The 136,054-nt window shown below is 41.7% G+C and overlaps 3 protein-coding genes and 1 non-coding gene across 5 annotated transcripts in view; 1 reads left to right on the forward strand and 3 right to left on the reverse strand.

The window, feature by feature from the left end:
- Nucleotides 1-18,104, reverse strand: part of slc35f1 (solute carrier family 35 member F1) — a 248,591-nt gene extending 230,487 nt beyond the window's left edge. Inside the window, exon 1 of the mRNA XM_055635758.1 lies at nt 17,780-18,104. Coding sequence (XP_055491733.1) covers nt 17,780-17,886 — 107 coding nt within the window. The 5' untranslated portion in view covers nt 17,887-18,104. The remainder of the gene's footprint in view (nt 1-17,779) is intronic.
- Nucleotides 18,105-53,634: 35,530 nt separating this feature from the next.
- nus1 (NUS1 dehydrodolichyl diphosphate synthase subunit) lies at nt 53,635-78,401 on the reverse strand. Of its 2 annotated transcripts, XM_055635760.1 has the most exons (5): nt 77,852-78,401; nt 69,320-69,445; nt 66,756-66,908; nt 62,395-62,497; nt 53,635-58,315 (listed from the first exon to the last, which is right to left on the reverse strand). In XM_055635760.1, the coding sequence occupies exons 1-5, from the start codon at nt 78,177-78,179 to the stop codon at nt 58,225-58,227; spliced, it is 801 nt and encodes a 266-aa protein (XP_055491735.1). In that variant the 5' UTR covers nt 78,180-78,401; the 3' UTR covers nt 53,635-58,224. The 2 variants fall into 2 exon arrangements, 1 of the variants encoding a protein (XP_055491735.1); XR_008723490.1 differs by lacking the exons at nt 66,756-66,908; nt 69,320-69,445; nt 77,852-78,401 and adding an exon at nt 66,192-66,355.
- A 3,401-nt stretch (nt 78,402-81,802) lies between these two features.
- LOC129697314 (nephrocan-like) lies at nt 81,803-93,337 on the reverse strand. The gene is made up of 3 exons (XM_055635759.1): nt 92,839-93,337; nt 85,719-86,620; nt 81,803-82,376 (listed from the first exon to the last, which is right to left on the reverse strand). The coding sequence occupies exons 1-3, from the start codon at nt 93,022-93,024 to the stop codon at nt 81,914-81,916; spliced, it is 1,551 nt and encodes a 516-aa protein (XP_055491734.1). The 5' UTR covers nt 93,025-93,337; the 3' UTR covers nt 81,803-81,913.
- Nucleotides 93,338-102,343: 9,006 nt separating this feature from the next.
- Nucleotides 102,344-102,415, forward strand: trnac-gca (transfer RNA cysteine (anticodon GCA)). Its single transcript has one exon. It is a non-coding gene; the product is annotated as a tRNA-Cys (tRNA).
- Nucleotides 102,416-136,054: the final 33,639 nt, after the last annotated feature.

Genomic DNA, 136,054 nt, shown 5'->3' on the forward strand with positions numbered 1-136,054 from the left:
GAGGCTCCCTAGAGAACATGGATAGGTGACGTTTCGGGTCGGGATCCTCCTTCAGACCGATCACCTATCCATGTTCTCCAGGCATTCTGCCTGACCCGCTGAGTTACTCCAGTATTTTGAATCCTTCTTTTGTAAAACAGGATCTGCAGTTCCATGTTTCTATTATTACATCATTCAGTTATACAAAGATTGTGTACACCTATCAATCCCAAAAGCAGTGAGAGCAGAAATGTATAACTTGCACAAACACTTTCAGGAACTTATCATGTTTTAGCCAAAACCTTGGGACAACACAATGATATTACAGTATTTCACATTTAATTCATGCGAAGTATCTGTGGATTAATTTTAGTTGTTCTTTAAAAAAGTGGATCAGAAACTCACACTTGAAACTAAATGGGGTACAGGCTGAGTTTGTTGCAGTACTACTGGAAAATGATTTTTTGGCATCACCTTCTGTTCAAGGCTTTTATTTTTGCTCAGAGGAAAACTCATTCACATTTTTACACAATTGTGCAGATTACCCATGCATGACTGTACATTCCACAGTGAAAACCCTGTGCTGTGCAATATCATTGCGGCATCTCAATGTGGTAGGGCTTAACTGACTCTGCTGATGTCAGTCATAACATAAGATCATAAGTGATAGGAGTAAAATTAAGCCATTCGGCCCATCAAGTCTACTCTGCCATTCAATCATGGCTGATCTATCTCGCCCTCCTAACCCCATTCTCCTGCCTTCTCCCCATAACCTCTGACACCTGTACTAATCAAGAATGTTTGAATGGCAGAGTAGACGATGGGCCGAATGGCCTAATTCTACACCTATCACATGATCTTACGATTGCATATGCACAATTCACTGTGGCAGCAAAGGCATATAAAGTACATCACAACGCAATAAACATCAATCAGTACCAGCTTATTTTGTCTAGTGTACCATTGAACCATTCCAATGTGCATCAAACACACACATCTGTGCAATCCAATAATTCAATCTACAAAATATAAGATCCCAATTGCATTTAGCTATTAATTTTACCCTACAATTCAATCATAAATGCATAAATACATGTTTGTATGTCTAGGCCCTGGCCTCCCAGTGGAACTGGTAATCAGTGATTTAGATGATAGTTTTGCTATGAATCCATACTGTGGGCATCATCACCCGCTTGAAGTAATGAATAGCCTAAGCAAGGATATGTTCTTCAGTATACAGAAAAGCTGCTGAAATGCACTAATAATTGACAACAATTGTGCCTACTTGGTTTGTGTGTATTAAACAGACCCTCCAAATCTGTTCAAATAAATACAGATGTTCTTTTCAGTCTTAGAAAATCAAGCAAACTAATCCTCATTTGTTTAATGCCCAAAATTATGGCACGGAATTGGGTCTCTCAAATGAAGTAAACATTGTACCTTTCCAACTACCAAAGGACAATTTTCTTCTTGTCCTTGTAAATATTGCATCCTAAAGCTCCATACGACAGGAATTGTATTGTTCCATATTTTAAAGATGTATTTTTGTGCGAGCTTTGGGGACATACTCACAATTGCCTCATTTATCAGATCATAACAAATAGTTATTTTGTTAACCTCCAATATCCTGCTTATCTTGCAAATATGTGAATCTGTATGCTTAAGGAAAAGTGTCAATAATTTTTTTTTTTTGAGGTTAACTTCTAAGCCTAAACGGACCAAGTGGCTGGAGTTTTCATTGATATCTTCAACCTCTCACTCCTGCAGTCCAAGGTCCCCATGTGCTTCAAAAAGGCTTCTATCGTAACAGTGCCCATGGCGATCCATCTCAATGACTACTGACCAGTAGCACTGAGGGGTCAAGGAAAGAGCGTTCACGTCACGGCCCTGTTTTCACCAATCTTTCCACCACCACGCACAAGAAAAACAAGAAACACAAGTCAGACACCATTGTATGCAGATGCTGAGAAGTGTGTTCAGCTCTGGCTGAACAACTAATATTGTATGTGGACTCGATAAGAAGAAGTAGCACTGAGATCCACCAGATTGAAGTGCTTCTAGAGGTTGGATATTTCAAGAATCAGTTCTGGCCTCAGACAATTATTTGGATGAGCTTCAACTTTGCCTATTACCAGAACAAGTTAATGGCAGATGCTATGTCACAGGCTCTCTTCTGCTATGGACCACCTGAATAGCAGGAACCCATCCGTCAGGCTGCTGTTCATCGACTACACCTTTACACAATCACTCCCCTCCACACTCATCACTAATCTCCAAGAATGGGTGACAGTACCTCCGTCTGATCCTCAGCAGCAGACCTCAGTGCAGATTATTAACAACATCTCTTCCTCACCGACCATCAACACAGGTGCACCTCAAACTATGTGGCTTCAAACTATCCCAACAATATTTCACTGAGGAAGTCTTCCACCCCCTCAATTTGGTTACATTCAACCCCAGATCCCAAATAAAAAGAGAGGGCTTCAAAGCCACCCTATCCACTCAGTTTCAATCTTACCCCATGTACTTGTTGGGGATAGGTAGGGACTGCAGATGCTGGTTTACATCGAAGATAAGCACAAAATGCAGGAGTAACTCTGCGGGTCAGGCAATAACTCTGGAGAAAATAAGTGACGTTTCGGGTCGATGCCCTTCCTCAGACTGGATCTGAAGAAGGGACTCGACCCGAAACGCCACCAATTCCTTTTCTCCAGAGATATTGCCGGACTCGCCGAGTTACTCCAGCATTTTATGTCTATCTACTTATTAGGGATAATGTTTGCAGGGAAATATACATCCCCACACTGTCATTAATAAAGCAATCTCCAATAACCTTGCCTCACTTCAGCTTGTTTCTTGATTCACTAAATGCAAATATTCTTCTCAGGTTTTCTTTTATCATTGGAATATTCAGCATCTGACTAGCAGTGATTCTGCAGCAACATTCTTTTTCACCATTAAGAACATTTAAAAAAAATTCATATTGCTAAATTATTGGAATTTTGTGTTTGGATTTAAGGAAGGAAATTACACCTCACATTTGATTCACGTATCAGAATTAATTCCACAAATAGTTTGTTACCATCTGAGATTGCTTGCAAATCTAGATTTAGTTATGTATTCATATTGATTAATTGTTTCACAGAATATTTATTTTTAAAAAAGTAATTTCCAATATTGAGAAGGGCATTTCTGTCAGATCAAAATTGATCTATCCCTGAACTCTATCTCTGTTACATTGATGACCGTATCAGTGCAACCTTCTGGACTCATGCAGAACTCATGAACTTCATCAACCTCACCACCAATTTTCATCCTGCCCTCAAATTTACTTGGGCCATCTCAGACACCTCCCTCCACTTTCTTGATCTCACAGTCTCCATCACAAGAAATAGACTATTGACTGACGTCTATTACAAACCCACTGACTCCCACAACTATCTCAACTACACTTCTTACCACCCCGCTTCCTGCAATAACTCCATCCGTTACTCCCAATTCCTCCATCTGCACCACATCTGCGCCCAAGATGAGGTGTTCCATACTAGAACATCCGGGATGTCCTCATTCTTTAGGAAACGGGGGTTCCCCTCTCCCATCATAGATGAGGCCCTCACTCATGTCACCTCGGTACCCCGCAGCTCCGCCCTTGCTCCCTCTCCCCCTAGTCGCAACAGAGACAGAGTCCCCCTAGTCCTTACCTTCCACCCCATCAGCCGTTGTATACAACACATAATTTCTGAACTTTCCGCCACCTCCAACGGGATCCCACCACTAGCCACATTTTCCTATCTCCACACCTTTCCACCTTCCGCAGAGACCGTTCCCTCCACAACTCCCTGGTTAACTCATCCATTCCCACCCAAATCATCCCCTCCCCAGGTACCTTCACATGCAACCGCAGACGATGGATGCAACATCTGTCGCTATACCTCCTCCCTCGACTCTGTCCAGGGACCCCAACAGAACTTTCAGGTTAGGCAGAGATTCACTTGCACCTCCTCCAACCTCATCTAATGTATCCGTTGTTCAAGCTGTGGAATCTTATACATCAGCAAGTCCAAACGCAGACTGGGCGATCATTTCGCGGAACACCTTCACTCAGCCCGTGTGAACCGACGATGTTCCTGTTACTGGACACTTTAATTCTCCTTCCCATTCCTATACAGACCTTTCTGTTCTAGGTCTCCTCCATTGTCAGAGTGAGACTAAACGCAAATTGGAGGAACAGCATCTCATATTTTGCTTGGGCAGCTTACAGCGCAGTGGTATGATTATTGATTTATCTCACTTCAGGTAGCCCTAACATTCCCTCTCTCTCTATCCCTCCCCCACCTAGACCACACTAGCTCTCACTTTCACCCTACAAACAGCTTTAAATGGCCTGTTTCCTTTATCGTTGTTACTTTTTTGCATATCTTTCATTCATTGTTCTTTATCTCTCCACATCACTGTTTATATCTCGTTTCCCATATCCCTAACCAGTCTGAAGGAGGGTCTCAACCCGAAACGTCACCCATTCCTTCTCTCCAGAGATGCTGCCTGTCCCGCTGAGTTACTCCAGCTTTATGTGTCTAACTCCAGTTTAAACCAGCATCTGCTGTTCCTTCTTACAGATTAAAATGAATGACTTTTCATCCTCTCCGACGTATTCATCATAAATAAACATTTTAAGGTTGCTTTTCTGAAAAATGTCCTTGTGGTGAATGGAATTTTGTGGTAAGCACCATGAAGTGTATTACTATTGAAGCATGGATCAAAAACATAAGGTCAATCTATCCAAATACTTCTCAATTTGGATCCTTTGTAATAGTGATTACAATTCAATCAATGGTTGTGGTTGGCAGATGGGGCCACTAGAAGCCTGCAGTAAAAACATAGAAAATAGGTGCAGGACTAGGCCATTCAGCCCTTCGAACCAGCACCGCCATTCAATATGATCATGGTTGATCATCCAGAATCAGTACCATTCCTGCTTTTTCCCCCAATATCCCTTGATTCTATTAGCCCTAAGAGCTAAATCTAACTCTCTCTTGAAAACCTCTAGTGAATTGGCCTCCACTGCCTTCTGTGGCAGAGAATTCCACGGCATGGGTGCCACGGAGGAGCAACGGTAGAGTTGCTGCCTTACAGCACCGGAGACCCGGGTTCAATCCTGACTACGGGTGCTGTCTGTGCTGAGTTTGTACGTTCTCCCCGTGACCGCGTGGGTTTTCTCCAAGATCTTGGGTTTCTTCCCACACTCCAAAGACGTACAGGTATGTAGGTTAATTGGCTTGGTGTAAATGTAAATGTCTCTAGTAGGAGGATAGCGTTACTGTGCGGGGATCGCTAGTCGGTGCAAACTCGGTGGGCTGAAGGGCCTGTTCCCGCGCTGTATCTTTAAACTAAACTAAGATTCATAACTCTCAGGGTGAAAAAGTTTTTCCTCATCTCAATCCGAAATGGCCTACCCCTTATTCTTAGACTGTGACCCTTGGTTTTGGACTCCCTCAAAATGGGGAAGATTTTTCCTGAATCCAGCCTGTCTCCTTCAGAAATTAATATATTTCTAAGATACCCTCTCATTCTTCTAAATTCCAGTGAGTACAAGACCAGTCGATCCTTTATTTCATCATATGTCAGTAGCCTGGGACTCGAATGGATCAGACGCTGAGTGGTCGGATCTGACGTGGCCTTCATCAGCACGGACATCATCTGGCCTGGCCGACCCTACAACTCACACCCAGTGCCGCTGCTGGGACAACAGGCCTCTGTTAAGACTCTACCTTTTTAGCAACTTTGGACCTGAAGGATACAAGATGGCACCAGAAACATGGTGACTCTTGTGTACTGTGTCAGTGTGATCTACTATTCCTACACTCTTATACACAAGTATGATTGTGCCTATGTGGAAGATTTTTACTGAACAGTATGCAAAAAAGAAATTCCTCTGTCCCTAGGTACATGTGACAATAAACCATTCAATTGTGTCACACCAAATAGAATGAAATAAAATCATCTCCATTTGTGCATTCAGGAACTGGAGAACCCACTGAATGTCGTTTTTGGGATTGTAGGACTAATAGACTCAGAAATAGTTGCTTTCCGAAAATTATAACTACTCTTAATTCAAATTCACACATGCACTGACTTCACAGCCCAACACCCGGACTTCCATCTGTATATATGTATATATGTATATAGCGCCGCAGAACTGTGCACCTATCCCCCCCCCCCTTCTCCCTTCTGTTTTTGTTTTTCTGTTTCTTGTACTAAATTATATGTATGCACTGAGTACGAGCAGCTTTCAATTTCACTGTACATGTATAGTGACAATAAATGGCATATCAGCATATCAGTAATCAAAGCTACCCAAAAGAGTAAAATCAGAACCTCCCAATACATCTCAGTCAAAAAGTGTTATTACCTGCAAAGAGAGAAAAAAATGTTGGCATATTTAAATATATTTAAAAGTTGAGACATGTGGAAGCATGCGACTCACTTACTGTATATACTTTCCCATTCAAGTAAAGCCAAAGGAAAGAAATAGTTATTTACTCCATCATAATCTGCCTGCACCAAAATACAACCCAACCCCATCTCAAACTTCCCATCAGCTGCAATTTGATTGAATCCGTCTTTTCTTTCTGCCAGATTATTGTAAACATCCATGCTTCCTTATATTTTGAAACCAATGTGTACAACATCTGTACTGACAAATCTGTAGAAAATCTTCTTTAAATAAATGCATTCTCCCCCTTGTTAAAAATGTGAACTAAATAATGTCTTACAAACAATCAGTGTATTGTTAGTTTCAAATGTCCTTTTCGCCAAACTAAAATTTTCTTTGGTCATGACACAAAATGCTGGAGTAACTAAGTGGGACAGGCCGCATCTCTGGAGAGAAGGAATGGGTGACGTTTCGGGTCTAGACCCTTTCTTACACTTTTTCTTTGGTCATAGTCTCTTAGTTCATTTGGAAGTAATGTGGACTAAATTTACCCAAAGCACAGCGTTCTCCAATATTAAATTGTATCTAATCCACTATCATGGCTGTCATAATATGGCTTGGCTAAATATAATTTAACCTGAACTTTGCAAAACAGACCTCAGTACGTTAGAGACTGCAAGTTAAAGAGGTAGAAGTTAAAGACTGCAGATGCTAAAAAACAAACTGCTGGAGGAACTCAGCAGGTCAGGCGACATCTATGGAGGAAAAAAGAGGAACCAGACCTATCCATTTAATTCCACAGATACAGCCTGACCAGTTAAATTCCTCCCAGTGATTTTTGTTTTCACTCTGTACAGGTTAGTTGCATCATCCAAATTTCTTTTTTTTTTTTTTAAATTTAGGTTTTGCTAAATTCACTGGATATTGCTCACACAACCCACTGCTCTTCCTGTGCTCCTTTAATCACATACATAGTACTTTAACTTTATCTCAAACTTCCTCTTAACATAACATACCAACATTCATTTTCCTAATGAAACATGGTCAATTATACAGATTAGAAAACATCAGTGTCCATTCGTCACCTCATTCAGTCTCTTGACCAGTTTATTTTGAATTGAATTGAATTGAATTTTATTTTTGTCATTCAGACCTTTCGGTCTGAACGAAATTTCGTTGCCTTGCAGTCATACATATAATAAAAATGACAAAAACACACAATAAACACAAATTTAACATCCACCACAGTGAGTTCACCAGGCACCTCCTCACTGTGATGGAAGGTAAAAATCTTAAAGTCTTTGTCTCTTCTCTCCTTGTTCTCCCTCTGCGCCGAGGCGATCCAGGCTTCGGATGTTGTGACCCCGCCGGGTGATGCAAGTAATGTCAGTCCCGCGGCTGAAACCAAGCGCCGTGAACGGGCCTGGGGTGGTCGAAGCTGCCGAAGCTGCGGCCCTCCAGTCCAGCAATCCAAAATGTCTCCTTATTTTATAAGTTTATGCTACAGAATTATATCCTGATTTGATGTGGTTTCATCTTTGTTTTATGTGGTTGTTTTACAAAAAGGTTTCCAATATTGCCACCTCCTTTGCTCCTGTGCAATTAATTCAGTGTCAGCTTCTTAAAAAGCCTGAGGACATTGGATGTTTTCAGAAGTTTTTGCTAATTTTCCCTTCACTAACAAAATAGAACCAAGATCAATTGTCCCAGTTGCGAGCAAGAAAACTCCTTCAGCTAAAGACGGAATATGAGATATTCTTGTTTCGGTTTGACATTGGTTGGGTCAGGAGGTTATAGATTTCAACCCCTCGCAAAATTTGGCATCGTTAATTACACTGACAGACCAATGCAGAATTAGGACAATGTTGCAATGCCAAAAGGGTTCATTCTTCAGCTACGACAATTAGCCTACTTGTCGCGTCTTTTGGTTCAGATGGAATTCAAATTTTGTATTGTGTCATTCAGAGAAAAACATGTAATTCAGCTGGGACGTTTCCCAAAATCCTGCCAAGATTTAACCCTTAAATAATCTGAAAACAAGTTGACTGGTTGTTTGTCCAACTGCTGTTTTTAAAACATTCCTGGCACAAAATATCTACTACATTTCGCCGTCCCAGGCTTTAAAAAGTAAGTTGTCCTTTCAAGTATTTTCAGTGAAAGTAAAGTGCCTTGAGATGATGCTACTTTATGAGAAATTACATATAAATCCAAATTGTTGCTGCTATTTCATTGCAGTGAGATGAAATGTAAATTCAATCAAATAGAAACAGGGAACTGCAGACGCTGGTTTACCAAGGAAGGACGTAAAATGCAGAGGTAAGTTGATGGGTCAGGCTGCATCCATCCCTGGCAAAAATGAACGGATAACATTTTGGGTCAGGACTCAAAATGAAACATCACCTATCCATGTTCTGCAAGTATTCTGCCTGACCTGCCAAGTAACTCCAGCATTTTGTATCTTTCCTACATTCAATGGTTGTGTTCCATATTTAAATGTTTGGTCCCTATATGTCAACTGCTCACTGGATAAACCAGTCACTATGTTTCAATCTAATACAGTATAAGAAAGAACATTCCGTGATTTGGTGTCGCAATGATAGAAACCTCTAATGCAAACTCTTTGCTTTCCCATCACCTCCATTCCTATATTTTCTTCACATTGAAAGCTGCTTATCCATTGCACAGCTGAATGACTAACTTGCAGTACATCTCTATACCTATAAAAGTGTGTGTGTGTCTCTAAACTGGTCCTGGCTTATAACACCACAATAGGTCTTAAAACAGCAAACTAAATTGCAGATGCAAGATATCTGAAATCAAAACAGAAAAGGTTGGAAATATTCAACTGGTCAGGCATCATCTGTAGATAAAGAAACAAGTTATCATTTCATATTGAAAAGAACAACCTTCGATTCAAAATGTTAACAGTTTTTATTTCCACAAATGCTGCCTGATCTTTGAAATATTTCCACCTATTTTGTTTTATATTCCACCAGTACTCATTTATTTCAATGTAGATATGCCTTTTTGTGTATCGCCTTTCTTCTCTCCCTACAGCAACCTGGACCTAATCGTCCAGTTTCCTTTCTTTAAAACACATCCCTTTTTGACCAAGCTTCTGGTCACTCCTCCTCAAATCTCTCGTCATTGGCTTCCTTCTGGTTGTCCCTCTTTCCAGTTAAAGACGTCACGCGATAGTTGTGCTTTCCGCGGGGATATCGAATGCCAATTTGTTATCCAATAAAAATACAACAATTACATTTCCTTACATAAATCTTCACTTTTTACAACCCATTCCAGGAAGCGAAATGCTATTCTCAACAACAGAAAACATATCTCCTAAGCTTGATACAATATCCTCCAGAGTATCTTTTAAACTCTACCATGCAAAATCGATAATTATGTGAAGTAGACTACCATTTATCATCGCCATTTCGACTATAATAATAGAAGCAATATATTGAGCATTCTGATCACTGTGATAGTAACTTTAATTAAATGAAGATAAGCATCACCCATAATAGCAGAAATAATGGAAATCATAATATTCTGATACCAAGTTATCATGACACCTATTAAATGACCTCACACTTAAAATTAAATGTAATAATCATCCATCAGTGTGACATCGCTTAGTATTTATTTCAGGATCCCCATTGGATTCAAGTGCCTCGTTCATTTATAGCCGTGGGAAGCACAATAGACGCGTGCAACCTCTGAAGGGGAAAAATACACCAAGTGACTCTTGATGGACAGCACACAATCCTGCAATACCACAAAAAACAATTTAAAATTGTCTCGAAAATCTCTGCTGAGATGCACGCCACTGCTGCAAGTGACCTTGGATAGATCGGGGTAGTGCCACCACAGGGCTTGCTTTTTAATGAAAGAGAACATCCCGTGCATTGTTTCCCCATTGCTCGGCAAAGGCAAAGGCGTGCCGAGCAGTTATCAACAACATATAAAGGACAGTAGATGGCTGACTTGAACTGCACATTGAATGAGAGGCCAGGTTGCATTGCAATTAAAATTAATCTCTTTGCCCTCTTCTAAGTTCTCAAAATGTTGCTGCAATTTAAACGGCGGGTTTCCTCGGTGCAACGACAAACAGGAGATCTCACCAATCAATAGCAAGGGGAGAGAGAGCAGCGTTTGTAACTTCACCAGGAGAAACCTCTCCCTCTCCTCCTAACTTTCACAACAAAGGTGGAACGATTTGTCCCCATTGGGTGCAGGACATTAGGATGCAGATCACATCCCCGGAGCCATTGTTCAGGGAGTGGGGGCCCATTCATTAAAACTGCAGCAGATGGCTCTGCAACGGACAGAAAGCAGCATGAAACGGGGCCGCCAGCTGGCAATCGCTGCACCAGTAACATCCAACCGCAGCTGCACGGTCACTGCTCCTTTCACCCGCCCGCATTCCTCGCCGTCACATTACAGGGATCCCCGAATACATTTAAAACGTAGAGGAGGGGGGTGTTAACCCTCCCGTTCCTCAGGATGCTTTGCTAACTAGGAGCTGGCTCATTCCCAGCCATTGTCTGTCCTCTGCTCTCTGCTCAAATAACAACATAAAAGGACAAACTAAACGGCACTCCCATCACCTCAAAGAATTGAAGCCAGGCATTAATTTCACTGCAGTAAATTTGACAGATAATTTATTCCCGTCACCGAACCATTGCTTGGTATTTCGCCGGCATTACAACGTTGTTATATATGAAAAGGCATGATCATTGATCTTATCGATGGAATGATACTATCCCTTGTCAGAAAGTCCTTTGTATGCTGACCCTCCAATGAATTTATAATCTTTTTGTCATTAGCGTTTACAAAAATAATGAAGCACCCATATGAAGCTGCTTCACTATGGAAATCATGTGTAGTATAACAGTATGATGCAAGTTTTAACACTGAAAGGACATTTACTGTGGAATCAGAATTTAATAGGAACGAGCCGGCCTTTGATATGATTGTGTTCTTTGCTTCTGGCTGTGTTGATTTTGCACTGGTGTGAAGCTGGATATTAGTAACCTTATACTTTTATACTGAGCTAGCCTCCGCCCTTTACGTCCTAGCTACAAAGCCAGGAGCAAAAAATAAAAAAGCAGCAGTCACCACCAAAAGCAGGAAAACCACTCATTACCGATACAGATTCCCAGTGCGAGCAATCATATATCATAAAACGAGCTGCCCCGTGGCTGGGCACAAGCAAGCAACATTTTTCACAGATTTCATTCCTTATCTTCACCCTCATTCAAAAAAAGAGTAAGGATTTGATAGATTTTAATTTACTAAAAAGTAAATTACAGTAATGTTCTTTCCAAACACAATGTAAATCAGGTTCTGCATTTTTCCATTCTACCACTTGTAAAATTCTACCACTTATTTCATGCTCCGTTAATATTTCTACTAAACATAATTAACAGCAATTTTAATTCAATGTATCATCATTTAATAATTCCACTTTAATTCCATTGGAAACCTCATTGCTATTAGTTACAGAGTAACGTGACATCAAAACTTAACCAGACTTTTCAATATTGTACTCAGATTCCACCAGAAATATGCATACAACCTCCAATGTGCTATTGCTTGTGGTAGGAGAAAGAGACAAGATCATTAGGGGATAGACATGGTGTAATGAAATATTGAGAAAACTATTGAGAGATCGTTATGAAATGTTAATGATTGCACAACAAAAACTGGTCACCTTACAATCTCAACAAACACTCACTGCCATACATATTACAAGTTTTGATCAAGATGTCTAACTTCATTTAAATTTGACAATAATAAATGGAAGGACACCAAAAATTGGATTTTATATCATACAAAAATGGTGGCAAAACTTAATGTTACAGGAATCTCCAGGCACCTCAAACCCCAATGTGCACATTAAACAAAACAATACTGTACTCCATTCTAACTGGAACTAGAAATACATATTTTTTTTAACTGCCTAAAAACACTACTTCAAATCCTTTCAAATGAACTTGAAATTTGAATGGTTAGTCATTTAGTCATATCAACACTGACAGGATTGCCATCATAACTAGCCCAGAGTAAGTAATTAATGTATATAAAGTTGTTCTGTTAAGGGTTCTAAGAATAAACCTAGCAATTATGGACCTGTTAGTTTGACTTCAGTGGTGGGCAAATTAATGAAAAAAATACTTAGAGATAATATATATAAGCATCTGGCTAAACAGGGTCTGATTAGGAACAGTCAACATGGATTTGGGCCTGGAAGGTCATGTTTGACTAATCTTCTTGAATTTTTTGAAGAGGTTACTAGGGAAATTGACGAGGGTAAAGCAGTGGATGTTGTCTATATGGGCTTTAGTAAGGCCTTTGACAAGGTTCCTTATAGAAGGTTGGTTAAGACGGTTCAACTGTTGGGTATAAATGCAGGAATAGCAAGATGGATTCATCAGTGGCTGAATGGGAGAAGCCAGAGGGTAATGGTGGATGGCTGTTTATCGGGTTGGAGGCAGGTGACTAGTGGGGTGCCTCAGGGATCTGTGTTGGGTCCTTTGTTGTTTGTCATGTACATCAATGATCTGGATGAAGGTGTGGTAAATTGGATTAGTAAGTATGCAGATGATACCAAGATAGGGGGTGTTGTGGATAATGAAGAGGATTTCCAAAGTCTACAGAGTGATTTAGGCCATTTGGAAAAATGGGCTGAAAAATGGCAGATAGAGTTTAATGCTGATAAATGTGAGGTACTACACCCTGGCAGGACAAATCAAAATAGGACGTACATGGTAAATGGTAGGGAATTGAAGAATACAGTTGAACAGAGGGATCTGGGAATAACCGTGCATAGTTCCTTGAAGGTGGAATCTCATATAGATAGGGTGGTAAAGAAAGCTTTTGGTATGCTAGCCTTTATAAATCAGAGCATTGAGTATAGAAGCTCGGATGTAATGTTAAAATTGTACAAGGCATTGGTGAGACCAAATCTGGAGTATGGTGTTCAATTTTGGTCGCCCAATTATAGGAATGATGTCAACAAAATAGAGAGAGTACAGAGGAGATTTACTAGAATGTTGCCTGGGTTTCAACAACTAAGTTACAGAGATAGGTTGAATAAGTTAGGTCTTTATTCTCTGGAGCGCAGAAGGTTAAGGGGGGACTTGATAGAGGTCTTTAAAATGATGAGAGGGATAGACAGAGTTGATGTGGACAAGCTTTTCCCTTTGAGAATAGGGAAGATTCAAACAAGAGGACATGACTTCAGAATTAAGGGACAGAAGTTTAGGGGTAACATGAGGGGGAACTTCTTTACTCAGAGTGGTGGCGGTGTGGAATGAGCTTCCAGTGGAGGTGGTGGAGGCAGGTTCGTTGGTATCATTTAAAAATAAATTGGATAGGCATATGGATGAGAAGGGAATAGAGGGTTATGGTATGAGTGCAGGCAGGTGGGACTAAGGGAAAAAAAAGTTGTTCGGCACGGACTTGTAGGGCCTGTTTCCATGCTGTAATTGTTATATGGTTATATGGTAATCTAGGGTGTCTACGGTGGCTTTAAAAATGGCCAATCGTGGCATTTTTAATCAAATGCACGGTAATCGAATAGAAGGTGGTTTACCCAAACATATATTAAGAATATGGGGGAAGGTACATCATCCAGAGACAAGATGCAGATAACTTAGTAATGGGAGTCATTCTCTGTAATATGCTTCTTTACTCTTTACAAAGGCATTGCATTGACATTTAAAAAAAATGCAGTCACTGATCAGTGATATTTTCAGAGAAAATAGTTAATATTTATCAAAAAAATAGATTTACTTAGGAACTCAAAGTGATAACTGGTCTCAGAAAGATGAAAAGAAAGAAATGCAATTTTATATAACTTTCCAATTAAGACATTTGAAATAATAGCAGTAAAGATTTTTTTTAAAGCCTCCTCTTAGATGAGCAATCAAGCTAGAGAAGGCTACAGATCAACTAATTGGTACACAGTTGAAACAAGGATCTGCAGAGATGCTTGTTTATATCAAAGACAGACACAAAGTGCGGAGTAACTCAGTGGGTCCGACAGCATCTCCGGAGATAAAGGATGGGTGATATTTCAGGTCGGAATCCTTCATCAGACTGAAGGATCCCGACCTGAAACGTCACCCATCCTTTTTCTTCAGCGATGCTGGCTGACCTGCTGTGCACTATGTGTCCATAAATGGTACACAAGATTGGCACAGATGGTTAGCATGGACATGGTGGGCTAAAGGAGTTTCTTCGCTGTATGACGATACAAAAAATACTTGTGCTTCTTAGGATGAATGAACTGTTTTTATATTTGTATCAAGCCTGAATATTTTACATTGAATTTACAAACTAATAAAATTCCAAATTGACATTAGCTACTGCAGGAAAACACAGTGAACCACAATATTTAAGTTTCTTTTTTTTTTTTTTTAATTCCCAATCACATATCTGGGATGACAGAATAAAGAATACTCACTTTAAAAATTTATTTTCCCTATTAAAGAACCACAAGCTTCAAGGCAAGGCAAAATTCATGCAGTTTACTTCTGCATTACCAAATTACCTCAGTTTTCACACACTCTGCCTCAATGACCTAATGCTAAAAAACTAGACTTTATTTAGTAACTTAATAAACACATTTATGCAGTTGCCCTTTTCACATACGTCAGTGATTCTACAAATGTGACTGTTCTCAGCTTTTTAAAGAATCATACACGATTTGTCTGATAGATGCAAAATGCTGGTGTAACTCTACAGGTTAGGCCACATCTCTGGAGAAAAGGAATAGGTTCTCCTTTTCGCCAGAGATGCTGTCTCACCCACTGAGTTACTCATGGATTTTGTGTCTATCTTCGGTGTAAACCAGCATCTGCAGTTCCTTCCTACACATACCATTTGTCTGGTTATACTTGGATTTTTTTCCCCTCCATGAAAACTGTATCAAAACTAGAGATTATCCTAGTATACAAGGATATCAAAAGTGTTTAACAATATTCAATTCCAAAAGAATAAAAAGTTTAATTACATTTCTTGGCCCCCACTGAGAACTAAAACAAATTGCTCCATGCAAGTTGTGGGCCTGTCTATTTATATGTTTCAAAACAACGCCAAGAAACAAAAAAACATCTATTGTTCTGTCTTGCTTCCTTCCGAGTATTAACAACTATCTACGGAAAGTTCATTCAATTAAGAACAATTCTTGACCACAAAGTTTGGTCACACCCATTGCTCCCTTCTCTGATCAAAACCCACAGGTAGCAGTAATAATAATGCTCACAATCTAGTAGTAATAGTAGTAATAGTGCCATGTTTAAGTCCAAGCCATGATGGCTTTATTTTACACCCAATGCTTTCCCAGAGGGTACAGAGATGATAATTGGACAGATCACCTCATGCTACTCAAGACTGCCTCATAGTGGTTGGACTAATTTGCAGCAAAACAGAAGAGCCCATGCACTTGGAGGAAGGAAGAATCTTTCCAGCCACAGAAATGGATGAAAGTAGCAACCACTTTCCAAAACACTAAAACTATTCATTGCAAAATAAATTACAAGTCTGCGCTTTTAAATGGAAAAAGAAATGGTCACTTATTCCCTCATGAAAGCACACAAAGTAATTCTTGCACATCAGATGTCAACTTCAAAGATCACCACATCATTTACTAAACATCTAAGCGAGCACGGGTTGCAAAAATTAACTGAGCTTACTATATGAAAACAATCATGTGATGAACTGGTGCTCAGAAATCTTAAACATCCAGCGAACAACAATTCATTCCAAAGATAACGGTGCTGTCACATTCTTGAAGTGGTCCAACATCATGAAATAAACAATATTTCTGATTTTGAATCGTTTGTCAAGTCAGAGTAAAACTTTATGTCCAAAAATGAAAAATAAACACCCTCTGCCCATTGACTGGACAAGTGTATGCAGGATGGATTCTCAGCTTTTAGAAACTCATTTAACGATGAACTTTAGCTCCTACTAGTTCATTGCCAATTACTCAAATCACTCTTTATTTAGAATAGAAACGTTAAAGAGACACGTGATTTTACCAAGGTGCATGGATACAGATTAGTGTCGACAAATTCTTCACTACCACAGAATCGGTGTATTTCAATTTCTTCCCTCTACTATTTGCAATCGTGTGAAATTACCCATTAAAATAATAGATCAATTCACATACTATTGTAAAAGGATAAATGGAAATGTGGGAAACCGCGGGGAAATAATCAATATGACAGTATCAAGGCTTTAGGAAAGATTATTCAATTCGCAGTTATTAATGTATTGTGGCTGCAATCAATGCATTTACAAAACCTCAATGACTACACCGAACAATGGAGGTCCATCATAGACGACACGTTCCCCACATAGTCTTTTTGTATGACGAAAATGGATCATTTTATATCTGGTTTAGGCAAATGCCTTGAAAACATATGACACAAATACCCATGCAAATGGCAATCCAGCTTTGAGAGTCTCCAAGTCATTGCCCGATATTGGACCAGAATTAAATACTGTTCGAGTGTAATGAAGACATTATTGGGAATTTCGCTTTCTAGCGCTGCGTCTGAGATTCGCCTTTGGGAATAATTTGCCTTTTGTTACAAGAGCGTTGAATTTACAGGGGCGACTGTACGTCCAGATTTACCATGCGGGGGTTTTATTCACCCCAGACAGGGAGTACCTCCACCCTCGCCTCTCTGACGGTACACCCTTCCTCAGCCAGTGATGAAAGGGAAAGACAGCTCACAAAGAACACCAGTGCTTCTCTCGCTCACGCACACTTTTAATGTGGCACATTTGAAAAATAAATATACATCGACAATTCTAACCTCAAATAAAATCCACTGTTCTACAGTTCAACCCAGGACCTACATGCACCTCAAGTGTAATTATTTTTTATTACATGTGGGACTTGCCAATAAACCTCAGATTAATAGAGAGACCGCAAGCAAACGCTAATCACTGGTGCTATTGAAGGGATGCTGAAACACAGTTAACTAGTCCGTGGTCGTCAATTTCAGATTCAGATTCAGATTCAATTTAAACTCCATGCAACAGGATAGTCAATGAATATAACTCCACGGAAAGGCGCCCCGTCACATCACAATTACTCCAAATGTAGCGAAATGCAAAACTAAGAACTGAGGGAGAGACACAATTAGAAGGCGGCGACAACTTTTTTCGCTGTGTGTGTGTGTGTGTGTGTGTGTGGCGAGGGGAGCCCGATACAGCAGCTGTTGATACATGAGCAGTTAGCTACACGATTCACTGCCGTCTCTTTGAGGGGGATTGAGGGGGATTGAGGGGGGAGTGGGGGTCTCCCCCGACTGGACGGGACTCTCTCTGTGTGAGAGGAGCTCTTACCTTGTGAATACTTTTCTTATCCTCTGCAGCAGGGTGGGCGACGCGTTGATGGTTTCAGCCGGGATGTTCTCGATGGTGGCAACATGATTGCGCTGCTCGGGGATCATTGCTGGATTAAAATGCAGGGGACATCCTGCAGCGCTGGGGACCGGTGGTGGGGAGCCGCTTCGCTTGCACTGGGTCCGCCGAGCCGCTTGAAGCCACTCGGAGCAGCGGACTGAGAGGGAGAGAGGGACCCGAGGGTTTGAGAGGCTGCTGGCACGGTGTCTGAGGCGGACGAGCCAACACCTGCTCTGCTCTGCTATGGATGAGCCGATCTTCTCATTCCCTCCGGCAGGGGGAGAACCCTCCTCTCCATCCGCCTCAGACGCGGGCACCTGGGACTTGTAGTCAATTTCTGCTCTGCTCTGCTCTGCTCGGCTGTCAACTTCACCCCCAAACCACCCCCCGCTACAAACAAGGGCAGAAACTTCTTGCTCCCAGCATCTATTTCATTCCTTGCCTCGACAATTTTTGGCAAACGTGCAAAGTCAGATTCCACAACCTAACCATGGGTGTGTGTGTGTGTTTTGTAAACTTACAACTCTGCTTTGTAGAACACAATTGGCAAAGCTTCAGGAATTTCTCAGTTAAAGATTGGTTGGGCTGAAACCTGACTTGAAACTTGAATTCCGTTTCTCAACCCACAGTTGCTGCCCGGCCTGCTGACTACAGGGTATTCTGCTTTTATGGTGTTTCTTCCACATATTCAATTTGTATTCATTCGACACTGGACCTTCTTCTAGCTTTCTTTTTTCCAACCCCTGCAATCAGTCCAAAGGGTCCGAAATGTTAGCTATCCATGTTCTCCGGGGATGCTGCTTTACCGGCTGAGTTACTCCAGCATTTCATATCTTTCCTAAGTAAACCAGCACCTGCAATTACTTGTTTCTACTTTATTCTATTTTTTTAAACACTTGTGTGTATCTATGAATCTGTAATAAAGGCAGAAAATACAAGAGAAAAAAATGTTAGGCAGATTTGTGTAGAGAAAAACATTATTAATATTTAAAACCCTCAGAACAATTTTAAAAAACGTCGCCCATTCCTTCTCTGCCTATCCATGTACCTGTCCAAGTATTTTTTAAATGGTGTTATCGTACCTGCCTCAATTACCTCCTCTCGTATCTCGTTCCATATACCCATCAACTCTGAGTGAAAATGTTGCCTCTCAGGTTCCTATTAAATTTTTCCTCTCTCACCATGAACCTATGTCTTCTGGTTTTGATTCTCCTACTCTGGGTAAAATATTTTGTGTATTTTCCCCATCTCCTCATGATTTTACACAGCTCTACGAAATCACTGCTTGCCTCCTGCACTCCAAGGAATAAAGTCCTAACCTGCCCAATCATTCGCTGTAGCTCAGTCCCACAAATCCTGGCAAAATTCCCGTAAATCTTCTCTGCATTCTTTCCAGTTTGTTGCAGAGAAACGGGGTGGATAAGAAAGATGGTGATCAGGATAATGGGCCGAATGGCCTAATTCTGTTCCTATCAATTATGAACTTATAAAATGGACAGGTAGATTGGTATCAGATGAGAGAGGATGAGGAAAACATGTTAATGGCACTTGTCTGTCACATGTGATGTAAATGGAATGAAATAAAACAAAAATCATGCAGGCTCTGTCAAGCAGAGAATATGGAAGTGTTCTCTATTTCCCTAACATATGTTGCCTGACCTGCTGAGTAAATCCAGCAATTTGTGTTTTGCTCAAGATTCATTGTGTGTCCACTTTTCTAAAATAGAGGTGTATCTATGGCAAAGCTGCAACATAAGGCTACATGAAACTCTGGAGAAAATGGATAGGTGATGTTTTGGGTCAGGACCCTTCTTCAGACTGATTGTAGGTGAGGAGGTGGGGAACAAGAAAACACCAGGATAAATCAGGGCCGGCAACAGATAGGCCAATTCCCAAGAGGGATATACCGTTGTGTATTGTGGAAATGGTTAACTGACATTTAGTGAAGCAAAATACTTTAATGCTGTTTCTCTCTCTCGAAATGCTGATTCCACTGAAACTGTCTGACTATTCCCAGCATTGTCTGTTTTCTATTAGAACATAAACTGTGTTTTCTTGTACGAGTGATTCACCACATTAATACCTATCCACATGGGGAATTATACCATATGGAATGTAATACAATACATTTGACCTGCTTCAAGGGAGCTTTGATAGTACCTCTCAAATCTGTATTTTTTCCATCCAGAAGGACCAAGGCAGCATTGCATTGAAACAATAGGTTCTCAGGTGTTACCTGATCCACGCTTTGAAATTTATCACCAGCCCTTCCTTGCTGTGTTTAAATCTCTGAAGTTTGTACCCAAATGCATTGTGATTGTGTGAGTTAAGTGTGTGCAGAACTACAGATCCTACCACCACTGGGTGGCATGGTGGCACAGCAGTAGAGTTGCTGCCTTATAGGCCAGAGACCTGGGTTTGATCCTGACCACAAGTCAGTCTGTATGAAGTTGGTACGTTCTCTCCCACCACCTGCGTGGGTTTTCTCCAGGATCTCTGGTTTCCTCCCACACTAAAAAGACGTATAGGTTAATTGACTTGGTATAATTGTAAATTGTCCCTAGTGCGTGTAGGATAGTGTGGAGTGTGCGGGTATCGGTGGTCGTGAGGACTCGGTGAGCCGAAGGGCCTGTTTCAATGCTGCATCTCCACACTATACAAAACTAAACACTGCAGGACTGCAGTGACTTAGGAAAGCGCTTCACTACCAACGTCTCTTGAGCAGTTAAGGATGAGAAATAAATGCTGGCTTCAAGCGATAAAAGGTATTTTAAACATACTGATGTAGAATTTATAGTGCCTTCGGCAGCCAGGTTTGGTTCTGATCTCTGTGGGAAATTTGCATTTCTCACATTGGCCAGCTGGGTTTCCCCAGGGTTTTTGTTTCATCCCACATTCAAAAAAACATTTGTTAAATAACCTCCAGTGTAGGTGACTGGTGAGAGAGTTAAGGGGGGCATGTGCGAGAGAATAGGTTCCAGGAAATGCTCTGAGATTCTGCATTGACTCGATGGACCAAATGTCCTCCTTTACACCTTATTCGAATACAATAACATTTAATTTTGATTTCCACTAATCTGATAATTTCACAATGTGAAGAATTAATTATCAGTCACCAAGGTTTTCAATCAGTGTCACTTTTTAAGTCATCATGTGGTAACTGGCCCATCAATCCTAATTACCACCAGTTTACGTAACATAATTTGCCTGCATCTGCCCCATATCTTTCCATACCTTTCCTATATGTAATGTTGTAAATGTACCTTCCTCTAGAACTTCCTCCGGCAACTTGTTCCACACATGCACCACTCTCTGGGTGTGAAAAGGTGTACTTTTCGTTCCCTTTTAAATCAATGAACCTGCTCAATGTACAAAGAACTACAACTCCCACAATCCTCAACAGCCAGACAGCATGTCAAAAGCAGATGCGCCCATCATCCCTTGAGACCTGCTACTTTACATATCTGACTCTTCACTTAGGCGTAATCTGCAAGGCAACCAATCTACAGCAACTTTCATGGGTTACCTGAGAGTGTGGGACAGATGCTAGGTGTGTTCCTTGCTCCTTCATGTATAGTCCAGAACAGATGCTGAGGTTATTTATTGGACTTTCAGGTGCCTTTCTCAGGTTAGGACTGGAGGGGAAATGATTTCCTAAATTTTGCGATGTTACCAAGAACAGCAGATCATTCAAGAGAGAAAGGTTACAGATGGCACAACCTCCTGGAGCCTCCAGTCCCCTCTCACAGAATCCTTAGAAGACAGTGAATCAGAGAGTCTGCACCAATCATTGACTCTGGAGAAGTTGACAGGCTCCATCTCCTCTGCTTGCACAAAATCCAAATTCCTTAATTCCCTGCCCGTCCATGTGTTTATTTAAAAGCTTCTTAAATGCCACCATCATATCTGCTTCCACCACCAACCCTGGCACTGCGTTCTAGGCATCCACAACTCAACTATGTCACAATTGTGCGCTGCACATCTCCTTTAAACTATCCCCCTTTGATCTTAAAGCCGTGCCCTCATTTTTGACAGCCACCTTTGGCTGCACCTGATTTTGCATGGAACTGAAATACTTTTGCACAAATGGTTTTGCACACATTTTTGACAATAAATGTCTAGTCCCCAACGCAACACATTCCCCAATGCACTATTCCACCGCTCACCCATAGCCCATAATTGCGCAGACACGGCTCATTTCCCCTCATCCCCAAGCACTCCCTCCCCTTCCTCTTCATGTGGGAGTGGAGGAAGGTAGGGGGGAGGGAAGGGGGGGGGGGGGGGGGGGGGGGGTCGTGGTGAGTGTGGCGGGGGTGTGTGTGGTGGGGGTGTGGGGTGGGAAAGGAGGAGGGAAGGGGGGGGTGTGGGCGGGGGATTGCAGGAGGGGGAGGCAGTGGTGTGAGGCGGCGGAGGTGTGGGTGTGGGAGAGGGGGGTGTGGGCTGGGAGGGGAGCGGTGTGTGTGGGTGGGAGGGATGTGGGAGCCAGCGGGGGTGACAAAAGATTTTGAACATTTCAAAATCCAACGGCGACAAAAAAAATGTTGCGCCACTTGAGGGAACAATGTGCGTCAATACGTCATCACGCTGTGTTACGCCGCATCATTCCGCGATTTTTACGGTGATCTGATATGTCAGTCAATGATGTCAACAGTTGCCAAAAAAATCACCAAGTGGGACAGGCCCTTTAGAGATACAGAGAGGGGGGAAGGGGCTGGAGCTGGTGGAGCGATGGGGACTCACAGCGGGCGCTGGTCGCTGGTCGTTCTCCTTTCAATTCGCTTTCCATTTGGCGATATCGCCGACATCTCCAGCGCCGCCCACGCAGCTTCCAGACCCTCTGAAAATTGTGTCCGGTTGGAGACCTCCGCCGGCCATCCTCAGCTCCAGTAAAGATGCAATGGCGCAGGAAAGGACAAAACGTCCTTTCAGGGGGAGGGGGGGGGGATAGTTAGTGTGTGTGACGCTGCATGCCGCCTCCCCCCCCCCACAACCGCACGTTGGGGGAATAGACCCAACGGGTCTGCACTTGGTCTAGTAGAAACATAGAAGCATAGCAAATAGGTGCAGGAGTAGGCCATTCAGCCCTTCGAGCCTGCACCACCATTCGATATGATCATGGCTGATCATCCAACTGAGTATCCCATCCCTGCCTTCTCTCCATACCCCCTGATCCCTTTAGCCACAAGGGCCACATCTAACTCCCACTTAAATATAGCCAATGAACTGGCCTTAACTACCTTCTGTGGCAGAGAATTCCACAGATTTACCACTCTCTGTGTAAAAAATGATTTTCTCATTTCGGTCCTAAAAGACTTCCCGCTTATCCTTAAACTGTGACCCCTAGTTCTGGACTTCCCCAACATCGAGAATAATCTTCCTGCATCTAGCCTGTCCAACCCCTTAAGAATTTTGTAAATTTCTATAAGATCTCCCCTCAATCTTCTAAATTCTAGCATGAACAAGCCAAGTCTATCCAGTCTTTCTTCATTTGAAAGTCCTGCCATCCCAGGAATCAGTCTGGTGAACCTTCTCTGTACTCCTTCTATGGCAAGAATGTATTTCCTCAGATTATGAGACCAAAACTGTACGCAATACTCCAGGTGTGGTCGCACCAAGACCCTGTACAACTGCAGTAGAACCTCCCTGCTCTTATACTCAAATCCTTTTGCTATGAATGCTAACATACCATTTGCTTTCTTCACTGCCTGCTGCACCTGCATGCCTACTTTCAATGACTGGTGCACCATGACACCCAGGTCTCGTTGCATCTCCCCTTTTCCTAATCGGCTACCATTCAGATAATAGTCTACTTTCCTGTTTTTGCCACCAAAGTGGATAACCTCACATTTATCCACATTATACTGCATCTGCCATGCATTTGCCCACTTACCCAACCTATCCAAGTCACCTTGCAGCCTCCTAGCATCCTCCTCACAGCTAACACTGCCCCCCAGCTTCGTGTCATCCACAAACTTGGAAATGTAACATTCAATTCCCTCATCCAGATCATTAATATATATTGTAAATAGCTGGGGTCCCAGCACTGAGCCTTGCGGTACCCCACTAGTCACTGCCTGCCATTCTGAAAAGGACCCGTTTACCCCTACTCTTTGCTTCCTGTCTGCCAGCCAGTTCTCTATCCACATCAATACTGAACCCCCAATACCGTGTGCTTTAAGTTTGTATACTAATCTCTTACGTGGGACCTTGTCGAAAGCCTTCAGAAAGTCCAGATATAACACATCCACTGGTTCTCCCTTATCCACTCCACTAGTTACATCCTCGAAAAATTCTATAAGATTCATCAGACATGATTTACCTTTCATAAATCCATGCTGACTTTATCCAATGAATTCACCACTTTCCAAATAAGCTGCTATCCCATCTTTAATAACTGATTCTAGCAGTTTCCCCACTACCGATGTTGGACTAACTGGTCTGTAATTCCCCATTTTCTCTCTCCCTCCCTTTATAAAAAGTGGGGTTACGTTTGCTATCCACCAATCCTCAGGAACTACTCCAGAATCTAAAGAGTTTTAAAAAATTATCACTAATGCATCCACTATTTCTGCGGCTACTTCCTTAAGTACTCTGGGATGCAACTTATCTGGCCCTGGGGATTTATCGGCCTTTAATCCATTCAATTTACATAACACCACTTCCCGGCTAACCTGGATTTCACTCAGTTCCTTCATCTCATTTAACCCCCGGTCCCTTGCTATTTATGTCTTCCTTAGTGAAGACAGAACCAAAGTAGCTATTCAATTGGTCTGCCATGTCCTTGTTCCCCATGATCAATTTGCCTGTTTCTGACTGCAAGGGACCTACATTTGTTTTAACTAATCTTTTCCTTTTCACATATCTATAAAAACCTTTGCAGCCAGTTTTTATGTTCCCTGCCAGTTTTCTTTCATAATCTATTTTCCCTTTCCTAATTAAGCCTTTTGTCCTCCTCTGCTGGACTGAATTTCTCACAGTCCTCTGGTAGGCTGCTTTTTCTGGCTAATTTGTACGTTTCATCTTTTGTTTTGATACTATCCCTGATTTCCCTTGTTATCCACGGATGCACTTCCTTCCCCGATTTTTTATTTTGCCAAACTGGGATGAACAATTGTAGCAGTTCATCCATGCAGCCTTTAAATGCCTTCCATTGCATATCCACCGTCAACCCTTTAAGAATCATTCGCCAGTCTATCTTGGCCAATTCACGTCTCATACCCTCAAAGTCACCTTTCTTTAAGTTCAGGACCCTTGTTTCTGAATTAACATTGTCACTCTCCATCCTAATGAAGAACTCAACCATATTATGGTCACTCTTGCCCAAGGGGCCACGCACAACAAGACTGCTAACTAACTCTTCCTCATTACTCAATGCCCAGTCTAGAAAAGCCTGCTCTCTCGTTGTTTTTACAACACTCTTACCCCTTATACAATTATGTTGAAAAATGGCCCTTTTTGATTTTTGCCTGACACTTTAACTTTTCACCTTGCTACCTATTGCTTCTACCTTAATTTTACAACCCTCTGCTTCTCTGCTCTTGCACCCATCCCCCTGCCACATTAGTTTAAATCCTCCCCGACAGCACTAGCAAACACTCCCCCAAGGACATTGGTTGCATTCCAGCCCAGGTGCAGACCATCCTGTTTGTACTGGTCCCACCTCCCCCAGAACTGGTTCCAATGCCCTAGAAATTAGAATCCCTCCCCCTTGCACCATTTATCAAGCCACGTATTCATCTGCAATATCCTCCTATTTCTACTCTGACTAGCCCGCGGTACTGATAGTAATCCAGAGATTATTACCTTTGAGGTCCTACTTTTAAGTTTATTTCCTAGCTCCCTAAATTCACCTTATAGGACCTCATCCCTTTTTTTACCTATATCTTTGGTGCCAATATGCACCACGACAACTGGCTGTTCACCCTCCCCCTCCAGAATGTTCTGCAGCCGTTCAGTGACATCCCTGACCCTTGCACCAGGGAGGCAACATACCATCCTGGAGTCTCGTTTGCGGCCACAGAAATGCCTATCTATTCCCCTGACAATTGAATCCCCTATTACTATTGCCCTTCCACTCTTTTTTCTCCCCTCCTGTGCCGCAGAGCCACCCCCGGTGCCATGAACTTGGCTGCTGCTGCATTCACCTGATGAGCCATCTCCCCCAACAGTATCCAAAATGGTATACCTGTTTAGGAGGGAGACGACCGCAGGGGACTCCTGCACTACCTGCCTACTGTTTTGCTGGCTATTGGCCACCCGTTCCCTTTCTGTCCTCTTTCCTTTTACCTGCGGTGTGACCAACTCGCTGTACGTGCTATTCACGACTTTCTCAGCATCGTGGATGCTCCAGTATGAATCCAACCACAGCTTCAATTGTTCAATGCGGTCTGCTAGGAGCTGCAGCTGGACACACTTCCTGCAAACGTAGTCACCAGGGACACCGACCATATCCCTGATCTCCCACATGTTGCAGGCTGAGCAAACCACGGGGCCAATCTCCACTGACATAGCTTACTCCCAAATTAACTCAACTCCCTCACACTATAAAAATCTTTATCCTTTAAACTGTATCTTTACTAACAAATACTGTACCCTTAACTCACAGATCCCTTAACTCACAGAACCCTTAACCTGAAAGCAGAAATGCAAACCTGGGGTTGCACCCAATCAGCTGCTTCCTCTGGTCCTCTTCCACCAATCAGAGGCTTCCACCAGCCCCTTCTCTGGAAGTGAGATGGAACGTTGCAGATTTGTGTAACTCCTCCTCTCATTCCAACGGCTCCCCGGGCCTCTGTGAAAGCAAGCCCCCCGCTCGATTTTTAACTCACCGCCCAGGTTACTCCTTCTCTCACCAACGGCTCCCCGGACCCCGGGGTATGTCAGTCAATGATGCCGACAGTCGCCAAAAAAATCGGCAAGTGGGACAGGCCCTTTAGATATACAGCATGTAAACTGCCCCTTTGAACCACCAAGTCTGCACCATCCAGCGATTACACATACACCAGTTCTATCCTACACACTAGGGTCGATTTACAGAAATCAATTATCCTACAAACCTGCACGTCTTTGGAATGTGGGAGGAAACTGGAGCACCCAGAGAAAACCCATGCGGTCACAAGAATAATGTGCAAAATCGTACAGTCAGCACCCATAGTCAGGATCAAACCCAGTCCTCTGGCACACTGAGGCAGCAATTCTACTGCAGCGATGCTGTGCCGCCCCAAATATTGGCAGAAATATCATCACGTACGTTACATGCAGAAAACCTGGTGGCCATCAGAGGCCAAGCACATGTTCCCTGATATTTCAATGGCTTTGCTGCTACTCGTCCAATGTCAACTTTGTAGACGGGAGAGGGAGAGAGCAAGAAAACATTTGTCACTCGAAAGCTGTGGCGTTTCAGGGTCAATGACATCTAGGTAATTTGAACAGTAACCCTCCTCTGGAAATTGCTGCCCAAGACACATTAGCCCAGAAACATTTCTGGGTCTTAAACATGGTCTTGCTAATACAACAAAAGATCGGAAGAGAGGGTGACATTTGATAGTGCATTTAAAACACCGTTGTCAAACTCTCCCTGTTTCCGGTATCATTGAGAAGTCTTGAACTTTGATGGGCAGCTGAGTGATCATTAGCTGACCTTTAGAAGCTCACAACCATACACAACACAACTAGCACTCCTCCGGATTTTTGTGTCTATCTTCAGTTCAATCCAGCATCTGCAGTTCCTTCCGACATACTCCTCCGGCTAATGTTTACCTTCACATTGCACATGGCAACCCCTGTTATTCTTTACAGAAGAGAGAATATTTGTAGGTTTCCTAAGAGGAACCATGAAAGAGGATTATATTTCCTACAAGTGAGATGTCCTTTTAGAGACCGTGGTGAAGAGTCATAGACTTATACAGTGTAGAAGGCTTCACGGCTTGCCTTGTCCATGCCAAAAAAATTTGCAATCTGGGCTAGTACCATTTGCCACATTTGGCCCATATCCCTCCAAACCCTTGCTATCCATATATCAGTCCGAATGTTTGAAAAAACTTATTTGTATCCACTTCTTTAGCTTCCTCGGGCAGCTCATTCCAGATATAGACTACCCTCTGAGTGAAAACGGTTGCCCCTCAGGTTCCTCTTAAATCTCTCCTGTCCACCTTATATCAGGTGATCCAAACATATTGATACAACAGCCAAGAAAGTACACCAATGCTTCCATTCTTCAGAAGTCTAAGGAAATTCAGCATGTCTCCAATGACTCTTAGCAATTTCTGTTGCTGCACCATAGAAAGTATCCTAACCCAGTGTACCAATGTTTGCTGTGACAACTGCCCTGTCCAAGACCACAAGAAATTGCAGTGTCATGAATGCAGTCCAGCCCATCGCAAAACAAATCCCCACCCTCCATGTGGACTCCATCTGAACTTCATACTGCCTCAGGAAAGCAGCTAAGAATCAAGGATCACTCACACCCTGATCATTTCATCTTCCCCCTCATCCCCTCCCCCCACCCCCCCCACCCCCCCCACCCCCCCCCCACCCCCCACCCCCCCCACCCCCACCCCCACCATTGGATGTAAATACAAACACATGAAAGTACAGATTTAAGAACTTTATACCTGCTAATATTAGACTCTTTAACGAATCACTCATGTGCTACGATATAAGGATCACATATGAATTGTGGATCTTCTAATCTATCTCTCTGCACTTTCTTTTTATCTGCACTTTCTCTGCAGCTATAATTCTATATTCTGTTTATTTTCCCTCTTGCACTACCTGATACACTGATGTATGGTATGGTTTGCTTGGATGGAGTGCAAACCAAAGTTTTTCACTGTCTCGATACACGATAATAATTAGCCAGGATTTTGCCATAAATGCCATGTGCCTTTTCATGCTTTTTTTGATAATTTCACCAGGATAATTACTTTTTATACAATAGATAATAGACAGTAGGTGCAGGAGTAGGCCATTTGGCCCTTCGACCCAGCACCGCCATTCAATGTGATCATGGCTGATCATCCCCAATCAGTACCCCGTTCCTGCCTTCTCCCCATATCCCCTGACTCCGCCATTTTTAAGAGCCCTATCTAGCTCTCTCTTGAAAGCATCCAGAGAACCTGCCTCCACCGCCCTCTGGCAGAGAATTCCACAGACTCACCACTCTCTGTGAGAAAAAGTGTTTCCTCGTCACCGTTCTAAATGGCTTACTCCTTATTCTTAAACTGTGGCCCCTGGTTCTGGACTCCCCCAACATCGGGAACATGTTTCCTGCCTCTAGCGTGTCCAAGCCCTTAACAATCTTATATGTTTCAATGAGATCCCCTCTCATCCTTCTAAACTCCAGAGTGTACAAGCCCAGCTGCTCCATTTTCTCAGCATATGACTGTCCCACCATCCCGGGAATTAACCATGTAAACCTACGCTGCACTCCCTCAATAGCAAGAATGTCCTTCCTGAATAATTTTTCACGATCGAGTGCCTAAATCAGCCTTTTTTTGCCATTTTGCTAAAAGGGTGTGCTATTTTCTCTAGTTGTACCGTGATTACAATGATGTTTTCTATGTTAATGCATTAATATTAATGTTATTATTAAAGTGTTAACTTTCACTACCGGGGCGAAACCCAGGGCGCCACCGTCGGCCATTCATTCGTTCGTGCCACTGCCCGCTGGTTCAGTTTTCTCCAACATCTATTTAGGGAAGAACTGCTGATGCTGGAAAAATCGAAGGTAGACAAAAAATGCTGAAGAAACTCAGCGGGTGAGGCAGCATCTATGGAGAGAAGCAATAGGCGACATTTCGGGTTGAGACCCTTCTTCAGACTGATGTGGGGGGGGGGCAGGAAAAAGAAAGGAAGAGGCGGAGACAGTCAGACTGGAAGGAGAGCTGGGAAGGGGGAGGGAGAGTAGGGAGAAGACAAGGGCTATCTAAAATTAGAGAAGTCAATGTTGATACCGCTGGGGTGTAGACTACCCAAGCAAAACACCCAAGCATGTCTCCTCACTACATTTACTGGCGGCTCCAGTTGCAAAACTGAGTTTTCGAGTGATCTGTGGAAGGCATTCATGGATGCTGGAATTCCATTATGGAAATTTGAAAACAAATCTTTGAGATTTTTTAGAAAAATACACAGAGCAATCTATACCGAGCGAGTCATCATTATGGAAAAATTATGTTGACAGCAACTTCAACATTGTTGTGTAGAAAATTAGAGATGAAGTTACATGCAACAAAATATGGATCCCAATAGGCAAGACAACTGATGCTGTGGGGAGATATGTTGCCAGTGTGGTCATCGGTACACTGGAGGCAGGTCAACCGTCAAAGGAGTATTGACATCGGAAGTATTGGGGAAGTCAAACAGCCCAACTATTGCTCAGTTGTTTACATCTTCACTTGCTGTACTTTGGCCAGAAGGTATAAAACACAAGAATATACTTACGTTTGTGGCGTAAAGTTTTATTCCCCATAATGTTGCATTTGATATGCTTAGCTCAAAGACTTCTTAGAATTGCCAAGCACAGACGTAGCTTGTTTCCAAATGTCGATCACCTAGTTTCCAATGTCAAGAAAATCTTCCTCAAAGTGCCGTCAGTGTGCAGTTCTTCATGGAAATAACACCTGAGTCTGCTACCTCCTCAGCCCGTTTTGACTAGGTGGGGTACATGACTCTCTGCTGTACTCTACTATGCTGCAAAATTTGAAAAGATAAAATAAATCGTCAACTGTTTTGAAGAAGAAGAATCATCAGTGAAATCATGCATAAAATGTCCCTCCACCGCGATCTTGTGTTTATTGCTTCCAATTTGCAAACTTCCCACAAGCTATCACTTCTCATGAGAAACGTGGTGAAACATTAGTGAATAACTTGCAGGTTATCAACAAAGTAACTGACGATATTGGTAAAGTTCTTGGCGATGTTGGTAAAGACATACAAGGAAAATGTGAGAGTGATTTTAGCTAACAAAGATCTTGAAGAAATACAACACATAGCTAAAGTTCTCAAAGGTAGTTATAATGTACAAGATATTGATATGAATATAGAGTCAGTAGCTTGTTTCGTGTATGCACCATGACCTCAGCGGAGGTACCAAGAAGTTTTCACAATTGACCTATTCTGTCTGACAGACAGCATATTTTAACACCAGATTATTTGAAATAAATGCTAGTAATTATGTGCAACCAGGCAAATTTGATCATTTAATGTGGTACATCTTAAAATATTATTATTTTTAACCATATTTTGGTGGTGGAAATGAGTGCCTTTTTATGCTTTTTTTGGTCAAAAATGCATTTTTTGTGCCTTTTTGTAATTTTATTATCTTTTTGCCTATTTCAGAGTTTTTTAGTGCCTAAATATCCTGGCTCTACTAATAATAAACCAAACCAAATCCTCTGTTCCTAATTGTGGGAGTCTATAATGGCAGCAAATGCCCATGGCTGGTCTACCTGTTCCTGAATGCTGATGGATAAGGAGATGATACCCGATTGTGAGGAGTAGAACGCGTTGATAATCTTTCCCATGCAAAAATGATCAGCAAACAGGGAAACATGACACAACGCAGCAGAGACAGGCTGAAAGGATTTTGAAGCCTGGAAACAGAGATAAGGATAATATTGACTGTGGGGATGCAAGATGCTGCAAGTGCTGGAATCTGGACCAACAAACAATCTGCTGGAGGAAGTCAGTGGGTCGTGCAGCATCTGTGTGTGACGTCAACCTTGACTTTGACAGCATGAATGTTGCAAGTACGTGTCTGAGCTTCTATATGAGGTTTTATGAGATCACAGAACGTAATTGAAAATATTGTCTCTCTGAAGTACATCCAGGTACAGCTTCTGAAAGACCATGTTGGGGAACTGGAGAAGCAAGTGGATGACCTGGACGAGTCCTACAGTAAGATTGTTACACCTAAGTTACTGGAAGAGAGAAGGTGGGTGACGGTGAGAAAGGGATGGAAACATGGAATGCAAAGGTCCCCAGGTGTTGTACCTCTTGTGAACAGGTTCCCCCACTTAGAAGGGACAAAAGACATTAACACGCTGAGCAGCGGACTGGCTTGCAAAGCAAAAAGTGCTGTTGAGCCAAAACCAAAGAGGCCGACGTCAGGCAACGCCGTGGTATTTGGAGACTCCATTGTGAGAGGTACGGACAGGGGTTTCTGCGGCAACAGATGGGATTCGAGGATGGTGTGCTGCCTTCCAGGATCCAGGATGTCACGGATAGAGTGCAGAAAATCCTCAAGGGCGAAGGTGAACAGCTGGAAGTTGTAGTGCATGTTGGCATAAACAAAGTCGGAAAGAAAGGGATGAATATTCTGAAGCGTGACATTAGAGAGCGCGGAAAAGTGCTGAAAAGCTGGACCTCCAGGGTGGTTATCTCCGGTTTGCTTCCAGTTCCTCGTGCTGGCGTGAGCAGGAACAGGGAGATATGGGACCTGAATGTGTGGCTGAGGAACTGGTGCAGGAGGCAGGGATTTAGATTCTTAGATCACTGGGATCTGTTTTGGAGTAAAGGGGAACTGTACAAAAGGGACAGATTGCACCTTAACAGGTGGGTGACCGGCATTCTGGCAGGCAGGTTTGCCGCTGCGACACAGGGGGTTTTAAACTAAATAAGGGGGGGGGGTATGGCCAAGTGTAATAGGGATCGATGTGAAAGGTGAGATGCGTAAGGAATTAAAAGTATTGTATATGAATGCGCAAAGTGTAAGAAATAAAGTAGATGAGCTTGAGGCTCAGTTAGAAGTTAGTAGATATGACATTGTGGGGATTACCGAGACGTGGCTGCAGGAGGATCGGGCCTGGGAACTTAATATTCATGGTGATGCATCCTATAGAAAGGACAGGCAGGTGGGCAGAGGAGGGGGGGGTAGCTCTGCTGGTGAGGGATGGAATTCAGTCCCTTGTGAGGGAAGACATAGGGACTGATGAGGTAGAGTCACTGTGGATTGAGTCGAGGAATTGCAAAGGCAAGGAGACACTAATTTGTGTTATCTACAGACCCCCAAATAATAGCCCGGATGTTGGGTGTAAGTTGCAGCAGGTGTTAAAACTGGCATGTAACAAAGATAATGCCACTGTGGTGATGGGGGATTTCAATATGCAGGTAGACTGGGAAAACCAGGTTGGTTCAGGACCGCAAGAAAGAGAGTTTGTAAAGTGCCTCCGAGATTCTTAGAGCAGCTTGTAATGGAGCTGACCAGAGAAAAGGCAATTCTGGATTTAGTATTGTCCAATGAACCAGATTTGATAAGAGAACCCGAGATAAAGGAACCGTTTGGAGGTAGTGATCATAACATGATTAGTTTTAATCTGCAATTTGAGAAGGAGAAGGTTAAATCGAAAGTGTTAGTGAAGCAGTTGAACAAAGGAGACTATGAAGGCATGAGAGAGGAGCTGGCCAAGTTAGACTGGAAAGGGATACTAGCAGGAATGACGGTGGAACAGCAATGGCAGGAATTTCTGGGCAAAACGCAGGATCATTTCATTCCAAAAAGGAAGAAAGATTCTAAGGGAAGTAGGAGGCAACCGTGGCTGACAGGAGAAGTTAGGGATTGAGTAAAACTCAAAGAAAAAATGTATAACACAGCAAAGAGTAGCCAGAAGCCAGAGGATTGGGAAACTTTCATAGGACAACAGAAGGGAACAAAACGGGCAATACGGGCTGAAAAGATGGAGTACGAGGGGAAGCTGGCCAGGAATATAAAGAAGGACAGTAAAAGCTTCTTTAGATATGTTAAGGGAAAAAGAATAGCAAAGTCAAATGTGGGTCCCTTGAAGGCAGACACGGGTGGAATTATTATGGGCAACAAGGAAATGACAGAAGGGTTGAACAGGTACTTCGGATCTATCTTCACCAAGGAAGACACAAACAATCTCCCAGAAGTAGTGGAGGAGAGAGGATCTAAGGGGGTCGAGGAATTGAAAGAAATTTTCATTAGGCGAGAAATAGTATTGGGCAGGCTAATGGGACTGAAGGATGATAAATCCCCTGGGCCTGATGGTCTGCATCCCAGGGTCCTCAGGGAGATGGCTCTAGAAATAGTGGACAAATTGGTGATCATTTTCCAATGTTCAATACATTCAGGATCAGTTCCGGTAGATTGAAGGATAGTTAATGTTATCCCACTTTTCAAGAAAGGAGCGAAAGAGAAAACGGGGAATTACAGACCAGATAGCCTGACTTCGGCGGTGGGAAAGATGCTGGAGTCAATTATTAAAGAGGTAATAATGGGGCATTTGGATAGCCGTAAAAGGATTAGTTCAAGTCAGCATGGATTTATGAAAGGGAAATCATGCTTGACTAATCTTCTGGAATTTTTTGAGGATGTGACAAGTAAAATGGATGAAGAGGTGCCAGTGGATGTAGTGTATCTAGACTTTCATAAAGCCTTTGATAAGGTCCCGCACGGGAGACTAGTGCCTAAAATTACAGCACATGGTATTGGGTGTAGGGTGTTGACGTGGATAGAAAATTGGTTGGCAGACAGGAAGCAAAGAGTAGGAGTGAACAGATCCTTTTCAGAATGGCAGGCAGTGGCGAGTGGAATGCAGCAAGGCTCGGTGTTGGGGCCGCAACTGTTTACCATATATATTAATGATTTGCGAGAGGGAATTAGGAGCAACACTGGCAAGTTTGCGGATGACACAAAGCTGGGTGGCAGTGTGAACTGTGAAGTGGATGTTAGTAGGTTGCAGGGTGACCTGGACAGGTTGAGTGAGTGGGCAGATGCGTGGCAGATGCAGTATAATACAGATAAATGTGAGGTTATCCACTTTGGTGGCAAAAACAAGGGGGCAGATTATTATCTCAATGGGGTTAGGTTAGGTATGGGGGGGGTACAGCGAGATCTGGGTGTCCTTGTACACCGGTCACTGAAAGTTGGCGTGCAGCTACAGCAGGCAGTGAAGAAAGCTAATGGAAAGTTGGTCTTCATAACAAGAGGATTTCAGTATAGGGGTAAAGAGGTTCTTCTGCAGTTGTATAGGGCTCTGGTGAGACCACATCTGGAGCATTGTGTACAGTTTTGGTCTCCTAATTTGAGGAAGGACATCCTTGTGATTGAGGCAGTGCAGCGTAGGTTCACGAGATTGATCCCTGGGATGGCGGGACTGTCATATGAGGAAAGATTGAAAAGACTAGGCTTGTATTCATTGGAGTTTAGATGGATGTGGGGATCTTACAGAAACATATAAAATTACTAGACTAAGTGGGACCCAACGGGAGGGCTGGGCACCCAACGCAATATTCCACCTCTCCACCAATTCCAATATTGCTGGCCAGTGGGGGTGGGTTCTGTTGCGCTAGTTCATACTATTTGTTATTTGTTCATCACAAACACACCTTTCACCTCACACAGACACTCACACACAGACTCACACACATCTGTCACAACACACACACACACACACACACACACTCACACACACACACACACACACACACACACACTCATTCACACACCCACACACACACCCACACACACACACACACACACACACACACACACACACACACACACACACACACACACACACACACACACACACACACTCATTCACACACACACTCATTCACACACCCACACACATACACCCACACACACACACACGCACACACACACACACACACGCACGCACGCGCGCACACAAACACACACACACACACTCATTCACTCACACACTCTCACTCAATACTAAAATACCAAGTAACTTCTGAATGTGTTGAATATGCAGTGTGTAAAACAAATGTTTAAAGCCTCCTGTAGAGGCTACTGCTGCTGAAGCAAAAATGTACTTTAAATAACATCCAACAAACACTCACCATAGTCAGGGCAGTCAGCTCTCTTGAATTATTCAACGGCGCTTGCACTCGGCGCCATCTTGATGTCACCCTCTCGCCTCTTGCCACGAACCGGAAATGACGCACTCAGCGCCAGCATGCTGTAAACCAGAAATGAAGTAATCGGCGCCATCTTGCAGCTAAGCGAAAATCACAGAATGAGCGCCAATTTTGAAATTAAACACAGTCCTGATCTAATAAAATGTTTATTCACGCTTTATCCATCCGAAAACTGTAGCAAGCAAACCCTTTAAAAGCTAAGCCAATTGGACAAAAACAGTTTGCAAGCCAACAAAACACATTTGCTGAAAGCCCTTTAAAAAGCCAACCTAATTGGGCAAACACTTCGCTGAAAACCACATCCCGGGGACTCACCGTGGTGTAGACGTGCGTTCAGTGTTATTCGCAGGTCACAGAGCCATGACCCTCTCGCTTCCTCCATCTGGCAGAGACTGAGTGAGCCACGAAACATCCGGGTTTTAAAGTCCCTCCCCTCTGCCGCCAGCGGGGACAGCAGAGAGAATGGCAATTTAAAAAATAAACATTAATATCTCTCTGATTTTTCATCGATGGGAAAAATCCTCTGGTCCAGTCCAGCGGAGGGGGGGCTCTGAGTGGGGTGGCTAAAAATGACAGCCGTAAGTGGCGGCATTCTCCCGGAAATCACATCGAAGTGAGTCAAAAGCGGTCAAGATCTTACTTTTAGTACTATAGATAAAAGGACTGGACAAGCTAGATGCAGGAAAAATGTTCCCAATGTTGGGCGAGTCCAGAACCAGGGGCCACAGTCTTACAATAAAGGGGAGGCCATTTAAGACTGAGGTGAGAAAAAACTTTTTCACCAAGAGAGTTGTGAATTTGTGGAATTCCCAGCCACAGAGGGCAGTGGAGGCCAAATCACTGGATGGATTTAAGAGAGAGTTGGATAGAGATCTAGGGGCTAGTGGAATCAAGGGATATGGGGAGAAGGCAGGCACGGGTTATTGATTGGAGGATGAACAGCCATGATCACAATGAATGGCGGTGCTGGCTTGAAGGGCCGAATGGCCTCCTCCTGCACCTATTTTCTATGTTTCTATGAAATTCATATAAAAGCATGGTTCCTATGAAGCCTAGTTAGATGAAATATTGAGAGATGGGTTCTCGTTTGACACCCTTGCACTCCTGTGTAGCCTAGGAGGTGAAAATGTGTTGCAACTTTGAGTCTCACCATCTTTAACCTCCACCATCACATCTGATGAAAAATAACAGACATGGAAACAGGCCATAGGAGCCAGCAGAACAGTTTCCAATGCCTTCAAGGATTATGAAGCAGCCTCTCAGAGAATCATGGACACATACTCCACAGAAACAGGCTCTTATAGCCCACCTCCTCCCCACTGACCGTGACGTCTGTCTACACTAATCTCATTTGCATGCACTATGCCTATAACACTCTACTCCTTTCCTATCCAAGTACTTGGTCGCATGCTATATTTATATTGAAGGAGTGCAGCGTAGGTTCACCAGGTTAATTCCCGGGATGGCGGTAATGACATATGATGAAAGAATGAGTCGACTGCGCTTATATTCACTGGAATTTAGAAGGATGAGAGGGTATCTTATAAAAACATATAAAATTGTTAAGGGATTGGACAGGCTAAATGCAGGAAAAATGTTCCCGATGTTGGGGGAGTCCAGACCCACAGTTTAAGAATAAGGGGTCATCCATTTAGGACTAAGATGAAGAAACCTTTTCACCCAGAGAGTTGTGAATCTGTGGAATTCTCTGCCACAGAAGGCAGTGGAGGCCAATTCACTGGATGTTTTAAAGAGTTAGATATAGTTCTTAGGACTAATGAAAACAAGGAATATGGGGAAAAGCAGGAACAGTGGTACTGATTGTGGATGATCAGCCATGTTCATATTGAATGACAGTGCTGGCTCGAAGGGCTGAATGGCCTATTCCTGCACCCATTTTCTATGTTTCTATTTTTCTTTAAGGTCATTCCTCAGCCTCATACTTTCCAGAGAGAATAAGTGTTTGCTGGGCACCATTGCAGGGTTTCCTGATCGATTGTCTTATCAGCAATTGGCAAGTCAGACGTTATATCAAGTAAACAGTCTTATACCTTTGCTTAGGTATGCATATGGTTGTAAAAATATCTGTATTGACCAAGAACATTGATTATATAAAAAAAAACATAACCATAAACTAATACAGCATTCTGATTTAGACTTTAAACATTAGAGATACAGCAAGAAAACATGCCCTTTGGGCCACTGAGTCCGCACCAACTAACGATCACTCTGTACACTAGCACTATCCTTTTTACCAGGGACAATTTACAATTTTACCGAAGCCAGTTAACCTACAAACCTGTACATCTTTGGAATGTGAGAGGAAACCGGAGCACCCGGAGAAATCCCATGTTGGCTATCTCTGATTGGTCCCTGCCTTCCCAAAGATTATTAATCCTTCACCTTAGAACCCTTTCCAGTATCTTCCTACCACTAATGTTAGGCTCACAGGTTTACAGTTATCATGTTTTTCCCTGCTTGCTTAAAAGTTTGGTGAAGGCTTCAAATTATTATCTCTATCTCACCACATCAGCATTCTGCAGTGCTGTGTATAATTTTGTGTTTCTCTGATTTCACGTTTCATATTACAGAGTAGCTGGACTGTGAGATCTGAGATCAGATTGGGTTACTGTTATCATTTCATCATTAATGTAAGAGAAGGGTATACTTATATTGTGCAAAAGCTGATTATCTACTGAATTTCTAGTTTCATTTAGCCACTGAACTTGCTTGCCATAAAATATGAATTGAATTGATCTTTGCAAAAATTGATTTTCCCATTGTATGCATTATGAATAATGTAGATCCCCACACTAGCCTGATCTATTTTTGCAAACATTTCTAAGCATCTTTGTGAATAATATATACATGAATATAACATTAAGGTGCCGTGAAAAAACGACACCAAAAGAACAAAGAGATGAAAGGTATTTTTAAGGGACAGGCAGCATCTCTGGAGAGGAATGGATGACGTTTTGGGTTGAGATCTTCAGACATCTTGACCCGAAACAGAGATCCATTTCCCTCTGTTGGGGGGAGTCCAGAACCAGGGGCCACAGGTTAAGAATAAGGGGTAAGCCATTTGGAACGGAGATGAGGAAACACTTTTTCACACAGTGAATCTGTGGAATTCTCTGCCTCAGAGGGCAGTGGAGGCCGGTTCTCCGGATACTTTCAAGAGAGATCTAGATAGGGCTCTTAAAGACAGCAGAGTCAGGGGATATGGGGAGAAAGCAGTAACGGGGCACTGATTTTGGATGATCAGCCATGATCACATTGAACGGCGGTGCTGGCTCGAAGGGCCAAATGGCCTACTCCTGTACCTATTGTCTATTGTCTCTTGTCTATTGAAATGAATGGGGGTAATTGAATAGTGCTGTTAGCACCTAGTAATTTGAGCTGGTGGTTGTTTGTGACTTGCTCTGTGATGAGTATACATGTAATTTACTATACAACCTTATTATCACATGTGAAGTGGCCCGCCAATACTATCACATTGCTGGTGGTCTTATGTGTTGACAAACACACCTCCGGTTTTAAGAGTTGCTACCTAATGATGATCAAACCCAACTTCTTGGGATTGCCAGTTAAAGTCTTTCTACAAACCAGGCCAGCATTGCAGAATTATGGCCATTACAGGGAAATGCCATTCTATGCCACCGTGTGCGGACGGGGTGTCAAAGGACAGAAGCCGAAGTGAAGAAGTGGAAGCCAAGATACTGAACGGACACGACGCCAAAAAGCCAAATAACCGAATGGGCGCCAACGCTGAAATGCCAAATAACGTTTAATTTTCCTTCGCCGCTTTTGGACTGCCAAAGATCATAGAGCGGATTATTTTTGTAAGCGTTGATTTACCATGGTGCTTGGGGTTAAGAGGCTGTAATCTCTCTATGTCTCTTTCTCGTTCTTTCTCTCTCTCTCTCGCTCCCTCTCCCCTCCCTCTCTCTCTCTCTCTCCCTCCTCCTCCCCCCTCTCTCTCATCTATCTATCTATCTATCTATCTATCTATCTATCTATCTATCTATCTATCTATCTATCTATCTATCTATCTATCTATCTATCTATCTATCTATCTATCTATCTCTCTCTCGCATATATATATATTCTCTTGGGAAGGAGAGGGAGATGGAGAGAGAGAGAGAGATAGAGAGAGAGATAGAGAGAGAGACCAACTTAACCATCCAAGATGTCCCATCTGCCTGCATTTGGCCCATATCCCTCCAAACCTACCCTATTCATATCCAAGTCTTAATGTCTTAAATGTTGATACAGTACCTGCCTCATGTACCTCCTCTTGCAGCTCCATCCATTTACCTACCCTCTTCTGTGTGAAAAAGTTGTTCCTCAGGTTCCTATTAAATCTTTCCCCTCTGACCTTAAACCTATGACTAGTTCTTGATCTCCTTCTCTGTGTAAAATGCACTCCCCCAATCTATTCTCTTCATTATCTTATACACCTCTATAAGATTATCCCTCAGCCTCCTACACTCCATGGAATAAAGTCCTTGCCCGTCCAACTTCTCTCTCAATAGCCCAGGCCCTCAAGTCCTGACAACATACTTGTAAATATTCCCTGCACTCTTTCCATCTTAACAACATCTGTCCTACAGAAAATGTGCGACAATGCTGAGAACTATAATCTGTACTCTGTATCTTCCCCTTTGGTTTAACTATTTTACTTGAGTTTGACTTGATTGTATTTATGTATTGTATTATCTGATCTATTTGCATAGCATGCATGCAAAATAACACTTTTGAATCTACCTCAGTATACATGACAATATTAAACCTACACTTAAAATCACAGGGAAGAGGCCACAGTGGAAATTAAAGCAAGAGTCAAGCAAAAAAGGATCCAGTTCCAGAGAGATATTTAGTGGGCTCACATCAGTAATCATTGTAAATGATTCCTTTGTTACCTTCCCCGCTACCCTTCACAATTGTACCATCAGCCATGCACACAGTTCAATGCCTATCATTTCACTATCAACAATCTTTGTCATGCATATTTCTTACTTCAGCCACCATACCCTTACAAACTTCTCACTAGTCCAAACCTCACATCCACCTCCAAGAACTTCCCCAAATAGCGAGCCCTTCAACCAAAGTAACTGCATCCACCAAATGCACTGCTCTGCACTCTCTTAGACACTCTGAATCTTAGAGAAAACATGGTCACCTACAATTACTGGATTTACTTCCCACTACCATCAACATCACATTGATGCACCTCGAATTTTTCAGTATCCTTGAAGATAGAATGTGGATGATGGTTGATGCAGAGTCAAGGTGATGTGGAGGCAGGTACTACAATGATGGTATCTCATTCTCAGTTCATCTTTGCCCATACCACTCTCGTTTCTTTCTGCAGTCTCTTCAAGCTCCAAGTGGTGGAAGCATGAATTTCTTCCCACTACTACCAACAACATTACCCACCTGCCATTCAATTCCATGCTTCTCATGCATGCTTAACACATTGCATCGGCTTCAATGCAGCAGCTCAGTTTGGAAGAAATGCGCAATATTTGAAATCACCAAATCACCTAATCTGTGTTTAGTGATTTGTGCAGCAAAGACGTTTTTCAGCTCCCAGAACACCAGAATTTGATATTCTGATTCATAATTGACAATGCTCCAATCGCATTCCCATTCCCCTGCACTTTCTCCTTCACCTATCAAATTATCGCCTCTTAATAGCCTTTCAAAAGTACTTTGGAAAACATTGGTTGATTTGTTTTTCATCAGTATTACATGCAACAAGTTCTAGATCCAGCCACCTTCCCTTCATCTTTGGCCAGACGTATAAATCTGTGTTCTCTGGTCAACAAAAAATATAGTTTGATATTCAGCACATTTAAAGATGAAAAGAATTTCATAGTTGGAAAATGCCAACATTTTAAGTGGTATCGATGGAGATTTGTGCTCAGTGGAAACTTAGTTCTAGGAACAAAAGGCTTTTCTTACCAATTGACTGAGGCAACACAAGGAGATAAAACAAGATCAATTAGAGTTCATTTTTTGCTCTGAAGTAGACAACAAAGAGTACAAGCATTATATATATATGGATTGCAAATAAAAATCTAACTGGACATATCATGCTTCATTTAATTCAGGCAATATGAATCAAGAAAGAAATATGAAGTATGAAAAGGATCATGACTACTGTATGCATGCTATAAGAAATAAGATAATTTTGAGGATCCTAAATGATTGGGAGCTGTCGATAATGGCAAGGGTCTCAGAAAGACGGCAAATTGGAACCTGGATGTTTTGAGGTGATGAGCTTAAATAAATAGTTTAAAAATAAAAGACCAACTGTCTCTTTCCAACTTCAATAAATGAACGGGAATTGACTGGGAATTACAAAACTGTTACATATAATTTCTGCAAACTGATTTATCTCCAGCAATTAAAATTACAGCAACATTCAGGATCAAAACTGTATCCAAAAATCATCTGAAAGAAAGCATAACACAGGGCAGGCACCAAAATTAGTCACCAAATTTAAATAGGCTCCAAAATCATTCTGCTTGTGTAGCTTACAACCCACCAGTATGAACGTTGAATTTTCAAACTTTAGGTAACTCCCCTCCCCTCTATCAGGGAATCACCCTGCCTTAGGTCATCTGTTGCTGGCCCTGAATGTCCTGGTCTTGCTTCTAGTTCACCCAGGTTCCAATCTTTCTGGGCAACAAAAAAGTAAATAAATTTAATTTCACATATTTTGGCAAACAGCCTTCAGCAGTCCCCGATGTTTGTTACTGGAGCATCTCCAATTCCATATCTCTGTACTGCACCGGGGCTAACGAATGGTGTAAATAATACTGCACTGTTTACAAATTCTTCTGAGATCCAAAAGTTGCCAAAGGCATCCTAGGTTGCTTGATGGAAATATTGAAGAACTTGAAGAAGCTGACAATGGTTCTTGTAGTTGTGTAAAAGTCCCTACTGATCTGCAGTGGTTGGAGGACACTAACTTTTATAAACAATTCCACCATCAGTATCTGGTGGCTGCAATGTGTACCATCTATACAATGTATAGCAACAGTTAAGCAAGATGTTTTATTTTAGAGATACAGCGTGGAAACGGGCCCTTCAGCCCACCGAGTCCCTTCCGATCAGCGATCACCCATACATTAGTTATATCCTACACACTAGGGACAATTTACAGAAGCCAATTAAACTACAAACCTGTACATCTTTGGAATGTGGGAGGAAACCGTAGCACCTGGAGAAAACCCACGCAGGTCACAGGGAGAACGTACAAACTCCGCATAGACAGCGCCCAAGTTCAGGATCGAACCCGGGACCCCGGCGCTGTGAGACAGTAGCTCTACCGCTGTGCCACTATCTAATTACAATTGCCACATTAACAATTATATCAGGCACATGGAAGCATCATCACTTGTATGTTGCAGTCTAGGTTACACGACATCCTGATCCTAGTAAATCACCATCCTTCCTTGTTGTTGCATCAGAATAATTTAACTTCTTCCTCAAGGCACAGTGGCGAAGCGGTAGTTGCTGCCTTACAGCGCTAACAGCACCAGAGACCCGGGTTCGATCCCAACTACAGGTGCTGTCTATATGGAGTTTGTACATTTTCCCCGTGACCACGTGGGTTTTCTCAAACATCTTCAGTTTCCTCCCACACTCCAAAGACATACAAGTTTGTAGGTTAATTAGCTTGGTATACATGTAAAATTGTCCCTAGTGTGTGTGCAGGATCACTGGTCGGTGCGGACTCGGTGGGCCAAAGGGCCTATGTCTGTGCTGTATCTCTAAACTAAACTAACAGCACACAGAGTGCAGCATTTCAAGAAGCACACTCACCACTACCTTCTCAAGGACACTTGGAGCAGGCATTGCTTCAAATCAATGAATTTAAGAAAGGAATTGGCCTTCCTGTGCTAAGGTGCAACACGCTGTTATTTACCTGCAGGCACCTGAATCTTCACAACAGGAAAATACAAGGACAGTTCTTGGCGTGTGTGTGAGGTGATGCAGAGGCAGGAAAACAGCTTAACCCCGCAACTTATATTCAAACCATTCACATGAATTGCAAGTTTTTGCAAATTCCTGTACTTTGCAGAGCAGCTTCAGTGACGAAAATCACAAATTCCCAATATGTTTCTGACAACAGGAATAGCACAGGGGCTTGGCTTCAGGCGGCAGCAATGAGAACCTTTACAGCTGGGCTCTCGGGGATAATACCACATTTTAGATTCATTGAGTTGGCAGAAGGATGAGCTGTAATTTTCTTTATCAATTCCTCTACTTTCAATTTCATTTCTTATTCATGATGCCTGCACATGATATTGTCCAAAAGAATCATGAATTGGATTTTGGAGCTGATGGAGACATTGAACATTTAGTTACAAAGGTGATTGTCATCAAACCTTCAATTTCTGATAGTTTCATCTGATCTTAAAATCAATGGGTACAGAGTCGGTAGAAGGATGAACTTTAATTATCTTATCACCTACTCCACCTTTAACCATGATTTATTTTAATGACATGATGAAAAACAATTTAATTCATCTAAAGAAATTTGGAAAAGCAGTATTATGCAAGACATTAGTTGTTGAGGTTAAGGTTTTACTTGTCCAGTTTCTAATATGGAATGGCAGGTAAATACATGTTTAAGATAATGTACAATATCTCTTACAGACAGCTGAATAGCTGTGCCGGCGCCCTTCAGCTCACCATGTCCACGATGACCAGCGATCCCCATACACTATCCTACACACTAGGGACAATTTTACAATTCTACCAAAGCCAACTGATCTACAAACCCACGCGTCTTTCAAGTGTGGGAGGAAATCGGAGCACCCGCAGAAAACACACGTGGTCACAGGAAGAACGTACAAACTCCATACAGACAGCACCCGTATTCAGGATCTTACTGCAAGTAAGAATTTCATTGTTTTATGTCTTTGACATATGATTATAAAACACTCTTGCTTCTCTTGACTCTTGAACCCGGGTCTCTGGCGCTGTAAAATATAACTGTCATATTTCCTTCTTTAATGGCCCATCTACTCACCTCTCCTGAAATTCCAGCCAGCAAATGCACTGTCAGCAGAAAGGTGAAGACTCCATCAAGAGGCCTTGTGATTTCTGAAGTTCATCTCGCAAAACGCATAAAGTCAGGACTTAGTACTAGGTAGTTTGACCAGCACTCTCTGTCAGTTAACCACACAAAAGTCAATCTCCTCTCCTCTATCTCAAAGTTATATGCACCAAGAGTGATGGTGGCTTGGTGATTTCTTCCAGAAATGTCACCACCCTATTACTCTCTCTGAATGATATTCTGTATGATGCTATTAAAACTGAGTGTGTATCTCGATGGCAATGCCTTAGTAGAACAACATGGATGTATGTTGGTGGATGCCTTTAATTTCAATAATTACTGTAAGTACCTCTACGCCAAACTGTATAATTTCTATAGATCTCATTTATTAAGTTCAAGTGTTTATGAGAGTCCTGGAAATGACATTTAAACACAGTGACATCAGAAACTAAGTGAAAATACAAAATTGTTGCGGAGTGGCCAGATGGTGCAAATAATCTAAACTAACGAGGAGTAAACAAGTGAAGTATTCCACCAAAGGATATGGGAAAAGTGATAGAGCTGTCAATTTACAGAGCTGTGTTAGAACTGTGTGAGCACTGATGTAAATATCTACATATCACTTTCTATGTTCAATACATTTATTAGTATTTTTCCTCTTGTTAGAAAGCACTTTGGTGCAAGTGAGTGCATAAGATCAAAGAAGCTGTCAGCAAATTCTAACTACATTTAAAAACTCCAATAACCAATCCACAGCTTAGTTAAAAATCAGTATTTGATTGCTAATTTAGTATAATGCCGAAATCCTATAATGACCAATTAATTAAAAAAATAAACCACAAGCAAGTAAATATGAATAATTAATATGGACACAGGAGAGTAGAATATGTTTTTAAGCGTGGTTTCCAAGCGTAAATATAAAATATTTAACATGTACTTCATATTTCATTATGACATGAATAGAAGCCATTCATCCCACCATATTTTTGCTGACTTTTACAGTATACCATTCCCATAGCTATTTCCCTGTAAACCTTTCTTGCTAACAAGCTCCTGACTCTCATATCAGCTTTCTATTCTAAGGGCAATTTTCCAGTTTTCTCCGTGTGCTCCGGTTTCCTCCCACACTCTAAAGCCGTACAGATTTGTAGGTCGATTGGCTTGTGTAAATTGTCGTTAGTGTACAGTGAGATCGCTGGTCGGCATGGGCTCGGTCGGATGAAGGGCCACATTGTATCTCTAAAATCTAGATTAAGATTCTCGTTCTGCATTCACCCCCTCATAATTGCCTTGATTTTAGTTTAAAATACCAGTCCTGTACCCATTCTTCCGTTGCCCAAACTGAATGTAAAATAATTGGTATCTCAGATCATAGTCACAGAATGCTGGAATAACTCAGTGGGTTAGGCAGCATCTCTGGAGAAAAGGAATAGGTGACGTTTCAGGTTGAGACCCTTCTACAGACTGTATCTCAGATCGCCTTTGCTGTCAATAATTAATAATGCCTTGTGGCCAGGTCTAATATCACATGTACTTTGCTTGGCTGTTTCAAGAAATTATCCATTCTATGAACTCATCATGTAGACTATCTTTGTCCAACTGATCTTCCCAATCTATCAGTAGATTAAAATCCCCCTTGATTATCCATACACCTTTCAGAAAGGTTCCTATTATTTCTTCTTTTACGCTCTGTCCTATCATTTTATTATTCTGTTACATTCTCAACTAATTTCTTGTCTTTATCATTTTGTATCTCTAACAAAACCACTTCCGCAGCTTGACTCCCTGAATTTAATTTATTCTCTCTTTACTGCACTAAGGGCATCCTTACACAATGATTGGAAATCATATGATTGGAACAGTCAACAGAGATTTAAGGAAGGGAATTATGTTTGGTGAAGCTGTTCAGACTATTTTTGAGGATGTAACTTTCCATATGAGCTTTCAAGCGGAACCTTGTTTTGTTAACCGCCTAACAAGTTAGGTTAACAACCAACAGCCAACCAAAGAAAATGTAATACTAGACCTGGCCACAAGATATGATTAATTATTGACGCGGTAGTAAAGGTTACCCAAGTGAACAACCAACAAGTATGTATTTACAAATCTAAAAATTATTTTATTGGGTGTCGTGTAAGAAATGATAATAAATACATTTCATGGAATTAGCACAGATTAATCAAGGATGAGTCACCCCCGTCATTCCCTCTTTGCTCCTCTCCCATCAGGCAAGAGGTACAGAAGTGTGAAAATGCACATCACCAGATTCAGGGACAGTTTCTTCCCAGCAGTTATCAAGTAACTGAACCATCCTATCAACAAATAGAGAGCGGTCCTGAGCTACTACCTACCTCATTGGAGATCCTTGGACTATCTTTAATTGGACTTTTCTGGACTTTATCTTGCACCAAATGTTATTTCTTTCATCATGTATCTGTATACTATGGATGGTTCGATCATAATCATGTATAGTCTTTCCACAGACTGGTTAATGTGCAACAAAAAAAGATTTTCACTGTACCTCGGTACACGTGATAATAACCAAAACTAAACTGGTTGGAGGCTGATTAACAGAGAGAACTGAATCCACATGATCTCTTGTTACATCTGAAATATTTTTTACCTTTGATGCTTATGCTGCAGAATAGTATTGTTTCATTACCTGCTGCACAAACAATTTATCTCATTTCTTCTACACATTGTTAAATTATTCATCAAAATAGCTTTGAACACAGCTCCACTACTTCCCTTGTGCCATATAATCAGCAGCTTGGCTACACTTGACCACTATTCTTCTCTAATAATTAATATGTTAATGCAATTTCTCTTTGGTATGTTCACTGGTGGAGCCATTTTAAAGTCCCAAATGATCAGTAAAATCAGACGTTAAACAATTTATTTTGTAGAGCTCAACATTTTAAATTAACACAGATAACCAATAATTTATGCACTAACAACAATTTCTAGGTTAATATGTGTAATCCATGAGAGAAATTTGGTTATACAAATTAAGTGGATTTCCTGTCTTCCGTTATTTTGTTGATGATGAAATTATTTAATAAACTGTGGACAATTTACTTAAGCTACAGAAGATCTTGACAGTTGGTCACCTAAAATATTTAATACGTCACCTTTCCTTTTCTTTAGAAGTGCTGCCTGACCCGTTGAGTTATTTTGTGTCTGTCTTCTAATTAAAAATATAGATACCCAGTAAAATAAACAAAATATATTATATTTTACAAGAAGGTCGGTAAACAGTGTGTGCCATATATGAATGGCATTAACATGAGGGCCAAATATTTAATCTGCTGCACCCGCTGAGTTTCTCCAGCACTTTTGTCTACATTAAATCTATTTACTTTTTTTTCAATGTTTAATTTCAGTTTAATAACTTACCCCTGAGGGGGGCAGTGGTGAATGTTGAGGGAAGAGACATTTGATTGTGTTTGGGTGACCACCTTGCAAGACACATCCTTTCAATCTGCAACCACAACCCTGAACGTCCTGTCCCATGGGTCTAATTCTGTCTCACTCCCACTCTGACCTCTCTGATCTAGTGTGGCTTCAGACAGATCTTCTCCATCTGAATTTATTGTATGCAAATCAGTCAGACAAGTGTGTCAATGGAATCAAGAGATCCCCCCCCATGTACGTTTTGTAATTTCATTCTTGGGCGTTCAAGTTTCTGAACTAGGTCTAGAGAGTATTGATCTCCTAATCTTCCAAGGAAATAGAAGCATTGCAGGGCTTTCTCTATGATTGCATCAATGTGCTGGTTTCAGTACAGATCCTCAGAGATATACATGCCAAGGAACATTATGCTGTTGACTCTCTCCACTACTGATCTGTCGATGCAAACAAGTGCGGCGGCTTCGACCACCCCGGGCCGCAGTGTTTGAACCGGCCCGTTCTCGGCGTTCGGTGAGCTGCGGGACTGTTTGTACCATCGCCCGGTGGGGAATCGCCTCAGCGCAGAGGGAGCAGAGGGAGCAGAGGGAGAGACTGCAACCCTAAGATTTTTGCCTCCACCACAGTGAGGAGGTGTTTGGAGGACTCACTGTGGTGGAAGTTAATTTGTGTTTATTGTTGTTATTATTGTATCATTGTATGTATGACTGCAGGCACAAAATTTCGTTCAGACCGTAAGGTCTGAATGACAATAAAGGAAATTCAATTCAATTCAAGTTTGTGGATCCTCAGCCGTATTCGTCCAACAATGGTGATTTAAAGATGGAATTGGAACGATGTCGTTACACAATCATGGGTATAGAGTAGGGAATAGGGGACTGAGAAGCTATCCAGGAAAAGGTTTTGCTGCAAATTCATATCGATTGTGTTCTGCTGATGAAGAAATGGAGGATCCAGTTGCAGAGGGATTCACGGCGACCCAGTTCCCTGAGCTTGGTACGGTTGGGATAACTGATGGGGTTGAATGCTGCAGTTGATGAACAACAACCTGACGTATGGTGTTAATTGTCCAAGTACTCCAGTGCAGATTACATCCCAGCAAGTGACAGTAGGCAAAATGTAATGGGTCCAGGTTCTTGCTAAGGCAGGAATTGATATGCGCCATAAGCAATCTCTCAAAGCACTTCATTATGATGATGTTAGTGCTTATGGTTGGTAGGCATTGAGGCATGTCACCTTACTCTTCTTGTGCATTACTTCAACTAACAAAAGCTTATGCATGTGAACTGGCTATTTGAAGTCTTTGTTGATTTAAGAATGGCTGATAGTAATATTGCTATTTTTATCCCCACTAGATATTTTAAATATGAAGAGCAATTGTTTCATTTAAATCTTTTGGGGATGGATCATAAATAAAGCAATCAACATTTGTTAAGTTCAAATGCTATTATCATTGCAACATGTCTGTCAAAGAAAGATGAAATGCAATCACTTGAAATACTCCAGATATGTGACGGCTCATTGAAACTGAAATAAATCCTCAGCAGTTTGATCAGTCGTTTGGTGTTGAATTGTATTAGCAGCAAATATGCATGGCATCTTTCTGGTGCATGACCATGTCCAATGCCATCATATCAAACAAATATTTCTAATGCATTTTCAAAATGATAAATCAGAGACTAATGGCAGAAATCTGCAGAGTCCAGGATTTCCTTTAAGCAGTCAGATTTTATCATTGTTACACTACTTTGAACTAACATATATCCTGTTAAAATACTGCATCACCTTGGCTAATCTGAGTTTGAGTATGTTATGCCATAGATGCTGGTCCACTGACAAATCACTGGGGTGTGTATTACCTGGGGCAGGTATCTGGTCATAAAGACGTAGAGGCAAGGATTGGGTTTGAGAGATCCTCTGTGATAAGGCTTCAGAGAACAGCTAGTATTCATGGACCAAGGTTTACAAGGGCAGCTGGAACAACCACTATGAAGAATGTGTGGGAAGGAACAGCAGATGCCGGTTTAAGATAGACACAAAATGCTGGAGTAACTCAACGGGACAGGCAGCATCTCTGGAGAGAAGGAATGGGTGATGTTTCGGGTCGGAAAAATGGTTTGGTCCCAACCCGAAACGTCACCTATCTTTGTTCTCCAGGGATACTGCCTGATCCACTGATTTATTCCAGCACATTGTTTTCTTTTTGTAACCAGCATCTGCAGTTCCTTGATTCTATATTCTTGTTTGAAGACCAACTCGTTACCAGGTGAATGCAGCACAAAGTGGTGCAGTAACTCAGCGGGTCTAGCAGCATCTCTAGAGAACATCGATTGGCAATGTTTTAGGTGGGACCCTTCTTCACTGATTGTAATAGTGGGGGAAAAGCTGGCAGAGAGATGAGGGTGAGACAATGCCTGGCAAGTGATAGGGGGATGGATACAGGCAAAGATGTGTTGATCAACAGTTGGTTGGACAAATCCCAGAGATGAAAAGACAAAAGGTAGTTGGTTTCTTCTTCTTGGCCTCCATGCATTGCTCACCTCCCAGTATAGCACATCTTTGAGGATGCATCCATTTTCCATCCTTTGTACATGTCCAAGAGGAAGACCAAAGCTCTGTTACTTGATTAAGAGATATGAAAAATCCATAATTTCTCACAGATGGATGGATGCTAACTAACTAGCTTCAACCCAATGGTATGAACATAGAATTCTCCAATTTTAGGAAACTGTCCTGCCAATACCCATTCCTTTGCCCTCCCTCCTCTTCCCCCATTCCCCTTCCCATTGCCTTCCACCTATATTCCTACCTCTGGCTTCATATTTCACACCTCTTCTCTCATATCACACTTTTGTCTTTTCCATTCTCGATGTAGGTAAGTCACCCAAGCTTCACTGCTGTATAATGTTGATTGTTAGTCAGTAATCGTTGCAAGCATGAGACAGTCTGTCCATCAGCCCCTGAAGTCCTTGTTCTGATATCGCAAAGAGTGCAGCAGAATCAATATACAGGAGTTCCCTCGTAAGCACGGTTCTAACCTTTGTCTTGGCTTTCAACCTTGCTAGATTTAAGAGCTTTCCATGGCTTCAGGTGTGAAGATACACTCCTTCATGTCTGTCAGGAAGGCAAAGGACAGAAGGGCAGATGCCGAACAGAGTGGGAGCTGGGAGGCAGCTGTGCTTCACTCCATTTCTCATGGAGAAACTGTCCAATGTAGCAGCATCAAATTGCACTGTACCATGCATTTCTCATGGAAGGACTGAATGAGGTTTAAAAGACATGGTGAACATTCAATCTTCTCCAGTAGCTGGTAGAAGCGGTGTCTGACAGAATTGGAATCTTTTGCAAAATCCACAAAGCCGATATGTAATGGGGTTTTTCTTGAATTTGACACAGGGAGTGTCATGTCGATTGCGAATCTACCTCTACAGGAACCATAGAGCCTCAGAGTATATCCCGTCAGCAAGTCTGTGAAGTCTTTGCTGGATCACTTGGCAAGGGGCTTTCCTGTAGCACTCAAGAGGTGAAATGCCCCTGCAGTTGTTGTATTCACTGCAATCACCCTTGTACTGTGTGATGATATTGGGTCACGCCTGTCTTGAGGGACACTACCCTTTCTTCAGCAGACCAGAAGGGTTTGCAGGTATGGCAAGAGTTGGCAGTTTCCATAGTGAAGGCCTTCAGCTGATATGGTATCCTATCCAGGAGTCTTCCTGGCTGCCATGTGATTGATGACTTTATCCAGTTAATGCAGGAGTGGTTCATCATCACACCCACTCATTAATGGCACCCAAGGGAGAGCAACAGGAGCTGTGATGGGCGAGAGGACCCACCAAGCTAACGAAGAGGAAAACGAGGTGCTGGTCCTCCAGTTTGCCTGTGTGCTTATTTTAACAAGGGAGGCAACTCTAGGCAGAAAGGTGGCCCAGGTCAGAAAGGTCAGTTTGAGAATGGGAAGGAGGGGTGGTATGCAACTAGGAGAAACAGCTGGCCTTTGCATAATGCAAGCATTTGGTAAAATAGTCATTTAGTACATGTTCAGTGAAACATATGCAAACTCCACACGGGAGTTCAGTACGTTCTTTCATGGCATTATGGTGACCATAGTTTACTGGCACTACATTAGATGAATATTGAAGGGGTACTGATTTTGGATGATCAGCCATAATCATACTGAATGGCAGTGCTGGCTCAAAGTGCCGAATAGCCTACTCCTGCACCTATTTTCTATGATGCAAGTCCATCAGATTTCACTGTGTGCCAATTAGATATGCAAAATGTTATAACATTGTCAATTGAGGTTTTAAAACAGAACAGCATGGGAACAGGCCCTTTGGCCCACAGTGAACCTCTGATTCTTGATCTCCAACCCTTGGAAAAATACTGCATTCACCCTATCTATTTCTCTTATGATTTTATTCTCTGCTTTCAGATAACCCACCTGCCTCCTGCACTTTAAAGAAGGTTATCGTCTGACTAACTTCTCACTCGGGCTTTGAATGCAACCTAATTAACTCTTTGAAAAAAAAATGAAAACTTTGCAAATTCAATGCGATTCACTGTTGGGCTTTCAAAACAGCAGTTGTTTAGGGAGATGACCACATCTTGTATAAAAAAGGGTCAGGTATTGCAGATACTGCCAGATTAATTGATCGAGCAATATAAACAGAATGAGATGCACAGGCAACTGAGATTATAGGATGGTACCAAAAGTAAAGTGACCAACGGGTAATTTGATGTTAATTTAAAAAAATAGACAAATAGGTAGAAAATAATGGCCCTGATCCCAACCAACGCCAAATTCAAAATATTTATATTTGAACCATTTACTTCAACTGCAGCAAGATAACAGCATTTTTTGAAACAATGTGAACAGTTTCTTTGTAACATCCACAATAAACCATGAGACCGTGCAGAGACACAAGCTGGTCCTTGGAACAGGACAGTGCAGTCAAACCTTGATGTGGGAAGTGTAAGATTCCATGGATTTAAAGATCAATTAAATACTTTTCTAGGGATTAAGATACCAAGAACTGCAGAAGCGAAAAACAATTTGGGAATCCAAAAAAACATTTAAAGCTGCCAGGCAGGTATACAAAAATAATCAATAAAGGTTAATGGAATATTGGCCTTTATTTCAAGGAGTTCGATTACAAAGATGGAGTTGTGCTTCAGTTGCATTGAGAACCTTCAGGAAAACTACATTCATTATTCATAAAGGATACAATGGCCTTTGTCTAGGTGCAGCACAGATCAATTAGCACCAACAAATCTTCAATCAAAATATGTGAATGCAAGATAAAGTTGAATGGAAGATAAGACCAAATACTAAGTTGATATATAGGGTCTTAGTGGAAAAATTACATTTTACCCATAGTAAGCAAGGTACAAAACACAAGACTCCATAGTAAATTGGCACCACCACCCGTTTATTTTCCATTAAACATCTTTGGGAGGAAAAGGTGAAGCTTGAATAAATTACCTAACATGATAGAAATGTTCAGGTTTTGTTAGATTGTACTGGGGGTGAATTCAGTACAGAATTTATCATGGGCCTGATTATATTCACTGACGCTGGTCCATTAAGATTCTTGAAAAGTAAATCCAAAATTTTCACATTTATATATGTCCTCATTATTGTGTTGATGTCCATTCTCTGGATTGATCCATCTGTTAAAGAGAACCCAACCTCAAACTACTGGTGAGCCATTAAACTGATCAATTATCACAATAAACAAAGAGTAATTAGGTTTCCATATACAGTGCCCTCCATAATGTTTGGGACTAAGACCCATCATTTATTTATTTGCCTCTGTACTCCACAATTTAAGATTTGTAATAGAAAAACATTACATGTGGTTAAAGTGCACATTGTCAGATTTTATTAAAGGGTATTTTTTATACATTTTGGTTTCACCATGTAGAAATTACAGCGGTGTTATAAATAGTTATCTCCCCCCCCCCCCCCCCCCCACCTCCCACATACATAATGCAGGTACAAGAGAGCTCTCAGCACCTAGTCTTTCCTCCAGTCTTTCCATCACCTTTGGAAACTTTTATTGCTGTTTATCAACATGAGGACCAAAGTTGTGCCAATGAAGTCAAAGAAGCCATTATGAGACAGAAACACGAATACAACTGTTAGAGACATCAGCCAAACCTTAGGCTTACCAAAATCAACTGTTGGGGACATCGTTAAGAAGAGAGCACTGGTGAGCTTACTAATCGCAAAGGGGCTGGCAGGCTAAGGAAGACCTCCACACCTGGTGACAGAAGAATTCTCTCTAATAAAGAAAAATCCCCAAACACCTGTCCGACAGATCAGAAACACCCTTCAGGAGTCAGGTGTAGATTTGCCAATGACCACTTCATGAACAGAAATAGAGGCTACACTGCAAGATGCAACAAATATAGGATGGCCGGGTTACAGTTTGCCAAGAAGTACTTAAAAGAGCAACCACAGTTCTGGAAAAAGGTCTTGTGGACAGTTGAGATGAAGATTAACTTATGTCAGAGTGATGGCAAGAGCAAAGTATGGGGAGAGAAGGAACTGCCCGAGATCCAAGGCGTACCACCTCATCTGTGAAACATGGTGGTGGGAGTGTTATGGCCTGGGCATGTATGGCTGCTGAAGGTAATGCCTCACTTACAGTATCTTCATTGGTGATACAACTGCTAATGGTAGTAGCATGATGAATTCTGAAGTGTATAGACACATCCTATCTGCTCTAGTTCAAACAAATGCCTCAAAACTCATTGGCTAGCGGTTCATTCTACAGCAAGACAATGATCCCAAACATACTGCTAAAGCAACAAAGCAGTTTTGCAAAGCTAAAAAATGGTAAATTCTTGAGTGGCCAAGTCAATCACTCGATCCGAACCCAATTGAGCATGCCTTTTATATGCTGAAGAGAAAACTGAAGGGGACTAACCCCCAAAACAAGCATAAGCTAAAGATGGCTGCAATACAGGCCTGGCAGAGCATCACCAGTGAAGACATCTAGCAACTGGTGATGTCCATGAATCGCAGACTGCAATCAACCAATGCAAGCAAATGATTTGTAACAAAATACTAAACATGACTACTTTAATTTATATGACTTTGCTGTGTCCCAAACATTATGGTGCCCTGAAATGGGGGTACTATGTATAAACTGCTGTAATTTCTACATTGTAAAACCAAAATGTATAAAAATGGCCTTTATTAACATCTGACAATGTGCACTTTAACCACATGTGATTTTTTTCTATTACAAATCTCAGATTGTGGAGTACAGCGGCAAATAAATAAATAGGTCTTCTGTACACACACACACGGAACAGGAGAAACATGACATTCTCAAATTAGAAATATTGAGCCCTGGTCACAACATCTTTAAATGGTGCTGCTGACCCATTTTACGATTCTTGGCCTGACCAGCATACAACGTTTTCTACCTAACACACCTTGCTTCAATGGGCTGTGGGGGCAGAAATTATATACAAATTTAGACATTAAAAGCCTGGACTACGGATCACTAGACAAGTTTAAAACCTACCATAACAACCAATAAATTCAAATTTAGATTAAACAAAAATCTGAAATGTCCAATTTGTAACAATGACCATAACTTTTGGATTATTATTCAAACAGTTGTTTTGCTAAATATGCTGTTCTCATTTTTCACCTTCTTTTAATTTATTGAAATATGTTTTCATTTCACTCGTCCCATAGCAATGACTTACAATGTCTTCTGAAACAATCTAACAAGCAGAAAATCAAGGAACAATAAGATAATTACAATATATACTGGGTTGTGGCAACATCCATTGACAATGAATTAAAAAAGGCACCTTAAATAGATTGATGTGATGTATTCATAAATTTAGAAAAATATTTAGGTGGTTAAGATGCAGTTTATACACTTTTCAACTTTTTTTCCCCATTATTTTCAGTGTATTGCACATAATAAATTCCTGCTTTTGTAAAATGTTTTATACTGTATATGTAGCCAGAAATTAATATTGAATAAAACCAACATATGTGCCATCAGTGCTCGATTTTGAGAAGAATGTTCAGTCACTCGTACATTCAGTGCAGATTATCATCTGGATTTCGGTGCAGTTGGCACTGTACTTGATTTAGTGAAAACTTCTCTACAATTTTAATGAAGAACTCAATCATTATGACACTAAAAGAACCAAGTTAATTTGCAAGATTAACGGGAACATTTGTGGAAGTTAGTGAGTTGTGGGTAGAAATATTAAAAAGTTAAATCAAAACCATCCATTCATCGGTTTGCATGGAACCTGGACTGGATTTCCAAGGAAGGATAAAAGTACAGCTGTGCTAATATAGTGTTCTGAGTTAGCAGCCTTTAACTCATTAACCAATGTGAATCACTGTCTTCTGGTGGCTGCTTCTGCCATCAGACTTATCCCGATGGACATCTCTTTAGGAGATTTGACAATGCTATTTCATAAATATGACAATTCACATTTCTATTGAATAATTTTAATTACAATGGCCAAAACAAAAATATCATATGCATTTGCTCATAGTTCTATTTAATCTTTGTTTCAATTTGTGATTCCATCAGGAAGAGAATCTCCCAAGATTGTTACACATCTCATTAAAGACAATTAACCCTCAATTATGGCATAATGCTTCATAATATTATGGACGGTTGTGCCACAGCCAAAAGGACATTTGTACATCTCTGGAGTCCTGTGCTCTTCTTCCCTGTGCTGATAACATTCTCAACAGCGTTAGATCCGAATACCTGTTCTTACGATGAGGCACAAAGATGTGATTTCCCTTTTCTACTCTGGTCAATGCCATATTTCTACTTGTAGAGCAGTAATGCGGACATAGCATTTACACAACAGAGGAAAGACACTCCAAATCTAGGACCCTGCATGTTCAGTCAAATGTATCCTGTATTATTTAAGACAAATTACAGGTTTCTATATCAGTGCATCCACCATTTGGAAATTTAGAGTTCAGATTTGAATTATTTAGGATTTTAAAACATTACCAAAAATCTGGATATTTCATATGCCAATATAAAAATAAAACTGAGTCCGTTACAATCAGCATCCCTTCATTGGATAACATACCCATCAAACTTCATTTTTGCAGTTTGCTCTTTTACAGTTCTTAGGTATCCATTTTTTTTATACATAAAGTATTTGGCATTCAAACAGATCCCCTCATCCAACACCTAATTGGAGATACATCTGTCCCACAAGATTGAGAAAAGCAGAGTAAAATGAAGACTAAAGGCATGCTTCAATAGCAACAACATTCAGAGGGCAATTGTTTGCCTTAGTTTGGTTTTATCCTGCATTTAATACCGAATCACACATTGGTCTACAAAACATCTGTAAGAATGGTAACTAGCCCATGATTTTGCCATTGCACCACAGAGAACAAGTACAAACCAAGTTCCATATCATAATGATACAATGGAATAGTGCAATCTCTGACATTACAATACTCTGTTTTATACACGCACTTAAAGCATGTGGGAAAAGGGGGTGCTGCTTTTAAACAAATTAAAGAGTGCACCAGAGGTCACATTTTGTTGAAGGCTAACTAAAATTAATCAAATATTGACATGTTGCATTAAAATGTTACTTTAAAATAGGAATATGATTTATACATTTATTGTACACTCAATTAGTGCAAGGCATTGTAGATAAATTACTCATCCATATCATCCAAGGAAGAAGAGTCCAATGATAATCCTTTGAACACAACTTCATTTTTATATAAAAGGTCCCATTTGAGAAAAGCCTGAATTATTGTCAAAGATAACCTTGTTCGTTTATTTTAAATAACAGATTGACCTTCACAGACATTTACACAACTAAGATTTGGACAAAGACATGTTCTTATCCTCAGTTGCTACGGAAAGACACTGAACTGGGCTTCCATAGTTCACAGGTGCTTGTAAACATTGGATATTTTAGGTCCCTTTGACTAAAGCCTGGAACTGATTCCATGTTGACTCGGTCATATTCCCATTCGTTGCTCGCAAGCTGCAAACTGCTGGAGGGCAGAAATAAACCTTTCATAATTTAAGTTGATGTGAGAAGGCAATGATCTGTAGGGGATAAAAGCAAAAACAAATTTGATTTTTTTTCCCCTTCATGCAGTAAAGCACATGAATAGAACTCAATATACTATATTCTTTAAATTGCACAATAGCACAAAATACAGAACAGGAACTGGCCCTCAGTCCACAATTTTCTGTGCTGCACATGCTTACTTCAACTAATTACTTCTGCCTGCATGCTATCATTATCCCAGCACATTCATGCTTTTATCTAAAAACCTCTTAAACACCACCATTGTATCTGCCTCCATCACCACCCCTGGCAGCTTGTTCCAGCACACCCGTGACAAATAAAACCTGCCCCACACATCTCTTTTATTCCGTCTCAGACCTTATAGCCATGCCATCTAGTTATACAGTTTAGCAATTTCTAACCCTGAGAAAAAGCTCTTATCTGTCCTATCTATGCCTGTCATCATTTTATGAACTTCTATCAGGTTCCCCCTCAACCTTTGACATCTAACCTCGTTCCCAAAACCATCCAATCCAGAGAGCAGCCTGGTAAACTTTTTCTGTGGTTTCTGCAAATCCTCCATTCTTCCTGTAATGGGGCAACTAGAACTGCATACAATAAATACTTCAAATGTAGCATAACCAAAGTTTTAGATGTCCTCATTATTAGGCACAATGCAGGCAATTTTGACTTGTGTGACCCACCAGCCTCCAGTTGATCATTCACACCCACACAGATGAGGTAGCAGTACCTTAGAACAGTCAAACTGGGCCAACAGGCTACAATGTCCCAAATAGGTACTCATCTGAAGAAAGGTTTTGGCCCGAAACGTTGCCCATTTCCTTCGCTCCATAGATGCTGCTGCGCCCGCGGAGTTTATCCAGCACTTTTGTGTACCCTCATTAGATCAAGGGTTGCCAATACCCTACTTAAGGTAATGTATGGCGTAGGCAGAAAGTAGCCACCTGAAGGAGTTCTAAATTTTAAGGGACCCCAAAAATCAATTTACACTTCCGTTGGACCCCAAAAATCAATTTACACTTCCGTTGGTTGACTATCACCCAGACAAGTAGACAAGACTCGGCAGCACGTGACCAACTTCAACCTAAAGAATTAAATGGGGATCCTAGGTTTAGTTTTAAATTGGTGGCCCACTGCCTAAAGTAAACAATCAGTTACAGTGAGCTCCAAAATAGCACCCACAGCCCTGTCAATACAGTTTTTTATAGTGACGTTAGATTTGTAACTATTCAGTCCAGATCTCCTTCAGCTTACTGAAATTAATTCTCCCCCACGGCAATTTAAGAAATATATTATCTCGTCCCCTAAAAAGGTCTTGATACAATGATCAAGGTTTTGTAAGGTAATTTTGACCCATACAAACTACTTAAATTGAAGCACCCCTTCACTGACCTTCTCCGAATGCCTTTGATAAAAGCAAGGGGGAAGGTGGTCAGTGACACAGCAGCTGATATTGACTGGCCCCACGACAAATCTTGAAGAATTCCAGCACTGATACTCTAAGCCTGGAATAAATGACTCGGACAACTACACACATTTTTCTTTGTTTGAGCAATGGCTCCAACCTTTGGAGTGCTTTCAACATCACGCACATCAATTTCAATTTCAACCGGAACTTCTTTATGCTACTACTGGTCAGATGTTGCCATGAATAGTCACTTTCACCTCTCCTCTGGAATTAAACTCTTTGGTCTGTGTTTGGTCGAAGGCTCTCATCTTGTGTGGAGCTGAATGGCCCTGGTAAATCCAAACCAGGCAATGAGCAAATTAGTGGTGACTGAGTGCCGGTGATAGGACCATCAATGACATCTGATGATTGGGAGCAGGATCACTTTGTAGTAATTCACTGTAATAGATTTGTCTTGTATTGTATGTTCAGGACATACATGATCAATTATCCACAATATATGTTAGCATCAGCAGCATGGCCATTGTAATGCATTGACCTCATGGCCAATGCATTTCGTTGTCTCTGTACTGTACACTGACAATGACAATTAAAATTGAATCTGAATCTAAATCTGAAATCTATTTCTGGAATACAACATCACAGATGGGTTGTCTGGTCCCTCATCCAGTAAACTGTCCATTATTATGATATCACATTAAGATCATTTTTTTGTGATGAGGAAATTTTTGGAGCGTTTCTGGCTGAGCATTGTTTCCAAAGCTTCTGCCTTGCCTCAAGCACTGATTCCCACAATATCCAATAATCCATTGATCACACTTTTGAACAATGTCCAAACATTAACTGCACTCTGGGGTTAAAAAACGTCAAAGTTTCACCCTGTGGGAAGTTCTTTTCATCACAATCCTTGACAATCTACTCCTTATTGTGAAATTGTAACCTCTAGGTCCAGATTGCCAGGCAGAGGAAAGAAACATCCTCTGTGCATTTACCCGGTTGAGCCCAATAATTATGGCATGTTTCAGCGAGCTCACCTCAGGTTGTTCTAAACTCTTGAGAATAGAGACCAGGCAAACCCGTTTGTGCTTCACAGTACAGACCTCTAATCGCAGACCCCAGTTCTGAGGAACAGCCACTAACTCACTGCATCCCTTCTAAAGCTACTATAACCTTCCTTAAAGAGACCAAAATGATACATAATGCTCCAAATATGGCCTCACCCACGCCTTATATAGCTGTAATAAGACATCTTTACTCCTGAAATCTCACAGGCCTTCAAGTATTTTCTGCACCTGCAAGCTCATTTCAGTAAGTTACTTACAGGAACACCGAGATCTTTTAACAAAAAAAAATTAACCCTAGCACATTAAACCTTTCTCCACCTGCAACCTCCTCATATTTTCTCACAATGCAGGAGGCTATTATTCAGCCCAACATGTCTATGCTGGCTCAGAGAACATTCACATTTCTTAATTTTTATCCCTGTAACCTATTTACTTCCCAATCAATCCTTCCCAGATTCTGCCACTGATCAAGAGAAGGCAATTTATAGTAAAAGCCGCCACAGCCAGACATAAAAACAGCTTTTTTCCCCCCACAAATAGTAGCTCTACTCAATAACCAAAAATCTGCAGCCTCCTTTTGCTCTGGTATTTTATTTAATTCACATGTTTAATCGACAATGTTTTATTGTTAATGTTTAAGGTATAGACAAAAATGCTGGAGAAACTCAGCGGGTGAGGCAGCATCAATGGAGCGAAGGAATAGGTGACGTTTCGGGTCGAGACCCTTCTTCAGACTGATGTGGGGGTGGGGGGGGAGCTGGAAGAAGAAAGGAAGAGGCGGAGTCAGTAGGCTGTGGGAGAGCTGGGAAGGGGAGGGAAGGAGGGAGAAACCAAGGACTACCTGAAATTGGAGAAGTCAATGCTCATACCCAGCTCTCCCACAGCCTACTGTCTCCACCTCTTCCTTTCTTCTTCCCGCGCCCCCACCCTCACATCAGTCCGAAGGATCTTGACCCGAAACGTCACCTATTCCACCTATCCATTGGATATAAAGTACTTGTTTAGTTTCCCTTCCCCCCCCACCACGTCATACTTCTCATTATATTTTCAATCCCTCACTATTCTTGGATTAGCTTCCTTCCATTAGCTGTTTAATTGTCCATCATTCAAGACTGGCTTCACAGAACCAGCACTGACCCGATTCTTAAAGTTGCAAGATAACTCAATTTTATCTACGTATGTTTTTGTAGTTTAGTATGCACTCAGTCTTGTGTTATAAAATGCCATCCACAGAACATGGTTCACTTGATTGCTCTCTGCCACTATTCAATATCCATCCTTTCATCACCAAGGCACTACCCCCAAAGAATGTGGTAACTCACTAAGTTTACTTCAACAGCATACCACTGTCCCACAAAACCAGCAGAATGATAAAAGTATCTGCAGTTTCCCCTTCTACCACCCAATTGTTTTGGTATAATAAAAGCAATAGCTTAATAACTGACAATACTAATATATTGAACATTGTTAAAATGCAGTACATCACAACCAATAGAATCCTCAGCAGTACACAGCTACAATGCTTTAATCAAAATATGTAACTTTAAACTCACAAAATACATCCATGTCATTATAAACTCTAAATAGACTTAAGATAAGTTAAATTCCAAAAGGCACTTACATAATCTCAGTAAGCCTGATGTGCCAAGGCAGGAAACCAAGTGTGCTGCTCACAGGTCCAAATTTCAAAACTAGATCTGGGTCAGGTAAACCTGAAGAACCTTCTAAATAGGAAAAAAAAGTGAAATAAGTTGAATACAAGCATCAAGTTACACAGCAGATGACACCCCAGATAATTCTACAAGGGAAGAAAAATCAGTGTGCTGGTTAATGAACATTTAAAAAACGAATGCATCGACCAATTGCATAAAACTGCCTCCCGGTTCACAAGGAAGTCCAAACATGTTATAATTTTATTCCATTTTAACATGACAATGCAATGCATCCAATATACACTACTGATAAAACACTCTAATTTGAACTGTTTACAAAAGTGCCACTTATCATTGTATTTAAAGAATGACTATTACACTTTAGTGGTGAATTATTGTCACAGTGCTTTGGTACCAAGAGTTAGTTTGATGGAGTATAATAGCAAGGAACTGCAGATTCTGGTTTATACCAAAGACACAAAATGCTGGTCTAACTCAGCTGGTCAGGCAGCATCTCTGGAGAAAATGGATCGGTGAAGGTTCAGATTAGAACCCTTCTTCAGACTGACTGTAGTAGGGGGAGTGAAAGGAGGTGGGACAAATCACAGCTGGCTACTGATGACCTCAGGGGAGTGGCTTCCCCTATAGGCAGATTATTGGTCAAAGGTTCAATATAGGGGCAGATGGGAGTCCAAGAGAGCTACATAGTTGTGAAGTGTGAAGCTAGTTAATAGACATTTAGTGGTGGAGTGTTGAAACTTGTGCAAGGCCAGCCAGGGCTTAGCGAGGTATTTGTAGAAGTTACTTAAAATTGGAAAATTCAATGTTCATACTGTTGTGTTGAAAGCTACCCAAATGGAATCTGAGGTGCTGTTCCTCCTGTTGATCCTTGGTGGACCTTGCACAAGCAGTCAGCAAAGCAAATCTGGTCCAGGTTTGGTCTCACCAATGTACAGAAGCATCCATTGGGAACACTGGATGCTATTGATGAGTTTAGAGGAGGTGCATGTAAATCTCTCACCTGGAATGATTGCTGGGGTCCCTGGATGGAGCAGAGGGAGCAGGCACAAGGACTGGTGTTACATCTCCTGTGGTTACAGGGAAAAGTACTTGAGTAAGGCGTAGTTTGGGTGGGAAGGGATGAGTGAACCTAGGAGTTGCGGAGGAAGCAGTCTCTGCAGCAGGCAGAGAGGAAGATAGATGTGATTAGGGGTGGGATCACGCTGGAGGTGACGATGTGTTGGATGCAGAGGCGTGTGGGATGAAAGGAGAGGACCATGTTGCATCTGCAGGGAGAGCCGTGGGTGAGGGATCTATTTGTGACAGCCAGGGGAACCACATTCACTAAATGAGGATGACAACTCAGATATCCTTGTACAGAAAGCCTCATCCTGGGACCAGATGCAGCAGAGACAGAGGAATTGAGAGGAGGGTACAGCAGCTTTGCAAGAGAGAGTAGGAAAAGTGTAATCCAGATAATTGTGGGTGTGTGAAAACTGTAGATTAAGGGGAAGCAGCATTCTTTTTTTTTTTCCCCCAATGACAAGCTGGCCTCTAATATCATCTAAAAAAGGTGTCAGGTTTGATTTATTCATTGGTAACATCCGGCCTAATTTCACTACTTTCCAAGAGCATTGCACTATCTAATTTCTGTAACATCTTGTAGCGTAAAAAATATCAAACACAAGAAATTTCTTCCAACTAACGATAAAACCAAAAACACTACTGTAGCAAATAAAACGGAAGGAACTTAGCAGATCATGCCAAACTGATGTCTAACCAAACTCTCCCCAGCCCCTGATCAAAACCAAATAATTCTTGGTGTCATAAGAGCTCACAAAATAATCGCCCAATTAAATCTCCACTATATCTGCAGGACTGCCGATTCCATCTTCATACTGTCAGCATCCCTTCAAATCTCCCACTGCTAAAATCACCATACTCATCCAATCTAATACACTTCGGACCAACTAACTTCCACTCTGCATACAAAAACCCTATTGCGGCTAAGCTAACACATCAAGTCTTACTCACTTACAACCACATAACAGTTAGTCTGCATTGATGCCCTGGTTTGATAATGTCTCAATTGTAAAACCATCAAGCTCTACTTCAAATATCTCCATAGATTCACTATGCCCTCACTTATAACCTTCAGCCATTAAATCCATTGAAAGGCCAGTGATCTTATAATTCAGATATCTGACTTTTGCGGTGGAAATTTGTTTAATAAATCTGCTATGTAGCACGAGGACATTTGTAATAGTAAATGGATATGATGAATGAAGGCAGATCAATGGTTACTTGCTCATTTTCCCCCAACTAGAATGTGTCATGCATAACAAATACTAGGATAACTGACCATGTTTATACTTTTTGTTAGGACCATGCACGATTACCCTCAGTACATTTAATTTAGAAGTGCTTATAATGTCAGAGCGAAAGCGTGGAAACAGGCCCTTCAGCCCAACTTGCCGACACTGGCCAACGCGTCTCATCTACACTAGTCCCACCCATCTTTGGCCCATATCCCTCTAAACCTGTCCTATCCATGTACCTGTATAAATGTTTCTTAAACATTGCTATAGTGCCGGCCTCAACTACCTCCTCTGGTAGTTCATTCCATCCACCCACACACTTTGCGTGAAAAATGTACCCCTCGGATTCTTATTAAATCTTTCCCTCCTCATATTAAACCTATGTCCTCTGGTTCTCGATTCCCCTAATCTGAGCAAGAAACTATGTGGGTTTACCCGATCTATTCCTCTCATGATTTTGTACACCTCTATAAGATCACCACTCATCCTCTTGCGCACCAGGGAATAAAGTCCTAGCTTGCTCAACCTCTCCTCATAACTCATGCCCTCACGTCCTGGCAACATCCTCGTAAATCTTCTCTGCCCCCTTTCCAGCTTAACAACATCGTTCCTATAACATGGTGCCCAAAACTGAATACAATACTCTAAATGCGTCCTTGCTAACACCTGTACAACTGTAACATGACCTCCCAACTTCTGACTGGTGGCCAATGTGCCAAAGGCGTTTTTGACCACCCTATATACCCATGACTTCACTTTCAATGACTATGTGCCTGTACTCCTAGATCCCTCTGCTCTAGAACACTAACCAGAGCACTACCGTTTACTGGGCAATGTTCTGCCCATGTTAGTCCTCCCAAAATGCAACATCTCACATTTCTCTGTGTTAAATTTTGTCAACCATTCCTTCAGCCCACCTGCCCAACCGATCAAGATCCTGCTGCAATTTCTGACAACCACCATCACTATCTACAATACCACCCACTTGTGTTATCTGCAAACTTGCTTGTCGAAGTAGTAAGATGGATGACTATGAATGTGTATTATATGGTTAACTATTTGGATTTAAATTGAATTCAATTCAATTCAAATCTAGGAATCAAAAAGTAGGCAGAACGTGTGGCCATGAAACAATGAAAAACAGGCTTGTCACGAGAAATTGTAATGCTACAAATTATGTCAGAACCAAATTGACTAAAATGATGGAAACTATTCTAATTAATAATACATTTGATAAATATTTGAGTAACACATTTTAAATACAAATTTAATACATTTAAATTATTAGGAATGAATTTTAAATAATGCAATTAAAAATAAACTTTCAATGGATTGCATATACTGTCACAAATGTTTTTTTTTTAAAGATGCAATCTGAAGATATTTTCAAAGGATGCAAGCAAATTACAGAGTTACGTTCCTTCCACTGACCAACAGGTGGCACTCACCTCTAAGTAAACTGTCCATGATATTAACATTTAGATCAGTAGACCTTCTTTGCTGTTGAGCAACTAATTGACAGTACGTCTTAGCAGCTTTCACTATATTGGCTTTCCCATCATCAGGTGAAAGCACTTTCACTGTGGTCGGACAACATAAAACTGAAATAATGTAAAAGAATACAATATGTCAATTGCAATGTTTAAATTAACTTAAAACAAAATGGTGTGGCCAAAATAAGAAACAATGAAAAACAGGCTTGTCACGAAAATTGTAATGCTACAATTATGTCAGAACCAATTGACTAAAATGACGGAGCATATATTCTAATTAAAAACTTCTGGTTTGATAAAGGATTTGAGTAACTCACATTTTAAATACAAATTTAAAGCACATTTAAATCATTAGGCAATGAATTTTAAAATAATGCAATTAAAAAGGAACTTTCAGTATGGATTGCATATACTGTCACAAATGTTTTTTTTTTAAAGATGCAATCTGAAGATATTTTCAAAGGATGCAAGCAAATTACAGAGTTACGTTCCTTCCACTGACCAACAGGTGGCACTCACCTCTAAGTAAACTGTCCATGATATTAACATTTAGATCAGTAGACCTTCTTTGCTGTTGAGCAACTAATTGACAGTACGTCTTAGCAGCTTTCACTATATTGGCTTTCCCATCATCAGGTGAAAGCACTTTCACTGTGGTCGGACAACATAAAACTGAAATAATGTAAAAGAATACAATATGTCAATTGCAATGTTTAAATTAACTTAAAACATGCACAGGTAATGGTGCTCAAATGGATAAAATATAAGAATTTGTCAGCTACATGTCTTTGATTTTATGACGTAGCATATCATTATCCAAAAAACTTCTGGTTGGACAACAGGAAGCTATGAGATACCTCACGTGTCCAGCTACACCAGCTATTGAAAGCAAGCAGTCAGATGCAGCTTAAAGTTATGGCAAATGACCTACACTGAAAGAGGATTTGAGTAATGGAGTAGTTAGCTCCCATCTGAAGTTTTTGTGCAGTTTTTGAGCCCCTTATCTGAGCAAAGGTGTTCTTGTCATGGAGGTGGTGCAAGAAAGGTTTACTAGACTGATTTCTGGAAGGTAAATGAAGAGATTGGGCATGCTGGGCTTAATTTCACTGGAGTAGAATAACGAGATGGAACCTCCTGTAAATCTGTAAAGTCCTAACGGGAATTGATAAACGAGACACTTGCAATTCACAATGGCTGGAAGGCTGAGAACCAGGATCACACACTCAGCATACAGGCATGCTATTTAAAAGAGAGATCAGGGGAAAAATATTCACCCAGGTGATTTACATGTCAAATTCAATACCACAGAAGACAATAGGGGTCATTAAATATTGTAGATTGGTTTATGCATGCAACCAATCATATATAGGTTAGCATCACTAACCCCGCCTTACTGTATCATTTATATTAACACTCACTTCCTATGCTACGCAGTTCGGGTAGCAGACAGGAAGCAGTGACAACTAACATGCTACTGTGCTGTTAAGTCTGTATGTGGATTAAAGATGATCTTAATTTACATGCCGTGTGTATGCCTTATTTACAAATATATTCAAAGGTAGTAGACATATTCCTTAATGCTAAGCGGAATAACAATGGTGAAATGGATTATGAACCCCGCTTCCTTCAGGTAGAAGGTACAGGAGCCTGAAGACTGCAACGACCAGGTTCAGGAATAGCTACTTGCCCACAGCCATCAGGTTATTAAACTTGGCTTCCACAAAACGATGAACATTAATAGCCCATTATCTGTTATTTGCACTTTAATTATTCATGTGTGTATATATTTATATAATGGTATATGGACACACTGATCTGTTCTGTAGACATGCCTACTATGTTCTGTTGTGCTGAAGCAAGAATTTCATTGTCCTATCAGGGACACATGACAATAAACTCTCTTGAATCTTGAACCATTGTTTCATTGAATGATGAAGCCTGCTCCTATTTTCTATCCATGGATAGAATGTCTGTTTTTTAAAGTAGTTTTAATACATTCAAGATGAAAATCAATGGGCTTTTATCACATTGCTCCGTGTAAGGATTTGTGATAATAATAGACTTCAGTAGGAGAATGGACCATATGATTTTCCGTCATATATCACAACCTTCAGAAAATGCAACTGAAAATTTTTCATCTGTACACAACTAAAACTCTGATCTTGTTATCTTCCGGTTTGCACGTTCTTTCTATTTGCGCAAAAACGGTACGCGATAGCACTATGATCTTTCGCCAGCGTACTCATCGTTCTCCTCTACTGCGAGTGCACCAAGTTTTGTTCCGATCAGGGGTCTAATGTAAAAGTTCGCAAGGTTTAAAAATCGCACGTGCACAGATCGATCTTGTCTCCTGCCAGTCAGCGCGGCGTGGATTGGTTTCTTCTCCTGTCACTCTGAGGGATGGTCCGCCCCTTCCTGTGCCACCGCATCTTTACTGGATCTGTGGGAATCTCTGGATGGACGACTCTGGACCCTGGTCACCAACCAGACACAATTTTCGGAGGGACCAGAAGCGGCCCTTCCCAACCCAGCCCAGCACGGAGATGTCACCGATATCACCAAACGGTGTCGGAGACTCTACTGGAGCTGAGGGAGGCTCTGGATGGCCTGGTCACCAACCAGACACAATTTTCAGAGGGACTGGAAGCGGCCCGGCCCAATCCAGTGCAGAGTCGGAGATGTTGCCAGACGGGAAACAGAGACTCTGATCCCGTCTTTTCACCAAGGTCTTCCCCCCCTCCCCCATACCCCCCCTCGCCCACACACACGACCTCCCCCCACCTCACCCCTTTTCCCCACCCTCTCCCACACCCCCCCCCCCCCACCTCATGCCCCTCCCATGCCCCCCCCACCCCCCGCCCTCCCACCCCACTTGCCACACACCCCCCCTTCCCTCCCTCCCACACATGAAGAGGAGAGGGAGGATGAGGGGAAATGTGCCACACGGTTGGGGGCTTTCGGTGAGTGGTGGAATATTGCGTTGGGGAATGGGTTGCGTTGGGGGACCAGGCCTCCTGTGTGAATGGGACCCAACGGATCCAACTTAGTCTAGTGTTCAATAAACTTCGTCAAATGTTACTCACCTTGTTCAACTTTCCTGGTACTATTTAAAAAATCAGTAGAATACTTTGAAGAATCCAGACCCAATAATTCTTGTTGCTGTTTTAAGATTTCCTCCATAAGCCTGGAATTGTTTCTCTTGAAAATACCTGAAAAACACACCAGTCACATCAGGTAAAATGATTAAAAACAGTGATTACAATAGGCAAAACAACAGCAAGGGAGACAATACTACTACTAAAGCAGCTGATACCAGTCAGTGACTTTTCCCAAGGACATCAGTGAGCAATAGAGCCCTCATTTGACAATTGAGTCTACAGGAACAAATGGCAAGACACAAAAGCCAATTGCAGAACATATTATTAAAGACCGAAACCATTAGCATTTTCATTTCGGGTATCCATGACAAAAAACTTTCACACACTTCTCAGAGCAACAACAGAAGAGTTTATTAAACAGCATCTTCTACGAGAAATGTAAAGATATAGTGTACATGAAAAAAAGTGAAATACAACCCTGTTTGCTGTACTTATGTTGAAAAAAAAAGTAGTCTCAGTGTCTTCAAGCTAAAGAATAGCTGATTAGATAAAAATAAATTGCTTGCAGGACCTAGCTGTATTTACAATAATCCCAGCTCTGTTAGCACAAACATCATGACACCAAAGGCAGGTAGGGTCTTAGGGTGCAGGAAAAGAGAACGGTGGCGGAAGGTTGGAGATGTAAAACATAAATGCTCCTATCTAGATAAGCAAGTCATAGAAACATAGAAAATAATTGCAGGAGTAGGCCAATCAGCTCTTCAAGTCAGCACCACAATTCAATATGATCATAGCTGATCATCCAAAATAAATACCCCATTCCAGCTTTCTCCACATTTCCCTTGATTCCGTTAGCCGGGCACGCCATATCTCTATCACAGTCACCTCTACCACAGTAATAAATTTGAAGGCTTTCCGAAATATCAGAGGTCATTTGAATTTCTCCGTATCCCCTAGGAAAATGATAGTTTTATTTGACATGAATACTCATCTCAATAATCAAATGATGTATTTGCTATGAAAGGTCACACGGTGAAAGTATTTAATATAATCACCCTCTTAATTACAGAAATAAAATCTCTGCAGTCTGTACAAGACCCAGATATTATATTTGGAGCTTGGAGTAAATTGTACGATTAATTTTCAGGATCACACACAACAGGGTCACAAAAGAATGTGTTGGCTTATCCACTACCTGACTTGGGAGACCAACTCCTTCACACAACTCCTTTTCAGCATTCATCCAATAAATGATTCCTAGTTTTTTGTTAAATTCTAGTAGAAATTTTAAATACAGACTCTAATTTGAAAGCTTTTAAATAAGGTCTGAATTAACAGCTTTCAAATGCAAGTGCATTTACTTCCCATGCTAAGCAAAGTGTTCACAACTGTTTTCCACTGAAAACATGGGCCAAGCAAAAAAAAAGTCATGATCTTGATATTTTCAGAAACCAGTGGTTAAATTGCAGTGAATAATTTGACATCATAATAATGTGATTAATAGAATAGTTGGGCACAAGTAGCACAACTTAAGCAGCTTAGATTTTCTGTTCCTGAACTTAGGATTCCTTCCTTAAAAAAACTATGCAATTAGAATAAAATCGCAATACTCATCCTAATGCTCAGGTACATAGTGGCATCCCTCTATTTTTGTGTAATTCTCAATTTCCATTACTTCAATAACAGACATGTTATTCAGCCCCTTTCTCTGCGATTTATATTTCTTTCCTCACTCCTTAACTATCTTCTAGTTTCCATTTTTACATGGTGCATTCTCAAGTTCTATAGGTTAAATTAACACAATTTTATTAAAAGATTTTAAAAGAGCTCAGTTTCATTGTGGAGAATGGAATGATCTCTTTGTTTACTTTAAGTTTACATTAGAGATACAGCACAGAAACAGGCACTAACTGTGCACTAACAGCATCTTACTAACAGCATCTTACACACACTTGGGACAATTTACAATTTTACGGATGCCGATTAGCCTATAAATCTTTAAGTCTTTGGAGTATGGGAGGAAACCGGAGGACTTGAAGAAAACCCACGCAGGTCACAGGGAGAACGTACAAACTCCATACAGACAGCACACGCAGTCAGAATTGAACCCAGGTCTCTGGCGCTATAAGACAGCAGCACTATCGCTGCGCCACTGTGGCCTGCAATACAAAATTTGGAACTTAACATATCTAGCTGTTGAAAATTTAAACTGTTAAAGGGGAACCGATTGATTAGCTACAGAGAAGTGAAATTTGCTGATCAAAAAATTTAAGATCAAGAATAGGTTTAGTTTATTGTCACGTGTACCGAGGTACCGTAAAAGCTTTTGTTGCGTGCTAACCAGGCAGCAGAAAGACAATACATGATAACAATCGAGCAATTTACAGGGTACAGAACCTACAATAAATGGTCCCAGACCTCGCAAATGCGAGCTAGGAAGTGAGGACAGGTAAAATTGGTGTTGGGCCAATTGTTAACTTTGAATTAGAAATTGATAATTTTTAATAAAAAAGGGGGATAAAGGCAGAGAAGCAGGTTACTTCACAGCCATGATCTCATTAACAGCAAGACAGACTCAGTGGGCTATTTCTATTCTCAAGGGAAAGCCCAGATGACCAGAGACCTCAACCTACAGCCAGGCAAGCACAAAACCATGACGAAAGAAATATGCTAAGGGTCGCAGGTTGCCGCCGATATTTATAAATGCTCCTGCAAACAAAAAGGACGTTTTGAGCAATTAGCCACACTATAACATAGCACAATTAATAAAATTTCAATTTGATAATTTCAGGTCATTCAAATAAATAACTTGGATCCATCTAAAGCAATAATTTCCTGTAACACAGCCAGTTGCCTAATTGAGGTATTTAAAAAAAACTGCATATTAATCAAAATTGTAATTGCACAATTAAACAAATGCCAACATGTTTTAACTTGTTCAATGAAAAAAGCTTTCCCAGAATAGCCCAAGACTTTTTTGACCACCTAATTACTATATATCTAAATTGTCAAATGACAGTTCTTGCCCCTTGCTCTAAATAACCAAGATCAAATTTAGATAATTCTAAAGGAGCAAAAACATAAGAGCTCTTGTTAAGGAATACAGATTTCCCTTTCTTAAAGGACACTGATTTGATTCGGTTGGGAATTTTAAATATAAACTAGACTAAGTGGGACGTGTTGGGTCCCATGTTCACACGGGATGGCTGAATGGATTCTTGGGCTGGCAGCTCAGTCACTCGGGCCTGGTGGGCTGGCAGCTCAGTCACTCGGGCCTGGTGGGCTGGCCACTCAGCCACTCGGGCCTGGCAGCTCAGCCACTCGGGCCGGGTGGGCTGGCAGCGCAGCCACTCAGGGCTGGTGGGCTGGCAGCGCAGCCACTCAGGGCTGGTGGGCTGGCAGCGCAGCCACTCAGTGCTGGTAGTTCACTGATGGCTATTCCTTGAAATTCCATTTCAAGCAGGGTGCATGCCACCAAAGTCAATTTCATAGTATTTCAAGCAGAGTGCAGGCCACCAAAGTCAATTTCATATCCTTTCAGTCAGAGTGCAGGCCACCAAAGTCAATTTCATATCCTTTCAGGCAGAGTGCAGGCCACCAAAGTCAATTTCATAGCCTTTCAGACAGTGCAGGCCACCAAATGTGCAGGTCACCAAACTCAATTTTATAGCATTTCAGGCAGAGTGCAGGCCACCTAATTCAATTTCATAGCATTTCCAGCAGAGTGCAGGCCACCAAATTGCCAAACAACTCGTTGCATTGTCATCAAGGGCTAACAAATCATTTATTGCAAGTACATTGCAGACTCACAGTTCAGTTGATTCACAGCTTAGAATCACAATTGTGGACTCTCCCTCACGATCTTCCAGTGACTGACTCGCGTCCAGGCATCCGGGGTTTTATAGTCCTGCCCCCTCTCCCCCCCCCCTCCCCCGGAATGGGCATTACCTTCATCGTGGTGATTAACAGGTGAGAGGGTCAATCAGCTGATCAAGATTCTTTTTTTTTTTTTCAAAACACTCAGAACTTTTTAATTTTTCATCGATCGGAAAAATCCTCGGGGCTGCCTCAGCGGAGGAGTACTGCGAGTAAGATGGCCAACAATCATAGCGATATATGGTAGCGTTATTTCCTAAAATCAATATACAGCACAGACAGGAAGTGATCAAGATGAGACTTTTAGTTATATAGATAGATGGCGTGGGGTTCATGTCATGTAAAACAGAACCTTCCCGGAGAGGATGGCCGCCTAAGGTACATTAACGGCATGAGATAGACAGGTAGCAAGAAACATATGGAGCGCTGCTGAAAAAGGTCCAGCAGAGATTGCACTTCCTGAGGGCGCTCAGGAAGAACAACATCACTCAGAGACTGCTGCTGTCCTTTTATCGGTGCTCCATTGAGAGCATACTAACATACTGTGTATGCGTGTGGTACACCAGCTGCACAGCGGCTCAGAGGAAAGCGCTCCAGAGGGCCATTGACAACGCCCAGAGGATTGTCGGCTGCCCTCTCCTTACCTTGGAGGACTTACACGGTTCCCGCTGCACCAAAAAAACCCAGAATATCATAAAGCACATTTCCCACCCCGGACACTCCCTGTTTGAACTGTTGCCGTCAGGCAGACGGTACAGATCTACAAGGACAAGGACAAACAGACTCAAAAACAGTTTTTACCCCACTGCTATAAAGGCACTAAATGTAGCCGCCAAGGAACGCAGGGGCGATACAGACTAAGGGACTGTGGTAACTGTGAAATCGACAGAAGGATGGAGGGTTGGGTGTGCATGCGTGCTGTGTTCGTGATATTTATTTAGTTGTTTAACCTTATTATTTTACCGTGTATGTATCGTTAGCTTTTAGAAATGTTTGAATGCTGCACTGACTGGCTGACATTTTAAATTTCGTTGTACATGGTCCATGTTACAATGACAATAAAGAAACTATTCTATTCTATAAACACAAATGGACCATTTGGGTCAAATTGCTCACTTCAAATTTGGTTTAATTCAACCCTGGTATTTAATGATTCAGGCATTTATCATTAGTTTTATTTAGTTAGATATTGCACGGAAACAGGCCCTTCGACCCACCAAATCCACACCAACCAGCGATACCCGGATATCAACACTATCCTACACACTAGGGACAATTTACATTGATACAAAGCCAATTAACCTACAAACCTGTACGTCTTTGGAGTGTGGAAGGAAGCCGAATATCTCGGAGAAAACCCATGCAGCCATGGGGAGAATGTACAAATTCCATACAGACAGCACCCATAGTTGGGATCGAACCCGGGTCTCCGATGCTGAAAGTGTTATAAGACAACTCTACCGCTGTGCCACCGTGCCGCCCTGATTAATGATGCCAGTTGAGAACTTAGAGGTGATCCACATGTTTGGATCACTTTTGTCTATTTCCTGAAGATATTTCCACAGTAATGTTGGTAGAACCAGAATTTTAATGCAGCAATAAGAAGGATGACGTGTTCCCATCAAAATTGAAGATCATTGAAGGTGCACATGAACAGCTTAATACAGCCAAGTCCTGGAGCACAGGTTTTCAGCACTAAGAGCAAGATGGCTGGGTGCGATGGTGCAGGCTGCGATGGATAATCTACTTGGCACTTCTGGCTAAAAGGCATTGCAAATTCTTCAAGCGTTGTTTGCACTCATGCTAGTTTCCACCACCCACAGAGGATGAAAATATTCATAGATCTCTTATTCAATCATGTTTAAACACCCATCACTATTCATGGCAGTACAGTAGAGCTTTGATTGGATCCATTGAATGCAAGATCACGCAGCACTGTTACAAAATGCTACCTAGCACTTACTTGTCCCATTGGGTAAAAGGTATAGAAGTGTGAAAACGCATACCTCCAGATTTAGGGAGTTTCTTCCCAGCTGTTATCAGGCAACTGGACCATCCTACCAACAACAATCAGCAGTCCCGAGCTACTATCTACTTCATTGGATACTCTTGGACTATCTTTGATCAGACTTTGCTGGGCTTTATCTTACACTAAACATTATTCCCGTTATCATGTATCTGCACACTGTGGGTTGCTCAATTATAATCATGTATTGGCTTTCCACTGACTGGTTAGCACACAACAAAAGCTTCTCACTGAACCTCGGTACACGTGACAAATTAAACACAATAAAGTTCTCTTAAACAGGTCGGCGCCTCAGTTATGGCAGTTCAGCTGCTGCAACACTCTTAAATACATTATTTTTCCCAAAGTGGCTTGTAGACTTCACTATAATTGGTAGGTATTTCTAGGAATAATATAGAAGATGCAGGATCAGTTCATTCCTAGGAGGAAGAAAGATTCCAAGGGGAGAAAGGGATGACCATGGCTGACAGGGGACGTCAGGGACAGTATAAAAATTAAAGCGAAGAAGTACAACGTAGCAAATGTTTTCGCTTAATTAAATTAAAAGTAAAATAAAAACCGAATTGAACTTGCTAATTACTTAGATGTAACCCACAATTCTTCTGTGATCAATAAAAAGAAAACATACCAAGGTGAATGGTGAATACAATTACAAATGCAAAGAGCAGTGATGACAACACCCAAGCACAACTAGGCTTTCAATGCATTTTCCATAACTGTATTAAAACAAAGTTCGGAAGAAAGAAGTCATCCTGTTAATAAACAAAAAAATATACCACATTGAAATTAGTGCATTTTTTAAGTAAAATTTGACAAATCTCATTTATAACAGGATCAAAACCATGATAAATGGTAAGATTTAGTAACATGGTTTACTCTTTTTGGCCTTCAACAAAACTGCAATTTGATCACTTTGGCCCATTGGGCAGCCAGGTGCGAACACAGTTCACCGCCACCTCCTAAACACTAAACCTTTGTTAATGCAATATTTGTTAACCCCTGCAATTTAATCTCAATCCCTGGTAGGCTGTTTATCTCTTCGCATAAACATAAATGTTACCAGCAAATCCAAATAACTTGCTCACAGGGTTGACACAAAATGCTGGAATAACTCAGCGGGACAAGCCGCATCTCTGGAGAGAAGGAATGGGTGACCTTTCAGGTCGAGACCCTTCTTCAGACATTGTGGCCTTCATTTTGAAAGGATTTGAGTTTAGGAGCAAAGAGGTCCTATTGCAGTTTTACAGGGCCCTGGTGAGACCTCACGTGGAGTATTGTGCGTAATTTTGGTCTCCAAATTTGAGGAAGGACATTCTTGCTATTGGGGGAGTGCAGCGTAGATTCACCAGGTTAATTCCCGGGATGGCGAGACTGACATATGATGAAAGAATGGGTCGGCTGGGCTTGTATTCACTGGAATTTAGAAGGATCAGAGGGGATCTTATAGAAACATGTAAAATTCTTAAAGGATTGGACAGGCTAGATGCTTGAAAAATGGTACCAATGTTGGGGGAGTCCAGAACTAGGGGTCACAGTTTAAGAAAAAGGTGTAGGCCATTCAGGACTGAGATGGGGAAAAACGTTTTCGCCCAAAGTGTTGCGAATCTGCGAAATTCTCTGCCACAGAAGGCAGTGGAGGCCAATCCACTGGACGTTTTCAAGAGAGAGTTTGAATTAGCTCTTAGGGCTAAAGGAATCAAGGGATATTGAGAAAAAGCTGGAACGGGTAACTGATTTTAGATGATTAGCCAAGATCATATTAAATAGCAGTGCGGGCTCGAAGGACCAAATGGCCTACTGCACTTATTTTTCTATGTATCTATGCCCCTCCCAATCTTTTCATATTTCTTCTCCTTCTAATCATGACATAAAAACGTTCAATTGATGAATTGTTTGGGTACATTAAAGGTACGGCAGAAATGGAAACTTAACTAAGGTTTAAAGTAAAAAAACACGATAAAATACGAAACGTTGAAATTTAATTATTATACATTTGTCCCTCGAGAACAGTATCAAAATATTTAAGTATTTAATCATTTGTCAGGATGGCACTTACAACTAAAATGTCATGCATGGGTCAGCTGACGTCAATTAAAAGTATCATTTTCTGTTGAGGGGTCATTGACCGGAAACATAAATTATTTTTTTTCCTCTCCATAAGTGGTGTTTGTATTATCGGGGAGTTTCAGATTTACAACATCACCAGTGTTTAGCCTTGATTTCTACAATTAATCTTTATTAAAGATAACGTGTCATCGGTAAACCACCCACCACCAAAGAAAATCTATCCTGTCCATTACACGTTTCACTCGCGCAAGTCATTCCGACGTGAAGTAATGTGAATGGCATTTTATTACAAAATAAAATGGATCATCCGCTTTTCAAGTGTGTTTAATTGTCATAATGGAACATAATTGAGAAAATGGAAGAATGAAATTCTTACTTGCAGCAGTATACAGGTCAGTAAACACAGTACTCATTGATAACATCATAAACCGGAAATGTTAAATTATTAAAAAATAATAATATTGGTACAAACAAGCTTTTAAGCGCAGAAATAAGTTCACACTCAAACCCCTGGTTAGTGCGTGCTATGCCCTTGCAACGACGCTTACCTTGGTTGTCATAGACGCTAACATAGGAGATGCCCACGGCCATGCACCAGACCACCAGGCTGGCGATGTCGGTGTAGCTGCTCTCTTCCTCGGTGACCACCAGCCCCAGGTGCAGCGGCAGCTTCTTCAGCCCGCGCCCGTCTGCCCGCCAGCGCGCGCGGCGGCTCTGTCCTTTGTTGCGGGTGTCCTGGGAGCCGCGCGCCAGCAGCGCCGCGTTCCACCGCGCCCAGGCGCACATTCCACGGCGGAGCCAGGCGCCCAGGGTCCGCTGCAGCCACAGCAAGGCGTGCAGCAGCCGCCACACCAGCTCAAACACCGCCATGGCCATCGCCTCCCCCCCCCCCCTGTGCAAGCGCAGGGCCAAGCCACACCACACCACACAGCTGCTTAACTAGATGAAAACCGGTCTGATCGAAATGTCACATTTAAGGAAAGAGGGGGAAGCCAGGTTGCCCGCTCAGCAGTTACTTTCCCAGAACGATTGCAAATCATTGCCAACTCCCCAAAAACAGCGGCGCCATCTTTACTCGGTTTTAAAACAAGCGTTAACTTTCACCTTTGACTTTAGCAACACATGGAGCGCGGGTATTGGTCCACGGGCTTCCCACCGCCGTGCACGTCAAGCCTTGGGTGACAGCGGCAAGAACAGCATCGCACTCTCTCTCACAGCCAAACCTCCAGCGCCCCCTAAGCAGGCAGAACACAACTCAGAAACGCAACCGTGGTCTTCAAATCAATGCAACGCTAATCAAAGATACTGACGCTGATGGACTGAATCGCAGCACTAAGTAATGGGCCCGTCCATGTAACTGCCTAAGCTACTGTATTTCTACTGTGTTTTATATTGGGTAACCGAGCACGCTGGCACCTTCCAACCATTTTTTTTAACTGCATTGCACTGCGACATAGACAGGCCAGTGGGAAAATAACTTGGTAAAAACAGAAGATAGACACAAAATGCTGGAGTAACTCAGCGGGTCAGTCAGCATCTCTGGAGAAAAGGAATAGGTGACGTTTCGGGTCGAACCCCTGCTTCAGACCTGTAATTACAGATATATTTATTTGACGTTTTCGTCCATGACATTGAAATCCTTCTGTACACGGATACCCAATTTGACTGCAGCATGTTCTGACTGCAATCCTCAAAAAATACCCCGCCCCTCTAATTCAGGTCTGATGCACATTCCAAAATATTGCTGAGAGGTACGAGATTGCACATGCTGGAATCTTAAGCAAAAACACAATGTGCTGGAGGAACTCAGCAGGCCAGGCAACATCTGTGGAGGGTAATGGACAGACAACACTTCGGGTCAGAACCCTCATCAGATGGGAAGTGATTGGGCCAGAGGGCCTGTGCTGTACTGTTCTATGTTTTAAGGGCCTGACTCAAAATGTCACCTGTACATTTCCCTCCACAGCTGCTGCCTGGCTTGCTGAGTTCCTCCAGCATTTTGTATTTTTTTCTCAAATATTGCTGCATCATTGATTACATAATGTGGTTTTGTCAAAATTCAGTTGTTGGAATATCTGTGGGATGGGTGTCTTACTAAATCAATTTAATTGGTATTGTAGTGTAACAACTTATGATGATCATGCTTATTCAATGCCAATGGGACATCACAGATGTCACTCATTCAGTGCAGAAGGTAAATATCAAAATTGGTTCTCTCAATTTTTTTAACAAAATGTTTGATCTAAGAGTTCAAGAGGTAAAGACTGATTGCTTTTGCTGATTGATTAAAGCTGATTCTATGCATTTTGTTTGATTATCTGAAAATGCTCCTGTTAATTAGTTTGGGATCTAAAGCACAACTGTATCAATGAGTTGGAATTTGCAATTATTCCAATGGCAATACTATTGCTGGTCACTAATATTGGTGAAACTCCATTATCAGTTTCTGGATTTATGAACATGCACAGCTACAGAAATGTAGTAATTGTCAAAAGAAATACACTGTTCATCTGCAGGATGTGCTTTATGTCCCAACACATAATGTAATGCCGCTTAGAATCTCAGGGGCATGATTTGGGCAGACACAGAGGCATAGCATAAGTGGTGAAAGAAGTGCACCTCCCCACAAACAACCTGGCCATCAATCTCATCAGGCATCCCTGGACCCATTTGTGGAAAAATCCGTAGTTCCAATATTTTCTTTATGTCAACTAACAGCCCACAGAACCAGAGGATAAGCAAATCATCATTGATCCTAAGGGACTCTCAAAAAAAGGCCAAAGGCCTGTGACTGTTTGGTTCACTGGTAAAACGCAAGGCAGTGAAGACCCATTCTTTTTCTCAAACTTGTTTTTAACTGGGGACCAGCTCACACGTTTCCTGTCCCAATTTGCCTACCACCACTGATACTAATGCCAAATTTTCCTCCTGCTATTCAAGTGCAAAACTGCCCCGATGTCAAAAAAACATTTATTTTAGGAACCCCTACCACAAGACTTGCTGAAGACAAGATTGTGCTTTTTATTTGCAACATTGAGTGTATTGCTTAAAGCCGCACGGCGTGGCTTTAAGTGGCCGTGGGACTTGCTAGCGCCCGCCGGGGGCTTTGACTTTGACTTCGGGAGAGGAATGGAGAGCAGGGGAGACAAGACTTTGCCTTCCATCACAGTGAGGAGAGATTCACTGTGATGGATGTTTGTGTAAATTGTGTTGGTGTGTGTCTTGGTTCTTTTCTTGTATGACTGCAGAAACCAAATTTCGTTTGAACTTCATGTGAGGTTCAAATGACAAATAAACGGTATTGTATTGTATTGTACACATCATGCTGATTTGAATGCAGACCTCAAAATTGTCACCTAATATGGACCATGCATTACCTCGTGCGGGAAGCAGAATATTGCTCCCCAGACTTCCAATCACACTTGCATGCTCATTTTAATATCTGAACAATATCTTAGTCAGTGCTGCTAGTGAAGCCACCTCAATCTGCTTGTCCGCTGTTATATCCTCAGCTCAGAATTGCAATGGATCCTGCAAAGGGCACCATGAAATGCACTGGCTTTATGTCTGAAGAAGGGTCTCGACCCGAAACGTCACCTATTTCTTCGGTCCATAGATGCTGCCTCACCCGCTGAGTTTCTCCAGCATTTTGGACTACCTTTGGCTTTATGACAATCTCTGCTGGTTTACTCGTAAAATGCGTGTGTCAGCTGCCAACAAGGTGAAGGATGAGTTGTCTTCCTTTGCCACTGGGAACAAACTCTGGCCCATATGAATATCAGTGTGTGGATTTGTTCTTTAACAAATGTTTTAAAATCGCCATGCATTAATTATTGAATATTTGTCAATATTTTTTTGAGAGTCCCTTGGTTTCTGATAGTAATCTGAATTTTTAATGATTTGCTTTTTGAAATAAATTGCTTCATTAAAAAAAATCTTCATTCCAAATTCATCATTCAAGTGATTACACCATTGCTGATAGGATACCTGAACTTATTTTTATTCTTTGTAATTATATTTGATATTAATAATATAATTACTGATAATCAATATTTGTAATCCATTCAATATTGGCAATCTAAAGGTAGAAGACCAATAATGCTAGTTCAATGTTAAATTAAACTATACTTGTTATCCATATTTTTGATTTTGAGGCAGCGCTGATTTAAAGCATGGTTTAGCTTCCAGACATGTGATCGTCTTATTTGGAAATGTGCATTTTTAAAAGATTAATATTTGAATCAAAATGAATTGCCTGGGACATCTATTTAAAAAAAGACCAGAGGCAAAACAGCTGATCATACCAAATTTACATTTTAAATGACTGTTCAGTTTTATGCTCATGTATATAGTTGGGTCATTGCTCATACAAATCTTACCTATGCATGCAGTGACAATGCAGAAATCTAAACTATAGGTCAACAGAGAAAACAATCAAAGAAGACTCATGATTATCTATTTTAAATATTTACATACTATTTAGCAGGCAACGTGAAGACAAAATTAAAATGTAAGCATAAAATCCAAGTTACACTGGAACATTGGTTACCATTGCACGTCAGATATACAATAGAAAATTAAAAAATATTTTGTGTCTGAGACATTGATTTTCAATATGTATCATAGTCATAATAATCTTCATAGTCAGTTGGGCCATTGATGTTTGTGTTCTCACGCTTCTGTTCTACTCTTGCATAACTTTCAAGAACTACTTTTGTCTTCACTCCGTGCCAAATATTATATCCACAGCTGTTCAGAATTTTTGTGGAAGATAGCCAGGTCTCACCTTGATAATAAGCTGGGCTTGCACAGTCACCACTTTTAATCTCTAAATGTTTCACAGTTAATAAATCTCTTATTTTTATGAGGTCACATGTACAGTTCCAGGGGTTCCCATCTAAATAAAGTCGCCTGAGCCGTGGAAAGTATGCGAACACTTCAGGGGCTAGAGATGACAACCTGTTATTTCGCAGGTTTAGAACTTGCAGCCGTTTCAGATTTTTAACTGACTCTTTGCAAATGTCCTTTATGTTATTTCCTTTCAAGTCTAGCCTTACAAGAGTATCAGGGAGCCTGAAGAAAAGACAAAAGGTAAAAACAAATTATTGGAATTATATTAAAATATTCAGTTATTAATAAATACATTTTTTAATGCTTTGACACCAGAAAAAGTTACAGGGGCATCTTCCACTATAAGCAGACTTCGTCGGAAGCCAAAATGGAAGGCACCAAAGACTCAGATTAAAGATAACGTGTAAAGCAATTGGATGGCAGTAGAAGAAGACAAGGATTGTGAAAAAAATTACTGTGATACAGAAGATCAGAATACTTTTACAATGATGAATAGACACATGGGGTCTTGTCTTGGCATAAAGCTGAAAGATGGAACCCATGAGTAGGAAGTTTGATAAATCCAATCTGGAATTGACAATATGTAGATCAATCAATACAATCTGTTGTGTAACCACAAATCAAAGATGTTCATGCCAGAATTTCCCCAGGCAATCCCTCATTTGTTGTATCCAATGTTTGCGTTAAACTTCTGAGAAATACGTGGGAATTTTCCCCATTTCATATTAGGTAGATTGATAGTGATCTTTAATTGCAGCATTTTTAAGTACTTTCCTCTGGAATACTGAAAGAATATTTCATCTGTTTCACATTTTCTGAAACATAACTGGGTTTTAAAAGATACAATGCGAGAATGTTTCTTTATTTAGAACAATTGCAGATTTGTTGCTTTTTTTGAAGGTGTAGAATCCCATTTTCTGTTTTGGGAAGAAACTTAGTTGATATAATAATTCAATTTCTACAAAAATGAAAACAAATAATGTAAAAGCTCATGACATCTTTCAGATTCCCCATTCAACAGAAATTCTTAAATCACTTTGGCCAAACTCTGTTGTTTGGCAAGGTGACTCAACTACATCCACTAATTTCATCTCCTCGGAAGTCTGGAATTTGAGATTTTGGCTTGACTATCTCATGTTGAATCTGTAACTAGTTAGAATATGTAACTAGTTACAAATTGCTAGATATAATCTCTTTCTTATTTACTTTGTAGCAATAACTAATATTTAATACCAAGAAGACCTTGAGATGCATTTTAATAAAAATCATGAATCTAATCAATAAAGAATTGTATGCCAATTTATTTGCAACAGTAGACAGTAATTGTGCAGATTGGTTTTGGTTCCATTGGTTGAGATTCCCCAAGGAAGTTCATTCAATTATCATTATTTGTGTTAACATTGAAAATAATTGTCAGCTATCCACTGAACTAAGGAAAATAAATTTGTCTGTAGCAAATTTTATTTAACTTCTTTAAACAAAAGCTCAAGTCAAAATATTCACAGAATTACTGTGTCTTCGATAACTTTGTTCCATTCACACATCAAAACTGTGTTTGCTGACCATATTGGCAATGGGTTAGCTAACATTCAATTAAAACATTTTCATTCTATTTCAAATTTAGTCCTTGTCTTTCCCAACGATTACGCTCTCTTTCTGCCCATAAAATATCCAGACCGCTACCCCTTCTCCACATCTCTGAATGTAATTGCTCCACCAATGGTGATCATGCCTCTGGCTGCCAAGAATACTGACATTTGCTCTGCAAACCTCATTACAACTCTTCTTTTAATAAACTCCTTAAATTTGCATTTTTCAGAAAATCATCACCTCCATGTTACTGCATCTCCAGCAAACCTTCACATTTACTGGGAGATTCATGTCCTATTTTTTCTTCCCCAAGCACCTACCAATAATACAACTTCCCTAACTGGTGCAATAGTGTTGTCTTACAGTCTAAGTTGCTGAGAAGGAACTGCAGATGTTAACTTAAACCGAAGATAGACACAAAATGCTTGAATAATTCAGTGGAGCGGGACGGGCAGCATCTCAGTCTAAGTTGCTGAGGCAGGTAATGGTTAATTGTGTACATCCAGTATTCGCATATTCACGGCATACTCTGGCCAACTTTGCAGTGAAAGATTTACACAAATTATTACCCCCACTGAGATAACCTGAGATGCATTTGCAACAATACTCCTTCATGGTTGTGTTGATTTTCCAATCCTCAAATAATTGTGAAATTAATTTACCTCCCTACTGCTGCACACAACAATAGGTTTCTGACAGTATATTTTCTCTTCAACGTGAGGTAACAGCAACCTCCCATCCTCTGTCCCTCACCCAGCCCAACTCCCCACAATTATCCATTTGTTTCACAATATCTTGTTTCTTTTAGGTGACGTCTTCTAAGATGAAAAGTTGCTATTTTTCTTTCTGGCCTCAATATTATCAATGTCTTCTGGAACGTGAAAGAAGATGTGAATTTATTTAGTTTACTTGCATTGTTATTTATTTGCGGCAGAGTTCAACCCAATCAATTACAAACTTCCTTTGCTTCCATTATGTCACTGCAAAAAATCCCAAAATACTGAAAATCAAAATTAAAATGTTATAAACATAGCAGATCTGTTAGTATCTGTTTGCTCAGTATCTGGAGCCTGAAGACTGCAACGACCAGGTTCAGGAATAGCTACTTCCCCACAGCCATCAGGCTCTTAAACCTGGCTCTGCCAAAACTCTGAACATTAATAACCCATTATTTGTTATTTGCACTTTATCAGTTTATTTACTCATGTGTTTTGTAGTCAATGCCTATTATGTTCTGTGTGCTGAAGCAAAGCAAGAATTTCATTGTCCTATCAGGGACACATGACAATAAACTTGAACTTGTAGTTGAACAGAGAAAATCTAAGATAACGGTGTGCACATTGGTTAATTTAGTTTAGAGATACAGCATGAAAACATGTCCTTCAGCCCATCAAGTCCATATTGACCATCAATTATCTGTTCACACAAGTTCTATGTTATCTCACTTTCTCATCCACTCCCTGCACACGGGGGGCAATTTACAGAGGCCAATTAATCTACAACCCTGCACATCTTTGGGACGTGGGAGGAAACCAGAGCACCCGGAACCCATACTGTCACATGGAGAACATACAAGGTCCACACAGACAGCATCAGGACATCAGGATCGAACCTGGGTCTTTTGCACAGTGAGGCAGTGGCTCTACAAGCTGTGCCATTATGCCTGTTTGTCAGAATCTCAGCAATAGATGTTTTATGAAATGCCCATCTTTGCTGTTTTGACACATTGATAAGACAACGTTGTTTGCACTTGTTAGATCTCCCTTATAATTGATATAATTAATGTTTCTTTGTCTACTAGAATTTGCTTCGTACTGTTATAAATATTAGCTTGAAATCATGGGTGATATTAAAGCAGGTGCCAAGTCTATACTTCTGGTTGACAGAAAATTGGGAACAAAATGAATTGACACCTAGATTCAATCAATGGAACTTAAGTACTATATTTCTCCCAACCTCATTGTACTAACCTACCCTTTTGGGAAAGATGACAGGTGGTTTTGCTCCAGTGCTAGGTCGGAGAGTTGTAAACAGTGCTGCAGTGCATCTAGATCAATACTGGTAATGTTGTTGTACTCCAAGAACAAGTGTTTCAGCCCACGCACTCCGGAGAATTCCTGCAGTGTAATTTTTTGTATGAGGTTGTGACTGCAATCCAACAGTCGCAGATGTGATGGGAGACCAGTAGGAATTGCTCTCAGTTGATTTTTAGACAGATCCACCGTGGATAAGTTTGACAAACTCAGTGCATTATTAGTTGTAAAGATCTGATTTTCAGAAAGGGAGAGTTCAAAGAGGTGTTTGAGATAGTTTAAATCTTGCATTTGCAACTCTCGAATGACATTTTTGTCCATTTTTAAGGACGATAATAATGGTGGCATTCCTTGTGGAATCTTGAAAAACAAGTTTCCTGATAAACTAAGAAAACGTAGTGCTGGTAGGAAGCTGAAGAAGTTCAATGGTAGAGAAGCAATTCTGTTATTTTGCATGCTTAAACGTTTCAGGTAAGCAAGCTTCAATGGTCCTGATAACAGATCAAGTCTATTGCTATCCAAAATTAGACTTTCTAATCTGAGAGCAGATGACAAAACACTAGAATGGATTCTGGAAATCCTATTGTTTTGCAGATCAAGGACCTTCAACTTCACCAAACCTTCAAAGTCTGCTTCACACAAGACCTGGATTCTATTATTACCCAGTTTTAACACCTCCACGTTGGAGGGAAGTTTACTGGGAATGCGTCTCAGCTTGTTTTTCCATAACTCTAATGTTCTCAGATTTGTTAATGTTGAAAATGTGTAAGCTTCTGTTGCTTCCATTCCACACGAGGACATGGCTAGCTCTTCAATTCCATTAAGTCCACCAAAATCAGATGCCTGCAAAAGAACAACACAGATAGATACTGAAATGTAAATTCAATTCACAGTAGATACCTGTGGTCTAAATTCAATTATACCTTCAAGTATAGTTATAATTTTAGATAAGCAAAGGAGAAAGGCTGAAAATAAAATTTGCCATGAAGTAAACAATTAATTGCTCAACAATGTACGGCAGGTCATACTGTAATGTTAAGCATTTCTCTCTCTTTAGGAGTTTGATCATCAAAAATGTAATTTCTAAAATGCATGCACAGATGTATTTTAATAACTTTGTTTATATTCAGGACTTTATGTATGTGTTTACATTTAAATTCATTTTCCAAACTAACCTGTTGAGAACCAAACTGGGCAAGCGGCTATAGACAGAAAATGCTGGTGTAACTCAGCGGGACAGGCAGCATCTCTATGGAGAAGGAATGGGTGACGTTTCGGATCAAGACCCTTCTTCAGACTGATGTCAGGGGAGTGGGCAGGTCAGAGATAGAATGTAGTCAGAGACGGTAAGACTGGTGGGAGAACTGGGAAGGAGTAGGGGATGGAGGGATAGGGAAAGCAAGGGCTATTTGAAGTTAGAGAGTCAATGTTCATTCCGCTGGGGTGTAAGCTACCCAAGCGAAATATGAGGTGATGTTCCTCCAACTTGCGCTGTACCTCACTCTGACAATGGAGGAGGCGTGGGCCAGAAACGTCAGATTGGGAATGGGTGGGGGAGTTAAAGTGCTGAGCAACCGGATAATCAAGTTGGTTAAGGCGGACTGAGCGGAGGTGTTCAGCGAAACGATCGCCGAGCCTGCTCTTGGTCTCGCGAATGTACAGAAATTGACACCTGAAACAGTGGATACAGTAGATGAGGTTGGAGGAGGTGCAAGTGAACCACTGCCTTACCTGAAAAGACTGTCGGGATCCTTGGATGGAGTCGAAGGGGGGAGGTAAAGGGACAGGTGTTGCATCTCCTGCAGTTGCAGGGGAAAGTACCTGGGGAGGGGATGGTTTGGGTGGGAAGGGACGAGTTGACCATGGAGTTGCAGGGTCCACAGTCTCTGCGGAGAGCAGAAAGGGGTGGAGATCAAAAGATGCAGGCAGTAGTGGTATCCCTTTGCAGGCGGCTAAAGTGTTGGAGGAATATATGCTGTATGTGACGGCTGATAGGGTGGAAGGTGAGGACAAGGGGGACTCTGTCCTTGTTGCAAATGGGGGGAGGGGGAAGCAAGAGCGGAGTTGATGGATATCGAGGAGACCCCAGTGAGAGCCTCATTTATAACGGAAGAGGGGAACCCCCATTTCGTAAAGAATGAGGACATCTCCGATGATCTAGTATGGAAAACTGTATCCTGGGCGCAGATGCAGTGTGGACGGAGGAATTGGGAGTAGGGGGATAGAGTCTTTACAGGAACCACGGTGGGAAGAAGTGTAGTCTAGATGGCTATGGGAGTCTGTAGGTTTGTAGTAGATATCGGTCAATAGTTTGTCTCCTATGATGGAGATGGTGAGATCCAGAAACAGTAGGGAGATGTCAGAGATGATCCAAGTGGGCAAGTGGGTATTTTGTATTTAACATTTAACCTTTCCTACTCCCTCCTTTCAATGCTCATTCCTCTGTTCTACTCCATCCCTTTCCCCCTATCCCTTGCACTGCCCCTCTCCTTCTCACTCTCCTCATCACTCGCCTTCCTCCACTTCCCATTCCTCTTCCCTATCTGCTAATCGTGTCCTCCTTCCATATCCTCTTCCTTGTCCAGCATCCCTTTCCACATCCCCACTGATTGAATTTGGTAGAAATTTCATAGGGTAATGAATTTTGGAAATCAATACACAAGAGTACTTTCAGGATAGACATTTATGGAACTTTCGATATTAGGTGGATCAAGGGACATGTGGTTAACCTAGGAAAATGGTGCTGTGATGAAAATCAGAAATGATCTTATTGAATGGCAGAGCAGACTTCAGAGTCTAGTTGGCAGAACATTGCTTATATTAGTTTATGTTCATATATCCTTGAGTAATCAAGGCTGCCTTTGTTGATCTGATTTGGTAAATCTCTGAAGATAAAAGTAATCAGCAATTATTGCAACAGGTTTCTTACACGTTTCTTGCAAGAGTGGTGAATTTGTGGAATTCATTGCCACATAAAGCCGTAGAGGCCAAGTCAATGGATATTTTTAAGGCAGAGATAGATAGATTCTTGATTGATATGGGTGTCAGAGGTTATGGGCAGGATAATGGGGTCGAGAGGGGGAAGATAGTTCAGCCATGATTGAATGGTGGAGTAGACCTGATGGGCTAAATGGCCTAATTCTGCTCCTATCATTTATGAACTTATGAATAGATTTCTTCCCTTTAGAATATAGAATTAAAAAAAAAAACAAGATTTGGAAATGGATGTTTTAACTTTTCTGAAGAGGTAAATTACTTCATAGATGAAAGGAATGCAATTCATGATTTCTGTTTTTTTTAATAATATCCAATAAAGCATGTATCATTTTGTAATTCATGTATAACGTGATATAATAAAAGTCCTAGTGAATAGATCGTTAATCAGTTTGAAAATGGTGGGAAAGATGCTCCATGTGGCCAGAATGATTGCATTTTTCTTCTTGAATTTAGACATTTACATAAAATCACATTTGTGTATCGAACAAGAAGGTATAAGAACAAGAACAAGGTCAAGATTAACCTTTGAGAAGCATGCCTTTGGCCACAGCAGAAACATGTGTCCAGTTCAGTGTCACACCCTAGATAGAATATAAATGCTTCACAGAGAGAGTACTGATCTATTATGATTCCAGGGATGGAGGACTTTAGTTATTGGGATACACCAAGGTTATTCTCCGTGGAAGAAAGGAGATGACAAGGGATTCTAATAGAGGTTTTTTAAGAGCATGAATGGGAGACAGAATAGCCATGGAGAATGAAATTAGGCCTTTCAGCCCAACATGTCCATGCCGACCAAGATGTTCATCAATGCTAGTTCCATTTTCTTGCATTTAACCCATATCCCTCTGAACCTTTCCTTTCTATGTACCTGCCAAAATGTCTATTTAAATGTTGTTATTGTAGCTGCCTCAACCATTTCTTCTGGCAACCTGTTCCATATACCCACACGCAGTGTGAAATGTTTGCTCCTCAGGCTTCTTTCCCCTCAGTTTAAACCTATGCCCTCTAGTACTTGATTCCCCATCATGTAAAAATGACACTGCATTCACCTCATTTATTTCCTTCATTATTTTATACACCACTATCAAATCAGTAATACTTATAGGCCAATAACTATTAATGAAAATGAAGTTAGTTATTGTCCTATAGCATTAATGTGTATAGGTCATTTAGATACTACTTTGGCATAAGGCTTAGAAACATAGAAAATAGGTGCAGGTGTAGGCCATTCGGCCCTTCGAGCCTGCACCGCCATTCCATATGATCATGGCTGATCATCCAACTCAGTATCCTGTACCTGCCTTCTCTCCATACCCCCTGATCCCTTTAGCCACAAGGGCCACATCTAACTCCCTCTTAAAAATAGCTTGATTTTTGTGGTTGAGCACTCATCCTGATGTTATAGCATATACTTTGTGTTTTAACAGTAATTCACCCCATAGTCTCGTACACTCCAAGGAATGAAGTCCTAGCCTGTCCAATTCCTCCCTGGAACTCTCAAGCCCTAACATCCTCATAAATCTTTTCTGCACTCTTTCAGCTTAATGGAATTGTTCTCATAGCATGGTGACCAAAACCAAACACAATACTCCAAGGCTTAACCAATATTGCAGCCAGAACTCCTGCATTTATTTCTTCAAATTTCCAGTGCTCTTGGATATTCCTGATCAACACCAGAGATTTATTTACCTTTATACATTGCCACGTCGACTGTGATGCAGACTATCCCCAAGACATTCCCATTGATTTTCTTGAGTTCCCTAATCTTAATTTCTTTCTCCATGGTAAAAATAATGAAGAAATGTTGATTAAAGATATGTCACAGATCCCGTAGCTTCATTCATACTGGGAAATTGTATTCATTGGTGAAAAGATCAAAAACAAGGGATCATTAAATGAAAGTAATTGGCAAAAGAACCAAATGTGACACCAGAAGGAATTTTTTTTTGCAGAGAACAGTCAGGATCTGGAAGGCAGTTTCAGAGGGTTGCAGGGAAGGTAGATTTGGCAGCAGCATTCAACATGGAGATAACCATATAACCATATAACAATTACAGCACGGAAACAGGCCACCTCGGCCCTACAAGTCCGTGCCGAACAACATTTTTTCCCTTAGTCCCACCTGCCTGCACTCATACCATAACCCTCCATTCCCTTCTCATCCATATGCCTACCCAATTTATTTTTAAATGATACCAATGAACCTGCCTCCACCACTTCCACTGGAAGCTCATTCCACACCACTACCACTCTCTGAGTAAAGAAGTTCCCCCTCATGCTACCCCTAAACTTCTGTCCCTTAATTCTGAAGTCATGTCCTCTTGTTTGAATCTTCCCTATTCTCAAAGGGAAAAGCTTATCAACATCAACTCTGTCTATCCCTCTCATCATTTTAAAGACCTCTATCAAGTCCCCCCTTAACCTTCTGCGCTCCAGAGAATGGAGATCGATAAGTGTAATCTTACATTTTGGCTTTGAATGCTCCAGTCTTCTGGGCTGTGGGTAATAATTGGGCTATAGTTCTTGGGCTCTTGCCTTTAATCATTGGCTGTCACAGGAACAGGTAACTCAACATGCAGGCTCCACGTGTCCACCAGGCCACTTTCTGCACTACATAAAATACTGTAAGTCCCTAATATAACAGTTGTCAGTAGAACCCAAAATTAACATGGGGCGAGACTGACTAATCAAAATCCCACACAATAATAATAACAATACAATGAATAGTCACATAATAATAACTATAGCATTAATATATTGTATAGTATTATAAATTTTACAAAACTAAATACAATGCAATACACTAACATTACATAAATATACACATGGGAGGGTAGGGGGAGGAATACAGGACTGGTTGAGAGCGAAAATCCGTGACTGCTCTTACATTGAGCTGCTGCAAACCCAATGGCCTCATTTTGGGTTAAAACGGTGGCACGCCAAACAGGCTATCTCTAGCTGTGATGCATTCCCTCTGCACTGCCACTGCATTAAGGAGTCGACGTGAATCTTTGTTTTGAAATCTCCAGAACAAGAAGCAGAGGGTGGAATGGGATCCACAGGGAAGCCAGGGAATTCGAAGTTCTCACTGACTCAATTCCGCTCTCACCCCACAAGATACACGCTGTTGACTAGCATAATTAGATAACCCTTTTCCGATTCAAAAACATTCAAGTCAATGCTGACTCAAAAGCATATTATTTTAATTTTGCTTTCCAGGTATAAACATAATATCATTAGCAGTTTAATTCAAATGAATGAAATTTGAAGAGCCAATATCCAGACAGATTGTTGTCAAATCAAGCTCTCCCTGGACCATTTCACGAATAGGTTTTTACTTCAATTTAATAAATAGAAACATAGAAAATAGGTGCAGGAGTAGGCCATTCGGCTCTTCGATATGATCATGGCTGATCATCCAACTCAGTATCCCATCCCTGCCTTCTCTCCATACCCCGTGACCCCTTTAGCCACAAGGGCCACATCTAACTCCCCCTTAAATATAAACCAATGAACTGGCCTCAACTACCTTCTGTGGCAGAGAATTCCACAGATTCACCACTCTCTGTGTAAAAAATGATTTTCTCATCTCGGTCTTAAAAGACTTCCCTCTTATCCTTAAACTGTGGCCCCTAGTTCTGGACTTCCCCAACATCGGGAACAATCTTCCTGCATCTAGCCTGCCCAACCCCTTAATGGCAGTTTCTATAAGGATCGTTGATTTGTGATTTTTGGGGGGTATATCTTACCTGCGCTTTCGTTTACATTGTCTCATCTAATTATTCGTTACATTCAGAATTTCCCTTTCAGATTCCAAATGAATCATGTCGGAAATCACAAAAGTAAACTAGCTCGTTTATGAAAATAACTAATATAATGCAACTGGTAGCTAAAAATATATCAATAATAATTGAAGTGATTATTTTAAAAAGCGAACATATCGAAGAAGATATAGTTGTACACAAGAATAACCGTGGACCCAAATCAATGAAACAACTCGCAGCGAGATCTGCATTAGAGGCCACGATAAAAGCTCCCTGTGCAAATTTTTTCTCTCTCACCCGCAGTTGTTTGATGTTGTTGTGGCCGAGGTAGAGTTTTCTGGTATCCGTTGGAATGGCTTTAGGCACAGAAGTAACTCTGTAGCATTGCACTGATTTGAAGGAATCACAAACACATCTTGTGGGGCAATCGCCATGGCATGTAATCAGAAAAGATAACATAGAAAAATAAAACAATAATAACATTTTTTGGGGCTTCAAGATCTACCAGTATTGATTACTAATGGTCCAGAATACACGGATGTCAATACAGAAACCGTTCTGCTTTCGCTGGAAAAATCCCAATCTCCGAAAATGTCTTTTCTATCTCTCCCTTTTAAACTTGGCGACTCGCGTGCGACTGTGGCTCTGATTGGAAACATCGATCAAAGAAAAGAACCGTATTATCTTGCCAAAAAAGTAAATTCTTTGTAGCAAAAAGAAAAGCCAGACGCAGACAATAGTATATTACCCTGATATTTGCAAAGACGCACAGTACTCATATAAACGCTGTCGCAAAATTACTCAATTGTCTATTGTGTAGGATGTCCATCAGCAAACAGGAGGTTTATTTTTGGTTTTCTTTTTCGGCTCGGGCCTGTTTTTGCTGCCGCGTTGAGATAACACCACTTTGTATAGTTACAATGATATTACATTCCAGGTCCTCGCTGTCGTTTCTAACCCGCTGATGTAAACAAAAGCTCAATAACATTTGTTGCCACAGGTGGCTAGGGACTCCAAGGTGAGTTCACGATCTTTAAGATAAGAGGAAACGAATGCGTATTTAACATTTTAAAGAGAAAATACCTATTTTTAAACCCTAGGTAGATTTAAAATTGTTTAGGGTATAGCAAAATACTGGGCATGTTACCTGTCTTTGCTAAGATGCTTTGTCATATATTGGATTCCGACCTAAACTAGGAAGCAGAATAAGAAAGCAAGCTTCATTCTTCCCAACACACCCGCTGTGTGCTCAAGAGAGCAACTTTGCAATGTTTAGTTAATTCCTAATGTTGATTAGTCAAATGTTCCAACTAATTGCCTGTTGACTATTAAATTTGTCCTTTTAAAAATTAGGCCAATGTGTACAATAATCCAAGTATTAAAATCTAATCGTACCCCATAGCCATATTGTGGTGACTTTATAATTAAACCTTGTGGCATATGATTGTATCATTGTGCTTGCTTTACAACAGTTTCACATATGAAAGGTTGCAGTGCAAAAAAAAACAATCAAAATAGTGACATGTTTCTGCATTTTTTAATATTATTTTCTGTTCAAAACATCTTTGCCACAGAACTATGGTCTATAAAACCTTTTCTCTTCAGTAAGGATCCCATCTGTATTAACAATATTGATAATAGTGCTTAAGGATGAATTCCAGATCTTAGAAACTGGGCACACGAAGGCAAATGTATATGAAAATGGAATTGTGCAAATTCAGTAGCATTAGAATGCTGTAGGATTGGGGAAGAGGAAGGGCTTGGTTGGTATTTATGCAAAAGCAAATCAGTTCTAGTCTCTTTAATTGTACTGATCCCAAAGCCTTTTCCTTTTTGCAACCTGTACAGTCTTCAAATCTATGTATGGTTTCTGCCTCCATCTAAATTCTCAAATTGTATTTGTGAAAGTTGTTCCTGTGCTCTTTAATGCAAATATTCCATAGTCGTAAATCAATGGGATCTTCATTTTTAATCTCCCCCAAATTAGTTGTAGTCCAGCTCTCCAAGTCACAATTTCCCTTTCCTCCATGAATCCGATTTTCCTGAACCTACATCTTTTTCAAAATTTGATTCCACTCCCTCGTGCACTTTTGAACATCATGAAGCACATCCTTTGCTCTTATGGTCATTAAATTACTATCTCTCCCTTGCCTGGTGTCATTGTCAATTCTCTCTTCAGATGTAATTTCTCATCTTCAGTCATCACCTCCAATTTTAATTAATTGTTCTCGACCTCTCTACCCTTGATCAGTATGACCCATCTCCAAGTTTATTTTGCTTTCAAACCTCCACTGTTAGGTGCCTTTACACCTTCTAAATCAACGACCATCTCGACAACAGCAAATTTGTTCTTGAGGGCACTTTAGGTATAAACATGAAATGCAATAAAACATTAAATGCAATAAAATTAAATTAAACACAAACCGACCTTCCTTCTATTGACCCCATTTGTACCTCATGCTGCCTCGGCAAGGCCAGCAGCATAGAAACATGGAAACATAGAAAATAGGTGCAGGAGTAGGCCATTCGGCCTTTCGAGCCGGCACCGCCATTCAATTTGATTATGGCTGATTATCCAAAATCAGTACCCTGTTCTGGTTGTTTCCCCATATCCCTTCATTCCCTTAACCCTAAGAGCTAAATCTTACTGTCTCTTGAAAAATCATAATCATAATAACGAGTCGTCACACCTTGACCACCCCCTCTTCTCCCCTCTCCCATCAGGCAAAAGGTATAGAAGTGTGAAAACACACACCTCCAGGGGCAGTTCCCAGCTGTTATCAAGCAACTGAATCATCCTACCACAACCAGAGAGCAGTGCTGGACTATTATCTGCCTCTTTGGTGACCTTTGGACTTTATCCTTGATTGAACTTTGCTGGCTTTACCTTGTACTAAACGTTATTCCCTTATCATGTATCTATACACTGTAAATGGCTCGATTGTAATCATGTGTATTTTTCTGCTGGCTGGATAGCACACAACAAAAGCTTTTCACTGTACCTCGGTACCACACGTGACAAAACTAAACTGAACTGAACTGGTCCTCAACTGTTATCCAAAGTATCCAAAGATAACGATATTTCTCAACACTCCCTCATAACTAATTTTGAATTTCACTGAAGATATTTATCTTGGTCCTACGCTTCTAACAATGACACCCAAGCAAAGCTCTTCACAAACATTGTTGATCTTATTACTTTTAGAAGATTGTTTATTCAATACCCTCTCTTAAATAAGGCACAATTTTGTCCAACTAAACATGTGGAAGAACAAAAAAAGCAATTGGCTTTAACCCTGCTAGAAATTCCTAAGCCTTGTTAATTTTTAATGTTTAATTTTATCACCTATCCCTCTCTAAAGTTTAACCAGACTTTTTGCAGACATCATCCTATTTGACTCTGAACTGTATTAAAAACGCTTTATCCATAACATAAAAATTGCCAAATTGTACCTCTGTGGCATTGCCACCTTTCTCTCTACTTCAGCTTGTCTGTCAACGAAGCTGTCAATCATGCCTTTACTACCTGCCTTTTTCAACTATTACAAGTGGGGCTGGGGATAGAAGAAGGGCTATGTTAGCATTTCTAGTTCACAACCATCATTGTTTCAAAACTCACCCAAAACATTGCCTGTTGATGTAAATTATATTTCATTTCCCCCAATAACTTAAGTTTGTACCCCCACCCCAAAGCCTTGTTCTTATGATCTTACTCCTATTTGGATGGCTTTCTCTAGCCCCACAATGCTCTAATAACACTGCATTCCTCCAAACCTGACCTCTTGAAAATTCCAAAGTCCTTTTGGTGAACATGCATCAGCCATTGAGGCATTAAGCCCTGGAATTCCCTAATCTTCAGCCTCTTCATCTTTCTTCCTTTACAACTTTCCTTGGTATACCCTTTAAACCAAGCTTTAAATCATCCTTTCAATTATTTCTGTCTGACTCGCGGTTAACTTTTGTCCAATTATTTTCCCATTAAATGCCTTTGCACATTTGATCTATTTTATGATTGAATTGCATTTATACACATGGGCACAGTTTATTGAACACATTTTTTTGAAACAAGCATTAATCTATGGGTGATGAGGCAGTGACTAATAATTATAACCAAATCATGAACTGAGCAGTTTAAAGCAGGAATGTTGCTGAAAATTTCAGGATATACTGTTCTCTAACCTCTTTGATCCACTTTCTGTTGTATTTTTAACTAATAGCATGTAGGCCGCTGAGTTTGTTGAAATGGGTGATCATATTAAACAGTGCCTATCTGCCTCATGTATAATTGCCAAATCTTAGAAATCTGTGGGCATGAAAAGAGGTAATTTGTCCCATTGTCTGTGATCACATCTTTAATGGGATTTGGTACTTGAATCACACCCATTCTTTGCTACGACATAGCCAATTTGGCCTAACATGCAGCACATAAAAGTCTGTTTCAAATCCACATGAACCACATGAAATACACCACTCTTTATATGCTTTAACCTATTATTAATTATATAATGGTAACAGTTCTCTGTTCCTTGCAGTTTTAATATCTGCATTGCTGAGTTAGGAAAAGAGTTACCTTAAACAATCTCTAATTTAATGCTGGCTGAAACTGGATGCACATTGACTAACCTAGCAGGCTGTGCATGTACAGCCATTCAGATTCAGCTGCAGATTCAGGTTAGTTTATTGTTACATGTACCAGACTGCAATCAAATTCCTTGTTTGAATGAAGCTCGTAGAGTACACAGTGTACATGGTAATGATAAATACAGCAATAAATGGAATGACAAATATAAAACAGCAGAACGGTGCAAATATTGCAGTGAAGTAGTTTACAAAATGCTATAGTGCAATAACAAACATTCCCACCTACTTCAAAAGGGTAACTATTGTACGTTTAGTTTTGAGATACAGCATGGAAACAGACCCTTCGGCCCACCGAGTTCACACTGACCAACCTACACACAGGCACAATTTACATTTATACCAAGCCAATTAATCTACAAACCTGTAGGTCTTTGGTGTGTGGGAGGAAACGGAAGATCTTGGAGAAAACCCATGCAGGTCACGGGGAGATCGTAAAAACTGTACAGACAGCACCCTTAGTCAGGTTCGAACCCCGGTCACCAGCGCTGTAAATGCTTTAACCAGCAACTCTATCGCTGCGCCACAGTGCCACCAAGAAAAGCATGGTGATCTGCCTCAATGATTACCATCCAGTCGCACTTATGTCCACCATCATTAAGTGCTTTGACAGGTTGGTGAATCCACAAATCAACTCCTACCTCAGAAATGATCTGCTTCCACTTCAATTTGACTATCATCACAACAGGTCAACAGCAAATGCTGCTCAATGCTCTCCACTCGGATCTGGAACAACTGGATAACAGGAACACAAACATTAAGCTGTTGTTCATTGTCAACAGCTTGGTGTTTGACACAATTATCCCTTCCATATGCACTACCAAACTCCAAGAATTTGGCCTCAGTTCCTCCCCCTGCTAATGGATCTTTGATTTCCTCAACAGCAAACATTATTCAATGCAGATAAGTACCAACACTGACCATCAACACAGGTACATCTCAAAGCTACATGCATAGCCCTCAACTATGGTCTCTTTACACACATGACATTATGGCTAAGCACACCTTCAATGCGGTAGTCAAATTTGCCAATGACACTGTTGTTGAATCACAAGTGGTGATGAGTCAGCGTGCAGGACAGTAATAGAGCACATGATTGAGTGGTGCCGCAACAATAACCACTCTCCCAACGTCAACAAAACCAAAGAAGTAGAACTTGACATCAAAAAGAGGAAGTCAGGAGACCACATGCTAGTTTTCATTGGTGTCAGCAGTTGAGAGAGTTAGCAGCTTCATATTCCTGGGCCTAGCACAAAGATGTAATCACGAAGAAGCCACGGCAGCACCTCTACTTTCTGAGAAGCTTAAAGAGATTTGACGTGACACCAAATAGTCTAACAAATTTCTAAAGAAGCAGTGTAGAAAGTATCCTGATTGGTTATAGCAATTCTATTGCACTGGACACAAGGCTGCAGAGTGTGGTTAACAGCTCAGTCCATCACGGGCACAGCCATTCCCACCATCAAAAGCATTTACATGAGGAACAGCTTCAAGAAGGCAGCATGCAACATCAAGGAACCCCGTCATCCAAGCCATGGCTTCTTACTGCAACGTTCGGGCAGAACATGTAGAACCTCACAGTTCCACAACTAGGGCAGCACAGTGGTGCAGAGGTAGAGTTGCTGCTTTATGGCAGCTGACTCTCAGTGTGTATAAGGGTCTCAACCCGAAAAGTCACCTGTTCCTTTTCTCCAGAGATGTTGTCTGACCCGCTGAATTACTCCAGCTTTTTGTGTCTATCTTCAGCTTAAACCAGCATCTGCAGTTCCTTTCTGCACAACATTAATCCTACCTCGACTACATAACACTACGGAACACTTCTTTCAAAACTATGGACTTGATTTCAAGTTGTGTCTTGCATAATGTATTGTTTATTTGTACAGTCTCTTTTCTTTTCAATGTTTTGTGGAACGTGTATTTTATGAAAATTTTATGTTTTCATGTTTCATCGGAGTCTAATTGCCTATGATTCTGCTGTTAGCAAGATTTTCGTTCTACCTGTACCTCATTGTACTTATGCATATGACTTCACGACTTGATTATTTCTGGTTTCTAATATCAGTTGATGAAAAAAAGATTAAATCCTAAAAAGGGACTATGGATTCCAAACTGCTTTAAGAAGAATATTGGATGAAATATATTCAATATAATGTATGACCCCAACATAATTAAAAAATGTGTTTACATTTTAGTCTTCATCATGTCAGGTAAAACATCACTCTTTGATCATTGTAAGCTGAAGATGGCAGCTAAACACTTTGATGATGTTAGGTATTGTTCAGGGAATACAGAATATATATTCCAAAAGGACATTGAGCAAGAACTTTTAAAATGTTCAAAAGTAACCCCAGTTCCTATAATGTGTAAGAAAGAACTGCAGATGCTGGTTAAAATCGAAGGTAGACACAAAATGCTGGAGTAATTCAGCGGGTGAGGCAGCATCGCTGGTGAGAAGGAATGGGTGGCGTTTCGGGTCAAGACCCTTCTTCAGACTGATGTCAGGGGAGGGGGCGGGATTAAGATAGAATGTAGGTGGAGACAGTAAGACTGGTGGGAGAACTGGGAAGGAGAAGGGGATGGAGAGAGAAAGTAAGGGCTATCTGAAGTTAGAGAAGTCAATGTTCATACTGCTGGCGTGTAAACTACCCAAGCGAAATATGAGGTGCTGTCCCTCCAATTTGCGCTGGGCCTCACTCTGACAATGGAGGAGGCCCAGGGCAGAAAGGTCAGATTGGAAATGGGAGGGGAAGTTGAAGTGCTGAGCCACCGGGAGATCAGGTAGGTTAAGATGGGCTGAGCGGAAGTTTTCAGCGAAACGATTGCCGAGCCTGCACTTGGTCTTGCCGATGTAGAGAAGTTGGCACCTGGAACAGCGGATACATTAGATGTGATTGGAGGAGGTGCAACTGAACCTCTGCCTCACCTGGAAAGACTATTTGGGTCCTTGGATGGAGTCGAGGGGGGAGGTAAAGGGACAGGTGTTGCATCTCCTGCGGTTGCAGTGGAAAATACCCGAGGAGGGGGTGGTTTGGGTGGGAAGGGACGAGTTGACCAGAGATTTACAGAGGGAACGGTCTCTGCGGAAAGCAGAAAGGGGTGTAGATGGGAAGATGTGGCCAGTAGTGGGATCCCATTGGAGGTCGTGAAAATGTTGGAGGATTATATGCTGCATGGGGTGGAAGGTGAGGACAAGGGGGAGTCAGTCCTTGTTACAAATAGGAGGAGGGGGAGTAAGAGCGGAGCTGTGGGATATGGAGGAGACCCTAGTGAGAGCCTCATCTATAATGGAAGATGGGAACCCCCATTCCCTAAAGAATGGGGACATCTCCGATGCCCTGGTATGAAACCTCATCCTGGGTGCAGATGCAGCGTAGACGGAGGAATAGGGAGTAGGGGATAGATGGAAATTGGCTGGTTCTGCAGTTATGGAAGAAACGAGGGCTTTAAGACCGTCCTGGTGGGAGATGGAGGTGCAGAGTGACTGGACATCCATAGTAAAGATGAGGGAGTGGGGACCTGGAAAATGGAAGTCATTGAGGAGACAAAGAGCGTGTGAAGTGTCTTGGACATAGGTGGGGAGGGATTGGACTAGGGGGGGATAGGATGGAGTCGAGGTATGTGGAAATTAATTTGGTGGGACATGAACAAGCAGAAACAATGGGTCTGCCAGGACAGTTCTGTTTGTGGATTTTGGGGAGAAGATAAAATCGGGCCGTGCGGGGCTGGGGAACGATAAGGTTGGAGGCTTTACAGGGCAGAGAGCTGGAAGTGATAAAATCAGTAATAGTGCTTGAGATTAAGGCCTGGTGCTCGTTTGTGGGGTCACGGTCCGAGCACAAGTAGGAGGAGGTGTCTGAGAGTTGTTGCCTGGCCTTAGTTCTCAGTCTCAGCGCACCCAGTCTGGCGTGTTGACCTCTACCGAACTCTCAGACACCCCCTCCCACTTGTGCTTCGACTATGACCCCACAGATGAGCACCAGGATGCTTGTTAAGTCTGAGAGCAGCATGATCTGCAAGAGATCTGAGAAAAGCATTGTTAAAATAAGTTACTGAGTGTTGATTCAAGTAGGCTATGCTACAGATCTAATTTTGTGGGCTAATGGATGTTTTCAATGAGAATTAGACAAATATTCACATTGAACGAAAGCTTAAGATTGGTGGAGGGAGGCAGGGAATGAAAATTGCTGAGGAGAAAAGACGCTAAGCATGTTGGATGGCCATATCCTACTCCGGTTAGAAGAGGCAGACTCGGGAGCACCATGCTGCGGAATGTTCCAATCCATCCCGACGCCAAAGTTTCCATCAACCGGACGAGAGGGCTTGAACAGCAGGCTGTCGGCAGCAGCAAATGCGGAGTGTTCAGCCACAACCACGTGTGAACAATGGAGGAAGATGACTGAACTTTATTGCCTTCCATCACAGTGAGGAATGTTGATTCCACTGTGGTGGATGTTTATGTTAAACTTTATTTTATGTGCTGTGTGTATTTTTGTTTTTCACTTAGTATATGGCTGTATGGTAACTCTAATATCACCATACCACAATTGGTTCATGTGACAATAAATGTGAACTTGAACTTGAACTCGAACCCAGTGGTCCACATGTGTGGCAATGTTGCTACACCAGCAACACAAAATGTATAGACTGGCATTAAAAATATATTATGACTATTTATGCCATATATAATATATAAATCATCTTCTTTGTGATAAATACAATTATCTTTGTCTGTGAAATGCTTTGGCATACAAGACGTAAAACGCGCATATGTTTCAGCAGCAATGAAACGTATTGTGGAGAGTGGGGCAGAAAGCTGCAGGAACTGGGCAGACGCCAACGGATCGTTCAGTCGAGTGAAAAGCGTCAACCCCAATGTAACCTGGAGAATCATATCTTGAAAAGAGCAACTGTCTAACTGCAAAACTATGATGACAATAAATCATTCACTGCTGCAAACTTTCAGGAAGTGCGGACGGTTGACTGGCGCACGGAACTGTTGCACCACAGGAGTAATCGGGATAAACTTCTATCAAAGGTTTGCGGGTCCGCCGGTTAATCCGTTGCAGACGGACGATCCGTTTGCAGCAAAGAACACAACCCGCGGATCACATTGGGAAACACCCATTACTTGTCATAAGGAATAGAGGACGACTTCGCAGCGGTCGGGGGTATAGCTCAGTGGCAGAGCATTTGACTGCAGATCAAGAGGTCCCCGGTTCAAATCCGGGTGCCCCCTTTATTGGTGTTTTCACAACTTTGCATTTCAGTTTTGTGTCCAACTACGTTTAAATTACAACCCCCTCGTGTAAAATGAACCAAAGCTCAAATACTATAATACAATATCCACTCATTTAAATTTTAGTTTGGTCTTAAAATGGGATTTTGCGCGTGTTATGTCCTGGAAATAACGTTAGCTGTATTCCTTGGTAGATAAAAATGCTGGAGAAAGTCAGCGGGTGAGCGAAGGAAATAGGCGACGTTTCGGGTCGAGACTCGTAGCCGTATTCCTAGTATTTTGCCAAGCCTAGAATTGCATTATTCCCCCCCTGTTGGATTGGCCTGTACAAGGGTCCCGATCCGAAACGACACCAATCCATGTTAACCAGAGCCTGACCTGACCTGACCAGACCAGACCCGCTGAGTTACTCCAGCTCCACCACCCTCTGTGCTCGCTGTTTTTGTGTAAACCGGCATCCGCAGTTCCTTGTTTCCACTATTACTGCACATTTATTTCTGGACACTGGCGTCGTATCGAAGAAAATAAGCGAAAATAAAGAAACTTAGAAACGGCTGTGCCCTTATTACAAGTACCCGTTTACGTGTGAATATGATTTTAAATAAAAATAAAAATGTGCAATAGTAGACAATACAAATGATAGCTGTAAATCTACAGAATACAGGGAATTCTAAGGTACACAAAAATGCTGGAGAAACTCAGCGGGTGCAGCAGCATCTATGGAGCGAAGGAAATAGGTAACGTTTCGGGCTGAACCCCTTCTTCAGACTGTTTAAGAAGGAACTGCAGATGCTGGAAAATCGAAGGTACACAAAAAAAGCTGGAGAAACTCAGCAAGTGCAGCAGCATCAGACTGAAGAAGGGTTTCGGCCCCAAAACGTTGCCTATTTCCTTCGCTCCATAGATGCTGCTGCACCCTTCTTCAGACTGATGGGAGGTGGGGGGGGGGGGGGGGGGAAGGAGGAAAAGGAGGAGGAGCCCGAGGGCGGGGAGGATGGGAGGAGACAGCTCGAGGGTTAAGGAAGGGGAGGAGACAGCAAGGGCTAACAAAATTGGGATAATTCAATGTTCATGCCAACCGGACGCAAGCAACCCAGGCGGAATATGCGGTGCTGTTCCTCCAATTTCCGATGTTGCTCACTCTGGCAATGGAGGAGACCCAGGACAGAGAGGTCGGATTGGGAATGGGAGGGGAAGTTGAAGTGCTGAGCCACCAGTAGTTCAGGTAGGTTATTGCGGACTGCGCGGAGGTGTTCGGCGAAACGATCGCCCAACCTCCGCATAGTCTCACCGATGTAAATCAGCTGACATCTAGAGCAGCGGATGCAGTAGATGAGGTTGGAGGAGATACAGGTGAACCTTTGTCGCACCTGGAACGACTGCTTGGGTCCTTGAATGGAGTCGAGGGGGGAGGTGAAGAGACAGGTGTTGCATTTCTTGCGGTTGCAACGGAAAGTGCCCGGGGAGGGGGTGGTACGGGAGGGAAGGGAAGAATTGACAAGGGAATTCTAAACTAGGATATCAGCAGGGGCCGCGGAACGTTTTTGAAAGTGGGGGGGCTGAGCGATCATTGATCATCGGCCTCAGCGGTACCGGGGGGAGGATGGCACAATTATTATTTATTGTTGTTGCTCGATCTCCAAACACTGGGGGATAATAGAGGCCATCTCCCAACTCAAAAAGTGGGGGATCTATCCCCCATCCCCTCCCCCCGGGATCGACGCCAGTGCCTTCCACGGTATAGAAAATTTGACAATCTTTTTATAATGTTATAATTTCAACCCGTTGGCGTGGGCCACCACTGTGTGGTGGTGGGGGGAGGTGTGTGGGGTGGGAGGGTTGTGGCGGGGGGGGGGGGGGAGGGTCGGGGGGGGTGGGGACGTGGACGGGTGAGAATGGTGTGGGGGGGAGGGGGTGTAGAGGGGAGGGGTGTGTGTGGGGGGAGGGGTGTGGGGGGGGGGGGGTGTGTGTGGGGAGGAAGGGGGGGGGATGGGGGGTGTGGGGAGGCGTGGTAGGGTGGTGGGGTGGGTGGGGGGGGGGGTGGAGGAGGGGGTCTGTGGGTGTGTGAGGAGGGGGTCTGTAAGTGTGCGGAGTGTGGGAGGGGTGTGTGGTGTGTGGGAGGGGTGTGTGTGGGAGGGATGGGAGGTGTGTGGGAGGGGGTGTGGGGGTTGGGGTTATGGGGCAGGGTGTGTGTGTGGGGAAGGGTGTGTGGAGAAGGGGGGGGGGGGGGGGGGGGGGAGGGAGGGGGCTCCCATCCCCGGCTGCACACTGCGGGATCCCAGCTCATCATGGTGGTCGCCACAGCTGCCCGCGGATACAGCCCCGCCCGCTCGCGGCCACAGCACCCACACGCCCGCGGGCACAGCCCCCGCCCGCCCGCGGACACAGTCCCCGCCCACACTCTGCTCACTCCGCTCCTTCAGCTTTATTCTTCCCGCCGGTGATTGACAGCAGGTGCCGGAAGGGGTGTCGCCGTCCCGGCAAATGACAGGAGAGAAGACCAATAACGTTTGTAATATTTCACCGATCAGAAGAAAACTTGATGCACTTGCAGCACAGGAGAATGGCGAGTAAGGTGGCAAAAAATCGTAGAGTTATTGGGTACCGTTTCCGCGCAAATTAAAAAACAACGCAAACCGGAAGAGGACAAGATGAGAGTTATATAAGTATACTAGACTGTGGGACCGGTTGGGTCCCAGCATCACACGGGAGGGCTGGTCCCTCAATGCAATATATCGACATCCGACAGCGGGCCACCAAGGGAGGAATATGCCAATTCTCGCTGTCGAGCACGACGTGAGGAGGGTACTGACACGGGTGAACACTGAGAAAAGCTGCAGGCCCCGATGGCATCTCGGGGCGAGTACTCAAGTCCTGTGCTACGCAGCTAGCTCCAGTGCTCACTACATTATTCAACCTCTCCCTGGACAAGTCCGGTCCCTGCCTGCTTCAAAAAATCCATCATTGTACCGGTACCAAAAAAGCCTGCCTGAGACTACCGTCCGGTGGCCCTTCCGGTAGTCATGAATGCTTTGAAGGCTGGTGATTCACAGGGAGGGGGGGGAGGGACCTGATGGTTGATGGGGACTCTGCCAAGGCAGTTTGGGAAAAATTCAACCTCCCCGTCCACGGGGGGGGGCTGGTGAAGAATCACATCTGTGCCTTCCTCCCTCGGAACATGGACCCGTTGCAGTTTGCATACCGTCCGAACAGGTCCACGGACGATGCGGTCTCCCAGGTCTTGCACACCGATCTCTCCCATCTGGACAGCCAGAAGGGGGGCTACGTGAGGATGCTGTTCATAGACTACAGTTCAGCCTTCAACACGATAGTCCCCACCAGGGCCGGGAAGCTACTGGAATTGGGGCTCAACACCTCCCTGTGTGCCTGGATCCTGGACTTTCTCACCGCCAGGCCCAAGGTAGTCAAGATGGGAGGGAATACATCGAAGTCCCTCACCCTGAGCACAGGATCGCCCCAGGGTTGGGTCCTCAGCCCCCTATTGTACTCCCTGTACACACATGACTGGTGGGCTAGGTTCAGCTCCAATTCAATAATTAAGTTTGCTGATGACACTGTTTCATACCATTTGAGAAGGCAGGGGAGGTGCAAGGCCACTAAAGACAAAAAAATGAAGGAGCTGAGTCGTGACCTCTCCCTCCCTCATCTTGCAGAGACTGAGCCACACCCACACTTACAGGTTTTATAGTCCCTCCCCCCAGAAGGGGCGTGATTAACAGGAGAGAGAATCTCAACATTTTTTAAACACTAATAACTCTTTAATTTTTCATCGATGGGAAAAAGCCTTGGCACCTGATGAGTGGAGGGGGACTCTGAGTAAGATGGCCAAAAATCACAGCCGTACGTGGTAGTGTTTTTTTTAAACTAAAATCAATATAAAGCGCAACCAGGAAGTGGTCAAGATATGACTTAATTATATAGAAGGCAAGGCAGTTCTAATTAGGCAAGGCAGCTCTAATTAGGCAAGGCAGCTCGCTTTAGCACTTTCAAAACCAAAGGCAAGGCAGCTCGTTTTAGCACTTTCAAAACCAAAGGCAAGTTTTAGCAGCTGCAGCTTTAGCACTTTCAAAAGCAAAGGCCACCCAGCTCGTTTTAGCACTTTCAAAAGCAAAGGCCAGCCAGCTCGTTTTAGCACATTCAAAACCAAAGGCCAGGCAGCTCACTTTAGCACTTTCAAAACCAAAGGCAACACAGCTTTAACACTTTCAAACCACTACACACGTTTGCATTTTCAAACTACATTTTCAAACCACATTAAGGGCACTGACAGGTCAGTAAAACCACTCACAGTTTAGTAGACATGTGTTTCAGTGTTATTCACAGCTCACACTGAGAATTGCGACCTCTCGCTCCCCCATCTTGCAGAGAACTGAGGCACTTCCACACTTCTGGGTTTTATAGTCCCTCTGGAAGGGGCGTGGGCTTCAGAAGAGAGAATCTCAACATTTTTCAAACACTAATAACTCTTTTATTTTTTCTTGATGGGAAAAACCGTCGGCACCTGATGAGCGGTGGGGGACTTCCCTCTTACTCAAAGATGGCCAAAAGTCATCTCCGGTGGTCGGCTCCCCCGCATGACCTGCCCGGAGCCGACCACCGGAGCGGAGAGGCCTTATCAGCTGCCGTTGCTCCACCAGCTGCTGCAGGAACTGCGAGCTTAGCAGCCTCCTGCCCCACAGCAACACCGATGCACGCCCGACGGCCCAGGGAGCAAAGAGAGAGAGTACCTGCCACTCTCCCGCTCCCGACAACAGGCTCCAGGCCCTGCCCCGACCTCACCTCACACACACCGCACTGGGCCTCACCGCGGACACGGCTGTAGATCCGTCACCGCAACAGGCCTTGTCGCAGCCACGACTCCACGCCTTGCACCTCACCGGCAGACCCGGCACCGCAACAGGCCGGCCGCTGCCCATGGCCTAGCCACCCGATAGCTCGGGCTTACCTGGGGCGCCTGCCGAAGACGCCCTTTCTTCACCTCACCGGCATGGACTATGAAGATCCCTGGGCTCTGTCTACCTGTCTGGACCAGGGATTCAATTCTGCTTCAGCCGTCCAGCAAAATGGCCACCGCGGCTGCCTGAAACAGGCTGTGTCTCTTCCGACCGGCGGCTTCTGCATCGGTCCTCTCGCACCCCTCGGGATCGCCCACGCAGAGCGTCGACTGCGCCCGTGGAGCCTCCGTCCCGACACTCGCCCGGGGTGTCCCCGACACACATGCAGGAGCCGCCCTCAACCATTCTATACCTTCCTCCGGTTCTGGGGGGGGTCCTGTGGCGGCAGCCTAAACAGGGCCACTCATGCTCGAACCCTCGTCAGGAGATACGAGGGCAGGCACGTGACGTCATGGGCTATAGGGAGTGTCCTGATACAAAAGCTCTCTCACCACGAGACCTAAGAGATGACTGGCAGCTGAGCACGAGGGAACAACCTCGCTCAGCTGCAACAACATTGTATTATAGTTAGCGCACCAACTACCACCAAATAAATGATTCTTTAAACTGGCCTGACAACTCATCTTTATTCGCCACGTATGGTGCCGCTACAAAGGATCCATTGAACCCAACAAACTGATCACCGATTTCTCATCATGGAGGAATCTGAAGACTGCGGTAGCTTGGCTTCTTAAAGTAAGGACAACACTCAATGCAGTTGACTTAAAAAAGAAAGGAGGTTGAGACTGCTATGAGTAGCTTTGAAGAAGATCCTGGCAAACTAAAGGAAAAGGTTGATAAGTAGATGCAAGTCTTTAAAGCAACATTCGGCGGACAGTGTTTATGTCCTGAAGATCCTCTCCAAGCAGAAAATGCAGTCATCTCTTTCAGTCAAAGTCAAAGATTTAAAGAAGAGCTATCAGTATTAGAAGCTGGTAAACATGTAGCAATGTTACAAAACTTACCTTCAGCGGTGCTACAGTTCTGCCACTGGCTGTGTGCGCGGCTTTGGCGTCTTTGATGGGGGGGGCGGGATTAAAATGCCATTTTCTACTGCCTGTCGGAGGCGGATTTCCTCGGGCTGCTAGCTGCTGAAGAATAATCAATCGGACGTCCGTTCCCGATTTTTAAAGATATAAATCGCGATGCAATTTAATAATTAGATTAAAATAAAAAGCAACTTCTAATGCCCTCAACGCCTACATGAAGGATCGCAAGAATGGGACAAAACAAAGGGTAAGTCGTCTATTTTACATATAATCTTGCTTCTTGGGAAGGCTTTAATCTAATTTTACGTTGCGAAAATGTGATTTGGGCCCCATACGAACCGGCAATGTTTTTCCTGCCGATTTGGGCTTCAAATTCACCGCAAATGCAACGTACCAATCGATCGCGTTCCAGAAAAACCCACTCGCAAGATGATTTAAATGCTCTTTTTTTTGGACAATAATGTCATAAGATCATCTAAATCATCTAAATTAGTAATAGTTTTTTTTAGTAATAGTCAATATTTTTATACTAAATATCAGTTTTAGTCCCATGTACTGTGCAAAAAAATAATAATTTTAATTATATTGAGTGGATGTTTCTAGATGAATTTATGGGAAATAAACTTTAAGTTCCTTCCATCTGGCATATAAATTCATGACAGTGAGATTTAAAAATCATGTTATATTGTGAATTCTTGTGTGAATGGGATTAGTTTGTTATTTATATACTTAGGCTATTTAAAAAATATATCGTTTTCTTAAGAAATGGAATCTACAGGACATTCTTAATGGGAATGTAGTGGGCAGAAAGGCATGTCATGCGTGGTTTGAAGAGCAAAAACTTGTAGTTTACAATGCCAAAATTGAAAAGTTGAGGAAAAACAAGGTGTACAAAGTTGCTTATTGGTTGCAATCTGAGGAGTATGATGATGCTACTGATTATGATATGCCAATGTATCAGCTAGCAACTGATCTTCTCCATAAAGATGGTCAATTGCTAGAACTTGTAATTTATTTACCTATCTGTTACAGACTTACAGCATATAATACAATAATATTAAAGTTCTGTTCTTGAGAATATCACATTTTTGAATTTTCAAGGCAGTCTGGATGTTTATTACTATTTCCATCACAAAGGTCAATTTTGTACTTAACTGCTAGGTGATTAACTAATCATATGCTTTAATTTCAGGTCATCCAAGTAAGATGTTTTATATTTGTTTCAGAACGCTTCAATCTATAATAACTGAAAATGTCATTCAGTTCTCTTAATTTTTAAGAACGTTATGGGCTTTTGACTATCCTCGATCACAGCTTTTGTGTTAAGTCAATGGAAAAGCAACAGTAGCAATGTTACAAAATTTTGAGATTTAAAAAATCAAGTCTGCAATTTATCCCATCAGATAAAGCATAAAAATAAGTTTAATTTGACACCTAATTCACTTTCATATCTCAAGTATTTAAAAATGTTATGGCTATTTTCATACTCGGAAATTAGCATCTTGTTCCCTATTGATTTTCTATGGACATAACAAAAAAGCTGTGATCGTGGACAGTCAAAAGCCCATAACTTTCTTAAAAATTAAGAACAAAACAAGCACACTTCGAATTTGAGGATAAGCCACAAAAACTACTTGCGAGGCAACTGAAGCAACGAGAAAAGGAAAAAACTATTACTAAAATTAAATCGGATAAGGGTGAGTTTCTAACATTGCCTAAGGATATTAATAAGAGGTTTGCCCAATTTTATCATAATTTATATACATCTAAAATAAATACAGATGTAAGTAAAATTACAAATTTTTTAGATAATTGCAAGCTCCCAAAATTGGATAGTTTAGAACAAGAGCAATTAGGAGCACGGATTACTAGTGAAGCAACAAAACAAATAATAAACTCACTGAAAAATGGGAAGACCCCAGGACCAGACGGTTTTAGTAATGAATTTTATAAAAGATTTCAGGAGTCAATTGTACCAAGATTATTCAATTTATACACGCAGGCTTATACTGAAAATAAACTACCAGAAACCCTAGCAGAAGCAACAATAACGCATACCAAAAAAAGATAAAGATTTAGATGAACCGGGTTCTTATAGAGCTATTTCACTTCTAAATACGGATCAGAAAATTTTAGCAAAGATTCTAGCTAGAAGGCTAAATAATTATATTAACAATTTAATAAATACGGATCAAACGGGATTTATACCCAAAAGACAATCATTTAATAATTTGAGAAGGCTTTTCAATATAATGTACTCTCATAATGAGGACAATGAAGATATTTCAGTTGTCACGCTAGATGCAGAGAAGGCATTTGATCAAGTAGAATGGCAGTATTTATACAAGGTACTCCAAAAATTTAATACGGGAGAGAATTTTATTAGATGGGTTAAACTGCTTTACGATAGACCTACGGCAAGAATATTAACTAACAATACGCTATCTCCAAAATTTTACTTATCAAGGGGTAATAGGCAAGGGTGTGCCTTATCACCATTGCTATTTGCCCTTATGATAGAACCGCTGGCCGAAAGGATTAGAAATCACCCGAATATTCACGGATATAACACTAAGGACTCAAAGAATAAAATTTCATTATATGCTGATGATATCCTTTTATATATTACTAATACACAAACGAGTATACCCACCTTATTAACACTAATTGAGGAATTTGGCTCTTTTTCAGGATATAGAATAAATTGGAATAAAAGCGAAATTATGTCTTTAAAACCACAGGATTCGAGACACTTACTAAAATTCCCCTTCAAAATTGCAACAGAAAAATTCAAGTATCTGGGTATTCAAATTACGAGAAGACACAAATCATTATTTAGTGCCAATTTTATACCACTATTAAATAAACTGAACCTCTAGTTTTATGTTATAAGAAAGAAGTAAGCAGAACAAGAAAAAGAAAGCAATAGAAAGGGGAAAAAGTGGAAAAATAGATGGTCATTATTTAGTGCCAATTTTATACCACTATTAAGATAAACTGAATGATACGATTAAATTTTGGAAAACGCTTCCGCTCTCATTGATAGGTAGAATTAACGCTATAAAAAAAGTGACTTTAAGAATTGGTCTTACCACAATTAATATATTTCATTTCAAGCGGTGTGGTTGTATTTTTCCCCAATATATATTCCAAAATATTTTTCAAAAAATAATCCATTCCGTTTGGGGTTCTATTCTTGATTCCACTATCACTAATTTTTCATTTGTATGGGACTACAGACATTTATCACATAGAATTCAACGAAAGCATTTGTGCAAATCTAAAGAAGTTGGGGTGTTTATCAAATATACCTAACTTTATGTAATCTACCCTACTGGGGGTGATTCAGTGCATATAAGAACATAATTTGTACTGGTCTGGATAGTTCCACTCAGCAGTTGGATATGTGTTGATGAAAAGAATGGAGAAAGAGGAGGATGCTATCCGCACGATATAGGAACGATCCTGCTCTCATTCTTATCCACTCCAACTGATAAATCTAGCCAGTTGAATAGTATAATATATAAAGAAGAAAACCCAATTATTTGCACAATATAATAAAATTAGTTGGAAACAAATAAAAGTATCCTTGAAATTAAAAATAAATTATCAGTACTAACCCCACTATTGAACAACCTCGCATTTAAACCTTCTCTCATCGACAACACATATCAACAATGGGATAGACTGGGGATTAGGAAAGTAGGGGATATGTATGAATTGGGCAAACTGTTATCATTTCAACAATTAAAATTAAAATTTAAATTGAAGGATAATCAATATTTTAAATATATACAGGTATGTGACTTTATGAAGAAATATACACATAGATTTCAAACTATATTTTTAGACCCTTTAGAAGAAGCAATGAATATTAAGGCTGATTCACAAAAATTAATATCATACTTTTATAATAATATATTAAATAGAGAATCACCCTCAACAGAAGCACTAAGGGAAGATTGGGAACATGAGCTAATGATAAAGATCTCGAAGGATAGATGGGAAAAGTATTTGATGAATACACATAACTGTTCTATTAATGCAAGACATAATTTAATTCAATTCAAATTATTACATAGGCTATATTATTCAAAAACGAGGTTGAATAAATTTTATCCAAATGTCTCTCCCAGATGCGATAAATGGTTGTTTCAAAACGCTAATATAACACATTCATTTGTAGGATGTACAAAGTTGAATAAATTTTGGAGTGATATATTTGATATATTTACAAAGCTTTTCAAGTCAAGAATAGAACCCAAAACGGAATGGATTATATTTGGAATAAGAGGAGAAGATACCAATTTAAATAAAGACCAAAATGTTTTTTTTAATTATGGGTTAATAATTGGAAAGAAATTGATACCTACATTTTGGAAAAATACAACCATACCAACTGTTAAAATGTGGATTAGGAATATGATGGACATAGCACGCCTTGAAGAAATGAGACTCCAACTAATAGATAAATATGACCAATTCTTAAGGAGTTGGTCTCCTTTCATCGACTTTTTGGAATCATGTGATGCAGCGGTACCATAAAGATTGCTGATTTCAGTTCATGACGGGGATAGATATACATCTCCGAATACAGATTTGAAAAATTCTCTTTTAAGGGGCCTTCTCTTCCATTTCTACTTTCCACTTTTTCTTTTCTTTTTTTTATATATACACACTTCACGTTTTTCTACTCTCTACCATCTATTTTTCCGCTTCTTCCTCTTTCTTTTTCTTTTTCTTTTTCTTGTCTTACTTACTTCCTTCTCATAACATAAAACTAGAGGTTGTACATAGAATGGATTATGGTATGACATAGTTGGCACCTAAAATTAGATTCCACTGTACTGTTTTGTACTGTATTAACTTATAATAAAATAAACAATACAAAAAAAACAAACAAAAAAAAACAGTAGCAATGTTACAACATTTTGAGATTTAAAAAATCAAGTCTGCAATTTATCCCATCAGATAAAGCATAAAAATAAGTTTAATTTGACACCTAATTCACTTTTATATCTCAAGTATTTAAAAGGTTATGGCCATTTTCATACTCGGAAATTAGCAGCTTGTTCCCTATTGATTTTCTATGGACATAACAAAAAAGCTGTGATCGTGGACAGTCAAAAGCCCATAACTTTCTTAAAAATTAAGAGAACTGAATGAATTTTTCAGTGATCACAGATTAAAGCATTCTGAAACAAATATAAAATAATCTTACTTGGATGACCTGAAATTAAAGCATATAATTAGTTAGTTACCCAATTGTCGCTAATTCCAAACTTCAATTACTAGATCTAAACATCTATCCATTTCTTAATAAATGATTAACATTTTTAAATAGCCTAAGTGTCCAAATAATATTCACAAATAATTCACAATAAAACATGATTTTTAAATCTCATTTACATTAATTTATAGGCCAAATGGAAGGAATTTAGTGTTTAATTGCTGTAAATTAAGTCCATTTAAATCAGCTTTCTAGTGGGTTCCTGTGATAGCGCTGGTTTAGAACGTTCACATTGCGGTAGATTTGTGTCCTCAAATGCCCAGAAAAATACTGCGGGATATAATGGGCCCAAAATTAGCTACTCGCAACATTAAACTTTGTATAAAGGGATCTTAAGAAGCCCTTTTTAACGTAAAAATAAACAGCCTACCTTCCGTTTTCCCCTGTATGAGATCTGGCCCGTTGTCAACGGTCGGGGGTTTAGAGGTTAATTTTAAACCTACTATATCAATTAAATAAAACCCTTAAAACTAATAATAGCTAAAGCGAGGGAATCTTCCAGCGATTTTTCGTTAATAATTAACTAGGCTAAAAAACCTCGATTTGAACAGCCTAGGGGAAATCGCGTTTTAAACCCGCCCCCCTCTAAACGGCACGAAAATCGCGCACACGGGCTGGGACAGATTTTCAGCGACGTTTCAGGTAGGCTTTGCAACATACCTAGCAATAGGGAACAAGAATTTCCGAGTATGAAAATGGCCATAACTTTTATAATACTGAAGATATGAAAGTGAATTAGATGTCAGATGAAACTTATTTTTATGCTTTAACTAGGTATACTGCAAAGCCTACCTGAAGCGTGGCTGAGAATCTGCCCCAGCCCGTGTGTGTGATTTTGGCGCTGTTTTGAGGGGGCGGGTTTAAAACGCGATTTTCACTAGGCTGTTGCAATCGAAAATGTTCAGCCTAGTAAATCATTAACGAAAAATCGCTGAAAGACCCCGTCGCAAAAGGTATTATTAGTTTTTATGGCCTTGTATAATAGTTATAGTAGTTTAAAAATCACTCTCTAAACCCGCGACCTCTCGCAGCCCCAGGCTTTTATAAAGCAAACAATTAAAGGTATGTACCTTATTTTTACATTAACAGGGGCTTCTTAAGAACCCTGTATATAAAGTTTTCTATAGCGAGTAGCTCATTTTAGCTACTCCTGCTCGTTCCCCCTTTCGTGAAACAATTTGTTTCGACGTGTGCATTGTCTGCACTTTGTATCTTTAGTTTTTAATTGCAAACCAGCACCTGCAGTTCTTATTGCGTAGGAAGGAACTGCCGATGCTGGTTTAAACCGAAGATATACAAACAAAAAGCTGGAGTAACTCAGGAATGGGTCTCGTTTCTGGTCAACGCCCTTATTCAGACTCTGAGTCCAACGACTCTGAGTCTAAAGAAGTGTCTCGACCCGAAACATCACCCATTCCTTCTCTATAGAGATACTGCCTGGTCTGCTGAGTTACTCCAGCTTTTTGTGTCTACTATCTGCAGTTGTTTCTGCATCATTTTGTTCATGCTTTGACAATAGGAAGGAACTGCAGACTTGTGTATCTAACAATGATTTTCAATGTCTGTATGTGTGCATTTGTTTTTTTTTAATATCGTAAACCAGCATCTGCGGTTCCTATTGATTTTTCTTCATTATTTCGTTCATGTTTTGAGCAAAGGAAGGAACTGCAGATGCTGGAACTGCACATATGCTGGAGCAACTCAACGGGGCAGGCAGCATCTCCGGAGAGAAAGAATGGGTGACGTTTCGGGTCGAGACCCGTTGCTGTCCGTTCCGCTGAGTTACTCAAGCATTTTGTGTCTATCTTCGGTGTAAACCAGCATCTACAGTTCCTTGATGTTTCTTCGTCATTTCGTTCATGTTTTGACCAAAGGAAGGAACTGTAGAAGGTACACAAAAATGCTGGAGAAACTCAGCGGGTGCAGCAGCATCTATGGAGCGAAGGAAATAGGCGACGTTTCGGGCCGAAACCTTTCAACTGCAGATGCTGGTTTACTCAATCATTACTTAATTAACTTGTTTAAAATAGAGCAATTGCAATATCTGAAGCAGAAGGGTGAACATTATTGCCCTTCAGGATTATAAAAAACAAACAAGACTTACAAATAAGATTTTCATCATATGTACCTCACCGTATTTGTACAGATGGCAATAGGCTTGACTTGTATAATTTGCCTAATATTGTTTCGTTCGACGATAAAACAAAGCTTGGAAATAAGAAAAGGAGGCCAGGCAAAGAGGATATCTGCGAGACTGAAATACTGAGAGGATAATTCAAAGACTGCGGATGCTGGAAACTGGAGCAAAGCAAAAGTTGTTTCGGGAACTCAGCGGGCAGCATTCTGTGGGGGCAAAAGGGTAGTCGATGTTTTGGGCTAAGATTCTGCATCAGGAGATCGTTCAATTATATGGCTCATAGAAGCCATTACAATATTGGCCTCTGTCAGCTGAACTAACACAAATCAACTCTGCACAAAGTGCTGGAGAAACAATGCGTCAGCAGCATTTGTGGAGGAATGGACAGGCGACATTTTGAGTTAGGACCCTTCACACCCTGTCAATCTCTCAGTGATGTATTTTCAAACATATAATTATGGCGACGCTATTATATCATCAATAACGTGCACTCCAGACTCTGAGTTATAATGTTATGTCTTGCTTACCTTTCAATGTCTAGGTGAGTGGAAACAATGTTGTATAGTAGCAATACTCCACCAATGTTTAATCTTTAAGTATCAATAGAGTATTTCTCATATGTGTAGGAAAGAATTGCAGATGCTGGTTTAAATCGAAGGTAGACACAAAACTGTGGAGTAACTTAGCGGAACATGCAAGAAGGAATGGGTGAGAAGGAATGGGTGACCTTTCGGGTCGAGAACTTTCTTCAGAATCTGACTGACCTGAAAAACCACCCATTCCTTCTCTCTGGAGATGCTGCCTGGCCCGCTAAGTTACTCCAGCATTTTGTGTCTACCTCCGAGTATTTTTCGTAGGCTGTTACATAAGATGCGTCCCTCAGTAGCCTGTGGTAGTAGGATTCTGCGTTGCAGTCCTTTCCCTCAGAGTGCGGTGCCGTGACAACAACAACCAACCCCATCGCTGGACCTTCTTGGTAAACAGTTACACAGTCAGACATAGAAAGGAAAGTCTCTTTAGCCCGATTCGACTTTGACGACCAAGATGCCTTTTCTCAGTGAGCCTCATTTGGCCCAGACCCTTCAAAGCTTTTCTATCTATTCGCCTGTCGTTTAAATTGTGTTAATAAAGAAAGGAAGACAACTGTCTTATCTGCACCTCAGCCAACTCAAGTGCAAGCTGCGATTGGCGAGAGGCAAGCTGTGCATTAAAGGTGATCGGGCGGGCTTTGTTCAAGGGCAATGAAGTTTAAAAACTGGAGGGGACTGGTTAGGATAAAAGTTGAAAGAATTAAAGGGATCTGGGGGACCATTTATTTCCACATTTCCTCGTTTTTTTTTAACTCGAGTGTTTTTTAGTTGAGGTGGATTCCTTTTGCTCGAGTTAGTTTAACTCGGTATGTTTTCAACGTGTGTTTTTTATTTGAGCCTGGCTTTTTACTCGATATGTTTTTTTAGTTAAGGCGGGCTTTTTACTTAATACTAGTGGTTTCTTTTAACTCGAGAAAGGGGTTGTGCTTTTTGCTCGTTTTTTTCACTCGTTAGTTGTTTTACTCAAGGTGTTTTTGTAACTGGGAGGGTTATTTAGTCGGGGTGGATGTTTAGACGGGCTAGTTGACTGGAGCAGGTTGTTTACATAAGGGGTTGTCCACTCGAGCTGTACTTGCGACGCGCGCGGGCTTCGGAAACTTTCTCCGCCTCGGTTTCCCGCTCAAAAGACCTTTCCTGCTAATTGGACGAAGCCCGGGGTCCGATTAGCGTTGGGGGCAAAGATCTTTGGTTGCGGGCGTCTGCTGCGAGTGTTTAAAAGGCGGACGGGTCCGGCTCCCGCCTCCAGTCACGGAGCCGCTCTGGTGAAGGAACATCGTGGTCGCCAGCTCCCATTCCTAGCCCATGTTCCTCGTTGGTTACTCTTGGTTTTTCGTGGCATGTTTCTTTTAACTCCGATGTGCTATTTATTCGAGGTATGTTTTTTTTCATCGCGGTGTAAATTTTAGTCGAGGCGGCTTTTTTAAGTGATTATTTTCCTTGAGGTGTTTTTTTTTTCACTTTAGGCGGGCTTTTCACTCGAGGTATGTTTTATTTTAACACTGGGAATTTTACTCGAGGTGTGATTTTTAGTTGTGTACTTTTTAGTCGAAGGTAGACAAAAATGCTGGAGAAACTCAGCGGGCGAGGCAGCATCTATGGAGCGAAGGAAATAGGCAACGTTTCGTGTCGAGACATTACCTATTTCCTTCGCTCCATAGATACTGCCTCGCCCGCTGAGTTTCTCCCGCATTTTTGTGAATCTTCGATTTTCTAGCATCTGCAGTTCCTTCTTAAACATAAATACTTTTTAGTCGAGGCAGACTTATTGTTATTTTACTCGGGGTGTGTTTTGTAACTCGATGTGCTTTTTACTCGAGGTTTGTCAAGGGGGTAATGTGACTCGTTCTTTGTGTCTCGCGGCGTGTGTTTTACTCGAGGTGTTTTTTTTAGTCCTTTTTAACGAGGTGTTTATTTACTCGAGGCAGGCTTTGTAATGGTTGATTTTACTCGGGGTGCTTTCTTTAACTCGAGTGCGTCTGTGCTGTGCAAATCTGTAAGATATCTTAAATTTGAAAAAAAGATGTTATGCATAAACTACATAAATACAGGAAATATGTTACATGAATACATGACATTGTGTCATCCAATATGTTCAATTTACAAAGCTCATTAGCACTGAGATATATTGGCAACGTAGGCTCCTGACAACGAACATTCTAATGTGCACACATTTTATTTCTGAAAAACAATAAGATTTAATGTAGAAATTATATTTTACTCGACGTATTTTTTTAAATGCAAGTATTTTTCAATCGAGGTGGTTGGTTATTCGATGTTTCTTTATTCGAGAGCTTTACAGTCGATGGGAGTTTTTTACTTGTGGGTGTTTTTTACCCGAGGTATGTTTTACAAAGGCGATTTTTTACTCGATATGTGTGTTTTTATTGGAGATTTGATTTTTAGTCAAGGCGGGCTTTCTACTCGAGGTGTGTTTTTTAGTCGAGTCCGTTTTTTTACTCGTTTTTTTTGTAATGGATAGGTGGGATTTTTACAAGAGGTGTGATTTTTAACTGGTGTGGTTTTTTTTAACTTGAGATGGGCTTTTTACTCGTGGTTTCCTTTTGCTCGAGTTATTTTAACTCGGTGTGTTTTAACGTGTTTTTTTATTTGAGCCTGGCTTTTTACTCGATATGTTTTTTTTTAGTCAATGCGGGCTTTTTACTTAATACTAGTGGTTTCATTTAACCTGAGAAAGGGGTTTAACCCTAGCTGTGCTTTTTTCTCGTTTTTTTCACTCGTTAGTTGTTTTACTCAAGGTGATTTTGTAACTGGGCGGTGGTTATTTAGTCGGGGTGGATGTTTAGACGGGCTAGTTGACTGGAACAGGTTGTTTACATAAGGGGTTGTCCACTCCAGCTGTACTTGCGACGCGAGCGGGCTTCGGAAACTTTCTCCGCCTCGGTTTCCCGCTCAAAAAACCTGTCGTGCTAATTGGACGATGCCCGGGGTCCGATCAGCGTTAGGGGCAAAGATCTTTGGTTGCGGGCGGGTGCTGCGAGTGTTTAAAAGGCGGACGGGTCCGGCTCCCGCCTCCAGTCACGGAGCCGCTCTGGTGAGGAAACATCGTGGTCGCCAGCTCCCATTCCTAGCCCATGTTCCTCATTGGTTACTCTTGATTTTTCGTGGCATGTTTCTTTTAACTCCGATATGCTGTTTATTCGAGATGTTTTTTTCAACACGGTGGGAATATTAGTCGAGGCGGCTTTTTTTCCTTGAGATGTTTTAACTTTAGGCGGGCTCCTTTTCTCGAGGTATGTTTTATTTTAACACTGGGAATTTTACTCGAGGTGTGATTTTTAGTTGTGTACTTTTTAGTCGAAGGTAGACAAAAATGCTGGAGACACTCAGCGGGTGAGGCAGCATCTACGGAGCGAAGGAATTAGGCAACGTTTCGTGACGAGACATTACCTATTTCCTTCGCTCCATAGATACTGCCTCGCCCGCTGAGTTTCTCCAACATTTTTGTGTATCTTCGATTTTCTAGCATCTGCAGTTCCTTCTTAAACATAAATACTTTTTAGTCGAAGCAGACTTATTGTTATTTTACTCGGGGTGTGTTTTGTAACTCAATGTGCTTTTTACTCGAGGTTTGTCAATGGGGTAATGTTACTCGTTCTTTGTGTCTCGAGGTGGTTTTTTTAGTCCTTTTTAACGAGGTGTTTATTTACTCGAGGCAGGCTTTGTACTGGTTGATTTTACTCGGGGTGCTTTCTTTAATTCGAGTGCGTCTGCTGTGCAAATCTGTAAGATATCTTTACTAAATTTAAAAAAAGATGTTATGCATAAAATACATAAATACAGGAAATATGTTACATGAATACATGACATTGTGTCATCAAATCAATATGTTCAATTTACAAAGCTCATTAGCACTGAGATATATTGACAACGTAGGCTCCTGACAACGAACATTCTAATGTGCACACATTTTATTTCTGAAAAACAATAAGATTTAATGTAGAAATTATATTTTACACGACGTATTTTTTAAAATTCAAGTATTTTTCAATCGAGGTGGTTGGTTATTCGATGTTTCTTTATTCGAGGTAGCTTTACAGTTCTTTGGGAGTTTTTTTACTTGTGGGTGTTTTTTCTCGAGGTGTGTTTTTTACTCCTCGTATGTTTTACAAAGGCGATTTTTTTTTTTTACTCGATATGTGTGTTTTTATTGGAGATTTGATTTTTAGTCAAGGCGGGCTTTCTACTCGAGGTGTGTTTCTTAGTCGAGTCTGTTGTTTTACTCGTTTTTTTGTACTGGATACGTGGGATTTTTACTCGAGGTGTGATTTTTAACGTGTTTTTTTTTACTTGAGATGGGCTTTTTACTCGTGGTTTCCTTTTGCTCGAGTTATTTTAACTTGGTGTGTTTTAACGTGCGTTTCTTTATTTGAGCCTGGCTTTTTACTCGATATGTTTTTTTTAGTCAATGCGGGCTTTTTACTTAATACTAGTGGTTTCATTTAACCTGAGAAAGGGGTTTAACCCTACCTGTGCTTTTTTCTCGTTTTTTCACTCGTTAGTTGTTTTACTCAAGGTGATTTTGTAACTGGGCGGTGGTTATTTAGTCGGGGTGGATGTTTAGGCGGGCTAGTTGACTGGAGCAGATTGTTTACATAAGGGGTTGTCCACTCGAGCTGTACTTGCGACGCGCGCGGGCTTCGGAAACTTTCTCCGCCTCGGTTTCCCGCTCAAAAAACCGTTCGTGCTAATTGGACGATGCCCGGGGTCCGATCAGCGTTAGGGGCAAAGATCTTTGGTTGCGGGCGGGTGCTGCGAGTGTTTAAAAGGCGGACGGGTCCGGCTCCCGCCTCCAGTCACGGAGCCGCTCTGGTGAAGGAACATCGTGGTCGCCAGCTCCCATTCCTAGCCCATGTTCCTCATTGGTTACTCTTGGTTTTTCGTGGCATGTTTCTTTTAACTCGGATGTGCTGTTTATTCGAGGTATGTTTTTTTCAACACGGTGGGAATATTAGTCGAGGCGGCTTTTTTTCCTTGAGATGTTTTAACTTTAGGCGGGCTCCTTTTCTCGAGGTATGTTTTATTTTAACGCGGTGGGAATTTTACTCGAGGTGTGATTTTTAGGTGTGTACTTTTTAGTCGAAGGTAGACACAAATGCTGGAGAAACTCAGCGGGTGAGGCAGCATCTATGGAGCGAAGGGAAAAGGCAACGTTTCGGGTCGAGACATTACCTATTTCCTTCGCTCCATAGATACTGCCTCACCCGCTGAGTTTCTCCAGCATTTTTGTGTACCTTTGATTTTCTAGCATCTGCAGTTCCTTCTTAAACATAAATACTTTTTAGTCGAGGTGGACATATTGTTCTTTTACTCGGGGTGTGTTTTGTAACTTGATGTGCTTTTTACTCGAGGTTTGTCAAGGGGGTAATGTTACTCGTTCTTTGCGTCTCGAGGCGTGTGTTTTAACTCGAGGTGTTTTTTTGAGTTGTTTGTAACATTGGTCGGGGTGGTTGTTCAGTTTAACCGGGGTGTGTGTTTAGTCGGGGTGGTTTACTGGAGCAGGTTGTTTACATGACGGACATTTTAATAGTGATTTTTAGTCGGTCAACTTTTTATTGGAGATGGGTGTTTATTTAGACGAGGCGGCATTTTTAATCCTTTTTTTTAGCTCGAGTTGGTTGGTTTTATTCGAGGTGTTTTTGTAACTGTTTAGTGGGGGGTGTTTACATGAGTGTTGGTCCACTCGAGCTGTACATGTAGCGCAGTGGGAACTTTCTCCACTTCGGTTTCCCGCTCCGTTCCTGATTGAACGAAGCCGGAGGACCGATCAGAGTTGGGAGTGGTGCAACACGGACGGACTCTTGCCGCCAGTTACGGAGCCACTTGGGTGAAGGGACGTCGTGGCCACCAGCTCCCATCGTTAGCCCATGTTACACTTTGGTTACTCTTGTTTTTAATCGCAGTATTTTTTTTTAAATCTCGATGTGCTTTTTACTCCAGTTACTTTCATTTACTTTTTTAACACTAACGTTTTAACTCGGGTGTTTTACTCGTTTTATTTACTTGATGTTTTTTTTTTTTTAAATCTGGGTGGGATTTTTATTTGAGGTGTGAAGCAGAGTTTAAACTTTTTTTCCCTCAAGATGTGTCTTTTTAAGTCAGGGTGGGCTTTTTACATATGAATTTTTCCAGCTTTTTATTGGAGATGGATGTTTGCTTAGTTGAAGCAGGTTTTTTTACTGTGCTCTTGTGTTTTTTAATTCGGTGTGTATTTTTTTTTTTAAAGGTGTTTTTTAGTTGCGGTGGACTTATTACTGGCGAGGACGTGAATCTGCGCACAGTCCATGATGTGAGCCACCGTTTTACCCAAAGATATTGGTGCATCTATATACTTGACCCACCTGGTCCAACCATAGCTCTTGAAAGAGCCAGCCAAGGTAAGGTGCAAGAAAAAGCCTTTGAGCCCACTGGCAGGAGAAGGTCTTCACCTGAGGCTGACAAACAGGGTGAGTATGATAACACTTAGAGAATTGTGTTTGTGTTGATGGGTGTGTTACAAGGGAACAGGTTCAAGGATCTGACTAGTAGAACAGAGAAAGGCTCACTCATCAGTTTAGTTACAAATCAGATTTATTGGCAAGAGAGAGAACAAAAACAATACTTGTCTTGGTCAGTGCAGGGTCTGTTTTACAGCAGCACACCTCTCTCTCTGCCTCCATCCGCGGCACTGATCGCGACCCAGCCCATCGGTGAACCCCTCTCATACATGAACTAACTTACGGCTTCCTGGTGCCTGCCTTTATACAGGTAAGAAATCAGCTGTTGAAATAACCGCCGGTAAGTCCTGGCCAATTGCGCTTCCCCCAAATTCAAACTGTAACCAATGGCGGGGGACTGCATCCCAGCAAGCCCCGCCCACTTCCTTTGGGAACGAAGCGCTATCAGCTGCAGACTGGTATGTAGAGCAATACACACAACGCTAGACTTGGTGCGCAAATGAATACACACGGTGCTGCAGACTTGGTGTACAAATCAATACACACAGCGTTACAGACTTGGTGCGCAAATCAATACACACAGCGTTACAGACTTGGTGTACAAATCAATACACACAGCGTTACAGACTTAATGTGCAAATCAATACACAGCATTACAGACTTGGTGTGCAAATCAATACACGCAGCGTTACAGACTTGGTGTACAAATCAATAAACACAGCGTTACAGACTTGGTGCGCAAATCAATATACACGGTGCTGCAGACTTGGTGCGCAAATCAATACATATAGCGTTACAGACTTGGTGCGCAAATCAATACACATAGCGTTACAGACTTGGTGCGCAAATCAATACACAGCGTTACAGACTTGGTGCGCAAATCAATACACACAGCACTAGACTTGGTGTGCAAATCAATATACACGGTGCTGCAGACTTGGTGCGCAAATCAATATACACGGTGCTGCAGACTTGGTGCACAAATCAATACACACAGCGTTACAGACTTGGAGCGCAAATCAATACACAGCACTAAAGACGGCGCTCAAATCAATTCACACAGCGCTTCAGACTTGGCACGTAAAGGTAATGCACGGTGCTGCCGGTTCGATGCTGAATGGTTTAAACAGCGCTGCCGGCTTAACGTGCTGAAATTTAAACAAAGAGCTATCAGCTACAGTGCTATCGGTTCTAAATATAGCAATACTGGCCACAGCGATTTGGGCTTTTAAACACAACTCTATGGGTCACTGATTGTTCAGGCAAAATTCTCGTATGTTATGAATTTCTGTGCTAATAGGCAATGGATCAAATGTCTCTTCAGTAGCTAAAAGCTGCTTCTTTGCAATGGCTGATGGTAATTTTTTTACTCGTGTGAATTTTAGTTAAAGCCTGCTTTTTATTGGAGATTGTTGTTTGCTTAGTCGAGGCGGGCTTTTTATTCGTGCTTTTTTTAACTCTTACTTTTTTCTCCTCGAGGTGTGTTTTTTAGTCGAGGCGGACTTTTAACTGGTGAGAACAAATCTGCGCACTGTCCAATCTGCAAGTCACCATTGTACCCAAAGACATAGGCGCGTCTACAAGCTTATCCCACCTGGTGCAACCGTAGGTCTTGAAAGAGCCACCGAAGGTAAGGTGCAGGAATAAGCCTTTGCACGTTGGTGGGAGATAGTGATCACCTGAGGCCGACTACCAGGGTGAGTATGATAACACTTAAAGAATCGCGTTTGTGTTGATGAGTGTAATGATGAATTCCTGTGCTAAAAGGCGATGGATCAAATGTCTGTTCAGCTGCTAAAAGCTGCTTTTTGCAATGGCTATGATGATAATTTTGACAGGAGGATGAGCGTCATATAAAGCCAGTGAATATGTGATAATGATGTCTCTCCTTTCCAGGGATGGGAACACCCACCAGCGATTCAATACTGGCTAAAAGAAAGTGAAAGAGATACCAAATGGAAATGAAACGGATACCAAATGAAAGATCTTTCCAAGAAAAACCAAGAGAGCAAGAACAGCAAAATTGATGCAGATTATCTCCGGGAAAAGCCAAGAGTTCACAGACCAGAAGTAGCTGGAGATGGAGACAACATCAATGGGAAACTTGGTTGTTATTCATTTGTTTATTTGTTTCTACTCATTGGTTACTTTTGTTGTTACTTGAGGTGTGTTTTTTTTAACTTGTAGGTTCAGGGCCGGCCTTAGGAGGTGCGGGGCCCAATTGGGAACTATTTTGGTGAGCCCCAGGTTCCCAGCCAAGGTCTGTCAGCCCAGTTATTTAGTATATATTATGAAATTGTACACTGAGGTGCTATGGATTATACACTCTCTGAATCTCTCCTCCCGTTTGACTGTCAGTAGCTCCACTGGCTTCCAATCATTGCCGTAGCTGCTGTTTACCATTATGCCCTTGGAGACAGCGGTTGATTGGACGGGAGGAGACCAGATTGTTGATTGGATGGGAATTTTAAGGCGAGCTGGTTGGTGATTGGACGCAACCCCCTTAGAGACGGCGGTTGATTGGCCACCAAATAATTGGGTACAAAGTGACAAATAGGAAAATAATAAAATTGATGGTCGGTGCGAACTCAGTGGACTATCTGCCCTGTATCTCCAAACTAAACAGTATAACATGCAGGTACATTTATTTAAAATAAAATTCAGTGATTATTTCACATGATTTCTCACTGTATCTGACCAATCTCTGTTTAAGATGTTTGGTCTGCCTTCGGCATTGACTCTGAACTAGAAACCTAAATCAGACTCAATTGTATCGTCACATTGGACTCAGTAAACTCACACATCTCTGCATTCAGGAGGCTGCCGTGGTTGGAATCACCGGCTCTGAGACCAGAGTGGGTAAAGCGGCCTGAGATCAATACATAAGATTTCTTCTTAATAAAAAGTGAAGTTTTTCAATCTAACCATGATGGCTAGAGCTTCTTGCAAGGTGATCTATGACCTCGCTAAGTATATATTGTCGTAACGCTCAGTTGAGGTCAAATGAAGAAGATATTCATTACATTGTTCAGTGGAGCCAATGGATGTTTCACTGAAAGCAGTGAAGAAAGCAATCTCCACACTGCTTGGCCCCGCATTTAATGAAGTGACTTTTAAATTACTTGAAATAAAAGTTGATTTTGCTTTGTAACAAATGTCAACTGTGCTTCTAATGAAAGAGAAATCAATACACTTCTTTCTCTAACCTCCCGTAATTCAGTTGACTTTTATTTAAAGTGGAAGATGCAAACATTGTCAGCTCCACCTGGACTTCACCCAGAGTGACTGGGAAGTCCAGAACAAGGGGCCACAGTTTAAGAAAAAGGGGGTAGGTCATTTAGAAACACATTTTCACCCTGATAGTTGTGAATCTGTGCAATTCTCTGCCACAGAAGGCAGTGGTGGCCAATTCACTGGATGTTTTCAAGAGCGAGTTAGATTTAGCTCTTAGGGCTAACGGAATCAAGGGATATGGGGAGAAAGCAGGAACGAGGATACTGATTTTAGATGATCCGCCATGATCATATAGAATGGCAGTGCTGGCTTGAAGGGCCGAGTGGCCTACTCTTGCACCTATTTTCTATGTTTCTGTTTCTATGACTGATAGAAATGCATGCTCCATTCTTGAAGGTATCTCGTGCGGGATTTGAAATCCCCGTCATGTCATAATGTACCAATAAAGATGCTCTGCTTTCTGTCCATAGATTATCTGCTGTAGTTTAGTTTAGTGATACAGCAGGGAAACAGGCTCTTCGGCCCACCGAGTCTGCACCGACCAGTAATCCCCGCACACAAACACTATCCCACACACACTAGTTACAATCTACATTTGTACCAAGCCACTTAACCTACTACCTGTATGTCTTTGGAGAGCAGGAAGAAATGGAAGATCTCGGAGAAAACCAATGCAGGTCACAGGGAGAACGTATAAATTCTGTACAGACAGCACCGGTCATCAGGAAAGAACCAGGGTCTCGAGCTGTGAGGCAGCCACTGGACCACTGCGACACTGCAGCAAAGGGTTTTTTCGTGCAAAATTTAAAAGCCCGCCAAGTCATAATGAACCAACAAAGATGCTCTATTTTCTTTCCATAGATTACCTGTTTAATTTAGTTGAGAGATACAGCGCGGAAACAGGCCCTTCGGCCCACCGAGTCTGCACCGACCCCTGCACACAAACACTATCCTGCACACAGTTCTTCAGACTGAGAGTCAGGGGAGAGGGAAACTAGAGGTATGAAAAGATACAGAATAAACCACAGAACAGAATGATCTGTTCAGTACCTTTTCTCACCTCTAGTTTTCCTAATAATATGGAAACCGTTTAAGCATTGAAACAAAGATAAACACAACATGCTGGAGTAACTCGGTGGGACAGGCAGCATCTCTGGATACAAGGAATTGGTGACGTTTTGGGTTGAGGCCCTTCTTCAGACCCTTCAACCATTGAGGTCTGAAACAGTGCAGGGCAATGCACCTTCTAGTTTTGTCCAGCACATTGGGGAATTGAGTTATGCTTTACTCTAAAACCGTGGCAACAAAAGTCAATGACCACCTCCCCCCTCCCCCAACAGAAAGGAACAGCAGATGCAGCCGTCACCGCAAAACGTCAATGATTCGGGGGATGCCGCGGTGAGAGGGAGTGAGAGAGCGAGAGAGACGAAATGGGAGCGGGGGAGAGAGAGAGGGAGGGACAGAGACTGGCTGTTAACGTGCTAGAAGTTAACACATTGTTTTTGTCTGATGGCTGGTGCAATGGTTTTTAACCATGTTCGTTTAAAAAATATATATATATTTAACAAGGCGAATGTTTAAAAAATTAAAAAAATTGTATTTAGCAACGCAAATTCGTATTTCCGTACGAAATACGGAAAATTAGTGCGGGGCCCCTCATTGGCGCTGGGCCCAATTGGGAGCAATCAGCTTAAGGCCGGCCCTGTGTAGGTTTTTTACTTGGGATGGGTTTGTTTAATTGAAGCAAGCTTTTTACTAATGGTTTGTTTTACTCTGTTTTTATAACTGTTTAGTGGGGGGGCGGGGCTGGTTGTTTACTGGAGCAGGTTGTTTACATGAGTTGTCCACTCGAGCTGTACTTGGTGCGGGTTTTGCCGACAGCAGAAACTTTAACAGATTTGGTTACCTGCTCAAAAATCTGTTCATGCTGATTGGTGAAACCCGAGGTCCGATCAGCCTTGGGGGCGGGTGCTGCGAGCGTTTAAATGGTGGATGGGCCTGGCTCCCGCTTCCAGTCATGGAGCCGCATGTCCACAGGAAGCTCCACAATTTCAAGATCGCCCTGACAGGAGCGCAGCACCAGGTCTCATCGCTCCCCACCTGGTGTTGTTCCATCCAGTGCTTCCAGCAATCCAACAAATTGCTCCTTCCACTCCCCCACACGTGTGATGACTCTGGACAGAAGGATGGACCAGAGTTTGGTTGTACCAGCACTTCTGTAGGTCAATTCAATGGTGTGGTGGGCAGTATTTGTGATCCGTCAGTGCATTAGTGAAGGCAACAATTACAAAGGCAGAGATAATTATTCTGACACCACTCAATTGTATTGTAGGTCATACCGTGGATCTGAATGGAAAACCCGTACTGCCTGGAAGCCCACGAGGTGCTCCTTAGGGAGGCCATCCGAAATCTATCTGAAGGATGAGATCAGTACTACCAGAGCTCAGCTGTCATACACCCACTGAAGGCCAGTGAGCTTAACTTGGCCAGGTTGTGCACGTGATCCGTCCACGGAGAGAATTGTTCCCTGTCCGAGAAGATGAAATACATCTACAACCTTCCTTCAAGAGATAAGGTACGTAGAAGAGAATGATAATTGGGATGACGATCCTGTAATACTGTTCTATGAAGGCAATTATACGTGGAAAGCTGATCGCCCTGACATCATCACAAAAAAAGGCCCGGCTAGCTACGTATGAACATAAAGTAGAAAAATTGAAAGAATTGGATAAAAAACAAAAACATACAGGATCAGTTGGTACTAAAACAGATTAAGGAAATAAGGGGGGGAGATAGAAACATAGAAAACAGGTGCAGGAGTAGGCCATTCGGCCCTTCGAGCCTGCACCCCATTCAATATCATGGGCTGATCAATGACGGATCCATCACATGGCTGAGATAGATGAGATCCTCAGGGGAGATTTGGAAAAAAGGGCAAGATTTGTAAAGCAGACCTATTATGAAGCAGGTCCAAAAGCAACTAGACTCCTGGCCAGACGCCTGTGCTAACAGCAGGCCTCTAATACAATTCATAAAATAGGATCCTAAAACCAATCAATTATCACGTAAGCCAGATGAGATAGAAAGAATATTTGAAGAATACTATAAGAAACTCTATTCTAAACCACCATTAGCTGACGAAAGGACAACGAGAAATTTTCTTAACTCACTTGACCTGCCATCCATTGGTGAGACACAAAATAATACCATTACGTCACAATTTACGGTGAATGAGCTGGAAGCTGCAATCAGTAGACTTGAGGCTAGTAAATCACCAGGCAGCGATGGGTTTCCACCAGAATGGTACAAGGCCTTTAAGAAAAAGCTAACACCTCTGCTCCTGTCTTGCTTTAACTGGATCCTTAAAGAGGGCAGGGCTCCCCCATCATGGAAGGAAGCAATTATTACCATTTTACCCAAGGAAGGCAAAGACAAAGAGCAATGTAAACATTTCAGGCCAATCTCAATTTTAAATGTAGACTACAAACTATTTACCTCAATCATTTGCAAAAGACTCGAGACTTTTGTCCCAGATCTGATTAATGAAGACCAAACTGGATTTATTCGGGGGCGTCAAACACAGGATAATATTAGAAGAACCCTCCACGTTGTGGATAATGCTCAAAAAAATGATACAAATATGGTCCTGGTCAGTTTAGATGCAGAAAAAGCCTTTGATAGTGTTATTTGGGTATTTTTTATATTAAGTACTAAGGAGATTTGGTTTCAATGAAGATGCAATTTGTTGTATTAAAACAATATATCAGAAGCCCACAGCTAGGATTAAGATAAATGGAAACATCAAAAAGGATCCAGTTAGAGAGCAGCACAAGACAAAGATGCTGTCTTTCTCCTACTCTCTTCGTTTTGTATATTGAACCCTTAGCACAAGCAATAAGGCAGAGAGAAGACCTGCAGGGGGTCAAAATAGGGGGGAAACAACATATTGGTCTTTTCGCTGATGTCATTATTTTTCTTGAACAACCAGATATATGTCTCCCAAATCTAATGAACCTATTTGAAACATATGGATACTACTCAGGGTATAAACTGAATATAACAAAAACACAAATTCTTTCATTCAATTATTCTCCATCCCAACAAATCAGAGATGCATATAATCTGAAATGGAATTCTAAAACAATGCAGTATCTTGGTGTAACTATAACCAAAACACTTTCCAACACGTTTGAAACTAATTATAACAAAATTGAAGAAAACATCAAAAAGGATGTTGAAAGGTGGTCGACCCTTCCTCTAGACTTCAGTGCCAGAATACAAATGGTAAAAATGAATATCCTACCTAAACTACTATATTTATTCCAATCTCACCCAATTAATGTTCCCCGAGACAAATTCATAGCCTGGGATAAAATGATCTCTAGATTCATTTGGAATAACAAAAAAACAAGAATAAAACTAACAACACTTCAACTGCCAAAAAGCAAGGGTGGAATGGCTTTACCAAATCTGAAGAAATACTTTTATGCAGCTCAACTCAGACCTCTGGCTTGTTGGTGTAGACCTGATTATGAATCTCGATGGGAAGAAATGGAAAGGGAGATACAGGGTTACCAGACCCAGATTTTGGTGGGAGACAAATATCTGATAGGGGCTTTGAGACATGCTATGGATCCAATAGTAGCATTTACGTTAGAAAGATGGAATGTTATAGTGGAAAAATACAAATTAAAAAGAGGGGTTCACACATTGAAGTGGTTCACATATGACTCAAAGTTTAAGCCAGGGGTGTGTGATTCAAAATTCAAAGAATGGGCACAAAAAGGCATAACGGCAATGTATACAATTTCAGAAAATGGCGAGTTTATGAGCTTCCAAGATTTAAAGTCAAAAGTATGGTCTCAAACATAAAGATTTTTTTAAATACTTGCAATAAAGTGACTAGGCCAGAACCAGATGAAACTTCAAATAATGCGATCAAGGTGATTGTGGATGCATACAAACAGAAGGGGTCTCGGGTCATCTCTGCTTTCTACCAAGCTCTGGTGGGAAGCGAGGGAAGAATCAACGCTCTACATAAAAACAAAATGGGAAGCAGAAATAAAGATTCAAATAAGAGAAGAAGAATGGTATCAAATGTGCGAAACACAATGTTCATCTACAAGCTCACTAGTATGGAGAGAATTTTGCTGGAAGAATCTATCTCGCTTTTTTATAACGCCCAAAATAAAATGCAGACAACTTGCTGTCCAACAACACTGTCGGAGGCTGTGTGGGAGTGCGGAGGCATACCACTCGCATATTTTCAGGAACTTTAAAGATAAGGCCATACTGGGAAAATGTTATTGCAGTTGCAAAAAATATCTTGGGTTATAAAATCCCAAATACCTGCCCTGTGATGTATCTGGTGCGTATTAAAGATATTGTAAAAATAGAAGATACATATTTGATTAAAGTTTTGCTTGTAGCAAGGAAGAAGGCCATTACCAGGAAGTGATTTAATGAAAAAAGTCCAAAACAGGAACTGGTTGGAAATTGTGTGAGACATCTTTAATATGGAAACTTTAACAGATTTGGTTTCCTGCTAAAAAAATCTGTTCATGTGTTTGGACGAAACCCAAGGTCCGATCAGCCTTGGGGGCGGGTGCTGCGAGCGTTTAAATGGTGGATGGGCCTGGCTCCCGCTTCCAGTCATGGAGCCGCATGTCCACAGGAAGCTCCGCAATGTCAAGATCGCCCTGACAGGAGCGCAGCACCAGGTCTCATCGCTCCCCACCTGGTGCTGTTCCATCCAGTGCTTCCAGCAATCCAACAAATCAATAAAAATCTGTTCATGCTGATTGGACAAAACCCAACAAATCAATAAAAATTTAAGTGAAAAAAAAGAGAAATATGCAAGTATAGTTCAGATGAAGAATTGATGTTGAGACTTGGTAGCAGGTGTCATAATTTATTAGTAATGGCATTGTGACAACGTAAAGTGCAAGTACTGAACACTACATCCCCACTACATCCCTTCTCCAACTTATGGATCCGTGTGTGATAATGCATGGGACACGGTTGGTGTGTGAATGGTGTTTGATAAAAACTGCCTGCATCTAGTGCCTGACCTGAGAGGTTTTGGGGTTGGTAATGGTCTATGATTTTTAATTTTTCTATGGATGTACGGAAACTATTATTTCTTTTATGTAAACCACTTTGGTTTCAACGTGAGTTGATTTAAACGTGCTATATAAATAAAATTTACATACTATGTCAAACCAGAGGAAAAGGTTGAGTTTGGCTTGGAAAGTAGGTTGTGAAGAGGTGAGTTGGAAGACATGCAGAGTTATTAGACTCATTAAAGAGAACTGTCGCCCCAAGATTTGCTTGACCTTAAAAGTGCGGGAACATGAAGCAGTGAAGATAGAGCAGGTTGAGGTTCTTTGAAATCTAACAGCCAAATGGTTGACAGATGTATTCTGATGAATTCAAGATTCAAGAGAGTTTATTGTCATGTGTCCCAGATAGGACAATGAAAATCTTGCTTTGCTTCAGCACAACAGAATATGATAGGCATGAGAGTGAAGATGGTCCATATAATGAGGATAATGCAAAAGTTAGTAGAAATGTGCTTTGGGTTCTGAAATCTGTTGCTGGTGCAATCTGGTTCAAGAAAATGATGGTTGATGGAAAGATGTAGTTCTTGAACCTGGAGAGAATGATTGTCAGGTTGCTGAGTATCTTTTAAGAGGCACCAGCGAGAGCTGCAATTTGCATTTTATTTTGTCTGGATGCCTTATTTCTCTATTTGCTTACTTACATACCCTGCAAGTGTAATTCAGACCAGTATTTGTTCTTCAGGCTGGGTAGAAAGAGTCATAATTAATCTATCTAGCTGCAATACAAAGTAAAGAATAAGCCTTTCTTTGATTGAATTGTTAAAGGGTGTGAGGTGGGCCATCGAGGGGTGAGAAAGGCAGACAATGTCATCCAATAGAGGCTTGGCTGCTCAGAACAGGGACACGGTGGGTGACGGAGAGAAGATAAAGAAGAGGAGCCTGTGGCAATGGTAGGTACAACAAATCCTGAAAGTGACACCTGAAAGCCAAGGGATCTCTGGTCATGAAGCCTATCCTTGTCAGAGGACAAACACCCTATTCAAATCAACACTAGACAAAAGGATGCAGAAATAACCAAGCAGAAAACATACATGGGAGGAACAGCATCAGAACCCTACACAGATTGTCTCTTGGAAAACCAAGACATCATAACTGACCAGAAGTAGCTGGAGCTAACGTCGATGGGGAACTGGACTCTTCTTTGCAGTGTCATTGGATTCACCATCAGGGCAAAGCCAGAAGAAAGATATCAAATAGCCTGACCAACACTGAAAGGAATCTGCAAGCAAGGCAGAATCTCCAGGATTGATGCATCTACTTGCTTGAAGATGGAGCCATCACCAATTCAACACGGAAGAAAAGAAACCACCAGTGACGATGAAGAGGAAAAGACAAATCCAGGACTTAACAGGAGAGCATGAGCATCATAACTGACGCTGCTTGTTGTTGGGAAACACAAGCGAGGAGGTTAAAGAGAGCAAGGTGTGCTGTCCAAGAGAGGATTCCACAGCTGAAGACGGGCCCGCGTTGGGTTCTGGAGGTTGGACGAAGACGGGCCCTCGGTGGGTGCCGGAGGACGGAGAAAAGATGAAGAGGAGCATCTGCCAATGGAGGTTACGACAAATGCAGAACAGGACACCAGAAAGACAGATCTCTGGTAATGAAGCATATCCTTGTCACAGGACAGAACCCACACCCAATTCAACACTGGACAAAATGTGGAAGGAACATACATGGGAAAACAGGAGCATCAGAACCCGACAACGGATCATCACTGTGTAAACCAAGGCATCACAACTGACGAGAAGCAGCTGGAGCTAACGATGATTTAGAATCAAGCAGGACTCCTCTTTGCAGTGTCATTGGATTCACCAGAAGGGCAAAGCCAGAAGAAAGATGTCAAATAGCCTGACCAGCTCTGGGAGGACTCTGCTAGCAAGGCAGAATCTCCAGGAATGATGCATCTTTGACTTAAGATGGAGCCATCACCAATTTAACACTGAACGAAAGAAAATAGTAGTGATGTCTAGGAGGAAAAGACCCATCCAGGACCAAACAGGAGATCATGAGCTTCATAACTGACGCTGCTTGTTGGTGGGAATCACAGGCAAGGAAGTTGAAGAGATTAAGTTGTGTCGTCCAAGAGAGGATTCCGCAGCTGAAGACGGGCCCTCGGTGGGTGCCGGAGGTTGGACGTTACCGTGGAAGGTGCCGTACTGAAGATGAAGAAAAGCAAGAAGCAAAGATAGTTACGACAAATGACCCACTTTCGTCACCCAAGCAAGATGGTTAAAGAGAGTGAGTTGGGCCCTCAGGGAGCAAGGAAGATGGATGGAGCTGCCCAAGAGAGGAGTCAGCAGTTGAAGACGGGCCCTCGGTGGGTGCCGGAGGTTGGAGAGAAGACGACTAGAAGCAAGTACCAATGGTAATTACGACAAATGCAGAATGCGACACCTGTTTGCCAAGGGATCTCTGGTTATGAAGCTTATCTTTGTCACAAGACAGAAGGCACACCCAAGTCAACACTGGACAAAATGAGGAAGGAACATACATGGGAGGAACAGGAGCATCAGAACCCTAATGCATGGATTGTCACTGGGTTAAGCAGGCATCATAACTGACCATAGCCTAGCTGGGGAGGACTAACGTAGCAAGGCAGAATCAAGCTGGACTCTTCTTTGAGTGTCATGGGATTCACCATCGGGGCAAAGCCAGAAGAAAGATGTCAAATAGCCTGACCAGCTCTGAAAGGATCTCAGCAAGCAAGACAGAATCTCCAGGAATTATGCAGCTATTTGCTTGAAGAAGTGAGCCATCACCAATTCAACACTGAAGAAAAAGAAAAGCACTCCAAGATGACGATTCCGAGCTGAAAAGACGCAGCCAGGACCTTAAACAGGAGAGCATGAGACCATTACAACTGATTCTGCTTGAAGATGGGAAAAGCAAGAAGCGAGGAGTTAAAGAAAAATGAAGGTTTCGTCGTCCAAGCGAGATGGATTCAGTGAGCTGATACCTTGGAGCGAGGCCCTCGGTGGAGCCGTCGAGAGGTTGCACGAAGACGGGCCCTCGGTGGGTGCCGGAGGACAGAGAGAAGACAACTAGAGAGAGCAAGTGCCAATGGAGCTTACGACAAATGCAGAACAGGACACCTGAAAGCAAAGATCTCTGGTAATGAAGCCTATCCTTGTCACAGAACAGAACCCGCACCCAAATCAACACTGGACAAAATGAGGAAGGAACATTCATGGGAGGAACAGGAGCATCAGAACCCTATTACGGATTGTCACTGTAAATCAAAGCATCACAACTGACCTGAAGTAGCTGGAGCTAACGTCGGTTGAGAACCAAGCTGGACTCCTTTTTGCAGTGTCATTGGATTCACCAGAAGGGCAAAGCCAGAAGAAAAATGTCAAATAGCCTGACCAGCTCTGGGAGGACTCTGCTAGCAAGGCAGAATCTTCAGGAATTATGCATCTTTTTGACTGAAGATGGAGCCATCACCAATTTAACATGGAACAAAAGAAAATACCAGTGATGACGAGGAGGAAAAGACCCATCCAGGACCAAACAGGAGATCATGAGCTTCATAACTGACGCTGCTTGTTGGTGGTGAATCACAGGCAAGGAAGTTGAAGAGAGCAAGTTGTTCATCCAAGAGAGGTTTCCGGCAGCTGAAGACGGGCCCTCGGTGGGTGCCGCCGGAGGTTGGACGTTACTGTGGTGGGTGCCGTACTGAAGATGAAGAAGGTGAGCACAAAAGCAAAGATAGTTACGACAAATTACCCACTTTCGTCACCCAAGCAAGATGGTTAAAGAGAGTGAGTTGGGCCCTCAGGGAGTGAGGAAGATGGATGGAGCTGCCCAAGAGAGGAGTCAGCAGTTGAAGACGGGCCCTCGGTAGGTGCCGGAGGTTGGAGAGAAGAC

Source organism: Leucoraja erinacea, chromosome 5 (assembly GCF_028641065.1).
Source record: "Leucoraja erinacea ecotype New England chromosome 5, Leri_hhj_1, whole genome shotgun sequence".
Lineage (NCBI taxonomy): Eukaryota > Metazoa > Chordata > Chondrichthyes > Rajiformes > Rajidae > Leucoraja > Leucoraja erinaceus.

Excerpts from the sequence above, each read along its gene's own strand:
- nus1 (XM_055635760.1), bottom strand. The coding sequence starts at position 78,179 with ATGGCCATGGCGGTGTTTGAGCTGGTGTGGCGGCTGCTGCACGCCTTG. Across the intron at positions 69,446-77,851 it reads TAGCGTCTATGACAACCAAG|GTATTTTCAAGAGAAACAAT; the intron begins GTAAGCGTCGTT and ends TGTGTTTTTCAG. Across the intron at positions 66,909-69,319 it reads TACCAGGAAAGTTGAACAAG|TTTTATGTTGTCCGACCACA; the intron begins GTGAGTAACATT and ends ACATTATTTCAG.
- LOC129697314 (XM_055635759.1), bottom strand. The coding sequence starts at position 93,024 with ATGTTATTATTGTTTTATTTTTCTATGTTATCTTTTCTGATTACATGC. Across the intron at positions 86,621-92,838 it reads ACAACATCAAACAACTGCGG|GCATCTGATTTTGGTGGACT; the intron begins GTGAGAGAGAAA and ends GTTCTTTTGCAG. Across the intron at positions 82,377-85,718 it reads CTGTCATCTTTCCCAAAAGG|GCTCCCTGATACTCTTGTAA; the intron begins GTAGGTTAGTAC and ends TCTTTTCTTCAG.